The following is a 121,599-nucleotide window of genomic DNA, read 5'->3' as shown; positions in this document are numbered from 1 at the left end:
GGCTTTTTGTAGCCCAGCCTGGCTCTATTGATAACAGCACTTACTTATGAAGCACTTATTTCTTACGGGAAGCTGGTCAGGTAAACGTCGTGCATTCATTTTCCAGATGAGGAGGTGGTGAGCTTAGTTTCTTGCCTAGGATCACTGAGCTGGTGCATGACAGAGGTGGAATTATGGTTTGCACTCAAGTCAGCTGTCTTTAAAGAGCTGCCTTTTGGGAGGTGGGGTCTGGCTCGGTTTCCCAGGGGCGTCCACTCCACCCTACTTACCCCAGCCTGGCCCATCACACTACAATAACACCATGAGCCCTTGGTACACGTTACCTCATTTATTCTCACAACATGCCTGTGAGGTAGGGAGGGGCAGGGACTGTCCCCATTTTACAGAGGAGGAAGTTGAGGCACACAGAGGTCGTGACTTGCCCAAGGTCACAGACGGCGGCCAAGCTGGAATGGGGCCCCAGAGCAGGCCCTTGGTTCACACAGGGCCCCCTACCCCCGCAGCAGGTGCTGGACAAGAGGATGTCTCCAATGCCATAGTCATATACACAGTATAGAGCAGCCCCTCGCGTACTGAGCTCACTGCCGCTGGGCTTGGCCCCCGCCCTAATGGCCTGCCCCAGCCTTGTCCTCCCCACCCTGCCTTGTAGGCTGGGCCACTGCAGCTCAGGGCTCATGACACCCTGGGAGTGGGGATGAGGGGGCAGGGAGAGAGGAGGATGACTGTGGTTAAAAAAAAAAAAAGGACAGAAAACTCAGAGGCTGGGCAGATGGGGAGCAGGGGAAACCAAAAAAAAAAAAAAGGCTGCTTACACACAAGTTATATATTTTTACACACACGTGTACACACACCTAGGTATAGTACATGTAAAAATATATGCTATTCACACACCTGCCTCCTGCCAGGTGCCTCGAGAGCCAGTGGCGGTGGCGGGCATGGGTGAGCAGATGGGCTTGTTAAATATACACTCTAAGGTCTATGTGCATATGTACACATACGTACAGACCCCGCTGCCCACCCCTCAGGTGCTGTACACAGGTGCGGCCGAGGACGGGGAAAATGGAGTCCCTTTCTCCAGTGTCCCGGAAGCCACTCTGAGTCCTAAACTTTCTTCTGCTGAAGGAGGAAGGGGCTGGAGAAGAAAAGGGCGGGGAGTCTGGAGTGTTATAACTGTGGCTTCATCTTATTTCCTCCCAAAGACTAAAACCTTCCTCTGTTCTGAGGCAAGTCCTGCCTGAATGCCGGGGCAGGCGGATCACAGTGGCAGGGCTGCTAGCCTCAAGAGGGACCTCCATCTTTGCGTGTGCGCACGCGTGTGAGATTGTGTGTGAGCACATGGGGGGGAGGAGAGGGAAGGGATATGTGTGCATCCCTCTGTCATCTGGGCCCTCAACCACACAAGGGCCAACAGCCAGAAAGCTGCTAGCCAGCATGGTGACCCCTACGTGAGCTCTGTAGGGAAAAGAGAAAAACACAAGAATGAAAAATCCAAGGTCAGAGCAGGAGTAGCCAGGAAAAGAAGGAAGGACAGGGCAGGTGCCCAAGGCTGTCCTTGGACTATCATTGTTTTGTAAACAAGCTAGTTTAAGTTCTCATTAGATAGAACAGGTAAAAAGACTGCAGTCTGGAGGCTGGGCCGGGGAGTTGCTGAAGTCCATCTATCTAGTCCACCACGGCCAGCAAGAGGAAAAGAAATTTTTCTGGTTTTGTATTTTTTGTTGACCTTTTTTGTGTGTGAAGTCTTCATAAACCTAAAGCTGGGAGGGACCCAAAAAAGCCAAATTGTGAGCCCTTGTATGTATCAATTTGAAAGTTGGCTCAGGGTCTCTGGACAGAATAACCATACTAAAGGTTGAGAAAAATTTTGTCCCATTCGCATTTAGTTTATGTGTTGCATGTGTTTTTAATGAAGTGAAATGGTTTCCTTCCTCCTTCATGGTCTTAGAGCCTGGTCTGGGCCTCGGGGACATAAATCTCGATGCTGTCCGCGCTCTCTGTGGCTGAGTTCTGCCGCACAGAAGCTGCCCGCTTGGCTGCCAGGAGTCTCTTGCGGGCCTCCTGACGCTGCTTGTCCCCTGTGTCTGAGGCCTTGTCACGGCTCACTGCTGGCTTAGATTTGGCTGGCTTCTTGGGGACCGGAGGGGGTGGTTTCTTCTCTTCCTTTAGTGAGACAGTGAGGAAGGAACAAAAATATAATAAAGGTGCCATGTCTTGGGTGGCACTACCCCCCACCAGATGTCAGCAGCTGGAGTCTCCCCCCCCAGCCTCCCCACATGGGCACAAGCAACACACGTTTGGAATCAGGAAGCCACAAGAAGCGATGATAGTGGGAATAGCACAAGGTATAGGAGCAAAAAGCAAGCTTAGAATCCTAGAACATTCTAGCAAGAAAGGACAGATCACCTGTTCCCACCCCTGCTTTAAATGATTGTGAGCCTGAGACTCAGGAACTAGCCTGAGATGGGGCTTAAGTTTAGGGCTTCTGACCCCCAGGTAACATTCTACATGCTATCTAGGGTACTAGAACTTTCAAAGGCCACAGTCCAAAAACCATTAAGGGGTCACTGGGTTCCACTGGTTTACAGAAGGAAGCTTAAGCCCCAGGGAAGAAGCTGACCTCCACAGGAGGCTGAACAGGTCCACACTGAAGGAAAAGGGACCATTTTGCTGCCTCTTGCTTGAGGCTGTGGGCGTGTCTCCCCCAGGACCTGCTTTTCTAAACGTGCAGGGCAGGGCATGCTTCAGGGGCAACCTCAACTACACACAGCAAGCGCATGCTGGACGAGGGCCAAGCACAGACCCCGCACAGTGATGGACGTGAGCCCCCAGCTCAAAGACGACACACGAGAAGGGAGCCAAGCAGCACTGACCGATGTGGGCAGCGTTACTGCCGACCAGGAATTTGTCCCTGGACTTCCCCTCCGCACTGCTCCATGCTCACCTTCCTCTTCTCGGGGGTCTCCACCAGCTGCCAGCTGTTGGCCTTGAGGTGGTAGAGTTCATCAAACTTCATGCTGATGTCCTCGATGGACAGCTGTAGCAGGTCCCAGAACCCTGCCAGGTCCTGGGCTGTTGGACGTGGGTTGGCGTCTGGGTTCTGTGGGACAGACGGGGATCAGTGGGGGCAGCAAAGTGGAGGCTCTTCCTGATTCCCATCCTGAGCATGGTTCCCTGCCAACACTGGTTGTGGGCTCTCGAGGTCTAGTCTTGCTCCCTTATTCCCAGTATATGGGTCAGTATCTGTATGAGTGAATGGAGCCAGATCTTGGTCAATGTCAGCCCTGAGGGTGGGGATCCTTGGGAGGAGGGGACAGTCTCATCATGAGATAGGCCCTACACATACATGTGGACTGAGGCCATTGCCAGGGCCATCACTGGAGGGCTACAGTGAGGAAGGCACTCAGGTCCTCAGTGTATGCCAAGCGGACAACTGTTCTCTCATTTTTTTTTTAAAAGATGACTGGGAAGTGGATCGTAACCCTTGGCTTGGTGTTGTCAGCACCACGCTCTCCCAAGTGAGCTAACCGGCCATCCCTATATAGGGATCTGAATCTGTGGCCTTGGTGTTATCAGCACCACAGTCTCCCGAGTGAGCCACAGGCCGGCCCCCAACTGTTCTCATTTTACAGGGAAGTTCCTGGCCACGGTCTTACAGTGAGGTGGGGAGAAACCTGCTTCACTCCCAGGTGGGTATGATCACAGAGTCCATGTTGTTTCCCTCCCATCACTCTGTTCCATGACAACATAACCTCTGAATCCCTATAGGTCTTGGAGACAAACACTCCACTGCCACACCCCTAGGAGTACACAGCCCCTCACTAGAGAGAAACTTCCATAGGAAAAGCTGCCCAGGACTCTGCTTCTGGCTCACAAGGGCAAGCCCTCCTAACAGGTAAGGGGAAGGCAGAGGGAAACCCACAAGCCTAGTGGTGGTATTTCTTTAGTTCTTACCTTGCATGTCTTCTTAGATATAGAATATGTTTTATGTAAATAAATCAGTGCTAACAGACTTTCATGTGGCTGTTTTTACCTAGAGTTCAGTTCTCTCTTGCAAAGGTATTAGTAGATCTGAAAGGACCACTCCTGGCACCTTTCTTGGGCTGGGCATAGGCACGTATTGCCATCATCTTTCCAATGCCATGAGGAAGCAGTAGCTTCCCCATGTTATGGAGTAGATCACAGAGGCTTAGAGGGGCAGGCTGGTGCACAGGCCCAATCCAGTGCGGGGATCTGGTGGGCAGCCAAAGACTGGAAGCTCTGCTATGGAGAAAGAATACTACTCACCAAGTTTTGCTCACAGAGGCCCCGGAACTGCTGGAATTTCTGGGACATAAGTAGCTGGGCACTGCCCACAGCACTGAGGACTTTTCCTAAGACTGAGACAAAGAAGGTGGAAAAAGACTGATAAAAGACTGATTTAGCAGAGCACAGGGTTGTTGGGGTAGAAGGTGGGATCAGGGTCACAGCTTTCATCTCCCCTGCCCCACCTTAGGATATAGATCATTATTTGGTGATGGCAGTGGATCTTCATTTTATTTACATATTAATCCATTCTCAGTGAGAAAAATGCAACAATATAGATAACTCCATCCCCTAGTTCCTAAGGACATTTTATGGCAATAAATTTGAAAACAGATTAAATGGAAAAATTCTCCAGAAAAACAAACTACCAAATAGAAAATCTAACTAGACCAATAAGTATTTTTTAAAAAGTGAAGCAGAAGTTAAAAAATCTTCCCAGACAAAGGAACCAGGCCTAAGTAATATTACAGGTGAGGTTTTACAAAACCTTCAAGGAACAGATAATCCCTGTCTTATATATTCAAACTATTAAATTAAATAAACATGGAAAATGATACAACTTATTTCAGGAACCCTGAGAGCAGAAAGGAAATGCCAAGAATAGTCCACTTTCATTATTAAAGCTAAAAAAAAAAAGTCTTAATTAAAATATAAGCAAATAGAATCGTTTTAAAAAATAAACATCCTAGGGCCGGCCCGTGGCTCACTTCAGAGAGCGTGGTGCTGACAACACCAAGTCAAGGGTTAAGATCCCCTTACCGGTTATCTTTAAAAAAATTAAAAAATAAAAATAAAAATAAACATCCTAACCATGAATGTTTAGCCTAGGAATACAAGGTTGATCTTTCAGTGTGACTTCCAGTTTTAAAGTGGTGGCATAAAGACAATACTACCTTCCCAACTCCCTTAGAAATCACTGGAGAAGTAGAAATGCATGTTGTGTTTGACAAAACTCTGAAGCTGGGCCGGCCCGTGGCTCACTCGGTAGAGTGCGGTGCTGATAACACCAAGGCCCCGGGTTCGGATCCCATATACGGATGGCCGGTTCGCTCACTGGCTGAGTGTGGTGCTGACAACACCAAGTCAAGGGTTAAGATCCCCTTACCGGTCATCTTTTAAAAAAAAAAAAAACTCTGAAGCTTAGTTTATGAGGAAGGCTTCCAGGTACAGTGACAGACACACAAGGAGGGCTCATAAAGGTGGTGGGTTTGAGTTTTCCAAAGTAAACAGCACACCCTAAGGAGAGAGAAAGGCCAGCAATCTCTTATTTGATATAAAAAAGGGGTGTGGACTGCAGCAGGAGCTTTTCCTGGTTCAGCACCAAGGAGAATTGGGGGAGAAGGGGTTGCATTGTAAGCAGCCCTGTAGTTGCCTGAAGAAATGAAGAGGGTAACAAAACTCACCCAGGCACCCATGCCCACTATGTATAAGAATTCCTGCTAGCCTGGGACACAGTCCTGGCCCTTTTCCGACTATGATCTACTTATGGGAGTTCACCAAGGAAGAATTCATCTCATTAAGAAATTAGTAATTGATGGAGTTTGGATGTACTGTCCTCCTAGAACTCATGGAAATTTGATCCCCAATGTGGCAGTATTAGAAGCTGTTTTGAGTCATGGGGGCGGATCCCTCATGAATGGGTTAATGCTCTCCCTGGGTAGGGGGCATGGGGAGAGTGTTGTGAGTTCTTGCTTTATTAGTTCCCATGAAAGCTGGTTGTTTAAATGACCCTGGCACCAGGCCTTGCCCGTGGCTCACTTGGGAGAGCGCAGTGCTGACAACAACAAGTCAAGGGTTAAGATCCCCTTACCGGCCATCTTTTAAAAAAAAAAATAATTAAAAAAAAAAAATAATAATAATAAATGACTGAATGAAGGAATGCATGACCCTGGCACCTCCTCCCTCTCTCGCTACCTCTTGCCATATGATCTGCTTGTACCTGCTGGCTGCCTACCGTCATGAGTAGATGCAGCCTGAGGCCTGTGACCGATGCAGCTGTCCCAGAATCATGAGCCAAATAAACCTCTATTCTTTATAAATTACCCAGTCTCAGGTATTGTTATAGCAACACAAAAACAGATTAATACAGTAATTAAAAAGGATCTGACACAGGAGCTAAACAAAGATGTTACAGAAACAGCAAATGGCACATGAACATTTACCAGAAAATTGCTATCACAGAATAGATGGAAATTTTGGCATTTAGCTATGAATATGTAAAAGAAAAGTTCAAAGCACAGATAGAGGGAGGTGCTCCAAAGAGAATGTGTAAGGCAATGGAAGGAAATAAAACAGGAGCTCTGGAACTAGAGCAAAAGAAAAATCAGGCCAACACAGAAACAAGAGCCACACTAGAAGTGGCACATAGATTAAAACCCTGCCAAAAACTCTCTAGGAGTAAGAACTGAGAGAGTAGGGCTGAAAAAGCTCCCTGTACAAAACACTTAAACTGCTTGGTTAAATAGCTAAACTGGGGGGAATAAAATGCCTCCAGGATAGATAGTGGGGATGTGTCCTGGGCTTGGTTTATGTAGAATGGAAATAAAAGGAAAAGTCTCTCCTGAAAATTCCTAACTATAAAACTGCGCCTAAATGTATTAAAAGGGAGAGACTATCAAATAGAGATTGAGAGACATGGAAGAGAAAGAACATGCATCTATTGCTTTAAAAGAAGAGAACAGCCAATGACACCAAGGTCAAGGGTTCGGATCCCTGTACAGGCCAGCAGCAACAACAACAACAAAAAAACAAAACAAGTGGTCTGAGTCCAAGTGCAGTGGTGTTTGCAACTACTTGATCACAACCAGTTACAGATGTCTTTGTTCCTTCTCCATACCCACTGGTCCACTTGACTAGCCTAAAAAAAGTGAACTGAAACAGGCCCACCACCACTTCTGCCACAGTTGCTAGAGCCATTATATGGTCCCTGAACTGTACACATTACAAAGCAGCAGTCTTGCAGGTTACCCGTCACTGCAGCCGCAGACTCCGCAGATGTAAGGGAGGCAGCTGCCGTTGCTGTGGCCACAAGGTAACCCTGCTGCCACTGCGGACACCTCACAGATGTGAGGGGAAACAGTTGCAGCTGCTGGTGCCCCTGCCACCCCCACGAGGTTACCCTGCTGTCACCAAGGACACTGCAGATGCAGGGGAGGAAGCTACTGGTGCTGCTGCTGCCACTATGAGGTAACTCCACCACTGTGGACACCGCAGACACTGATGCCATGTGGGCAACTGCTGTAACCGCCACTGTTGCAGTTGCCACCACTGGCACCACCAGGCAGCTATCACTGTTGTGTGAGCAGCCTGTCACTGCTGCCACGCAGGCAGCCCACCAAAGCCACTACTGCTGCAAGGGTGGCCTGTTATCAAAGCAGCAGCTACAGCAGTCACTGCCATTGGGCAGGCAGACCACTGACCACTTGACTGCACTGATAAAAGGAGGGTCACCAGTGGAGGCCAGGCAAGGAGAGTAATAGAAGAAACAACTGCTCTACCAGATGACATCAATGTTAGAGATACTAGAAATACAAAGAAAAACAAGAAAATATGAATCCACCAAAGGAATAAAATAACTCTCAAGTTCCAGACCCCACAGAGCAGGAAACCCTTGAAATGACTAAAAAGGAATTGAGTAAAAATCATAAGGAAATTCAATGATATAAGAAGATACAGTTAGATGATACTGTGGATTGAACAAAACTATCCAGGATATGGAGGAGGAAATTTACAAAGAGACTAACACTTTAAAAAAAGAATGTAGCAGAACTCATGGAACTGAAGAAAGCATTCAATGAAAGAAAAAACACAACCGAGAGCTTAAGCAGCAGGCTAGAGCAAGCAGAAGAAAGAATTTCTGATCTTGAAGACAGTCTCTTTGAAATAACTCAGGTGGACAAAAGAAAAAATGAGTTTAAAAAATGAAGAAAATCTAAGAAAGGGGCCGGCCTGTGGCTCACTCGGGAGAGTGTGGTGCTGATAACACCAAGGCTCCGGGTTCGGATCCCATATAGGGATGGCCGGTTTGCTCACTGGCTGAGCGTGGTGCTGACAACACCAAGTCAAGGGTTAAGATCCCCTTACTGGTCATCTTAAAATAAATAAAGAAAGAAAGAAAGAAAGAAAAAAAAAAGAAAAAAAAAAAAGAAAATCTAAGAAAGATAGCAGACAACCTTAAGTGCACAAACATCCTAATCATGGGTATTCCTGAAGGGAAGGAGAAAGGAAAAGGCATTGAAAAAATATTCAACAAAATAATAGTGGAAAATGTCCCAGGTATACAGAGAGACATGGATGTTCAGATTCAGGAGGCTCAAAGATCTCCAAACAGATTCAATCCAAAAAGGTCCTCTCTGAGGCATATTACAGTTAAACTGGCAAAAGACAAAGAGAGAATCCTAAAAATGGGAGGAGATAAACATCAGGCCACCTGTAAGGGAGTCCCCATCAGACTAACAGCAGACTTCTCAAGAGAAACTATAGGCCAGAAGAGAATGGGATGACATATACAAAATACTAAAAGAAAAAACTGCCAGCCAAGAATACTATACCCAGGGAGCCTATACCCTTTAGAAATGAAGGAGAAATAGTATATTCCCCAGATAAAAACTATGAGAGTTCACTACCACTCGACCACTGAAATAAGAAATCCTTGAGGGAGTCCTGCATCTGAAATCCAGAAAATGACAATCACAGGGCCAGCCTGTGGCTCATTTGGGAGAGTGTGGTGCTGATAACACCAAGGCCATGGGTTTGGATCCCTATACAGGGATGGCCAGTTAGCTCACTTTGGAGAGTGTGGTGCTGACAACACCAAGTCCAGGGTATGATCCACTTACCGGTCATCTTAAAAAAAAAATAAGATAAAAAAAGAAAGAAAATGACAATCACTGCCATAAAAGAACCCATTGGTAGAACAAAAACACAAATAAGAAAGAGAAAGAAACTGTGTCTTACCACTTCCAAAAACCAATGAACACCAAAGACAAACAATAAAAGGGAAAGAAACAAAAGATATTTAAAACATCTAAATGTAAATGGATTAAATTCCACACTCAAAAGATGTAGACTGAGTAACTGGATTAAAAAGCTAGATGCAATTCTCTGCTATATACAAGAGACTCACCTCTCCTGTAAAGACACACACAGACTAGGAGTGAAGGGATGGAAAAAGATATACCACACAAATGGAAATCAAAAATGAGGAGTAGCTGTTCTTATATTAGATAAAGTAGACTTAAAACCAAAAGCTATAAAAGACAAAGAAGGCCAATATATAATGATAAAGGGATCTCCAGCAAGAAGACATAACAATCACAAGTATATATTACACCCAACACCAGAGCACCCACACATATAAAGCAAACATTATTAGACCTAAGGAAAGACCCCAAAACAATAATAGTTGGGGATCAGAACACGCCTCTATCAGCATTGGACAGATCATCGAAGCAACAAATCAACAGAGAAACACAGGATTTAAACCACACTTTAGACCAATTGGACTTGGCAGATACCTATAGAACATTTCACTCAACAACCACAGAATAATACATTCTTCTCATCAGTGCACAGAACACTCTCCAGGATAGACCATATGTTAGGTCACAAATCAAGCCTCAACAAATTTAATTTAATTTAATTAAATTAATTAATTAATTTATTTATTTTAAAAGATGACCGGTAAGGGGATCTTAACCCTTGACTTGGTGTTGTCAGCACCACGCTCAGCCAGTGAGCGAACCGGCCATCCGTATATGGGATCTGAACCCGGGGCCTTGGTGTTATCAGCACCGCACTCTCCCGAGTGAGCCACGGGCCGGCCCAGCCTCAACAAATTTTAAAACATTGAAATGATTTGAAGTATCTTCTCAGACCAAAACAGATTAAAACTAGAAGTCAATAACAAGCAAAACTCTGGAAACTATACAAACACATGGATATTAAACAACATGCTCCTGAATGACCTATGGGTCCAAGAAGAAATTAAGCAGGGAATCAAAAAATTTCTCAGAACTAATGAAAATAAAGACACATCATATCAGAACCTGTGGGACTCTACAAAAGTAGTACTAAGAGGGAAGTTTATTGCAATAAATGCTTAGAAGAATAGAAGGGCCGGCCTGTGGCTCACTTGGGACAGTGTGGTGCTGTTAACACCAAGTCAAGGGTTAAGATCTTACTGGTCACCTTTAAAAAAAAAAAAAAAAAAAAAGGAAAAGAAAAAAGGAAAGATTTCAAATAAACAACCTAATGCTATATCTCAGAGAACTAGAAAAACACAACCAATTCAATTCCAACATTAGTAGATGGAAAGAATTAAGATCAGAGCAGAACTAAATGAAATAGAGACCCCCCCAAAATGATACAAAAGATCAATGAAACTTGGCTTTTCAAGAAAATGAACAAAATAGACAAACCATTAGCTAAGCTAACTAAAAAAAAGAAGAGAGAAGACTCAAATAACAAAAATTAGAAATGAAAAAGGAGGCATTACAATCAGTACCACAGTAATACAAAGAATCATTAGCAGTTACAAACAAATATACACGGATAAATTTCTGGACACATACAAACTACCAAGACTGAACCAAGAAGACACAGAAAACCTGAACAGACCAATAACAAGCAATGAGACTGAAGCAGTAATCAGTCTCCCAACAAGGAAAAGTCCAGGACTGGATGGCTTTACAGCTGAATTCTACCAAACCTTTAAAGAGGAATTAATACCAATTCTCTTCAAACTATTCCAAAAATTGAAACAGAGGCCATTCTCCCAAACTCATTCTATGAGGCCAGCATCATCCTGATACCAAAACCAGACAAAGATACAATAAAAGAAAACTACAGGCCAGTATCTTTGAGGATGCAAAAATCCTCAGTAAAATGTTAGCAAATAGAAGACAGCAACACATCAAGAAAATTATATACTATGATTAAGTGGGATTCATCCCAGGGAGGCAAGGATGGTTCAACATACACAAGTCAATAAATGTGATACACCACATCAACAAAATTAAGGACCATATGATTATCTTAACAGATGCAGAAAAGTATTTGACAAAATTCAACATCCCTTTATGATAGACTCTCAGCAAGTTAGGTATAGAAGGAAAGTACCTCAACACAAAAAAAGCCATATATAACAGACCCACCGCCAATATCATCCTGAAGCTTTCAGCTTTTCCCTTAAGAACAGAAGTAAGATAAGGATGCCCACTCTCACCACTCCTATTTAACATAGTGTTGGAAGTTACTAGCCAGAGCAATCAGGAAAGAGAAAGAAATAAAGGGCATCCAGATTGGAAAAGATGAAGTAAAATTGTCCCTGTTTGCAGATGACATGATCCTATATGTAGAAAAGCCTAAAGACTTTACAAAAAAAATTCTTAGAGTTGATAAAAGATTTCAGTAAAGTTGCAGGATACAAAATCAACACACAAAAATCAGTAGCATTTTAATACTTCAACAATGAACTAGCAGAAACAGAAATCAAGAAAGCTAGCCCATTTACAACAGTCAACAAAAAAACACCTAGAAAAAATTAAATTAATAAAAAAACCCAAAAAACCCCCACCTAGATATCAATTTAACAAAGGAGGTGTAAGACCTCTACAATGAAAACTATAAATCACTGTTGAAAGAAATTAAAGAGAACACAAAAAGATGGAAAGACTTTCCATATTCTTGGATAGGAAGAATTAACATTGTGAAAATGTCCATACTACCCAAGGTGATCTACAAATTCAATGCAGTCCCTATCAAAATACCAATGACATTCTTCACAGAAATAGAAAAAACAATCCTAACATTCATATGGAACAACAAAAGACGTGAGTAGCCAAAGCAATCCCGAGCAAAAAAAATAAAGCTGGAGATGTAACACTACCTGACTTCAAATTATTACAAAACTATAGTAACCAAAACAACAGGGTACTGGCATAAGAATGGACACCTGGATTAATGGAACCGAATAGAAAAACCAGAAATCAACCCACAAATTTATAGCCAAATGGTCTTTGACAAAGGCACCAAGAACATACATTGAGTAAAAGACTGCCTCTTCTTTTTTTTTTTTTTCTTAATTTTATTTTGTCGATATACAATGTGGTTGATTATTGTGGCCCATCACCAAAACCCCCTCCCTCCTCCCTCTCCCCCCTCCCACCCAACAATGTCCTTTCTGTTTGCTTGTCATATCAACTTCAAGGAATTGTAGTTGTTATGAAAAGACTGCCTCTTCAATAAAGGTGCTGGGAAAATTGAACACTGATATGTAGAATGAAATTAGATCAGTACCTCTCACCCTATAACAAAATCAACTCAAAATGGATTAAAGACTTAAATATAAGACCTGAAACTATAAAACTCCTGAAAGAAAACACAGGGGAAACGCTTCAGGAAATTGGACTGGGCAAAGACTTTATGAATATGACTCCCAAAGCACAGGCAACAAAAGGAAAATTAAACAAATGGATACATCAAACTAAAAGCCTCTACACAGCAAAAGAAACAACAGAATGAAAGACAACCTACAGAGTGAGGGAAAATATTTGCAAACTATGCATCTGGCAAAGGATTAATAGCCAGAACATATAAGAAACTCAAAGGACTTGACAGTAAAAAAACAAATAACAATTAAAAAATGGGCAAAGGAGCTGAATAGGCATTTCTCAAAGGAAGATATACAAATGGTGAACAGACACGTGAAAAAATGCTCATCATCACTCAGCATTAGGGAAATGCAAATCAAAACCACATTGAGGTATCATCTTACCCCGGTTAAGACTGGCTCTTATCAAAAAGAATAACAAATGCTGGCGAGGATGTAGAGAAAGGGGACTCTCCTACACTGTTGGTGGGGCTGTAAATCGGTGCAGTCATTATAGAAAGCAGTATGGAGGTTTCTCAAACAACTACAGATGGAACTGCCATATGATCACAATCCCACTGCTGGGTATACATCCAAAGGAATGAAACCCATCATGTCGAAGGGATACCTGCACTTCCATGTTTATCCCACCTCTATGTACAATAGCCAACAGTCAGAACCAACCTATATGTCCATCATCAGGTGACTAGATAGGGAAAACATGGAATCTATACACAATGGAATACTACTCTGCCATAAAAAAGAATGAAATACAGCTATTCGCAGCAACATGGATGAACTTAAGAGAAAATCATGTTAAGTGAAATGTCAGGCACAGATAGAGAAATACTGCATGTCCTCACTTATAAGTGGGAACTTAAAAACAACAAAAACAAAAAAAGATAGATACAACAATGAAAATAATAAATCGAACTTTCAAAAGGAGAGAACAGAACTGAGGTTACCAGAGGTGAGAAAGGGGTGCAGGGGAGGGGAGAAAAAATGATTACATTTAATGTTGAATGTACTAATTATCCTGATTTGATCATCACATATTGCACACAGGTAATGATATTCAATTGTGTACCCTACAGATATGTACAATCAACTATGTTGCAATTAAATTAATTAAAAAGAGAAAAGAAAAAAAGAAAGAAAATGGAGGAAAATAAATATTCACAGAGAACATGATTGTGAATTTTCCAAAAATGGCTAATGATACCAGTTCTTGGAGTTGGGAAGCCAAATGAATCCCAAGCAAAATCCATATTTATTTACAGTAAAACCAAAGGCAAGAGTAGCTCTTAAAAAGTAACTAAAGGAAAAGAAAAGATTACTGACAAAGGAATGAGTTAAACAGCAAATTTCTCAATCACAACAATGGATGAATACAATGAAATAATATATTCAAAGTACTAAGAGAAAAGTATTAACATAAAATAATTCTGTACCCAGACAAACTATCGTTCAAGAATGAGTATAAGTAGGGAAAGAACAATCTCTTCAACAAATTGTTCTGGGAAAACTAGATATCCACATGCAAAAGTTGTTGGACCCTAACTTTACACCTTATAAAATAGTTAACATGGGTCAAAGACTAAAAATAAACTCTTAGATAAAAGCATAGGAACAAATCTTAATGACCTTGGATTTGGCTATGGTTTAATTCTTTTCTTTTCTTTTTTTTTGGGGGGGCAGCTTGCCAGCAAGAGGGATCCAAACTCTTGGTCTTGGTGTTAATAGCACCACACTCTTCCAAATGAGCTGACCGGCCAGCCTCCTGGACCTTGGTGTTATCAGCACCACACTCTAACCAACCGAGCTAACCAGCCAGCTGGCAATGGTTTCTTTAATAAGATTCCAAAAGCACAGGCAACAAAAGGAAAAAATAGATAAACTGGACTTTATTAGAATTGAAAATTTTATGCATCAAAGTTTCTTCATTATGAAGAAAGTAAAAAGACAATCTACAGAATGGGAGAAAAATATCTGCAAATCATGTATCTGATAAAGGCTTAATATCCAGAAAACATAAAGAACTCCTACAACTCAACAACAAAAAGATCAACAACCCAATTTAAAAATGGGCAAGGGCTTGAAACATTTCTCTAAAGATACACAAATGGCCAGTAAGCATGCTCAACAGCATTAGTCATCAGGGAACTGGAAATCAAAACTACAGTGAGTACCACTTTGTACCCATTAGGATGGCTGTTGGGGGCAGGGGGGAAGAAAACTGAAAACAAGTGCCGGGAAAGATGTGGAGAAATTGGAACCCTTTGCATTAGTGGTAGGGATGTGAAATGGTACAACTGCTGTGGAAAACAGTTTGGTGGTTCCTCAAAAAACCAGACATAGAATTACCATATGACCTAGCGATTCCATTCCTAGGTATATACTCAGAAGAACTGAAAACAGAGACTTAAACAGATACTTGTACACCGATGTTTACAGCAGCATTATGTACAGAAGCCAAAAGGTGGAAACAACTCAAGAGAACATGAACAGATGAATGGATAAACAAAGTGTGGTATATATGTAGAAGGGAATATAATTCAGCCATAAAAATCAATGAAGTTCTGATACATGCTGTAACATGAACCATGAAAACATGCTATGTGAAATAAGCCAGACATAAAAAGACAAATATTTATGATCCCACTCGTACAAAATATCTATCTATAATGGGCAAATTCATAGAGAGGGAAAGTAGATGAGAGGTTACCAGGGGCTGTGGGTAGGAGTGGGGAGTTACTGCTTCCTAAGTACAGAGTTCCTACTTAGGGTGATGAAAAAGTTTTGACTAGTGTGGGCCCTGCTCAGTCTCCGGGGCTAGGCTGTAGTTTCTCTGTGAAGTCTGTACTTATCTGTTACATTAAACCCGTTTTCACTTTCTACTGGGGAAAGGGAAAAAAAAAAGTTTGGGAAATAGTGGTGATTGCATAACATTGTGAATGTCACTAATGCCATGGAACTATATACTTAAAAATAGTTAAAATCACCAATTTTATGTTACATATATTTTACAACAATTAAAGAATGAAAAAAGTAGAAAGCAGAAAAGAGAAAAAATAAAACATGCAAAATAAAATGATAGAAATTAATCCAAATATATTAATAATTATAATCTTTATAAATTTCTCCAATTAAAATATACCAATTTTCAGGCTGGACAAAAAAACACCACCACTTAGATATGGTATATGCTGTTGACCAGAGACACCCCTAAAACCTAAGGAAACAGAAAGGTTATAAATAACAAAAAAAGGTACACCAGGTAAATACTAAAATAAGAAAACTACTATAGTTATACTAATTTAAGAATGTACTCTAAGCCAAAAACTAGAGATAAAAAGGCTCACTAAATATTGATAAAAGGTTTAATTCACCAGGAAATTTAAAATAATTCCTAACTTATAGGCATCTAATTAAATAGCTATAAAAGTGTAAAGCAAAAAGTGATAGGCTGTAAAAAGAAACTTATGTCTACCATCAGAGAAGACCTTAACATACCTCTCTCAGTAGCTGACAGGTAAAGCAGACCAAAAAAATCAGTAAGGTCAGAAAATATTTGATTTATTTACTTAACAAGCTTGATGTAATGGGTGCAATATAGAGCTCTAAACCCAGTTGATTGTAAAATATACTTTCTTCTTACATACATATGGAACATTAAAACTGACCATATTCTTGGCCATAAAACATACAACATACTTCAAAGAACTAAGTATCATACAGATAATGTTTTTTGCCATTAATTAAATTAGAAACTAGTAATAACAACGTAACTAATAAACCCTCATATGTAATAAAAACAAACAAAAATATACACTTCCAAATAATCCACTGGTCAAAGAAATCACAGTGGAAGTCGCATATCTTTTCAGATATCACTAAAGTAGTACTTAAAAAGAAATGCATAGGCCTCAAAGTTTATATAATAAAAAAGGACAGGCTGAAACACAAATTAGATAAGCATACAATTTAAGACCACATTAGTAAAGGAAAAATACAATTAACCCAAAGAGAGAAGAAATTAATAAAATACTAGAGGATTAATAAAATTAACAAACCCTGCCAGATTGATCAAGATAAAAAGAAGACAGGTGCAAATAAAAAAGGTTAGGAATTAAAAAAGGATCGTATGATATAACTACACTGGAAAAGATATTTTAAAAAATGAAAATCATGAATCCAGTTGCAGTAAAAAGAGGAAAAAAAATTCTATAAAACAACAAAATGAAAGATAATTATTTTTAAACAAACTCCCTGAGAGACTATGAAAAGAGGAAACATTCACACTTATTTTATGACACTAGATAACCTAGACAATAGGACAAGGAAGAAAAGGAAAGTTACAAGCCAGTTTCTCATGAACAAAGCCAAAATTATTAAATCAAATACTGATAAATTGTACAGATGATCAGCCAGATGGAAAAAAATGAAAATATTAACAAATCAAGTCGATCAATGTACTAAAATGGTCATATATCATAATTCAGCTGGGTTTATTCTGAGAATGCAAGACTGATTCAACATTAGAAAATTCTTTTTTTTTTTTTTTGCCGTTTTTTCGTGACCGGCACTCAGCCAGTGAGTGCACCGGTCAGTCCTATATAGGATCCGAACCCGCGGTGGGAGTGTCGCCGCCCTGCCAGCGCATCACTCTACCGAGTGCGCCACGGGCTCGGCCTAACATTAGAAAATTCTAATTTCTGATTCTGCCCATGACAAACCAATTAGTGTCAGACAAACTGAATCCTCCCTACCAAGAATAGAAAAACGAAATAAAACGTCAATAACAACAACAAATCTCTTTTTCAAGGCGTTAAAAAATTACCAAAGCAGGCTGACCGCTTACTCAGTTGGCTAGAGCACAGTGTTGTAACACCAAGGTCAAGGGTTCAGATCCCCATGTTGCCAAAAAAATAAAAAATTACCAAAGCAACTAGAATTTGAGAGGTTGAGATTCCAACGAGAAGGGAAACAATATTCAGTTGAGTCTGATATTCTGAATTACCCCAAGGCATCTCCCAATTTATAAGCAGCACAAGGCTCAGAGGCTGAGAAGCAAAGCAGAAAGTGATGGTTAAGAGGCTAACAAGCTTAGCAGAGCCTGTGGCCATTTCACGGGAATAGGGAGATAAATAAAGACTGAAATTCAGAGCAGACACGGTGCTTGAGATGTCAAGGAAAGTGCATGAAGCTGAGCAAAGCTTCCAGCATTCTTAAGGTATAAGAGAAAAATTGTAGCTCAGAATCTGCCATGGAGTGCTTGGTAAACACCACTGCTATCACTGGGACTCCCAGAAAGGCGCACACCAGGATTAAGCATAAACTAGAAACAGACTAGCCATCACAAAAACGCAGCTATGAATCAGCTCAGTCCCATTTGGATTAAATTGATCTGGCCATACTCTAACTGCCTGTGAGAATCAAAAGTAAATTTTTTCTTGAAGAACAGAAAATCATCCCAAGCCTCAAATTTTCTCTACAGTTTTCATATGCAGTTTCTGACAGTGAGTAAAAATTACCAGGCATATCAGGAGATAGGACCAAATGACTGCATCAAAAGAGAAAAAATAGGGCCGAGCCCGTGGCGCACTCGGGAGAGTGCAGCGCTGGGAGCGTGGCAACGCTCCCGCCGCGGGTTCGGATCCTATATAGGAATGACCAGTGCACTCCCTGGCTGAGTGCCGGTCACAAAAAAAAAAAAAAAAAAAAAAAAGAGAAAAAATATAAAAAAATAAAGAAACCTACAGGGTATACAGATGTTTGAGTTACTGGACAAGGGCTTAATAACTGTGAATATGTATAAGAAAATAGAAGAAGAATTTCAGTAGAGAACCAGAATTTATCAAAAAGTATCAAATGAAAAGTCTAGAAACTTAAAAAATATAGTAACTGAAATTAAGAATACAACAGATGGGTTTAATAGATTAGTCACAGTTGAACTATAAAATAATCCAGTGGGAAATATCTAGACTGAGGCCTAAAGGAAAGAGGATAAAAAAGAAAAATACAGAAAAGAAAATGAAAAAAACAAATAAGACATGTCAGTCTAACATATATGTAAATAGAGTCCACAAGGAGAGAAGAAATAAAATGGAGTGGAAATTTGAAGAAAGAATGATGAAGACTTTTCTGAAACTGATGAAAGATAATAAAATCCAAGATTCAAGAAGACTTTTAAACATCATGTGGGAAAAATATAAAGAAAACCATACCTAAATATCATAGTAAAACTGGTAAAACCCAAACATGAGGAGAAAAATCTTAAAAGTGGATAGAAAGGAAAAAAAAAAAAAAAAAGCACAACAAATTAATCCCCAAAATACCGCAAGAAGACTGACAGCTTACTTTTCAATGCAAGGCTGGATACTAGAACACAATCAAAGACATATTTATAAAGTGTTGAAAGATCAATGCCAACCTAGAAGGAAAAACAGACATTTTATAAATACAGTATTAAAATAATACTAAAGGGAGTTCTTTAGGCAGAAGGAAAGTAATCCTAGGTAGAAGTATAGAAATACAGAAAGGAGTGGAAAGTAATAAAAAGGGTAAATGTGTGGGTAAAGATAAGTAAATACTGATTGTATAAAACAATGTCTTGCAGCATTTATAATATATATATAAAAATAAAGTAGTATAGCAATAGTACAGAAGTCAGGAGGAGAATAAATGGAATGAAAGTGTTCTATAGTCCTTTATCATCTGGGAAGTAATAAAGGTACTGGTTTAGATTAGTCCTTACAAAGTCAAGGATGCAGGTTGTAATCTCTAAAGTAACTACTAAAAGAATTTAATAAGTTTACATGTGAAAAGTAGAAAGAAATACTTGAGCAATCCAAAAAGAAAGAAAAGAGAAAAATCTATTAATAAAATTCACCATACTACTAGATTAAAAAAGGAAAAACCACATGATTGTCTAGATAGATACAGTAAAAATTTAATTCAGTTCAACAATTTTCCTATCCAGAATAAGAGCATCTATAAAAAAGCCTACAGGGCTGACCGGTTAGCTCCGTTGGTTAGAGCATTTAATCAACAATAAACAGAAAATGCAATAACAAAAGATACCACTTACAAAAGCATCCCTCCAACATTAAAATACTAATCTAACAAATCTAAAAAAAAAAGTACAGAACTTTTATGTAGAAAATTTTAAAATTCAATTGAAATACATTAAAGACCTAAACAGACAGACATTATCATGTCCTTGGATAGATACTCAATTCATAATGTCAATTTTCTCCCCAGTTCATCTATAGCTTTAATACAATTTCAATCAAAATCCCAACTTAGAACTTGAAAACCTGATTCTAAAATTTATATAGAAGAGCAAAGAGCTAAGACACTCTTAAAGAAGAAGGTTGGGGTAAACTGTTCTTCCAATTATCAAGCCTCATTATACAGTTGTAATAATGAAGAATGTGTGATTTTGGCCTAGGAAGAGACTAAGGGAACAGAATAGAAAGCTCAGATCAACACATATAGGAAACCTGATGTTTGTCAGAGCTGAGTTTAATGTCAGTAGGATAAAGATGAATATTATTGTCCAATAAGAAAAAATGAATGATTAAGCCTTACTTCAGTGCATACAGAAAAATCAATTCCAGGGAATCAAGGACTTAAATGTGGAAGGCAAAACCTGAAAACTCTTACAAGAAAACAGTAAAATATCTTTTTGACTTTGGGAGAAGGATAGATTTCCTATGTGCAAACTATAAAGGAAAAGACTGATAAATTTAACTACGTTAATATTAAGAATATTTTTGTTCATTTAAAAGATACCATAAAGAAAGTGAAAAGACAAGTCACAAATGAGAAGATATCTACAATACATCAAACTGACAAAAGTTCCAGAATCCAGATATACAATGTAAATATCACTTATGAGTCAATAAGAAAGATAACCTAATAGAAAAATGAGCAGAAGACATGAACAGGAGTTTCACAGATGAGGACACACAAATGACTAATATGTGAAAAGATGCTCAATTTCATCAGTAACCAATGAAATACAAATTATAACCACTATTTCATATCTGTAGATTGTGGGAGGAAAAACCTCTTATTAAGTGTAAGCAAAGATGTAGAACACTGTACTTTCACATGGTGCTGAAGGGAATATAATTTGGTATAACCACTTTGGAGAACAATTTGGCATTTCTTTTAAATCTGAACATGTGCATATCCTATGACTCAGGCATTTGCACTCCTGGTATATACCTTAGAAAACTCTTGTATATGTATGCCAGGAGACATGGTCAGATATTTTCATAATAATCCACAGCTAACATCCTAACTAATGATGAAAGACTCAATAATTTCCCCCTAAGATCAGGAATAAGATAAAAACAAGGATGTCCCCCTTGCCACTTCTATTCAACATTACACTGGAACAGGACCATTAGGCAAAAAAAATAAGAGGAATCCAGATTGAAGAGAAAAAACTAAAACTCTTCTCAGATGACATAATCTTGTATACAAGAAATCCTAAGGAACCCACAAAAAAAATTAGAACTAATAAACAAGTTCAATAAAGAGGCAGGACACAAGATCAATATAAAAAAAAAGCAACTGTATTTCTATATGCTAGCAATGAACAATCTAAAAACGAAATTAAGGGCCGAGCCTGTGGCGCACTCGGGAGAGTGCGGCGCTGGGAGTGCAGTGACGCTCCCGCTGCGGGTTCGGATCCTATATAGGAATGGCCAGTGCACTCACTGGCTGAGGGCCAGTCACGAAAAAGACAAAAATAAATAAATAAATAAATAAATAACAACGAAATTAAGAAAACAATGCCATGTATAATAGCATCAAAAGGAATAAAATACTTAGGATTAAATTTAATAAAAGAAGTGAAAGACTTGGAAAGAATTTTTAAAAACCTAAATAAATGGAAAGATACCCATGTTCATGGATCCAAAGACTTAATATTGTTAAGATGGCAATACTCCCCAAATTGATTCACAGATTTAACAAAATCTCTATCGAAAAAAAATCCCAGCTGCCTTTTTTGCAGAAATTGACAAGCTGACCCTAAAATTCATATGGAAATGCAAGAACAAAGTGTCTCCTTTAGAATTTCTTTCAGTGACAACCCAAGAGCTGGCTATGTACTTTTTAAATTTGTATTTTATTTAAAGAACAAAAGTTGGAGGACTCACACTTCCCAATTCGAAACTTACTGCAAAGTTATAGTAATCATGACGGTGTGGTACTGGCATTAATATATACATATACATTAATGACACAGAATAGAATCAAGAGTCCAGAAATAAACCCTTACATTTATGGTCAATTAATTTTTGAAAAGGGTGCCAAGACCATTCAATGGGGAAAGAACAGTCTCTTTAACAATGGTGCTGGGACAAATATTTTACAGATATACAAATGTAAAAGAATGAGGTTTTCTTTCATACCACATATAAAAATTAATTTAAAATGGATCATAGACTTAAATATAATAGCTAAAACTATAAAACTCTTAGAAGCAAACAGGAGCATATCATCATGACTCTGTACTAGATGATGATTTCTTAGACTTGACACCAAGCAACAAAAGAAAAAAAAAATCAATAAACTGGACTTCATTAAAATTAAAAACTTTGGTGAGATGGGATGGGTAGGAAAAAAAAAAAATTAAAAACTTAGTCAAAAAGTAGAACCCAACTGTTCATCAACTGATGGATGAGTGGATAAGCAAAATGTAATATATCCATACAATGGAATATTATTTAATGAAAAGGAATGAAGTTCTGATATATACTACAACATGGATAAACCTCAAAATCATTATATAAAGTGAAAGAAGCTAAACACAAAAGACAACACCACACATATTGTACGTTTCTATTTACATAAAATGTCCAGAATATGCAAATCTAAAATTAAGTAGATTAGTGCTTGTCTAGGGCTGGGAGAGGAGAGGGAAGAGATGGGGAATAATGGCTAAATGGGTACAGGATTTATTTTAGGGGTGATGAAAATGTTCAAAATTAGTTAATAGTGATGGTTGTACAACTCTGTGAGTATACTCAAACCCACTAAATTGTCCACTACTTTAAAGGGATGAGTTTTATAGTATGTAAATTATATCTCAATAATGCTGTTATGAAAAAAGTTCACAACTGAAAAGTAGAAACAATCCAACTGTTCATTGGTGGAATGGATAAACAATGGTATAATCATACAGTAGGATGCTGTATATCAATGAAATGAATGAACTACAGGTAGAGACATTAACATGTATGAATTTTAAAAACAACGTTGAATAAAGAAGACAAACCTCATAAAAATACACCGTTCTTCTATTAATATAAATTTCACAAACAGGTAAAACTGTAAACAAGGGTATAATAAACAAAATTCAGGATAGTGCTTACTGCTGTGGCAGAGAGAAGGTGATACATGACTGGACTTCAAAGATATTGCTAAGATTCTATTTTGTAAGCTAAGTGGTGGGTACACAAGTGTTCTTTTTATTATTTTTCTTTATGCTGTCTAGTCTTTGTATGTATGATATTTTAAAATAAAAATAAAGTTTAATAAAAGAATGAGAGTAAAATAAAGATTTTCAGATGAATAAAAATGGAGTTAATGCCAGCTTTTAGGTTCTCACTAAAGGAAGTTAGTACTAAAGGATGTACTTCAGCAAAAAAGAAAATGATACAAAAAGAAAGATCTGAAATATAAGAAGGAAGGGTAAGCGAAGAAAATGATAAACATACAGATAAATTATTATATAATTATAATACTGAAAATTATATTAGTGTTATTACTCATTGGGTTTAATAATAAGAAAACAATCAGATAAGACAAATTTTAAGGTTTCTGTCGTTTGGAGGGAAGATAAAGCTGTTGAGTATCTTAATGTTAAAATTTTAAGGGTAAAAAGAACAGAAATACAGTGCGTAACTTCTGGGGCATAAATGGCGAGGTGTCTGCAATATTTCTTTTCTCCTTCCTCTGAAATAGAACCTTCACTTTTTTTTTTCTTCATGTCAAATAGCAACTTTATTCAGAGAAAATAAAAACATAGCAATTTCTTAGGCACAGTGTGAATTTTCCAGGACAAAGTTTTGTCAAATTGAAAATTTGAGGCATGGCATGCAAAATACTAGAATTATATAACAAGCTATACTAGAATCAGGAGTGGAATAAGGACTTCTGTTGTCAGTATTATGTCAAATCTCTTTATTGTGCACACTCTGTCCGCTAAGCACAACACAGCCTTCTGAAAACAAGGAATCTTAGGTGGACCTTCTATTTTTAGCTGGGCACATGGTAGCCGGGAATCCAGCATTTCCTAGACTCCCCTCCAGCAAGGTATGCGTAACTATGTGTCTAAATTCTGGCCAAAGGAGTGGTGTGTGGAGCCAGCTTGCTCTTTTTTGCTCCTGGTTCCTTTTGCTGGCTAGAATGCACTTGGGATGCTGGAATCCAGTATCCACTTTGAACCATGAGAAGGTCTTCTAAATAGAAGCCAATTATGACATCAAACCTCAAGGAAAAAAAACCCTGGGGCTCTAGCATCACTCTCTTAGACATTCTTGAATGCAAGCAAAATAGTCTTGTTCAAACCACTTTTTCTTATTTTTTTAATGTTATTCATAGATAGACCTTATTCCAATTAATACAGCCTCAAAACTTGTAAAGGGTAAAAAGGAAATGGGGAGAGGAGTATGTTAATTCAAAAAAAGGCAAGAAAAGAGAGAGGGAGAAAAGAGACCGCAAAAAAGTTGAACAAATATCACAAAATCACATGGTATCATCTAGTTGTGAAATAAAAATAAACAGACTGGATAAAGCACAAAACACGGGTATATGCTGATTAGGAGACATGATTAATAAGGACAGTGAAAGGCTGAAAGTAAAAGGATGGGAAGAGATATACCAGACAAACACTAACCAAAGGAAGCCTGCTACAGCAATATGCACAACACATATGACAGTACTTCAAAAAGTTCATGGAAAGATTCATATTATCTTTTTTTGGCAGCTAGCTGGTATGGGGATCCAAACCCTTGACCTTGCTGTTATCAACACCAAGTTTTAACCAAGTGAGCTAACTGTCCAGCCCTGTATTACCTTTTAATTTTATTTTTCCACAAACTTTTTGAAGTACCCTAGTATGATAAGACTCTCAGGCAAAACACACATCTACATTCCGAAAAACAGTGGATCACTAAACATTCACCAGGAATAGTACAATTCTAATCTTGATGCATCTAATATATCTTCAAAAGATACAAAGGAAAATTTAATAGAACTTTAAGGAGAAACAGACAAATTTACCATCATACAGAAAGTGGTATGATACAGACATATTCCCTAAATACAACGCAATTACATTGAAAACAAAATTTAAAAGCAGCTAATCTTTTGGATGAACATGCCCATCCCCCATCCCAGTTTTCCCTCTACGACCTTATCTCAGCAGGTGCTTGGAGGTGAGGGTACATACTCCAGCCCCAACAGTTGCTCTTTTTTTCCCCTAATGATTTTCCCCTTCTCTAACAAGGTCATTCTCAAAAATATACAAATATGCTTATATTGTTCCATTTAAAAAAACAACAACCTTCTCTTTTACCCTATATCCCTTCATTTCTCAGCTCCCTTGTACAGGAAAATTCATCAATAGAGTTGTCTATACTAGTGGTTTCCAATTACTGTATTTTCTCTTAGCCTTCCTCCAATCCGGCTGTCCCACCCCTGACCCCTACCATCACCATTCCACCAAAATGGCTTTTTTTTTTTTTTTTTTGTCTTTTTTGTGACTGGCCGCACCGCGCTCAGTCAGTGAGTGCACCGGTCATCCCTATATAGGATCCGAACCCGCAGCGGGAGCGCTACTGCGCTCCCAGCACCGCACTCTCCCGAGTGCGCCACGGGGTCGGCCCCAAAATGGCTCTTTAAGGTCTCTAATGACCTCCACGTGGTGTGCCCATCAGTAGTCTTTACACAATTGATTCTCTCTTTTTCTTGAAAACTTTATTCAGTTGGCTTCCAACTTGCCTTTCCTTTGACCTCACTGGTCATTCCTCCCTTCCCACAATTAAGTATTAATGTCTCAGGGCTCAGTCCTTGGACTGTTTGTCTTTTCTACTCCTTAGGCATTCTTATCTCATTTTTGAGCTCAATCTTTACTCAGATGATTCCCACATACTATCTTCAAATTGGACCTATCTTGAGACTCATATATCCAAACTACCTGCTTTACTTCTCTACTCTGATGTCTAATGAAATATATCAAAGTTAATGTTCAAAACTGACTTCTACTTTTCTCCTGATATCTGTGCTTTCTGTAGTCTTCCCCATTTCAGTGACAACTCCATCCTTTTCTTCACTCAGATTCAAAACCATTTTTGACTGCCTCCACTCTTGCCTCATATTCAATCTGTCAGGAAATTCTGTTCTACCTTCAAAATATATCCAGAATCTGATACTTCCTTAAAGTGTCGACCACCATTTTCTCTCTTCTCTCACCCAGATTATTGTTACACCCTCCTAACATATCTCCCAATTTCCACTTGTGCACCCCCCAGTCTCATTTGAACAGAAAAGCCAGACTGATTCTTTAAAAAAGATCATGTTTCAGCACGCAAAACACTCCAATGAGTACTCTTCTTGAAGTAAAAACCAAGCCTTTAATAACAGCCTCTGAGGTCCCTGTGATTGAGGCACACCCGCTGTGGCTACATCTCCCACCTCTCTCCTCTGGGCTCACAACTGCAGCCCACTGTCTGCCTTCTCTTGGCCTCGAACATGTCAAGCACTTGCCCACCATAGTTCTCTGCCCTGCTGTTGCCTCTGTCTAGAAGGCTCTTCTCCCCAGATCTCCACAGACTTCTCTCCCTCCTTTCCTTCAGGTTTCTGCCCCAAAGCCACCTTACCACGGAGGCCTTCTCTGACCACCCTACTTAGGACAGTAACATCGACCCCACCCCTGCAGTACACATTATCCTGCTCTTATAGTGCTTTATTTTCTTCATTGCATGTCTAACCATATTTGATGTTTGCTTGTTTATTTGGTCATTGTATGTCTCTTCTCATGAGGATGTAGGCTCCATGAGGGCAGGGACTTTGTTCTGTTCACTGCTACATGCCCAGAAGCTACAACAGTGCCTTGCATGTGGTAGGTGCCCAGTAACTATTCACTTAGTGAATGATGGTCAGGACCAAGAGAGGGATGTGGACCTACTGTTCCACACCGTCCTGAAGCTTCATGCCATGCAGCCAGACAAGATACCAGTAAGCTCAGAGAGACACAAAATTGCCATTATTAGCAAACAATATGATCATTTACGATGCAAATCCAAGAGAACCAACAGTTATACAAGGTTGCTGGACACAAGATCAACATACAAGGTCAAGGGTTCAGATCCCCTGACTGTCCAGCTGCCAAAAAAAAAAAAAGGAAAAAAGCCAACAAAACATACAAAAATCAAACATCATGTCTATTTTACTAGCAATAACTAATTAGAATATGCAAATATTTAAAAAATCCATTTCGCAAAACAAAAACTGGAAAGTACCAAGGAATTAGCCTAATAAAAATATGCAAGGCCTTCACAGAGAAATTAATCAAACTGGAATAGAAGGATATAAAGGGAGACATGAATAAATGGAGAGAAAATGTATCTGTAGCTAAGAAGACATTATTTTACAGGTATCAATTCTTCCCAAATTTATAAGTTCACTCTATTTCCTGTCAACATCCCAACAAAATTTTTCTGAGGAACTTAATATACTAATTCTGTAATTAGTACTGGAAGAATGATGATGTAAGAAGAGTTTTTCTTTCTGCACAAAAAGAATAAGGAAGGGCTGGCCAGTTATCTCAGTTGGTTAGAGCGCAGCCCTGTAACACCAAGGTCATGGGTGCAGATCCCCGTACTGGCCACCCACCCCTACAAAAAAAATAATAAGGAAGGAGGAGTAACCCTACCAAATACCAAGGTGTGCTACAAAGCTACGGTAAGAGGAGCAGAACAGAAGAGAGCTCAGAAACATACCTCTGCACATGTGAGAATCTGACAGAAGTTATGAATAGCTGCATCACTAGTCAGTTTAGAAAGTAAGGCACTTCAATAACTAGTGTTGTGAAACTGGCTTTCCATGTGAAAAAAATAAAATGAGATCCTGGAATGTGCAAATATAAACTGCTGTGGATTAAACATTTAGATAGGAAAAAACAAAAAACCCCAAACTTTGAAACCATGAAAAAAATATGCCGTTGGAACACAGAATCAAAGGCACAAAAACAAAAGATGAATAAATATGAACCTATCAGAGTTAAAAATTAGTGATAAAAGACATAAGTAATTTTAAAAGACAAGCCAGTGTAAAAGACAAGCAATAAATATTGCTTATATATATATATATATAAATAGACATAGTATAAATATCCACATATATAAAGAATTACAAATCAATTTAAAATATATTGACAGTCCAACAGAAAAGTGAATGTAGTATACAAGTAATTTACAGGAGAAAAGTCCAAATGGCCAATAAATAAATGAAAATATGCACAGCTTCTCAACCAAGTAAATGCAAAATAATTTTAAACTTATGAAATAATCAATTTAAAGTCTGATAGGGTCAAGTGTCAGTGAGGATACCAGGGAAGTGGAAATTTTGTTGTTGTAAGGATAAATTGCTATAACCTCTCTGGAGAACAACTGGCAGAACTGATTAAAATATATGTTTCCTCCTATCCAGTAATTCTGTCCAAGGTAAGTATCCTACAGAAATCCTTTCACATGTCATGACAGGGAGACATGCATCAGGATGTTGATAAAAACCCGAAAATACCTAAACAACACTAGGAAAATGGTTAAAGAAAACATAGTATGGGCCGGCCCGTGGCTCACTCGGGAGAATGCGGTGCTGATAACACCAAGGCCACGGGTTCAGATCCCATATAGCCATGGCCAGTTAGCTCACTTGGGAGAGCGTGGTGCTGACAACACCAAGTCAAGGGTTAAGATCCCCTTACTGGTCATCTTTAAAAAAAAAAAAAGTAGTATAGTTGATCCTTGAACAAAAAGGGTTTGAACTGCATGAGTATATGCAGATTTTTTTCCATAAATACAGTACAGTAGTATAAATGTATTTTCTCTTCCTTATGATTTTCTTAATAACACTTTCTTTATGGTAAAAATAACACATATAACATACAAAATATGTGTTAATCAACTTTATGATATTGGCAAGGCTTCCAGTCAGAAGTAGGCTATTAGTAGTTAAGTTTTTGAGGAATAAAAAGTTACACATAAATTTTTGACTGTGAGGGGGGTTGGCAGCCCTAACCCCCATGTTGTTTGAGGTGAATCTGCACATGATTGAACATCTCACAGGACTGAACAGAAACTAACCATATTTGTTGTATCAAACTAAACAGAACCCTAAGACATAATGCTCAGCAATAAAATTGTTCTTTTTAACCACAGCATTATAGTGGATGTAAATGGTTCTTTTCTGTGGCCGATTTTTTTTTCAAGTTTAAAAACATGTACTTAATAACAATTTATAAAATACTTTATTCTGTGGCAGACTGTATCTTCTGAAGATGGCCCCAACAGCATCTCCTGTCATTCACCTGTACTTCTGAAACCTTGACATTCCCCTATTAAGAGGTAGGGTCTAATTCTCCCTTCCTTCAATCTGAAGCTCCTCGTGGGCTTGTGACTTGCTTATAACCAAATACAGTGGAAGAGCTGCTACGTTACTTCCTAGGCCAGGCCATAAGAGGCATGTAGCCTCAGGGTAGCTGAAGCACTCACACCTGGAGCCCAGAGCCACGGGTAAGAAGGCTGACTACCCTGAGGCTGCATGTGGAGAGGACATGCACAGGGGCTCTGGCCAGCAGTCCCAGGTGCAGTCTTTGAGTTGTTCTTATCTAGGCACCAGGCACAGGAATGAACTGCCTTCACATAATTCCATCCCTCCGACATCACACCACCCCCAGCCCTTGAGTCTTCCAGCTGAGGCCCCAAGACTTTATGGAGAAGAGAAAGGTGTTCCTGCCATGCTCTTTCTGAGTTGCCCATGTAGAGAATCCATGACTGTAATAAAATTTTATGCCACTAGGTTTGAGATGACTTGTTATACATCAGAGGTAACTGGATGCAGTGAGGAGCCTGCCTTATTTGTTATTACAAATAATGTACAAAGAAATCCTTGCACATGCCTCTATACGTAAGCCATTTCTTTAGGGGAAATACTAAAAAGGAGACTTGTACTCAAAACTGCCCTTGGATGAAAGTGGTGGAGGCCATAGTGCCTGTTTCTAATAATATTAACAACTACATTAATGATGATTATTATAATAAATGCTACCATCTCTTGGGCCCTTGCCACAGGCTTTGTGTTCCTTATTTCATGTAATACGCAGCCCTGTAAACCCAATTCACAGGTGAGGAAATTAAAGACTGGAGGAGTGAAGTGACTCACCCAAGGCCTCCTTTTCTTTTCCATCAGCTTTCTGCCTAGGCTGTATCTATCCAGGAGTTAGGATGATGGCAGCTGTAGCAGGCACAGGTGCTGCCATTCACCACCCACCACTCAGGGTCAAGCACTCCACACACACTGGGTCTCATCTTATACCTACCAAAGGCTGAGGGGTAGGGATCATTATCCTGACTGAACAGATGACAGATGGGCTCAGAGAGGTGCACAGTTGCCTAAGGTGACACAGCTACTGAGTAGCAGAGCACTTGACTTCCATGTGCCTGTTTCCTCTTCTAGATGGGATCTTAATAGCTTCCAACCTCACAATGATGATGCTGAGTGCTGGTTCATTGCTGAGCCCTTCAGTGTTCAAGGCTCTCTTGATTCTCCAGTTATTGTGCATCAGCCCCGATCAATCCCCTGGCCACAGCGGTTTCCATTGACTATGTTTAAGTCTCATTTCATCCTCACCTCCCTCCATGGTGAGAAAGGCATTTGTATAAACTGACTTCTATAATCTATTTCTCCAAGAACCCCTCCTTATCCAACTAAGCATTCTCTGCCTTCCTCTTTCTAGTTAATAGCCTCTTCATCTAACCATGGCCCAACCCAGGAAAGTTGGAGCTATCCACCTGACTCCTAATCCTGTGCTCCTTTTATCTGGTCAGATACGAAATCCAGTCCATTCACAATGTTCAGAAAGATTTCTTTTGTCTATCCATTCCTTCTCCGCCCCTTCTCCCCTGCCTTCAACATATTTTCTACACTGCAGATCTTTCTAAAAAGAAAACCTAATAATCACCTCACTGTTGCTCTGGATTCCCAAACAGCTCTCCCCTGCCTACAGGTAATGGCCCAGTATCTTGACCTGATGTTTGAGGCCCTTCACAGTCAGCTTCCTACTCTTGTGACCCACCGCCCCCTCACCACTTTCTTAGCGGTACCAACTCATGGAATATGCCATGCCCTTCCTGCTTCTGTCCTTTGCACATGTGCTCCCCTCACCTGGAATGGCTTTCCTCTCCCCCCAGCCTGCATATATCCTCCAAGGTCAAGCTACAAATGGCACCTCCTTGGTGAAGATCCTCACAGATCTAAGAAGAGTGACCTTAAAACTTGTGGCCGCAAGTCAGACAGGGCCTCGACTGGATGTATACAATTTGATCAGAGGGCATGGCAATGCCAACAAAGAGTACTGGGCCTAAGAGATACCAAAGCATTATTCACTACAGCCAAAAGGTGAAAGCAACCCAAGCGTCCACTGACAGATGAATGAATACACAAAATGTGGTCTAACCATACAATGGAATATTATTCAGCCTCAAAAAGGAAGGAAATTCTAGGGCCGGCCCGTAGCTCACTTGGGAGAGTGTGGTGCTGATAACACCAAGGCCACAGGTTCGGATCCCTATATAAGGATGGCCGGTTAGCTCACTTGGAAGAGCGTGGTGCTGACAACACCAAGTCAAGGGTGAAGATCCACTTACCGGTCATCTTTAAAAAAAAAAAAAAAAAAAAAAAAAGGAAGGAAATTCTGACACATGCAACAACATGAGTGAACCTTAATGACATTATGCTATATAAAATAAGCCAGTCACAAAAAGGGTCAAATGCTGTATGATTCCACTTAGATTTTTTTTTTTTTTTTTGCAGCTGGCTGGTACAGAGATCCAAACCCTTGACCTTAGTCTTATAACACCATGCTCTCACTGACTGAGCTAACGGGCCAGTTCTTGATTCCAGTTATAGGAGGATCTGAGTGTAGTCAGACTCATAGAGACATAAAATAGAATGGTGGTTGCCAGGGGCTGAGGGGAGGGGGAATGAGGAGCTAGTATTTAATGGGTACAGAGTTTCAGGTGGAGAAGATGAAACAGTTCTGGAGATGGATGGTAGTGATGGTTGTACAACAGTATGAATGTACTTAATGCCACTGAACTACATACACTTGGTTAAAATGGTAAATTTTATGTTATATATATTTAACCACAATTTTAATAAAGGATACAAAGTGTCTGAAAAGAACACTGCCAAGTTTAAAGGTCTTTACTTTAGACAAGAAAGTAATATAAAACCCACTCAAGAGAGGCAGCCACTTGGATGGGCACTGATTTCCCTGAGCGGTCAGAATATTTATCTTGGATCTAATAGACATAAGCTATATGATGACAACCGTCTATAAGTTGTAGTCATTGATATAGGGCTACGAAAAGGGATCCATGAAGAGTGTGCGTTCAGCAGCCGGGGTAGGGTCTGGTTATCAAGAAATGTCATCGTGTTGAAAGGAAACCCCCTCACTGCACCCCCAGTTACACGGGAAGGTCAACACCAATATTGTTTGGCATGGCATAATTTCCTTAGCAGGTAAACATCTCACTCCAGAAAGAATTAGAATTAAGTACAGTATAGAAAAGTTGAAGAGAATTGAAACTACTGTGTCACCATTTTGGCATTAAGCTATCTGTACACCCGATGCCAGGCTTATTCTGTTGATCTGTGCTATTTTATACAGCAGCCATTAGCCACACATTGTTGGTGAGCACCTGAAGTGTGCTTGTCTGAATTGAGACGTGCTATAAGAGTAAAATATACAGTGGACTTTAAAGACTTAATATGAAAAGGAATGTAAAATCTCAATAATTTTTTATACTGAACACATACTGAAATACTATTATTTTGGATATATTGGGTTAAGTAAATTATTAAAATTAATTTCACCTATTTCTTTTACTGTTTCAGTGCACTGCTAACATTAGAACGCTGGAAACCACACCTGTGGCTCACATCCTATTTTGACTGCATAGCACTGCCCTCAATGCTCTAAACCGAGGTCACCAGGCAGCAGGGAGGGCTGACGTTGTGTATTAATGATTTTCTGCAAGCTCCCTTCCTCACCCTGCTCCTGGAATACCAGCAACCAGATACATGCCCCCCAGAGAAACTGGAGGATTCCATTCTGAAGAAGATCCTGAAAGATTCCATAGAAAAGATATTGACATTTCAAGGTCCTCCACCAAGGAAAGGGCCAGTATGAAACCCAGGCACCCTACCGCAGGGATTCTCAGAACCTCCAGGGGTGCGTGAATGGAATTTAGGATGTCCTTAAACTTGCATGAGCAACAAACCATTATAATATAATTAGCAGTAGCAGTGATGCTGTTACCAATAGAAATCACAGATAATTTCACATCATGTTACAGTTATCACAGATAACTTGAAATATTGTTTATGGTCATTACTACTTCAAAATTATAGTAATTAAATTCACTGCTAGATCTTGTTCCTTAATACATTAACTAAGGAGTACATATATTACTATATCACTAATTTATATCTGGATAACCGTACATTAATATAATTGGTTCCCTTTATGATCTTTTTTTTTTTTCTTTGGTAGCTGGCCAGTACAGGTATTTGAACCCTTGACTTTGGTGTTATAAGGCCATATTCTAACCACCTAAGCTAACCAGCCAGCCCTCCTTTATGATCTTGATACAATTTTTACTTTTACGTATTTAAAACCACTGTTCTAAGAAGGTGTCCATAAAAGCCTACTTTCAATAAGCTCTGCCCACACAGAGCTGTTGGTCAGCTTCTCAGTGCTTCAATTGTTTTTATACTAATTTAAATTTTTATTAAATTAATGTATGTTCATGGTTTAAAAAGTAAGTGGAAGAACAAGCAACAAAAGAACAAAAAGATAAATTGGACTTCATCAAAATTAAAAACTTTTATGCATAAAGAACAATATCAAGAAAGTGAAAAGACAACCTACAGAATAGGAGAAAATATTTGAAATCTATGTTTGATAAGTGTCACATCCAGAATACATAAAGAATCCTTACAACTCAACAACAAAAAGACAAACAACCCAACATAAAAAAGGGCAAAGGACTTGGATACTTCTCCAAAGAAGACATACAAATGACCAATGGGCACATGAAAAGATGCTCAGTGTCATTAGAGAAATGCAAATCAAAATGACAGTGACCACTTCATACACATTAGGATAGCTATAATTTTTTAAAAAGATGGAAAATAAGTGTTGGCAAGGATATGAAGAAATTGGAACCCTCATGCATTGCTGGTAGAAATGTAAAATGGTGCAGCTGCTGTAGAAAATAGTTTAGCAGTTCCTCAGAAAGTTAAACAGAGTTATTACCATATGACCCACAATTCCACTCCTGGGTATATACCCCAAAGATATGAAAACAGGGATTCAAACAGAAACTTGTACACCAACTTTCATAGCGGCATTACTCACAGTAGCCAGAAGGTGAGGATGTCAAGAAATAAAAATCCTCACACACTGCTGATGGGAATGTTAGATGGTACAGCTACTTTGGAAAACAGTGTGGCAGTTTCTCAAAAAGTTAAACATTGAGTTACCACATGACCCAGCAATTCCACTCCTAGGTATACACCCAAAAGAAATAAACATATATCCATATGAAAACTGTATATGAATGTTTGCAGTAGATTGGATGCACCTCCAACCTCACTGAAGCTTAAATCCCCACTGTAACTATTGAGGGTGGGAAATCTTATTACAGTAATTGAAAGATGGGGCCTTGAAGAGGTGATTAGATTGTAGAACCATGCCATAGTGAATGGATTAATAATGGTGGTCAGGGGCATAGTCCTGTGGACTTTAAAAGGAGAGCACATGAGAGTCTCTCTCTATGCTCAGCCATTCTCGCCATGTGACCTCTATGTTGCTGTAAAGCCACCACCAAAAAGACCCTCACCAGATGTCTTCCCTGGATTTTGGACTTCTCAGCCTCCAAAATTATAAGAAATAAATTTTTTTATAAATTTCCCAGTTCCAGGTATTTTGTTATAGGCAACAGAAACAGGCTAATATAGAAAATTGTCTGAATCCCAATATAGAAATGGCTTATTAACTACTGGCACAATAAATGTAAAAGACCCATTCCACAGAATATCACTGGGAAATTTCACAAGACAGGTATAGTGAAGATCTTAAAAGCTTCCAGAGATAACAAAAGTACAAAGGACTGAGAATTGGAATGGCACCAAACTTTTTAGCAGAAGTAACAGAAGCTAAACACATAGAACATTTAAAATTCTGAGAGAAGATTATTTTCAACTTTATATTATTTTTATATTTGTATATAAATTACATATGTACATGTTAATACATATATGTATATTTAAAGTTATATTTTTTATTCTCAACTTCATACCCACCCAAACTGTGTGAGGTCTGAATAAAGACATACAAAGTTTCCAAAAATTTCTCTTTGACTGAAGATGTGTTCCAGCAAAATGAGGGAGTGACTGCTAATTAATATGGGTGTCCATCATGCAAAAGTGGCCAAGAGTGGTCCCAGGTGATGAAAGGGAAGGTCTCAGGACAGCAACTGGCTAGCAGTCCCAGAGAGCAACCCAGACAGGCCAGAGCAGAAGACAGAGGGCATCAGAAAAATACATCATGATGGGATTATCTGATGTGTTTATGCATTTGGGAAATAATATTGATGAGGGCTGGCAGATCTGTTAGAGCATGTGGAAAAATAACAGGAAAAAAAAAAAGAAAAATGAGGCAACTAATTATTCTAGGAAAAACAAAATGTATAAAAAAAGAAAATGAAATCAAAATATACTATTAGGCTCTGCAGTAAACAATATTCACATACTCACAGTAAATAGAAACACTGGTTGTTATTTAACCAAAAAGAGTGATGTAATATACAGAGGGTGGGTCAAAGGAAGTGGCAGTCATGTGACACAGCTAAACACTCATCTGTTACAACAGGAGAAATCAATACATAGTAGTGACGATTAATTTTAGAAAAGAAATAAAAGGTAATCATATTTTAAAAAAGAAATATCAAGGCAAACACCAGAATATGCTACTAGTAAGAGTTGAAAGTGGGGAAAGACCAAGGTAGGGCAGTGGGCTGGATGTTTTCTATTAAAAGCCTTTTAGTGCTCCTTGCCCCCGTTTTGATGTTTTTAATACTATTATTGTTAAATGTTATTGGACATATTCCTCATAATAGACCCCTGCACACCGATAAGTGTGACATCAAAGCTGGGAACTGGCCTCGAGGACAGTGAGAACACTGACTCTGAAGCACCCTCTGAATCATTAAAGGGTGCTTTCCTCAGGGCCCTCCCTATCAGGCATCAGTGGGATGCGGGGTCTGTCTCATTTGGATACTCTGAAGACCTTTCTTTCCTGAATGTTCTGTGGAGGAGGAACTAAGTGGGAATCGGCTCTCTGGCTGAACCAGGTCACTGCAGTGTGACCTGCCAGAGCTTCCTGGGGACCTGCCTCCAAACCACACCCCTCCCCCTTAGCCACCTGTGAATCTAGGCTCCCTCCATATTTCTAGCTCTTTCTGGGCCTAATTTCTCTGGGGAGTTTTTGGACACAGGCATGCTATAGATGCAAACGTTAAGTGGAAAAGTAGATAACTTCTGTCTCATCCTTTATAGTTCCTCACACTCTGCTGAGGCCCAGTTGGATCCCTGGTGCTTGGCACACAGTAAGTACCCAGTAAGGAGCTGCTGAAGGCATCATTATGGTACCAACTTGCACTGTGGGCACTCCGTCGGGCCCTTTTCCTGCATAATCACACTCAATCCTTACATTATGTGTACGCAGTTAGGAGGATGCTCTCACTTTACAGATGAGGACCCTGGGGCTCAGAATAACCTGATCAAGGTAACTTCACTAGGAAAGGAGGAGCTGGGATTTAAACCCGGGTGTGGCTGACCCCACAGCCTATACAACTAGCAGCAGTTCCCATCAATCCTTTCTGGAAAGAGGTGTGGTTAGGTAGGTAGATAGATGGCAGAAAAGAAAGAATGAAAACAAGTGGTGAGCTCACAAAACTGGCCCAAGAAAACCTAAGAGACCCTCCCTCCCCACTCACAGGCTGCAAGACTAGCTGGCCAAAACCTGGAGAACCAGTTGTGCAGCCCTTCTCCCCTGTCTCAGGTAGTCCTCCTGGCACCACCTACCTTCTTCAGAGAGGTTGTTCTCCTTGGTCTCCTTGTCCATCTGGCAGCACCAGCCTTCCAGCCGCTCTGTTTCTGCCTGAAGTAGCTTCAAGAACCAGAAGCCATCCCGGCGACAGGCCGCTGGCTGTGATGGCTCTGCCGGGGAGCTGGAGGAGGTCTCGAGCCAGGGGTCAGGTGGGGGCAGCGAGGACGCCTCTAGGGCAGGGTCGCTGTTGTCTCCATAGGAGAGGTTACGCTTGATCTGGGCAATCTTGGGGGCCTGCCGGAGGCTGGCATCAATGCTGATGGAGTTGGGGTGTGGGGTACAGTCCGGGAGGCTCCTCTCAGATGATTTACAGCTTGAGTCGTTTGCATCCTGGGTATCTGAGTCAGTGTCCCGTCGGGAGGACATACTGTGAGAGGGGGCACTGCTTCTGTGGGTGGGGTGGGGACAGGAAGAAGTGAGTCATCAAGAAGGCCAGAGACCAGAGGCCACCCTGACCCGGACACACGGGAGACAGAGAAACGGATGCATCATCTGCTCACCATGCGCCTGAAGCGGGTCCCGCAGCCCCCCATCTCATTCTCGGCTCAGCCCTTGCCCCATCCCTCCCATGCCCACACGCACACACACACAAGGACAAGGTTATAAGGTTGGCTGTTTACTGCAGTGGGGCCAGGAAGACCACCAACATCAGGGTGGCTGGGGCTTTGTCCCAGCGCAGCCTTGGCCCCAGCAGGCTGACTGGTCTCACCAAGCAAGTGCTCATTGTCCAGCTGCCCACCCCCTGCCCAGCTTCCCATGCCAGGCCACCGCCCGCACCCCAAACCCAGCTTGGTTATTAGAAATCCAGCAAGGAGAATGGGTTAGGGAGAGCAGGAGAGGTTAGAGCAGAGGGAGAGAGAGGAGAGAGAGAAGCAGCCGCCACCTCTGTCCAACTTACCGCCAGTCGTCCTCTACCTGAACCCCGATGGACTGGAATTTGGTAGCGGGACTGGGCTCCTCTTTTGGCACTGGCTGAATGCAGTCAACCTTATTGAAGGACAACAACAGCAACGGCACGGAGACAAAGACAAAAATAAAAAACAAACACCACACTTGCTGCTGAAATTCACATTAGTGGGACGACGCAAATGGACGTGTGGACAGACAGACACGAGGCATGCGGACACTGCACATGGGCCCGAGGCGGACCAGGATAAGCCGGGCACTGCTCATTCGCACGGAGGCGGGCGGGCAGGTGGGCGGGAGGTGGGATGGAGTGGAGATGACTGGCTTTCCCTACTCTGAGGAGGGTGCCATCACATCGATCGCTTTGGGTCCGTTGTCCTCCGAGAGGTGGGAACCGTTCCTTCTAGTCCTCTCCTTTACACGCATCAGAGAGAAGAGAAAAAAGGACGACGAAAGAGAAAGAAAACACACACACACACACAAAGCCACAGCCGTTATCCGGTGCAGTCAAAGCTGGGGGCTGTCTTGAGGCAAAGATCTCTCCCCCAACCCTGCGGCTGAAGCCTGGAAGGGCAGGCTGGAGGTGCAGGCACTACAGGCAAACCCTGGACAGCAGTTCTGGATTCGAAAACTGCCACCAAGGCAAGAGCCATCGAAGACCCTGGACACTATGGGATGTCATCCCTGAGCCTCAGTCACACTTGGCTGAGGTAACCTTCAGCACGGGGTGGCCCTGAGGAACAGCAGGAAGGACCAAGGCCAAGTCCAAAGCTAGCACTCTCTCTACACTCCTGTGAAGAGGAGAAACATGGTGACCACGATGCCCTGGGCCTGCCTTTCTTTCCTGGGACAAAGGCCCTGGCCATGGAACAGGCAGGCCAGCCCTCCTATGATCGCTCAAGAACGAGGGAGGGCCCACACTTGACCCCAGGCCTTGAGGTATCAAGGGGTGGGATGAGGATTCAGGGTATCCTCAGTAACTGGGGACTCTCCAGGCTCTTGGCCTCATGGACAGAAGAGGGACCAGGGGGGCTTTCTGGGGCAGAGATGCAGCCACATTTCCCCTGAGCAGGAGCTGACTCAGGAAATGCAGCATTGCTGTATTGCCAAGTAGCTGTGAGGAGAGCATGGAATGGGCATGGGGGTGAGTCCAGGGAAAGGGGCACCCAGGACGGGCCCAAGAACCTGGGTTGGCCAATGTCAGGGTAGGGCTGCCCAAACAAATATTTGGGTGGTCAGGACCAAGGATCAGAGGCTAGGCTACTCTCTGTGCTCCTAAAAATCCCACCTGGAGAGGCTGTACAGGGTGGGGTCTGGACTTTTATGAAGCCCAGCTGGAGGAAGCCAGAAGGAGCCCAGAAAACAGACAGGAGAGTCTCTTGGCCAACTCTCTTCTTGTATATGAGGGTACTTCAAAAAGTTTGTGGAAAAATAGAATTACAAGACAATATGAATCTTTCCATGAACTTTTTGAAGACCCCTCGTATATGTGGGGAAACTGAAGCCCAGACCTGCCTCTTGGGGGAAACAAATTCAGGCAAGTGCAAGAAATTGCCCAGTGAGCCTTCTCTGTTCCACTCAGTCCCTGCTTTGTTGTCCCCTGTTCCTTCCGCATTCTAGTTCTGTCATCAACTTGCCATGTCCAGGTGCTCAGGGGTGGCTGGGAAAATGGAGATCCCTGCCAGCCCTAAGCCACAGAATATACCACCTTGTCCTCCCTGATTGATCCGCTGGGCTTGGGAGGGCTCCACTGCCCCTCCCCACCAGCCCTCATCTCGCTGTAGCTGCCCGTCGTCCCTCACTACCCAGCATGATCTACTTTAATCTGAAGTTCCAGCCAGGGCAGGGAGATTCCACTCAGTATGGATTTGGAGCAACTCTTGTAAACTACAAGGCTCAGGTAACAGAAGACTGATTACTGATACTAGGTGCATGCAGAGGTACAATAAAGCAGTGGACGGGCACTGATGTTCCCGCCCTGCTATGTGCCATGGCTGGGAGTGATCAGTGAGTCTGGCTTCCAGGGGAACCTGCTGGCTTTGGCCACTTGGCCCTGGGGAATCATCTGCCTTGACCCTTCCCCGTGGAGGGAGACAGTGGGACCAGCATCACACTTCTCAATTGGACATAGGCCTGGTGCCTCAAGCCACCTACCTGTCCCCAAGGCCTGAGAGGGCTCTGGGCAAAGTTCCCCTTGAGCAACCCCCATGGCTCAAGGGCCCTGAGTCCTGGGCCCCTGGCCCATCGGCGTCTATGCTCCACGCTGCTCCCGCCGCCAAGCGGGGCTATGGCCTCCGCACCCGAGCGAGCTGACCTTGGATTAGAGAACCGTTAGGCCAGTCCCGCCTCCCATAGGTCGGCTGGCAGGGCAGAAGGGTGGAGTGGACAGACACAGTGGACAGCAAACAGTAGACAGGAGATGGCTGGCTGAGTGTAACTACATTCACTGGGACAGCCCATCAAAGGAGCAGGCACACACACCCACAGCTGCAGACTCCGCAGCACTTGGGAATGCATACGAGGAGAGCATGGCTGTGGGTGGAATTTGGCTTGGCTACTAGGGGCTGACCCCCCAAAACAGACAAATCACCTTTTCCCAGGAGATCTAGTGGGCCTCCACCAGATGTAATTACACGCAGGCAAGTGCACGGAGCGGATTGAGGACACAGAGTGCAAAAGGGGCCCGTACTTGTATTCCTATTGATGACAGTTTCCTTTTGGGAATGGCCTCGGGGTGGGACTCAGAGCTGGTCAGTGTCCCTTGTTCGCTCTTCAGAGCTGCATGTTTTGGGGGTGGTTCTGGGACCTCGGGGGCTGGGGTGACTCCACCCCGCGTCACACTGGGTGGTCGGGTACTGCTGTCCAGGCTGTCCGACGAGTTGCTCAGGCCCGACTGGCTAGTCACCTCGCTCTTGTGGTCCTGGCTGTCCAGATAGGTGTCCTGTGCGGACTCGGTGCTGCTCTGGACCGTGACTGAGATAAACGGCTTTGATGTGGTGCGTGGAGGAACGGGTGGCGGGGTCTTCTTATACGCCACTAGGCATGACGAACCTGCAGATGGGTGAGAGAAGGGCAGGGCAGAAGGTGAGAAGGGGAAGCCTCCACCCCTCTCACACCCCTTCCATGGTTGAGGCTCTGCCTGACCTGGCCCTAGCTCTGGCCTTAGCCATCCTCTCAGGGAGGATTTCTGGAGGAGAATGAGGGTCAGACACAGTAACAACCAAGACAGACATACACTGGCCCTGCCTACCCCATGTGAGGCCCAGTCTATTAAGAGATGCCAACATTAACTAACAAAAGAGACCCTCTCCTCACAGTCACACACAAAGGTATTATCCAGCCTGGGCATGGGCTAGGCCGCAAGGTGGATGGTGCCACACGGCTCTGACAGAACCTAACCAGTGCCAGGAGGAGGCAGTGACAAGAGAGCAGAGGTCAGGATGGCTAAGGAACAGTTCCCCTTGTTTACCTCAAGGCCACTGAGAGCCCTACTGCTCCCCTGGTCTTTCTTCTACTCTACCTTCCCTCTCCCTCTACCTGTTCCCCCTGCTTGGATGCCCCTCCCCATCTGGTCAAAGACAAACACATCCTCCAGCACTCAGCTAACACCCCCTCCCATCTTGCCATTCCCACCCCACCCCCTCTATTCCTTATGTGAAAATCCCATACACTAGTCTGTCTCCCCCAAGGCTGTATCATGCTTGGTCTGACTCCCTGTTCTCCACTAAGATTCAGGAAAGCAGGAGCTGCCATGGGTGGGAGTCTGAGTCATCTAAATCCCATTCCCTGCCCAGTCTGGGGCTCCCCCACAGCAGGGGCACAGTACACCAGAGGCCTACTGCTTGCTTCTCAGACACTGAACTCTTTGAAACAGAAGGTGCTTTTCCAACCACAGTAGCTACTTGCTGTGAGGGGCTGACTCTGACCCAATGCCCTTTCTCCTGTGAGTACTGAAACAAGCCCCTACCCTGGTAGGAGCCCAGGCTGGAAGCTGGAGCCAGGTAAGCCCTGCCTTATCATGGTGATGGTAATGGCCCAATGGCAACCGACAACACAAGGCCCAGTGCCACAGGACAAGGGATAGTAGAATCCATCCATCTGCCATGATGAGATACCACTACACGAACCCATCAGAATGGCTAAAATAAAGATGTAACAGCATCAAATGCTATCGAGGTTGTGGAGAAACTGAATAACACAACCACCCTGGAAAATGGATTGGCACTTTTTCATAAAACCAAACATTCAATTACCATACAACCCAGCAACTGCACTCTTGAGCATTTATCCCACAGAAATGATAACATGTTCACAAAAAAACTTATACATCAATGTTCATGACAGTTTTATTTGTAGCCCAAAACTGGGGACAACCTAGATGTCCTCTGGTTGATGAATGGTTAAATGAACTGTGGTACATCCATACTGTGGACTACTACTTGCCAATAAAAAGCAATGAGCTATTGATAAAAGCAACAACTTACATAAGTCTCCAGTGAATTATGCTGAGTGAAAAAAGCTATCCCCCAAATTTATATATTGTATGATTCTATTTTTTTTGGCACTGGCTGGTACAAGTGATTCTATAACATTCTTGAAATGACTGAATTATACAGATGGAAAAGAGATGAGTAGTTGCCACAGGTCAGGGCAGTGGGGAGAAGGTGATGAGGAGGGCAAGAGAGAAGTAGGTGAGGTTGTAAAAGGTCAACAAAAAGGACCCTTGTGTGCAGTTATGGAATAGTTCTGTATTTTGACTGTGGGGGTGGTTACATGAACCTACACATGTAATAAAGCTGCACAGAATTAAACACACACACACACACACACACACACACACACACACACACACACACACACCAGTGAGTACAAGTGAAACTGGGGAAATCTGCACGAGATGGGTGGACTGTGTCTATGTCAATATTCTGGATGTGATACCACACAACAGTTTTCCATGATTCTACCACTGAGGGAAACTTTGTAAAGGATACATGGGATCCCTTTGTATTATCTCTTACAACTGAATGAGAATCTACAATTACCCAACAATAAAAAATTTAATTTAAAAAACTCATCCAGGGCTGGCCCATGGCTCACTTGGGAAAGTGTGGTGCTGATAACACCAAGGCCACGGGTTCCGATCCTATATAGGGATGGCTGGTTGGCTCAATGGCTGAGCGTGGTGCTGACAACACCAAGCCAAGGGTTGAGATCCCCTTACCGGTCATCTTTATATAGGATTAAAAAAACCCCAAAACTCATCCATCTATCTGTTCATCCAAAGACATTTATGAAGCCAGGCCCTGTATTGGATTCTAGGAAAGCTAGGAGCCCGCATCAGCACAGAAACAACTGTGAAATGAATGATTTGAAAGTAACAGATGCCACAATGGAAAAGCCCAGGGAGCTGGAAGCTGTGCCTGGTGCTCAACCTAGTCGGGAGGTGACAAAGTACTCTGGGAGCTCCAAGCCAGGAGCACTCACGTTCCACTCATCTGTTCAAAATTTCCCCATCCTGCTCAGGACTTGAGAAAACCTGGGTCTCCCCCAGAGACACCTGCAATCTCTGATCATCACCCTAAGAGGAGCGGGGCATGGGCAGAAGGACAGCCACATCTCTGGCCAGGAGAGGAAAGGCAGCAGGGGAGGCGGGAGGCAGGGGAGGTGGGAGGCAGGCCTTAGGTCAAAAGTGGAATGGCCTCCAAAACTCAGCCCTGTCAGGAAGGGGCAGGCTGCTTAGGAAGATGAGCTCCTTGCTGGTTTTAGCTGGCCGTAAGGCACTGGCTGACAACCAAAAGCTAGGTCATTTACTAAGCTGTGATCAGTAGTTTTGTAGCTCTGTAATTTAAGCCTCACAGTGACTCTGTGAGTGAGGATAATGATTACATCTATTTTGTGGATGGGGCACGTGAGGCTCAGAAAGTAGGTAACTTGCCTAGAGTTGCCAGTGCTAAGTGGCAACCACATCTGTCAACTGCACAGCCTCCCCCCAGCCCCAACTCTGTTCCCCAAGCCTGACTCCCCGCCCCTGTTGGGCTGGGGGTGCAGGTAATCACTGCACCCTCACAGCATTCAGCTGGGTCCTCTGGAGGGGCACACCCAAGCCAAGATCTGACTGCGGGAGTAGGAGGGGCCTAGGCTGAAGGCAAAGGCCTGGCCTCCAGGCCCAGGTCTGCCTCAGGCAAGTTCCCGCTTGCCCTCAGGACTTTTCAGCACCCTCATCTGTTCAGAGAGCTGGGTGGGAGTTGGTTCGAACCAGGTAACAACATGCCATATTCACAGAGCCCTTGACAAACTCAGAGCATTTCCCCATTCATTCTCTTCCTCACTGATAGGTATGGAGCCTCCTATCACTGTGTCTGAGGGAAATATCCTCCTCTGAATCACCTCTCCCTCCTCGCCTGAAATTCTATCATTTGAGAGTCATTCCTTCCGTGGAAAGGGTTCAGAAGGCAGGGGGAGGTGTGGAACCAGACAAGCCCGAGTTTAAATCTCAGCTCCCTCATCTACCAGTTCTGCAGCCCCGGGTTCCTTCTTGTGAAAAGGGAGTGGATATATACACCGGCACAGCTCCTACTGGTTTCTGGTACCAGGGAACTGGGCCTTGATGGGGGTGAGCCAGTTTTACCACTCCCCAGCCACTGACAGCCCGGGGGGAGTCTCCCCCCAAAACTGGATGTTTAGAACAGCTGTTTGCCACCAGTATCCAGCAGAGACAGGATTGACTCATTGGGGCACTTCAGGAATGGATTTGTTTGGCCTAATAACCCCAAAGAAGCAGGGTTTCAGTGGTGTTTTCTGCCCTAGACCAGAACAGTGAAGTTGGCTTAATCTGCTCAAAATGTTTAAGGGGGAATGCTATGGATTGACTGAATTGTGTACCCCAAGGTTCATGTATTGGAAGCTTAATTCCCACTGTAACTGCTGAAGGTGGGAAATCCTATTATGGTAATTGAAAGGTGGGGCCTGGAAGAGGTTGTAGGACTGTGTGGTAGTGAATGGATTAATAATGGTGGTCAGGAGTGTGGTTCTGAGGGCTGTAAAAGGAGAGTGAATGAGGAGGTTGGTCTCTCACTCTCTCTGCTACACCATTTACTGCCATGTGAGACCCCTGGGACACTGTTACCACCACCAAGACCTTCACCAGATGTGTTCCCTGAACTGTGGACATCCCAGCTTCCGAAACTGTAAGCAATAAATTTCATTTTCTTTAAGAATTACCCAGTTCCAGGTACTTTGTTATAAGCAACAGAAACAGACTAATACAGGGACTATCCCCCTTAAGGGGATAGCACTTAGTGTGGGGGAGCCAGAACTGGTCTCCGAAGCCATGTGCCATCAGTCAGGGTCCTTGTCCCCACGTGTAGGTAGGGCTGACACTGGCCATGAGGAGTCAGTATGTGAGGCATTCAGCATTTGCCAGGATCTGGCAGGGGAGAGGCAACCCCTCTCCCAGGAGACAATAGTGCTGCCCACAGCCAGCGGGCTGGACAGAGGACTGACCCTCCAGCTTCTTTTTCAGGGCTGCCTAGGCCCAGAGTACTGCTGAAGCATACTCAGAGACCCTGAGTCCTGGCTGAGGCAGGCAGTCACTGGAAAGTGAACCAGTGAGAGTCCAGGCCAGATGCCAGATGCGATAAAAGGAAAAGTGAGCTTATCTTGGATTCTCTGTCTCCTGGGGCACAAGTCACAGCCACATAAGCAGTGTCTAGCAGAGAGGATCTGGGGGCCTCAGGGTCTGTCAGCTCTGAGTACTGGCCCCCTGGGGTAGGATGATGGGAGCTGACCTTGAACAAGACAACTTTTAACTCTCATTTCGTGTGTGTGACTGCAGGAAATATAGGACTCATCCTTGGCCCCTCCAACGTCTCAGGTCAGCCACTTCTTCTTCTTCTGGGGCCTTTACATATGCTGTTCCTTCTGCCAGGAAGGCTTCCCTCAGCAGCTCACATGTTTCAAATGTCACTTCCTCAGAGAGGCCTCCCCTGACTGCCCCACTCTTTTCTACCACCCAGGAATCCCCATCAGAGCACCTACCACTTCTGTCACCAGTTCATTTAATGTTACTTGTTGATGGTGATAGGCCTGGGAGAGGTTGGGAGAACTCTTTCTTGGCACGGCAGGTCACAGCTCATGGTAATGCCTCAAGCACAGAAGGCTCTCAATAAATATTTGTTGAATGAGAAAATGAACCTCATTATCGCTGCCAAAAACCCCTCACTTGCCAAAAAATCAAAATTATTTGGTCATAGAGAAGGCTCCCAACACTTTAACCATGGTTCTCAGCCCCCTCCCAAAATTTAGAGCTTTTCATCTTTGCGGTTCATCTCTTGCCCCGCCCACCCTCTCAGCATACCCCTTCCAGCTTCAGACAACCAAAAGCACCACCCTTTCATGCATCCAAGCCTATACACACAACAGAGTCCCTTTTCCCAGTGCTCTGTGTCCTCATCCTCCTTTCGGGCCCAGGCAGAATCAGCCCCCTTCTTTCTCTGTGCACCAGCTGAGCACTCATGGCTTTGGTTAAGCCCCCGATTGTGTCCCATGTGTGTTGGTGGCCCAGTGCCCAGAGGGTGCACAGCCATCATTTGCCAATTAAACTTTAGAGGGAGGCAAGTGCTCAGAGACCCAAGATGTTAGAACTGACCAGCCTTGCATCGACTGGGATGTGACTGCTGGCCCTCTCTGTCCTGGGGAGACATTCTATGTGCCATGATCTACAACATGGCATGTTGAGTCCAATGTTTTGTCCATTTATTTGGTCTGGAAAACTTTTAGGTTTGTCTGGGAAGCTAGAGGGTGAACTCCCCCCCTCCCTTCTCTCTCACCATGTGACTGTCTCCTCCAGCTGGTCTTTGTGCATATTTTGAAAGATCCCGAGAGAAGCACCTGTTAAGCCACAGCATGCTGAACCACCCATTAGAGTGGGCTGCATGCTTGCTTGCCCATCTCATCCATGTAGGTCCCTCATGCCAAGGCTCAGACAGGAGCCAGTTGTGCAATGCATCCTCCATGCAACCTGCCCCCAGCCCCAGACATCTAGTCCATTCTCCCTGCCCCACTGCGCACAAGTCCTTGCTTCTTCTAAGGAGATGCTTCCTTTGTCTCATTGTTTCTGCATTCAGCCCCAAGATTTTAACCACCAAACTTTATCAGGTCAAAATGAATTTGTTTCTGCATTTTGTTTTTTAATGTTGAGGTATGCAAGACGGCCAAATAGAGCTTCATTCAGCAGTGGCTGTGACACAGCACCCTAGAAGACACAGCAACCCTAAGAAAGTCAGCACCCCCTGCAAGTGCCTTGGAGGCCAGGCTGGACTTGGTCCTGAGACCGAGCACCACCCTCATGCCTGGTGGCTCCCAGGGGCCTTAGCTTGGCAGGGGGCTAAAGGAGAAGAGACCCAGATGCCTCAGAGGAACAGATGACATGGGGCCACAGACAGTGTGGTGTAAAGGATTCTTAAAGCAAATGTACTTCACAGGTGTGGTTTTCCAAAGCCTTACAGTTTCAAATATTGACCTTGCAGATGACTAGAAATTTTCCTCAGGCTATAAAGTCTCTGATGTAAGATAAAGATGTGTGGCACAGCAAGGTTGCTGGCTCAAGGACAGACTAGTTACTGGTTGTTATGTAAAGATACTGAGAAAGTGCTGTAAGAAGGAATGTTTGCTAAGATCAAGCTTTTGTTGATAGGACCACTTAATTGCCTTACTGGAATGTCAGCTGGCTTGTTTCACTGAAAGTTACCAGCCTACATTGTTAAACTATAACCCTACCTATGTTCTCTTCCTGTAACTTCCTGGTCTGGAAAATAAATGCAGGAAGAGAACCCCAATTCATGGTTAATTTCCAAAGAAAGGTATGCCTCTTGCTTGAGGGTGCTGGGGAAGTGAACCACTTCAGGGCCTCTCACTGCTCAGAAGAGATGGGCTTTGAGTAATCCTTTGCGGCTCCACCACCCAGGGGAAGTGGGGTGACAAATCCATGGGGGGCAAAGCAACAAAATGGTGCCCCATGTGAGGATGTTCTCCACGGATCAAACTGACCTTCCAAGAATTGGAGAGGAAACGGACGTCCAATTCATCCCTGCAAGGGAGTCCTTAATAAGGGAGATGCATCCCGGTAAGGGAATCACAGGTGGTTTTTGATTAGCGATTGCACGCCTGCAGCAGGTCAAAGGTAGGTCTTTTCAACCCTGGAGATATTTTTTCCTTCTCTTTACTTTTAAAATATGGATAATTCATTAACAAAAGGGGAGACTGAACATACATTACAACTCCAATGTCTCCTTAAAGCAGCGGGCTGTAAGTAACTGAATGGCAGCTTGTAAAACTGTTAGTGGATGTTAAATAACCATGTCCTTGATACCTCAAGGAAGGGAGCCTTTACATAAAAATTTGGGAATTGGTCACTGGTTAATTATGCAATGGGTCTTGTTAAGGCTTCCCACCTAACAACTAGGAGTCTATGTCAAGTCGCTCTGAGACCTATCCAAGACCTTAACAAAGAACTAAGACATGTTTATGTTACCAAAAAAGGATAAAACTTAATCTTTGCCAGTGACTGAGAGAACTTTAAATTGGACAATCTAAAGTAAAGGAAGTTAATATTTCTTTTTAGTGTTGGTACTGTTTGAGCAAGTTTTTCTTCCTTATCTGCACAATGCTTCTCTCCTCTCTTAAAAGCAATGGTTCTTTTCTTAACTGTATGTGCTACTCTTTTTCTCTGGACTCTATAGAGTTTTACGAAGAAAAGCACCCATGGCGCCAACCAGACCCCTTTCAGGTCTACTGCTCTTCTCCTAAAAACTTCAAGAGTCAAATGGTTTCATCTCTGATTGGTGGCTCAGCTCTTGAGCTCAGTAAGCCGTTTGAGAAACAAAAACTAGACTAAGATCTACCTGTTTAACTAGATGGTCTCAAATTTTCTGACATCCAGCTGGTTATCTTAAACAGACTTCTAAATTCTCTTCTAGTCTCATCTATGTATTCTTCACAAAATCCTATGGTAGAATTCTATGCTATTTTCTTAAAAGGAAGAAAATGTTCACTGCATCTTCTTGAAAAGGTTTGCATACTTTGCTTTACAATGTAAATTTATTATCTTGCTTTCTTTACGGCAAGGTGAGGCCTCACCAATAAGTCTTTTAACAAAACACAATCGAAACCTGACTGTCCTTTTCACTAGTGAGTTTTTTTTTTTTTTACATTTTGAACAAAACCTATAAGATCCTTGTTTGTTCTTGTTGTTTATGTCTGCACATACGCATGTGTAAGCTGTATGTCTATATGTTCATGTCTGTTTGTGTAATTGTGTTATGTGCAAGGTACCAAATTGGCTTATAATTAATGCATGCTCATTAAATAAGTATACTTTTCAAGTTCACATGACTTATATCTTCTAAAGTTTTGATAAATATATTTTCAAAATTTTATTCAAACCTTTTTCCTAAATTTGTCTCTAGGTCAATATGTCTCCTTGTTATCTCAGCTCTGCCTCCTGGCCATGCTGGGAGAAACAATATCTTTTATGTATATACTACCCTCTGTCTTAAGCTCCACATGCCACATGGAAACCTGGGACCTGAAATGGCCAGTGAAAAGAAACCTATGCCAAATATCACATAGGCCCTAGTTAGCATTAACTGATAAGGGTATAGATCTAATACACCAAGTTTTTGGCTGGGAAACCATAAATATGTATTTGGTAAATATAGCTAAAACTCAAATTGGGCTTTGTATAATTTGCTCTGATAAATGGACGCCTATTTACTAGCCTGAATGTAAAAAAGTGTTCTTATCAGCACACATCATTGCCTGGGTTTACTAATCAAACAGTATTACTAAAGGTCTTTTCACTCAACTGCTCTTGATGCAAAGTTGTAAAAGGTTTTCTCTGTCTCTTAGACAACTGGTTTAAGAAACTTATTTCATAAGTTCCTGTGCTCTCTGCCTTTAAAACACTTTGTCACTTTGGTTTTATTTCTTGTAGTAATTTGTGATCTTATTCAATTAAAATAAGCCTTTTGTTACTTAACAAAGCTTTCCAACACAAAATTCTGAAAGTTTAAAATAACTTTGGGGAATTCCAAGGGCCCTGTATTTTCTCAAAGGATATATAATGAACATATCAAAACTAATTGGCTTATTCAATAAATTAGACTATATGAGAAAGCACTGTAAGTACTGAAGGTGTTATGGATATGTGTTCCAAAATCTTGTAAGGTTCTTAAATATCTGTCTTGATATAAATGCTACCAGTCATAACTTTGGTTTAATTATAGTTTTAAAATGTTATGTCTTCAAATATTTCATGAAAAAACTCTGATAGGTACAGTTTTCCGACAAACTTTGAGTTCATAGCTTTAAACTAAAGTTCCAAAATTCTAATGAAGAAACTGATGGGTTTGTGAAATTGTTCACTAAGATCAAAACAACAAAAGTTAATTAGTAAATTAATTAAAAAGAATTATGGGTTTTTACAATTTCCTTATTTTAAAACACTGCTGGTTCTCCTAATGTTTTCCAAATGTTAGAAAACTCTCTCTCTCTCTCTCAAGCTATCTATAACTAACAACAGTTTGGTAAAAATATCATTTAAAATAGAGATAAAAGCATTTGTATTTTGATCCCCCCAAATTTAATAACTTTAAGTATCCTTATAGTTATTATGGCAATGTGGCTATTTTTATAAGTTCAATGAAAATTAACTCTCTCTCTTTATAACAGGATATAATTTAGAACTCTGGATATAAGATAGCTTGTCCCATTTCCAAGTTGCTGATCCCTCTTTTATGTTGCCTGAATTTGGTCTGAATGCTGTTTCATCCTGCTGTTCGTCTCCCCCCACCCCATGTGGAACAGACAGATCTTCACCTGGGAAACAGCATTCCTAGCAGCATGGGACTTATACAAAGAAAAGTAAGACCTTTTCAATCAAGATATTGATCATCAATGCTTTTATGAGGTATGCCTTGATCATAAAGGGGGAAATAATGTCTTCTCTACAAAAGCAGTTTTCTAAATTTTCCTGGCCTTAAAGAGGGTGTTTGTAACTTGGATGAGACATCCTGTTCTTAAACAAAGACTTGTAATTGATCAAAAATTTTACAAAAGACTAGATGCTTTGGAAACAGTAATGTCCTGGACAGTTTAACATTAACAAACTCTCTGGACTCAGAATCAACTATTACACAGAGCAGAATGCCTTTCCAGAGTTTCAACAATTGGTAATTACATCCAATTCACAGCACCTGGAATGATGCCGCTGCAGCCACCCTGAGACAACGACATCATCAGTCCTCACCTGAAGTAAATTAAAAGGACTTGCCGTGCTAAATGATACCAACTTTGCTTTAAATGCTTTTTGTCTTAACTGTAAAAACCTGATCTATAGCTTTTTCTTTTTCTTTTAAATAAATAAAATGGGGGGGAGATGTAGAGAATTCTTAAAGCAAACGTACTCCACAGGGCCTGGTTTTCCAAAGCCCTACAGTTTCAAATGTTGACCTTGCGGATGACTGGAAATTTTCCTCAGGCTATAAAGTCTCTGGTGTAAGATAAAGATTTGTGGCACAGCAAGGTTGCTGGCTCAGGGACAGACTAGTTACTGATTGTTATGTAAAGATACTGAGAAAGTGCTGTAAGAAAGGAATGTTTGCTTTTGTTGGTGGATCACTTAATTGTCTAATGGAATGTCATCTGACTTGTTTCACTGAAAGTTACCAGTCTATATTGTTAAACTATAACCCCACCTATGTTCTCTTCCTGTAACTTCCTGGTCTGGAAAATAAATGCAGGAAGAGAACCCCAATTCATGGTTAATTTCCCAAGGAAGGGATGCCTCTTGCTTGAGGGTTCTGGGGAAGTTAACCACTTCAGGGCCTCTCACTGCTCAGAAGAGATGGGCTCTGAGTAATCCTTTGTGGCTCCGTCACCCAGGGGAAGTAGGGTGACAAATCCGTGGGGGGCAAAGCAACAGTGTGGGAGGTATGGCAGCAGGTTTTACAGAGATGGCAGTGGGGCCCAGGTCAAGGCTTCACATGAATGGACAGTTGGCCTTAGACAGAACCAGGCTCTTTAAGTCCCTTTGCTGGCTCAGCTAAGCGTGGGAAAGGGCTTGTCAGAGGAAGGGCTAAGAGCCTGTAAGAGCCCATTCTCTCTCCCACCCAATGAGTAACCTGTCAAATCACATAGCTAAATTGGGCAACTCATTTGTGTACTATGATAAAAACAGAACTCAAAGGCTCCCACCTGCCCAGCTCCAAATTCCTCCCTCCTTCCTTCTGTTTCTTCCCCACAAACCCAGAGAAGCTGGGAGAGAATTCCAAGCAGCTAGGTCTGGATTAGAGAGATTGCCCTCTCTGATCCTGTTGACAGCCCATACGGCCCCCTCCTTTCCCACTCTTTCAGTCTGAAAGCAGCCTCTCTCGCTGTGCCGTAAGATTTAGCAACATCAAACTTTACTCCAGCAAGAAGGACTGGCAGCACCTCACATGCCAAAATCCTCCCAAGTCCTTCGGAGGACCCTGCACTGCTTCCACAGCCAGGCTGTTCCCAACTGCCTCTCCCATCTTTCCCTTCTCCCCATGATCTACAGCCAGCCTCCCCTAGACTACCCACACCACTGCTCCCTGGCCTCCAATCTCCTGTCCTTCCACCCCAGCCATTGGAGGAATCTAATCATGCCACTGCTTTGTTTGAGATCTTCCAATGGTGCTACAACCCACCCAGTGGACATGGAACAAACCCTACAGTAGGGGCATTCAGGGCCTCCAGAATCTGCACCTGTCTTGGACCTCAATGTCCATAGAGGCCAAGAAGTTACAAAGATGTCACACTGATGAACACAAAGCCACAAAGCTGAGAGAGTTGGCCCTGCCCTCAGTGCCTTGTCCAAAAGTCCGGATGCACTCCTGTTGGTAATGTTTCTGATGCTAACAGCTGACCTTACTAAGCACTGACAGGGGGCAGGCGGGAGCAAGTGCTTCATATACAGCACTTGTTATCCACGAATTCTGTATGTACCAGTTTATCTACTCATTTAAATTTACTTGTAACTGCAAAGTCAATACTCAAGAGGCTTTCATGGTCACTCGCAGACATCTGTGCCCAATGCACACAGTCGCAGCTGAGATTGGACAAAGTGACACTCCACCTTTTCATTTCAGCCCTCATACTGTAAACAAGTGTCCTTCTCACAGTCTATTTAGTGCTAGATTTTTCCCATTATTGTGCTTTTGGTTGGTGATTTCCCTGTTTAAAATGGCCCCCAAACACAGTGCTGAAGTGCTGTCCAGTGTCCTAAGTGCAAGAAGGCTTCAATGTGCCTCATGGAGAAAATATGTGTGTTAGATACACTTCATTCAGGCATGAGACACAGTTCTGTTGGCCATGAGTTCAATGTTAATAAATCAATAATATATTAAATAGTCTTTAAGTAGAAACACACATAAAACAAGGTTATGTATTGATAAGTTAATGGAACTGTTGTGACCAGAGGTTTGCAGGGACCTTGTATTTCCCATATGAGCAATTGTTTGGTATATGCTACAACTTTGAATAATGAGAACTTACTTTAGCTGACTGAATCCACAAAACCAGTGCATATGAGACAGGTTCTGTCATTGCCCCATTTTACAGAGAGGTGGAGTGATTCGCCCTCGCTCACTTCCCTGTTAGGCAGTGTTGGGGCAGTGCTTGAACCCAGGCTGCCTGAAGGCTGACCCCACTGAGAGTCATGTAGAGGCAGCAGCCTTGAACACATCAATTGTTTCACCCATAAAATGGGGTGTGATATCCAATGTGCTCAGGGTAAGAACCAAAGAGATGACAGACACAAGATGTGTTGTAATCATGGGTGGGCTCATGCAACTCCTGTTACCATGGTTTCTGGATGAAGGAGAGAGTGAATGCCTCCTGGGAGACAGTCTGGGGGCCCTTCTGGAAGACATTAAGTTGACTGGGTCTGGATGGATGGCCAGTCACTGAGTGGCAAGAAAATGCACAGCTTTCCAGTAAGAGGATCCTCTATGAGTAAAGGAGCAGGGCAGGACAGTCCCAGGTATGGGAAGACAGGTGATAAGCAGGGCACAGCTTGGCAAAATGGAATTCAGGTAGTTTAGCTGGTTGAGGGAAGACAGGGACGAGGCAAGGAGATCCGAGAGAAGGCTGCCTCTTCTCAGACAGGGTCCTTGGCTTCCTGGGGCTGCTTGGGAACAGAGGCACCTTCTTCCAGCCCGCAGCATCCCTCATAAAGTTCCTCCAGACTGGCCTGCAGTCAGAGCGTTTTACAGCACATAGGCCCTGACAGCAGCTAGGAGGGCGTGTCACCTACTATCTAAATAAATAGCCCCAGCACCGGGCAGCTCTGTGTGGAAGTGCAAGGCCATCTCAAGCTGAGTGGGGCCAGAATGACTCTGAATCCTGTACTCCCCCACATCAGCTTTGCTCTCCTGGAGAGGGGATCCCATGCACTCAGTTACATACTCCAGAATCGTGGGAATTTCCACCCCCTCCTCTTTCCACCCCTCCTCTATCTGCGAATTCTGGCCCCTCTACCACAAAAGCACACCTTACAGAGACCCCTTCTCTCTGCTCCCACCAGCCTGATTTTTCTCCCTATTGGCCTCCCTGCTTTATCTGTGGTCCATCTCATCCACACTCTCTCTCCAAATCTGAAAAGAGTTTTTAAAAGCACAAACTGGATCACTTCCTCCCCTTTCAAAAGCTTTTCTAAGACCCCTCCCCCCAACTCCATGCAGAATAAAATCAACATTGCTCACCTTGGCCTACACTAGGAACTGGCCTTGCCCACCTCTCCAGCCTCAGTTCCTACATTCTCCCCTTGCTCATTCCATTTCAGCCATACCAGCCTCTTTGCAATTCCTCAAATGCTCCAAACATGCTCCCACTTCAGGGCCTTTAAACTTGCTATACCCTGTCTGAAATATCTCTATCTTCATCTTTGCACATCTGCTCCTTCTTATCCTGATTTCAGGTCTCAGCTCAAGTGCCACATCCTCAATGCGGGCCTCCCTGACGACCCTGTCTAAAATCTTTCTTTGAGAACCCTGTTTGACCACTTATAAATTCACTTGTCTTTTTTCTCCTTGCCCTAACAGACAGGGAACCCGAGTATCTAATACAGGTTCCTAAGGGTGGAGACCTTGATAATCTTATATAATTATGATGCTTTCCCAGCACCAGGGCCAATACTTGGCCAGGCTCAGGCAACACTTATTGAATGAATGAATGAATGAACAAATCTCTATTTGACAACTGGGTAAACTAAGGCTCAGGGAAGCAGAATGATTTACTCCTGGCCCTGAGTTGGAATCTAATGGCCATGGCCAGAGCTTTGAACTCCCTTCAGGTCAGCCCCCAACACACACACCCATGGGAGCACGATGGTGCTCAGACCCTAACCTAAGCACCGGGTATTGGAAAGTATTTAAAAAATTGTTCCTGAAAGGTGGCAGAAAAAGAAAGTGGTGATTCCAGCAACACCTTCCAGGCAAGATGTATCATATGTACAGATTTAAAAAAATCATTACTGAGTAAGGCTTGGGCCGGGTGCTACTTTATCCAGACACAGCTCTGGGAGAGGAAGCGATTAAAACAGATGTTTTATAGATGAGAGAACAGACTTTCTACTCTTACGAATAGTAGTGTAGAAAGCTCTGCTCTATAAGGCCAGGATGCCATGTTCTAAACCCAGCTGTGGTCATGGTGGGCTGTGTACCATGCACAGGGCCTAAGTCCCTTCTGGGCCTTAGTTCCCCAGCTATAAACTAAGTGAGTTAGCCTTGAATGGGGGCTACCAGTTCAAATGTCTACAGGGCATCTAACTCCTCTGCCATGTGGAGACCTGGGCCCAGCATATTCAGAGCTGCCAAATATGTGAGAGAAGCCAGAAATCTGGATTTTAAAAAATATATAAAACCTCTGAATTTTCAAATGGAGTTAATTAACCATCACAGTTTAAGAAACACTGTGCAGGTCTTTGTCTGTCACATAATGTGGCCTGTGGCCAGGAGTCTATGACTGCTGGAGCAGCTGCCCTTAGACCTCCTGGCTCCTTCTGAAGCCCTGGCTCCTCCCCATGCTCCCCAGGACGCCTGTCCATATGAGCCTCCCCTGGGAAAGGCAGGAGCCCCATGGGAACCTTGAAATGGAGGCAGCCAGTGGAGGCACTTCTGGTGGTGTCTCAGTTCCAGCTAGGCAAAAGCAAGAAAGCCCCTTCTGGTCAGCAGGCCAGGTCTGGTTTCAGGCTCTTGGCACCAGGGCACAGGTGGCAGGAGAGCGCCATCCGGAGTGCAGATGGCTACCCCCTTTCAGGGACCTGGAGCAGCTGCCTGAGAGGGACCTGTTCAGTTGCCAGGGCAATGCCTCCCCTCCACCCAGCTGCTCCTTAGTACTGGTCACCCCCCCAGTTGGGGTCAAGGATGTGAGTGGCTTTTTTTCCTGACATGCCTGGGCCAGAGGGGATGGGGGAGGGGGTTAAGCAACACCCTCTAGGTAGATGCACAGTTCAGGGCAACTGGTTCTCAGTGGGTGGGAAGCTGCTAGTTGGGAAACGTCAGAAGCTTCAGGGCATTTCCCGCTGACGAAGGGCTGGGCATGAGCTGGCCTAGCATGAAGCACTTTAATTGTGTCAGCTCACCTACTCTTCACCAGCCCTATTTCCCAGTTCAAAGAGAAAAAAAAACTGGGCTCAGAGAAGTGAATAGCCCGGGGTCAGCCAGTAAGTAGAAAAGACAGGATTTGAGCCCAGGTTTTTCTGACCAGAGCCAGAGCTTTTAGCTACTACTTAACCATGCTGCTCAGGGATAGGAGTTAGGTGCTGCCTACCAGGGCCTGGCTGATACCAGTTCCCCAGTCAGGGCCTAAATGGGCTCTTCTTCCTAGGGCCCTCAAGCAGGGTTTGACTGTTTCCTTTGAGTGGGTTAGATGGTGGCAGCCTCTGTATCTGCTGACCATAAGCACAGGAGCCTTGTGCCCCTGGACCATAACCTCAGCATGTGGATAAAAAGGCGCTCACCCTGCCTGTGACCACTGCTGCCCACTGCCCTTCCTCAGGCCCTGTTCTCCAGATACATGGTCCCAGGTGCTCCAGACTCTCTTGCCAGGAACACCAGAACCTCTGACATGGGTTTCCTGGCCACCCAGGACTTCTCCAGCTTGGCTGTGTCTCACCACAGCCTGCAAAGTAAGGCCCAGAGAGGTGGAGCCACTTGTCACAAGTAACACAACTGGCTGGTAGGATGCTGAGATTGGAAAGAGGGATGTGGAGCCTTTGAATCCCAGTGCTGGAGGGGGTCCGGGAGATAGTATAGTAATTCCAGTGATTTTCAAACCAGGTTCTGGGGATCCCCAAGGGGGCCTGGGGTAGGCTCTTTGGACTCCCATCCCACTCCAGGTCCCTCACAGCAGCAAAATTTCCTTTTTTTTTCTTCTCCAAATAGAATTCTTACATGGTATTTTGAGACCCACTAGACTAATTCAACCTCTCATAGTACACATGAGGAAACCAAGGATCAGAAAGGCAATTGAACTCACTGAGGATCAGGTGTCAGAACACGGACACTTGCCTGGGGCTCTAAGTATGGAGGTGTTTCCTGTCCTCCCTAGACTGAGAAAGGAAGATGCCTACAGGTTCCAGATCCAGGCATTCAGGGAGGTACCTACCTACGGCTGAGCCCCTCATCCACCAGCCCATGACCCCCAAATAGCATGTTTTTCCCAAAAACTATTTCCACCATTACTGCAACCACATCCAGTAAGCAACCTGTCAGGCAACATTCACACCTTACTCATTCTGTGCTGGAATCTGCCATGAATGTCATCTTATTTCTCTTAAGAGACCCACCTGCAGATTCTGTCCTGTCAGCAGCTCTGCTCAGAGGCTTCTGTCCTCTCTACCCATCCCTCCTGGGACTAAGCTTTAGAGCTGCCAGCTCCCACACTGCAGTTATTAAATCATGATTTTCTCGTTGTATATTAAAGCTATAACCACTAGTAGGGGGTGCTGATGAGCAGGGAAAAAAAGCCAGAGTTATAGAGATGCCATGGCTCAGCCCATTGCAAACACCTGACATCTATAGCCTGTTTGGCCTGTGAGGGACTGAGGTGAAGAATGCAAGGTTTGGCTTTTCAAATACTGGGTCTAGCATGTGAGCTTCAGTGCTACCTTTTCAAAGCCCTAACGTCCCAGGAGCCCAGCCTAGGAAGTACTATTTGGAAAGAGTCTCAGAAAGCTACCCTCACTTCCAGAGGGCTGACGTCAAACCCTGGTGATGGGTTACAAAAGCCTGGCTTATCACAAGTTGTCACAGGCCCTCATGTCCAGTGTGCAAAGCCAGACACCGCCAGGCCCTGTGCACCTCAACTGCTGGCCTCTTTCATCACTCTGAATGACCAAGCGGATCCCAGAATAGAAAGACAGTGTCAACACACAGGCGCATTCACCGTGCCTGGAGTGACAGGTGGTATATCGGGTGACAGAAGCAGGAGCCAAGAACCCTGGGAAGCTGGGAGATGGGAAGAAACTAACAAGTGAAGGACTGAATGGGAAAAACTGAGTTCAGTTCAGGTCAGTACAGGCAATGCTGCCTGCCTCTGTGCCAGACAGGCCGTGGGGACAGAGACACGGGAAGGCCCTATCCTCAGGGCTTATATTAAGATCCTGAGTTTGGAATCCCAAGTAAGACAATTATACAAGAAAAGTAGCACATATGGAAAAATGCCTTAGTGACCCCAGCTGACCACAGACATGGTCTGAGGCTACACTGACAGTAAAAGGCACAGGACCAGGGAGAGGGCAGTCCCCACTGAACCCTGGCTAATACTGCGGTTATTGTAGATGATTCCGGGCAAGAGACTGTCAAATTGGAGCCTGATGAGAAGAGGACAATGTACACAGGAGAAGTCTCAAATCTATCCCATTCTAGCAAGTGTTTATTCACAGAGGGAAGCCATGCATCGGGTCCTAGGCTGGCACTAAGGACCCAGGATGAATAGTCCTTGTCCTCAAGAACCTCATAGTGAAGTGCAGAGAAGACAATGAAAGGCCCCCTCTACTGAAGGGGCACCATGGCAGCCATACAGAGCTGCATGAGAAAGCCTAGCACTGATTCAGTCAGTATGATTAGTGATGTCTGTGACAGACTTGTCACACATGGAGTGTGTGACGTGTGCACCTAAGTCGTGCCTAGTCTAACACGAAGGATGGCTTGGACAGACTGGAACAGTTTGCCTGGAGAAAAAGACAATTCGGAAAGGCACGGCTACTTCCTCAAATACCTACAAGACGGTCACCTATATATGTGGCCGCAGAGAGTCACACTACAACCTCTGGAGAGGGCAGGAGAGAAGATATGGGTTATTAAGGGAAGTGGATTTTGTCTCATTATAAACAGGCGTTTTCTAAGCAGAGCTGGCCAAAGATGGAAGAGGAGCCCAGGAGACGGCCAGCCAGGCTAGACACAGGCAGGATGGACACCAGGGAGGGACTCAAGCCCCTGAGTGTGACCTTTAAGACTCCTTCCATGCCTGAGATGCTTTTTCTTTGCCCTCCTACTCACACAGTTCTGGATGTGACATCAGATGTCATCTTTCTGTGTGTGACATTCATAGTTCAAACTTTTTTTGCCTTTGTAGAATTATTATCAACAAGCAGAAAAGGACAGAAGGAGAATGTTTCATACAGCCTAGCCACAGGGAAATGATGTGAGGACTAACACCAGGGCCTTACACAGCAAAGTCACGGCTTGAAACACCTTCATCTGGGAAGTCTAGCAGCACAAGAGCCCCCCATCTGAGATGATAAATTCATCTTCAGAATATGAGATTCGCTCACACTTGCTACCCCCATCCCCTCCAAATACCTGCTTATGAGTTACAAAAACTGCCTGTAGGCCAGGCATCTCCGAGTTTGAGTACTAGTTTCAGCCCTCACTCGCTGTGTGACTTAGGCTCCCTGGGCCTCAATTTCTCCCACCTACAAAATAAGAATAATACTGGCTTGCCCTATCCACTGCCCTAGGACTGCTGGAAGAGTCTCTCAAGAAGAAAAGAGGTGGGAAGGGGTTTGTTACAATAGCTTAAAGGGCCCCCACATCTCCTGAGCAAGGGGCCCACACAGCTGCTGTCCAATCCCAGGCTCTCCAGGGACTCTGCAGGCCAGAAGCAGTGGGTTTCTGGCCTGGGGCAGAAGTGAGGGACTTATCTTCTCCAAAGCATTCAGGAAGATTCAGTGCCCTGCCTGAGCGCCCACAGCCACCCACCGCCTCCACACCACGCTTGTACCAGCACCATGCTCATATTTTAGTGTAGTGACCACTGGCCTCCCTGCCTTGCCAAGCACACTCTAACTTCTCTCCACCATCCTCTTCATGCCAATACACCATGATACCAGCTTCCGGGCCTTTGCACCAGCTGCTTCCTACCTGGAACACTGTTCTAATTCTGCCTCCTCTTTTAGGTCTCAGGTTCAGCATCACTCTTTCCAAAAAGCCTCCTCCGAAAGGCTCCCCAGGCCCCCTGCCCTGCTCCCCTCACTGGTCAATACCCCTTGTTTAGGCATACCACAGGCCCTTGCCTAACACACTGTTTTCACAAGGCTGTTTACTTTTCTGCTTCCCCCTTTTACACCATGAGCCTCCTGAAGGCAGGGACCATGTGGTTCACATTCCTGTGAACCCATCCCTGGTCCATGAGATGCCAGGCAAATTCCTGCTGACACTTAGAAGGTAGGACCCCTTTTCTGACTTCACCTAAAAAGTGGTACAGGCTGGCAGAGCCTTCACCCTGGAAGATCTTGAAGATGCACTAAGCAGAGCCTGTAAGAGATGACTCGGTATGCAGAAGGCAGGGGTGCTAGAACAAGTCTTGACTACATGCTTCCCCCACACACCCCTACACTCTTTCCTCCTTGGTTTTCCTCCCAACCACCTCTGAAAGCACAACATTGCTGACATTTGGGAAGATCTTTTTGAAAGAACGCCTACAGTAGGTAGGTCACCAACCACCCCATCCTATCCATAGAACCCTGCCCCCATAATGGCACAGTGTTAGCCACACCGTAAGAAGGGGCTGAATATTAGTGGCTGATAAACATAGCTACCAGATGTTTATCATTTGCTATTGCAGTAGCCCAATCACTATCTGAGGTCGTTACCCCTGCGTTTTATATCCCCTCAAGGAGATGTTTTCACCACCTCCCCAAGTGCTGTTAAGGAAAATGGAGGCTCAGAGAAATTGAGGGATTTGCTCAGGGTCACACAGTGGGTCACGCTAAGTGAGCGCGAATACTACAGGTTTCAACCTCCAGAACCCACCCTTCACAGCATCCAGTCTCACAGGTAGTAAAAATACAGGCTTGCTTCAACAAAACTGACACACACATTCCTACAAAGCTTAGAAGCTGCTGCAGAAAGATGTTTGCCACCCCCACCCAACTCCCCACCCACCGCGGGCTGGTGGAATCTGACCCTGAGCCCAAGCCATCAACCCAAGGAGTACATGAAGAAAGCAAACTTTACCTTGACAACTTCTACCCCCCTGGGAGCTGCTCTGCCCCGATGTTTTTGCAAACTCACTTCCCCAGGCTTCAAGTTGTCCTGATGAACCTTTCCTGATCTCACAAAGAGACCTGTGACATCACTTGCCCTTCAAACAGTCCCTTCCTCTCCCAGGACTGCCACCTACCTGTAACAGCGGGGGACTGCACTAGGTTGGGAGTGGAACAGGTTTTACTGGGCATGCTACTTTTGGTTGATTGGTATTGTCCATCTCTGTTGAGAAGGCTCCTGAAGCTGTGTCTGGGTTCAGTGGGTATGCTATGATTGACTGATGCTGTCTGCCACGGGTCCAGTGCAAGGAGTAAGAGCTAAGTGCAAGGTATTTGTTGTCCCTGAGCAAGATAATCAACATGGAAATACTTTAGGACTCTATTCCTATGACACAGAATCATTGTACTTGATTCCCCACCAAAACCTTTACCTCCATCCTCCCTTGCAGGCCCATCAACACTGGAGCTCCTCAGGCAACATTTTAAATCCAGTAAGATGTGAAAGCAACCATCTGTTTCATAGTCCACTGTCCTTTGAAAGACTGACCAACAAAGGAACCCCAAATAGCTGCACCTTGTAGAGTGAGGATGGATGGGTTTAAACTCAATTTTGTCAGTTAAGTGCTGTACGACCTTGGACAAGTCACTTTACTTCTGAGTCTACACTACTTCTATAAAATGGGGACCAGGAGCTGTATTTTCCTTGCACTGTATTTTCCTTTCCTTTCCACATCCGAACACTGTGCTAGGATTCTCAAGCCTGCAAAAGGAAGACCACTATGTGTTTCACTGATTCTGGGACATACTTATGTTGGGAAGTACTGTCCCATTTCCCAGAGGAGGAAGCTGAGGCTGAGTGAGCTGGAGGGACTTGACTCAGATCCTACAGCAAATAAGTAGCTAATGGAGGACTTATGTTTGGGTCTTATGATTAAATCCACAGCCCTCCTCATTCCATTATCCTGCCTACACACAGAGGCTGTGGCCAAGCTCCTCACAGCCTCCAGGAGCTTTGGAACCAAGGCTGCCTCTATGGAGGAAGCCCTCCCAGGAGATGATCAGTACTTTAACATATCTACTGGAACACAGCCACACATAAGCTTAGATTTGTAGTGTGCATTAACTTGAAGAACTGATCGCCACCATAAGAGTTAGTTATTCAGAGACATCACCCCCACCCCCACTGATTTTCAAATATACCTCCTTTACATGAGCTAGTGAATGATGCACCCAGAGTAGTAAAATTCATAGAGATAGAAAGTAGAATGGTAGTAGCCAAGGGCTGGAGGGAGGGGGAATAGGGAGTTACTGTTTAATGAGTACAGACCTTCAGTTGGGAAGATGAAAAGGTTCTGGGGATGAATAGTGGTGACAGCAGCACAACAGTGGGAATGCACTTAATGCCCCTGAACTGTATACTTAAAAATGGTCAAGATGGCAAATTTTATGTTATGTCTATTTTACCACAATAAAAAAAAAAAAACTAGTGAGCAGTCCACTGAGGAATTCTCTACAATGAGCCTCAGCAGTTATTGAATTGCTTTGATTTTTCTCACCCCAAATTCAAATGTCACAAAATAAAATATTTAAAACAAAATAAGTATGAATTTTAAAATTTCTGATTTGAGTTAAATGTATTTGTGAGCAGGGGCCTGAAATCCAGGAAACAGGAATAAAAGAAAAAGAATTCAAATAGAAAATAAAAGGTTGGAGGTATACAAAGTCAGTAATGGATGTGTTAGCATCACAGAACCTTGGAATGGAGCTTGATAGAAGACTGTGGATATAAAAAACAAAAACTTCAAAAAAGAAAAGAATTTACTATAAATATCTTTACTATAAACATATAAATGTATGACATTATAGAAAGTAGGCAAAAAGCCATTTTAATCCCACTGACCTAACACAATTATTATTACATCATTCTATACCAAAACTTTTAAATGCAATCATTTTGGAATGGTAACCTTGCTAAAAAGAAATAGAAACTTCTGTTTTGGCCTTCTTAAACAGAGGCAGTGTGGCAGATAGAATAGAAAGAACTGTGAACCACGACTTCATATTTTGATGAAGCTCTGTGACTTTGTGCAAGTCACTCTTCCTCTCTGTTCCATCGCCTCTGAGAACAGCAATAATTACTGCAACCCACTTTCCCCAGCAACAGGAGAAGCAACAGGGCTCTGTGAACCACATAGTAGTGCATGAAAGGGAGTTAGCAATACATAGGGAATGCTGAAGAAACCTTTTCTTGATGACATGATCAGTATGAAAACCAATAAATAAGGATTTGGAAGTTTTGATGTTAATTTTAAAACAAAATCACTTACAGTACATTCATTACCACACCTCTTAATACAGTGATGCCCTTGGATCCTACGGGGTGAGCAAAGATATTTGCCTCAAACCTAACTAGGCTCACCGAGACCAACAGGGCCCTGCCTGACCTTTCAGACCACACCAGATGTAACCTGTACCTCTCCTTGTTCCCTCAATATACCAAACACTCCCACCTCAGGGTCCTGACACCTGCTGTTCCCAGTCTGTCCTTGACTGCCTCCTTCCCGTTGTGCTTTCCCCGAATAGGTCCCTCTTGACACCTATTTGTTTGCTTCAGGCTCTTAACGCAATCAGACAGTATCTTTTTAAATTGTTACCTGCTTGGATGGAGACTCCAAGCTGGATGGAAGTCATCTTGATCCCTACTCTCTTCCTGGTTCCAGGCACAGCACCTGGCACTCCAAATATATAAATGGCTGATTGGAAAGAAAAGTGGAGGTAGCTGCTTCTAAGGAACCCAAGTCCCCTTCCTCTAGACTGTTCCCACGCACTGTTGCAAGTACCCCCTTTGAAGAAACTGCTGGGGCAGTAGCGGTGGCAGCCCTGCCTTTATTGGGTGCTGTCAGACAAGTCCCGCTGCCCCCACCCCATCCTGGTCTGCACTGGTGCAGGCAGGCAAACAACTCCTGACTGTTACCACACCCCTGTGCAAGGCAACAGCCACGTCATGAAGCGTGGGAAGCCTGGGAAGGCAAGAAAGTTCCAGGAGAGGCTAGAACTGTCAAATCTATTCACAGTACACTCAGGCCTCCTAGTCACAGCCCCCAGCAGAAAACTGCCTGGATGTGGTGATGACCCTGCAGAGAAAAAGCCCAGCTCTGGGTGCCGAGTAGACCCTGCTGGCCCTGGGCAGACCTCTCCAGCCTGATCTTGGCTGTTCTAACTCCTGGACAGCCTGCCCCTTGCCACCCTTCCCTCAACCAGGCCACTCTCCCCTCAAAAATTCCATCCACCTGGAACCTACTCAGCTTGGAGGTTCTGAAGGTCACTTTCTCTCTAAAGCCTCCCTTGACTCACTCCATATTCCCCATTAGATCTCTGCACTCGGCAAACAGCCAACAAATGACTGACTCCCCTCCAAAAAGCCCACCCAGTCCACCTACATCTTTCCAGGCATGGACAGTCATTAGCTACTTCAAGTCTTCTCTTTCCCCCTGGGTATAAGTATGGCAACAGCTAACATTCTTTAGTGCTTCCTCTATACCAGGCACCATGCTTGGTGCTTTACACACATTTCGCTTGTCCTCATGCTGAAACTACAATCAGGTAATATTAGCATTTCAGGTGAAGAAACTAGGTCGAGAGAGGTTAAGCACCTTGCCCAAGGTCTCACAACTCTAGGTAGCAGCCCAGGATTTGAACCCCAGCAGTCTGACTCTAGAGCTACGCTCTTAACTATGGGTCCATACAACCTTTGGGGTGTGGACTTCTCCCCACTCACTGTGCCCGGCTCAGCTGCACACCATTGGGCTTTATAAATGCCATCTTTCTGTATTCCAAGGAAATAGCATGGTCGGTGTGGATCATCAATGGAGTCATTCAACAAACGGCTTCCTGGTCACCTACTGTGTGCTTAGCGGGTGCCCTCAGAGAGTGGACACCAGCTCTGTGCTTAGGAGCCTTGTGATTGTGCAGAGGAGAGGTACATAAATATCATATTAATTGAAGCAACAAAACTGACACTATATCTGCTCTGGCAAGTCTGAGGATTTCCTCAGAAAAAGCAGAGAATAGGAATTTGAGACCCCAGCTAGCTAGATAACAGCTAATCTTTGAACACCAGCCAACCAAACTGGGTGTTACGATACTCTCACCAGCTTCCAGCAACCGCAGTCAATTCAACTGAACAGCAGAGCTAAAAGGAACATCCTCCTGCTGAGAAACAAATGGGGAATCTAAGGGCCACAGCAGGGAAGAGTCTTGCCTGGGGCCACCCATTAACTCAATGACATAAAGAGGTGAGAAGCCATGTGGTTCCTGCTCCCCCATTCCTTGTCCTCTCCAAGTCCCTGAGACAGGGACTGGGACCAGGGCAAAAGGGCTTTCAGTCATCTGGGTCCTGAGAAGAAACTATCATGGGTTGAGGTAAGGGTCCACAGTAATCAAAAGTTTAACAGTCTTCATGGTGGCGACAGGGCGCTAGCTCTTACCTTCAGGGAGAGTGAACTGTTCTGTGAACGCTGGACTCAGATGCCGGGATTTCTTTCCCAGGCCAACATAGGCCCAGTTCCAGCTCAGCCCTGCCCCGGAAGGATGGGAGTTTAAAAGGCCGACCTGGGGCTTGGGCTGGGACCACACCTGGGTGAGGCTGACTTTACCAGGTAACCTGTCCTATTGGCTGTCTCCCAGACAGCAGCGGGCCAGGCTGGGCTAGGACACCACCGCCTGTCTGTAGCCTGGCGCCTCTCCCTGCAGGGCCCCACCCAGCCCCTGCCCCAGACTCTAGAACAGGGGTGGAACTGGGTAGGGAAGAGGCCTGTTCCCCTCCTAGTGAGACCAGCTTGGCCTGGGTTTGCTAGAGCTCCCCCCAGCCTGGGCTGGGCCTGAAGCAGCTGCTTCCTGCTTTGCCTTTTTGTTTCACTTTGGTTTTTAACCCCAAAGTGAAACTAAAGACTGGGACGATGTAGGAAAGATGGTGAGAGCTAAGGACTGGGAGAGTTGAACATCTTGTTTCTAATCCCAGTAAGACTGCTGACTCACTGGGAAACCTGGGAGGAAGCCCTCAACTTCTCCAGGCCTCAGCTTTCCCATTGATCAAATGGGAAGGAGGAGCCAGGATCGTGACTTTTAAATGTCATTTTAAACTAGAAAAAATGATAGAACTTCCCCTTCCACAACCATGTCACCACTGGGGGCTAAAAGTGCTACAGAGATTACCTATGGGGAGTCCAAAAGGGCCACCCTGTTAGTTTGGGGGAGGAGGCAAAACTGGCAGCAGTGCAGATACCCTCCTCGTCTCCCTGACTCCCTTCCCCCATATGCCGTCTGAGCTCTTTTATCTTGCTCAGGCCCTGGAAGTCCCAGGAACTTGGGGCACAGTAAATTCAGGAAGCACCTAAGCAAGATCCTGACCCTGTCTTGGCACAGCAAGAAGAGACACCCACTATGGCTGGCCGGTGGCTCACTTGGGAGAGTGCGGTGCTGGTAACACCAAGGCCACGGGTTCGGATCCCTATATAGGGATGGCCGGTTAGCTCAGTAGGAGAGCGTGGTGCTGACAACACCAAGTCAAGGGTTAAGATCCCCTTACCGGTCATCTTTAAAAAAAAATACAAAAAAAATTTTAAAAAATAAAAATAAAAATAAAGAAGAGACACCCACCAACAGCTGCCCTAAAATTCCCAGCCTGAAGGCTGGCCAGGCCATCTGCTGAGGCTGACAGCAGCTCACCCAGGACTGGTCCAAACATCAGATTCTGTTGACCCCAGTGTGCCCACATAGTGTCTAGCTAAGACCTCTATAATCTGTTTTAAGATGTTTTCCCGCTGGCTGGTTTACCAAATCTTCTCAATAGCCCACTGACATGAGAAAGGCAGGAATGAGCCTGCCAATCATTCAGACAAAGAAAACAGACTCAGAGAAGAACAGGGACATAGTAGTCAAACCAATATTGGGACTCAGGAGCTCAGTAAATATTTGAATGAGCTCACTGGCCTAGCCGTTGCCAAGCAGGTGCAGCACCCGCCAGAGAAGCTCATGAAGGAGGACTTCACGTGGGAGGGGAAAATGCCTCTCCCTGGAGCCCAAGTCACACAAGGTCCCAAGGTATCCGGAACAGAGTCCCCTCCCCTTCAATCGTGGCTCCACTCCTGCCATCCCTCCAGCCCATTTCTTCCCTTCATTCCTCACTTCCTCCCATCTGCACCTTACTCTGGAGAGATACCTCCACTGAAGCCTGCTGAGTGACACTGGCCAACCCTTCATCTCTCTGGGTCTTGCCTCATTTGTAAAACTGTGGGCTGGATTAGAATAGTGGTTTCTTTTTTTTTTTTTTTTTAAAGATGACCGGTAAGGGGATCTTAACCCTTGACTTGGTGTTATCAGCACCACACTCTCCCGAGTGAGCCACGGGCCAGCCCAGAATAGTGCTTTCTTAACCAAGGAAATGAACATGAATCTGGGGTGGGGATGGGGTGCTTTTTAAAAATATATACATTTTTCAGAATGGAAAAGAAGACAGTTTGAAAATATCTGACAAACTTTTAAGTGCACAGACTCTTGGAAACAGCAATTCCATTTGCTGGAATGGCTCCTACAGCTATACATGCACACGTACACATAGATATGTAGGGAAGGGTGTTCACTGCAGCTCTGTTTATAGCAGCAAGACTGGGAACATCTTAAACATCCTTGAGAAGAGGACAAACAACTGGTGGTCTATCCATCAATGGAAAGCCATAAGCTCATGAAAAAAGAAGGCCATGGACCTGTGCATGCCCACAGAGAATAACCTACAAGAGAGTTAGGCTTGTGTGAAAAAGGCATGGTAGAGAACAATAGGTAGAGAGTATGCCACCATTTGCGTAATAAAAAGGGAAATAGCTGCTGGCATATGCAGAATATTTCTGGAAGGAAACCCTAGGTATCTAGGTGGAAGAAAGAATAATTTTTCATTGGGTACTTTTTTCTTTACAATGTTTGAAAATTTTAACCACATACATATATTGTTTTTTTTCAATAAAAAGGTAATTTTTACTCACAAAAAATAACTCCAGCAAAATGGATTCAGAGACACTTTCCCCTAGGTCTCAGGCATCAGACTCCCTAGGCGCAGGACCAAGGCATCCAGATTTTGAAAAGTCTCCTCAAGGGCTGTTGGTCTAGCCTTATGGAAGAGGCAGTCAGCCTCTCAGAGTAGACTGAGGCAGCCTGGCACTGCAGGGCTCTGGAGCATGGGGGTAGTGTTAGGGAAGACTCTGAGGAAAAACTTGGTCTTGAGGCATAGGAAGGATTTGAAGATGGCTTTGAATGTTGAACCTGTTTGGCTGGGATGAGAGGGTTCCTACCAGGAAGGTCTGGGGAAATTAAGTCAAGCTGGTAAGAGAGGGAAAGGGGAAGAAATGGCTCTCTAAATATATGATCCTGACAAGTCCCTTCCCACCTAGGTTTGGTTCCCACTCATGGGGAGTGAGGGGGCTGAGGCAGAGAGTCCTTTTCAGACCTGCTATCCTAGGACTTACCTTTATTTCATCTCATTTAATATTAAAAGAGACAAGACGGGTCCCCAGCTCAGCACATGGCCATAAGGCTCCACACCTGTGCAGGCTGTAATCAAATATTTGGAGGCCACAGAAAACTCAGGCCAGGATCTTAGGTAGAGCAGCCCTTGGGCGACTTCTCCCCAGAGAAAAGGAGCAGATGGTCTTCTGCTGAGATGGCCTTCCTCACCCTGTTCATAATTAAGTCATTACTGAAGACCTCATTTGCCACTTTCAAAGTTTAGTTTGCAGAGACTTGCGCCCTAAATGGCTTTACCATGATGCTCCAGTCTGAGGGTTCACAGGTTATAACAGTCTAGATCTAAGCATAGGCCCAAATGACAGGGGTCTGCAGTGGAAAGAGCCCAGGGTGAAAGTCAGGAGCTATGGGGTGGATCCTGGCTAGACCTCAATGATGCTGCAGAGTCTGGGAAGTCAGAAGCTAAGTCTCTAAGGCTGCTCTGCCTGTCAGTGTACCCCCAGAGTCAGTTCACTGCCTGGCACACAGCAACATTTAATAAGTATCTGTTGGATAAATGAGCAGCTCAGCCAGAGTGACTTTGGTCAAGTCACTTTCTATTGCTGAACCCTAGTTTTTCTCCTGGAAAAGGATGACAAGAATAGTAACAATCTCACAGGGACTGTTAGGTTCTACCAAGATAACGTAGGTAAAAGCGCTTTGCAAATCAAAACAGGCTAAACAGATAGTAAAGATCCAGAGCCAACATGCTGAAAACAAAACAAAAACAATGAATATGTAAAAATGAGCAAATTTACAAGAAAGCATCCGGCAAATGGTGGACAGCACAGGTCACTCTAGTCCATTGTTACAATATCCAAATGATATTTATCAGGCTATTTCTGTTCCAAAAGAGCTTAAAAATCCTTCTTCAAAACCTTTATCCAGATTTTGGTATGAACAACATGGTTACAGTTTCCATCCTACCCTGCATACAGCAGGGCTCAGAGCATTTGCCAAAGTAGACTTGAAAAAGGATGCTGAGAGTGTTTACTGGAGGCAAGGGAGGAGTGGGGTGAGGGGAACCTGTAGGAAGTGCCTGCCACGTGGCTGCTCTGTCTCATGACCAAGTTTAGGATAAGGGTGTATGGGTGCTACACACAGAGAACAACTGGCTGGAAGATCTTGTCCAAGCCAACAGATTCCTGGATGTACATTGGAACCAATCATTGCTGCCTCCCACAGTAGCCATTCAGTATATACCAGTCCCCTCCCCCTTCCCTATGCCCAGTGGGTATCCTTGGCTACAGCCTAGGAAATTGAACCTGCCCTCCACCACCTGGATCTCCTGCGCTAAGCATCTGGGGACAAGTTCCTTCCTGCCTTTGTGGGTGACTGATTCCTCTGGCTGGGCCAGAGAACATGCTCTCTAGTAGGGCCTGGCTGAGAATTCCAATGGGCCCAGTCATGGATGTGCCCACTGCTGGACTGGACATACATGCAGCACAACCCTGGAGGCTTCTCACAGTCTGGTGTGTCAAACTGCTGACATGAAGGTCCCTAGCTCCTTTGACTCTTCTACCTTGAGGAAATTCTTTTGCTGAAATCTTTTTTTTTTTCTTTTCGGCCGGTAAGTGAGCGCACCGGCCATTCCTATATAGGATCCGAACCCGCGGCCTCGGCGCTACAAGCGCCACACTCTCCGAGTGAGCCACGAGGCTGGCTACCTTGAGGAAATTCTAAGCTGGCACTCAATCCCAACCTTTGAGGTCATCAAAAAGCAGGGTTTTGTGGACCTTAAGGGATGTATTTGCATGCCCCTAATTCAAGGGGCAAGAAGGCTCAGATCCTCGGGATCCTAAGAGCAGTTCTCTAAGAGAGTTAGTCTTGGGTTTCAGCCACATTTTCCTTATCTGTAAAATGGGGATGATAAGTCCACCTGCCTCTGGTTTGTTGTATGGATATCATGACAGCACCTGTGTAACTCCTGGTGCAGAGCCTGGCATAGAGCTGACATACAAGAAATGTGCTCTGCTACTTTCTGCCCCAAACTAGCAACACCCAACATCTTTCCCTCTGGGCCACCACGGCCCTGGCCAAGCTCTCCTCAGGAGCACAACGTCCTCTGCTACCCTAACTGGATCTTCCCACTCCCGTGGGCCCCACCGAACCTCGCCCTCTTGTCTCATCTGGATGCTTACAAAGCCTCCTCCCTGTCGTCATTTTTATGCATTCCAATTCACCCAGCATGATTCATCTTCTTGAAAAAGTCCTCCAGCCCTGTACCAGCCAGCCGCCAAAAAAAAAGAAAGAAAGAAAAAGTCATCTAGTTGTACTACCCCTGCCCTAAAACCTTCCACGGCTCCCCAATACCTCTGCTTTTCAGCTAATGTTAACGCTGCCTACAACCTCCTTGCCCCTCCCAGATTTTCCAGCCAGAGCCCTGATACATCAGCAAAACTCAGGTACTCGCTGTTTCCCTAAATGCATACTTACCTTCTAGCCCCCCGCCACCTTTGCACAAACCATTTCCTAGAATGTCAGCCCTACTCTCTGCTTCCACGAACCCAGCCCCTCTCAAAAAGCTCTTGTTTTCTCTGGTTCACACTCACTTCTTCCTTCTCAGACAAATGCTTTTCCTCAGCAGACGCTTAATTACAGACTGTCACACAGTCTCTCATAATTGCAGGCCTTGTCTCCATAAGTTCCCAAGGGCAGAGGCCTTGTTGGTCCTTCCCCATCCTCTCAGAGCCTGGCCTGGGGCTGGGTGGCCAGGCCCCTGGTAAGAAAGTGTCTTCCAAGCCCACTTCAGCTCCAGACTGAGCTGAGTCTAGCTCCCACCACTTGGGACCACTTCTCTTGCTCTTGTGAGGAAACCGTTCGCTGGCCAAACCAAACCTCAGTGTTCCAGTTCTCCAGCTGGTAATCCAGACCAGCAATGTACAGAAATGAGGGAGACCTGGCAGGGAGTCAGGGTTGTGGCTCTAGACCAGCCCTGGTATGGTCTGTCTCTGGGACCCCAGGCACATCCGTCCCCCTCCCTGGGCCTGCTTCCTTACTGTGAAACAAGAAACAATCTTTTAGCTCTAGAATTCAGATTTTATTTGTCTTTAAGGTAGCCTTTGTTTCCAGGAACAGGTGTGTGAGAAACACAGCTGATCCCAGCACAGGCTGAGAAAGGAAAGGCAGTCACTGCTAGGGCTGTGAAACCTCGGAATCTGAAAGGTATTCATACCACACACCTTGTGAACCTCATTAAGTTCCTCTTGATGACTGGATTTCATTCCTGCTCAGGTGTTCAATTCCATCACCTTCACCCCGGCCAGGTCTGACAGTATATGCTGCCAGGGCTAAGCAGGGCAAGAGTAACTTGCTTCTGAAAACAACCGATTTTGCCCAAAACAAAGATGATGATTGTGATAACTGCCATTTCTAATCCTCACATACCAACCTGCAAGGTAGGTGTTTCCATCCCAATCTGATGGAAAAAAACTGAGGTACAGAAAGTTGATTAATCCAAGGTCACACAGCAGGGACAAGCCAGGCTGTCATACAAACCCAGGATACTCAGTTCAGCTTCCTAGAGTGCAGCTGACAGGCTTTCAGCATTAGAATCTCAAGAGGGCTAGTTTAAAAAGTTCATTCCTGCCCCCAGAACTGCTAAATGAGAATCTCTGGGGAAGGAACTCAGGACGTGAACTTCATAAAAGATGAGGAACCTGAATTTTATATATGGGAAAACTGAGGCACAGAGGGGTGAGGTGACCTGCTAAGGTCACACTTTAAGCAAATGTATGGACCTAGGACTGAACTTACAGTTGGACTCCAGAGCCAGTAATCAGAGACTTCATGTAGGAGGTGGTATTTGACAGTGTGAGACTGTAAGGGAAGAGAGAGCACCATAGGGGGAGGGTAAAATAAAGGCTTGAAGCAGGAAAGGCTGGGCAACTTCTCAATTTGGCTTGGGGAGCCTGGGGGGTGAAGAAATGCATACAGAGCCACCACTACAGCCTTCTCCCTAGAGCTCAGGGACACACATTCCCGACCCCATCTGAGCTTCTTGGAGGAAAGTCCAGTGAGAGGCCCTCTGGCTGTGTCTGGTTGTGTTAAGTATGAGAAAGTCAGGGGACATGGTGACTCAGTCCCCATCCAGCCTCAAGCTAGCCTCCTTTAAATCTGAGAAGAGCTCAAAGACAGGAAATGTCAAGCAAACCCTTCTTGCAGGACAGATGCCAGACACAGAGAAGGCAGCCTGAGGGGTAGGCTATCAGGCAGAAACAATAAACTTGGAAAAAAAGCTGTGGGCAAGAAAAGTCAAGAGGCCTGGGCTCCAAGCCTGCCTCAACACCACCGTGTTGTGGGACCCTGAGCAGGTCTCTGTCCTCTCTGGGCACCCCCATTCTTCATTCACCTGTGAAACTTGAAGAACTCCACTGGCTTCTGACTTCCTCCCAGGACTGTTGTGAGGAACAATGGTTAGGAAAAAGCTTGGCATATTACACAATGCCTCACACAGCCCATGGGAGACTAGAGGATTACTCCTATTATTATTAGAACAGCCAGAAGGTTCTTTGCTTGTTACCTGAACCCCAACCATAGGAGTTGGGGTAAGAGGTTGGGCATCTGTCTTGTTCCCACAAAGAGAAAAGTGACCCAGATATTATTGGAAGGGGAAAGTTCACATTTATTAAGTGCCTACTGTGTACCAGATGTCTTTTTTATATATAATCTCGTTTAATCCTCACCATAATTCTGCAGTGTAAATATGATTATCTTGAATCCAGATGAAGAAAATGAGGCTCAAAGAAAGAAACTTGCTCCAAATTACACAAGCAGTAAATGATGGAGAATGATTAAAACCAGTTGTCTGTGGCTCTAAAGCCCATACTACCTCTACTCTCTGAAACAGTTTGTATAAGAGGCAGGTACAGAGACTCAGCTCAAAAGCGGCCGCCGCCTCCTCCTAGAAGCCTTTCTGAGCCCTTTACCCAGACAGGACTTCCCTCCTATGAAAACCCACCACATTTCATCAGCACACATTTGGTAGCATTCAGCACACTCTCTCTCATTCTGTGATCAGGCACACTTTCAAAAGTTAAGATGAGATGCAAGTATAAATAGATGGCCTTTGAGTTATCATAGAATCCTCAAATATCAGAGCTGAAAGGACCTAAGAGACCATGCCATCCAACTCCCTTATTTTTCAGAAGGAAAAATAGAGGCCCAGAGATAGGAGGACACTTGTTTGAAGTCACACAGCATTTTAGCTTCAGAGCCAGGAACAGAACCTTGACATTCTGTCTCAGAATTTCTTTAGGGATTCCATGATTTCAGAATCAATCTTAGGATAAAGATTTTATAGATGAGGAAGCTGAAGCCCAAGGGAAAGTGACCTCTCTGACAGTGGATGAGGTGTGGGGACCACAACCTTGAACCCCTCACTTCAGGCCAGGGACCAAACTCTTCCTACTCCCCACTGCAAGTAGTCCGTGTACTGTGCAGAGCACCGAGCACACAGTTAAAAGGTCAATGTATGTTAGAGATTGTCATTATATGCCAAGGGCAGATGACACCAGCATGACAGGAACTTCTTCAGAGGCAATGCCATGGAACAGGACCCAGGAGTCCTGGCTTGACCCTCTGTGGGTACCTGGCCCTTCTGGGCCTCATCTCATCATGTATAAGACAAGGAGGCTACAATAGCTGATCTCCTTCCCTGCTCCAAAGTTCTAGGACATCCTAGGCTCCTTGACAGCAGACCCTGGCTCTTTGTGGAGCCTCTCTTAGCTGGGGCCTTTGTTCCTGCACTCTATGGGGGAAGTAGGAAAAGCAGCCGGAGCTCACAACTTCAAACTGACTGACTTTATTCCCAAGCGCCACTGCCCAAGCAGGGCCCACACTTAAACAACAGTAGGATGGAACATGGAAAATCCAACTGTCTTCCAGCAGAGATATCCCTCTGGGCACACCCACCTATCTTTACAAACTGAAAAAGGACAACCAGGCATAAATAAGGGACAGCAGTCTCCCTGCTCTATGGGAAAGGCAGGTGTATTTCTGAATAACTGAGTGGCAGTAGAATGGAGGGTAAAGACCCCTGGACTGTGGAATCCTGGGCCTGCAACCCTGTCCCAGCTCCGGCAGGAACTAGATGAGTACCCTTGCACAAGCTACTCTTCCTCTCTCGTGCTCAGTTTAAAGACAGGCTGAGTTCACAAAAAATGTCTACAGATGTTTTGTTTGAACTTCATGACAACCTTGTGTGGCTAGCATAATTATTCTCTTTTTATAGATAAGGAAACTGAGGCTTGGAGAAGTCACACATCTTGAAGCTGGCAGAATCAAGGCCCCAGAGGTCTCATATCGCCAAACCCAACACTCAAGACCCTCCCAGCTCATCCTAAATTGAGTCTCAGCAAGACCAAAGCAGCACAGACCCTTGTTCACCTGTCCACTCTGGTGGCCTGCAAAGTTCTGGCCACAAACCCCGCAGTCCAGATGCCTAGGAGGTTGGACCCCCTTGCAAAATTTCTCACTCAAGTTGGCAAGAACACAGCCCCCACCCACAGCCTAGTCTAAATAAACACCCAAGTGATATCACATCCTGCCGGCTCCAAAATAGCCCAGGCCTGCCCACAAGCGATCACAAAGTGCCAGGCCATGCAGGGCCAAGCAGGCAGGGATGCCCAGCCTGTGGCGCCCTCCACACACTCAAGCAACTAAAGCAGAAGCCTAAGAGCAGGAAGGCCCCCCACTCCCTCCTCCGCCAGACAGCCTGGCCCCTCCCTTCTTGCCCCTCTTTGTGGGGAGGCCCCAGAGCCTCCTTGCCCCAGTGCCAGCCCTTGCCCCAGCGCCAGCCCTTGCCCCAGCGCCAACCCCATGGAGCCTCGGCCGCGGCCAGCCTGCGGGCCGACTCCGGCCCGACCCGGACACCCCACCACTCACATTGCTTCAAGAGCTCCAGACACAAAGCCATGAGGGCCGGATGGGGGCCAGAGACCCAGCAAAGACAGAAAAAGGGAGAGGGAGAGACACGGGAGCAGAGAGAAGGGGAGACAAGGGGCAGGAGCAAAGAAAGCAAGGGGGACCAAGGGCCCCGGACAAAGGAGCAGGCTCAAAGGGGTAGCTTCAGTGCCAAAGACAGAGTGGTGAGACCACCGACACAGATGTGGGGGCGCAGAGCGGCAGGGAGAGCAAAGTAGGGGACCCCGATCCAAAGAAAATGAGGATGCTCGGAATCCTGAGAGAACAAGGAGAGACAGCGACGGGGGACAAGCCAAGGGAAGGCAGAGAGGGGTTCTGAAGTCAGGGAGCTGGGGAGATACTGGGGGTCCCAAGGAGAGAGATCCCAAGGGACCTAGGAGGTCCCAGCGGATATGGGGGACACCGAGAAGAGGGAAAACCCCGAGGGAATGGGGGCTCAGAGGAGGCAAGACCCCAGGGATTTGGGGGTACTGACTGAAAGGAGGACTCCCAAAGGATGTGTGGGAAGCTCAGGGGGCGTCCTGGGGGAGAGTGGAGGGTGTTCTGAAGGAGGGACACCCGAAGAACGGGGCACCCAGAAAGGGAGGCTCTAAGGGATGCGAGGAGCGCTCTGAGGGGACCCGAATCGGAGAGCGAGGGAGGGGCTGTAAGGGAGCGCGAGGGCAGAGACAAAGAGACAGAGAGCCGGGGAGAGACAAAGCGGGCTGAGCGGGGACACGGGCCAGAGGGCTGGCTGCCGGACAGGAGGACGGAAGCGCAGGCGGGCGGGCGGACGGACGGACAGACGGGGAGGAGGGCAGGGCAGGGCAGGGCCGGGCCGGGCGGGGGCGGCGCCCGTCTCCTCGCGGGGCCGCGGCTGCTCCGGGCGGCGCTGGGTGGGCCCCGGGCGTCCGGGCTGAGGAGGCGGCGGCGACGACGTGGACCGGACAGACGGACGGAGTGACGAACGGACTGGCGGCTGCTGCGGCCAGCGGCGGGAACTCACCCTCCTCCCTCACGCGGCCCGGCCCGAGGCTCCGGTTTTGTACGCCCGAGGGGCGGGGCCTCCGGGTTAAAGCCCCTCGCCTGCCCCGCCCCGCCCCGCCCCCCGCGTCAGCCGCGCGCGCGCGCGCCGCCCGGGACTCCCAGGCCAGGCGGGGGCGCGCACAGCCCGCTCGGCACGTGATTTGGCGTTCGCGCGGCCTGGCAGCTGCGCAGGCGCGCAGGCCGCTCAGTCCAGCCCACTCCCAGGCCGACCTGCTCCGGAAGGGAGCTCGCGCCTACGTCGGCACGCGCATGCCCGCGCACCGGGGACTCCGCCCCTCGAGCTATCGCGCCAAACCGGTTCCAGCTGGAATGCGACGCATGCTCCGTGCGGGAGGCGGGCCGGCCTGGAGGTGGCATCGGTTCTCTCCCCGACACCTCACTGTAACGCGGGAAACTGAGGCTCAGAGGAAGGAGCCTGAGGTGGCTTTCTACCCCCCGCACAGTCAGATTAGCCTTCAGATCTCATAGACTGTACATCCTAGGTGTTTCTGGACCCTTGGACGACTTGCTCTTTCAGCCTCGCTCAACGTTCCTTTCCTCCTCGGTAAAATAAAACAATAGCGCACCCATGGTGTCTTGGAGAGCCAAGCGCCTAGCCCGAGCCGGCTGGGCGGTAGGCGCCGCCTTCGCGCCTCCTCCTCGATTTCCCAGTGCCCTGCTTCTCCCCCGCCAATCCCGTCTCCTCACTCGATCCTGGTCCTGTCGCTCTTTTGCGGGCCTCATCTCTCCAGACCCCACCAGCAGTTAGGTCTGCCATCCACAGACCCAACTCCTGTCTTGCTGCGTGACCTAGGCAAGTCTCTTCCCTTCTCTCTGCATCTGTTTTCCCAAAAATAAAATTGAGAAAAGAATCTTCGATATCTCAGAGGTTTGTTGCGAGGGCTGAAAAAGATGATACAGTGTTTCCAATACAACTGTCATGATTTTTGGCATTAAGGTATAAAAATAACAAAAGCCACGGAGGCTTACTGGCCATTTTGATGCCAGGCACTGGGCTAAGCACTTTGAAAGTACCTGTGGTAGTTTCCTTCATCCTACTCACTGTCACTATGCTACATCTGTGCCATTCACTTAATGTTTATCTTTAAATTGATTTACTTAGCAAAAATCAGGGTAAATTCGTCACGGACACTGACAACTCAAGGCAGCACAGGAAGAGATTTCATTATCTCATTTTCCTCTCCCAAATTCAGTAATACATTCCCTGTGTTACCTTGGACAAGTTCCTTTCCCTCTCTGTGACTCACTAGCCCATCTGCTCCCTAGAGAGAAACTACCAAGGCAGGATTTCTCAAAGTGGGAACCTAGGTTGACCCTTTGAATCAAGGTCACTGGGAGCATTGATTAAATGCAAATTCCCAGGGCAGAACTCAGGCGAGCTCAGAGTTTGTATTTTACCAAGTTTAAGATCCCTGGGCTAGGGGATTTCAGCCATTCCTTCTGATGGTGATGTCTTAGGTTCTCCTAAAACATTTGTAGAGCACCTACTGTGTACTAGGTCCTTGTCCTAACAGTCCCTAGTTTGGCTGGAATTCCTGCAAAGCAGAGTTGGCTGGACCCTCGCCTGAAGTGTCAGGTAGGCAGGACTTAGCCCTCCTGATTCCCAGCCTGGGCATAGGGGCTCCTAAGTCTTTCCCAGCCTTCCTGTCCTAGATGGCCAGAATTGGAAATTAGGGGAGTGAGGGCTCCCCACTCTACCCGGCTGCAAAACAATCCTTTATTGTCACCCCTTTAGCTGTTCTCCTTTCCTCCCACCCTTCATCCAATCCAGCGAGGGTTTCTGTCAGCTGTACATTCAGAACACCTCCCAGATGAAGCGAGTTATCACCACCACCCTCACCACCACCCTCACCACCACCCTGGGTAAGCCACCATCACCCCGGCATGACTGCCTCACCCACTTTTTGCCCCTCAGTCAAGGCTCTACACAGCAGGCTGAGTGTTACTTTTAAGATGTAAATCGGGTCATGTCACTCCTCTGCTCCAAATGCCTCAGTGGTTCCCCTTCTCACAGCCAAAGCCAAAGTCCTTTCCATGGCCTGTGGCCAGGCCTAACCCTCCCCTGCCCCTCCTCTGACCTCTTCTCTCACCACCGGCTCTCTCTCCTCGATTGCTCTGCCCCAGCCACACTGTCCCCTGCTGGTCCTTCAACACACCAGGCACCCTCCTGCCTCAGAGCCTTTGCACCTGCCTGGAGTACTTCTAGCACCACTCATTCCCTCACTTCCTTCAGGTCTTTGCTTAAAGTTTTTTTCTCAATGAGTTCTCCCCTAGTTACCCTGTTGAGACCTCAACACCCATCTCCTTGCTCTGCCAGCACTCCCAGTACCCCGTATCTTGTGCTACTTTCCAATAAACCACACACATATTTGTGTTTATTGCTTTGTCTGCCCCCTTTCCCTCCCAATAGAATGTGCTGTCCATGAAGGCAGGGGTTTCTGTTTTGTTCTCTAATGCATCCTTGGTGTCTACAGCACAGTCTGGCCCATAGTAGTTGATCAATAAACATCTATTGATGAAAGGACTGCCTGATTGCAAGGCTCGTATCCTTAGCCACCATGCTGCAGGGCCTCCAAGGTTCTATGTAAGTACTTTAGTCCCTCCTCCTTTGGAGTGACTTCTCCACCCCCGTACACTGTAAGGAATACCTGTCTTGTCCAAGAGTCTCAATCCTCAGGGTAAAGTTCTGCCCACCAGTCCTTCAGTCCTGGTCACTTTTTCCCCCAGAAGGCTCAGTGGATCTTCCTAAAAATGAGGCTTAGAAGAGTGACAGTCTGTGCACTTAGCACACAGTAGGCACTCAATTAACCAGGAATATCTTGGTCCAAGGGCTTGGGGAAGTCCCGGGGAGTAAGCCTGCCTTCTGCACAGTCCCCTCTGCGGAGAGGTGCCCACTTCAGCAGTGTGAAATTTGGGCTCCTCATGACTCACTCTGAGAAGGCCTCCTGGATCCTGCCATTACTCTCTGACTCTGTGGCCCCTGCCCGTTCCTTACTGTCCCTTGCCTGAACCATTGCACCAGCCTCTAATCCATCCTGACCATGTTATGTTGTCATATGTTGTTTCTCCCTGAAACTCCTGCAACCATACCATACCTCTTTACCTGGGCCTTGGATAGCTGACACACACACAAGACAGAGGAGAACTCAAGGTTTTGAAGTCAGGCACACCCAGGTAGGATACAACTCCTTGACTTACTAGCTGGGTGACCTTGAGCTTGACACTATCTTCTCTAAGTTGCAGTTTCTTTGTGAAATATCTGCAAATGTGTATATGCCTGTTTGTGCATATATTGGGTTAACTGGGTTAAATCAGGAATAGCAGATGTGTGTAAAGATCCTGGCCACAGCAGACATCACTAATCAATGGTAGCACACTTCTCTGCTTAACTAAATCTCAGTCCTGAGCTCCAGAGAGCAGAGATCACACATGAGTTGTCTATTTGCAATTTTTGGACATGATGGTCTTTGAGGTTCCTCTTAGCCTTGACACTGTGGGGACTAGATGGGCTGAGTTGACAGGAGCCTGCAGTGTAATAAACAGAGATTGGGGAGGGCTGGGACTGGGTGTGTAGGCTTGGGGGACAAGGTTGACTGGAGGGTTGATTGCTTACTGGAATTTTGTCAGCCTCTTTTCTTGTGTATTTGGGGGCAGAAGGGAGTGAATCAGAGAAGAAACTGGGAATGTTCTGGGAGATGGAAGTGGGGACAAAGAAGGGAGGGCAGAGCAGCCAGTGACTTGGATGGTCACATATGGGAGGTGCTTGGGGGGTCTCCAAACCCAAGCCTGGCAATATGGATGGAGAATTTGAGGCCCAGGGAGGGGCAGGGACCCCCTCAGAGTGACACAGCAGAGCTGAAACTAGAACTTAGGGTCCCTGAGTAAGGAGCAAGGGTGTTTCCTGGTCCAGAACCTATCCCAACTCAGCCCAGAGCCTCAAGTATTGCCAGAGAGTGACCCCAAGTATGTGTACGTGTGTGTGTGTGTGTGTGTGTGTGTGTGTGTACATGCGCACACACGTACACATGTGCAGGTACTGAGAACGCAGTTGGCAGGAGCAGGGGTGCCGCCCAGCAGCCCACTACCAACATGCTTGCCAAGGCCCCTGGTGATGTCCCAGCCTCCTGTGTGATTCAGAGGGAGTGGGAGAGACACAGAAACGGAGGACGGGGGAGGGCCAGAAACTGAGAGGGAAGGAAGGGAGAGAGGGCGGGGGGAGAGAAACAGAGGACTGAAGGAGACAGACAGAAGGCAGAGATGGTAGGGGAGAGAGAGAGGGAGAGGAAGGGGAAGGGAAGCTGGAAGAAAGGAAGGAAGGTTGGGGGAACAAGCACTAAGGGAAGGAGCATGAGGGAGGCTTTTCTCTGTCCTTCCTTCCTCTCTTTCTCAGAGGTGTAGAGAGAGGAGAGGCAGGATCAGGGCGGACTGAGGGGTGATGGCACCACCATGTCCCCTCTCAGGTAACTCCTTTGGCTGGGGAGGGGCACATATGCACAGCCAGGCTGCTGCTTCCCCCACCATCCCAGCTGGAGCTGACCCCGCCTGCCAGTCACCTGCCACAGCTATTTCTGGAATGTGGAATCTGGGTCAGAAAGGGGGCGGGAGGGGGAGTGGCAGTAGCAGCACTGGCATCTGGGAAGCTGGCCAGCTCTGAGTGGGTGGGCAACTCCATGCCCTGCCAGGCTCTAGCTTCATCAACAACCACCCCTCGCCCGCATCTCTCCACCCGCCTCCATGTGGCTGAGTGCATATGTGCCCATGTGAGAGGGACAAAGAGCTTTCATGCCCCTCAGCAACTTGGGGGCTCAGAATAGCCCTCGGTTGGGGGTGGGGTGGGGGCAGGACCCTGCTGCTCACTCCTTGGAGACAGATACTGAGGAAGAGGAGGGCCTTCTGAGCAGGGGTGACCCCTACAGGAAGACAGTGGCTGAATGAGGGTGTGCCTGTGTGTGTTGGTGTGTGTTCGTGTGGAGGGAGGTGCTTATGGGCAGGATGGCCATGTATGGTTACACAGGTTTTACACTGATTAAGGATGCCACATACAAGGGGGGTGCCGTTTACAACATAGATATGATCAAATTATGTAATTATTATGACAAATTTCTGGCAAATGGAAGTAAAAGAACTTCTTCTAATAAAAACTGTCCATCATGACAAGTTTTCAGCAGATAACTCTTATGTGTCCTAAGGGGGAGTGCCCTTTCGTAATTCAGCACAAAGTATCATATGGACCAGCTGCAGCTTTGGCCATGGAATGGAAAATCTGGTGGCTTTAGTTTTCCCGGTGAGGTAGTTGAGTTCACCTGCTGATCGTGAGGGAATCAGAAGGCAGAGGAACAAGGAACAAGTATGTAGTGGTCATTGTGGAGATCTGGAGGGAGGGCTGACTGGGAAAACTTGGGAGGGTGAATGTTTTAGTGGCCCCAGTCTGCTAGAGGCCTGACTTCCTCACAGGTGTGTAGGTGACATGAGCCTTGAAGGAGACATACATGTATGTGAGTATGTGTGCTGATGAATGTCGATATTAAGTGTATATGTGTACACGTGAGAATACCAGTATGCATGTGTTTTTACATCTGATTTCACATCAGATATAGGTCTAAGAGTATGAGGCTTTATATATGCCTATAAGTAGGTGCATATGTGTACATGTTTGGGTAGATGTGAGACATTGTTACAAATACTTTCTTATCTATCTTGGTTTTGGCTAGAGCCCCCAAACTGAGTATAATCGGAGCCCCACATCTTTACGTTGAAAGCTGAATGCTGGCTAATCCATACAGGATGTGCTGGGGGGGCTGTGACTGATTGAATGATTGGCCCCAATTCTCAACCCCTCCCTGTACCCCGTACCCTTTGCTATACAACCACAGTTTCTCCTACAAAAGGTAGAATGTACTTCACTGGAACTTGGCTTTGGACTCATGTGACTTGTTTGACCAATAGGATGTAAGCAGATGTGACACAGAGATGTAACACAAAGAGAGACTTGAAATGTGCTCGCATAGTGAGATCTGCCCTCTTATACTTCTACCACCACCATGGGAAGAACATGCCCTGGCTAGGTCACTGATGCTGGGAGAACCCTTTAGTCCCAGGGGGAAGATGTAGGACATGTGGAGCAGAACCAGCTGATCTGCAAACTCATGAGTGAGAACAAATGCTTACTATTGTGTGCTACTGAAGTTATGTGCTTTGTTGCATAACATTGTTGTGATAACAGTTGACTGATACAGAAATTAGTACCAAGAGTGAGGTGTGATAGCAACAAAAACTGAAAATATATAGCATTGGCTCTGGGACCAAGTGGTGAGTCAACTGTTACAGGAAGTTTGAAAAACGGTGACCTGTATTATGTAGAAATAAAACTCTTGGTAAAACTGTTGTCTATGGCAACTTGAAGAGAGCAAATGGATTTGGGCAAGACAGATTCCAGGCAAAATGCTGAAAGCAAGAGCTGGCTCCTTCTGGCTGCATTTGATAAATACTTATAAGAAAGAGAGGCACTCATAAAAGAAATAGCCAATCTGTAGGGACTGTTTAGAGGAAACAGAGAAATCCCAGAATTTGCTGAGTTGAAAAATAAATTCGTCAACTCTAGCCTCTCCAGCCAGTAAATCATTCTCAAATTAAGATAAAGCCTGGGGACAAAGATCAAACCAAGGTCATAGGCAGTTAAGATATAGCATGGGGACCAGACCAAATCAAGTGTGTGGTTATAATACCTCTTATTAATTCTCTAAAAATAGTAAGGTACCATCTAGGAGATGCCCTCAGCTGGTCAAAAGAACTCACAGAAAGCTTAAGGGCTTGGTCCCACAGAAGACTGATATACCCAAAGTAATTAAATCGAGAGAGAGAGGCATGACTGAAAATAATTGTGGGTATGTGGCATTCGGCACATGGAGTTACATGGAAACAATACATAGAAAACCCATAAGGTGTTTGAGGTAGGTGCATGGGTAACACTGATTATCTTAGGTTAAGGGGATTAAGACCATTCTAGAGGTAAAAAGACATCTACCCCTGTGTCTTTCTTCAGGGAGGAATCAGGCTAAGAAAGGTGTTCAACTGCTCAAAAGTCACATTCTCCAATGTTGTTTTTAGAAGTGGCCCAAAATGCTGACAGACAAGGAAGGGCTTTCAGAGAGCAGAGCCAAGAGCTGTGAAGGACAATGGACTGGAGAATCAACCCCACGGAGTAGAACTTGGGCCTAATCAAGGAATATTCCTTATGCCAGAGTATTTGCCCAATATTTGCCAAGAAGGACTGTAGAATTGCCATGAATTAATAATCTCTGAATCCCCATTCTCCCCTTTTCTGAACAGGAGTGCGAACTGCAGTTATCCTGTCCCTGTTTCATCAGGTATGCTGTGTGGGAGGGAGAGCTGGGCTACACGGCAGATGACTTATTTTTTAGATCACAGGTTGATCAATCAAGAGGAGCCACATCCAGACCTGATACAGAGGATCTTGAGGCCATGCTTGGATGAGACTTTTGGGGGTCTTGGGGATAAGTGTTTTCCATGTGGAGGGACGTGAATAAATGTGGCCAAGAGAATGGACTATGGTAGATTGAATTATTGATGCTGATTCTTCACCCCTTCCTGTATCTACACCCTTTGTCATATAAATACAGGTTTTGTACACAAAGGTGAGAGGGTACTTCTCCATCCCTTGTCTTTGAGCTCAGTTACATGACTTGCATCGGCCAATAGGATGTTAGCAGATATTATACACGCAGGGGCCTTGAGATGTGCTTATGTAGTTAGTTAGGCTTGCTCTCTTGTCTTCTGCCATCACCATGAGGAGAATATGTCCTGGCTAGGCCACTGATCCCAGGAGGACCCTTTGGTCCCAGGAGGAGGATGAAACACACGTGGAGTAGAGCTGTCCTAGCTGACACACTTGGGAGCAAGAAATAAGTGTTAATTGTTATATTACACCAATTTTGTGGTTGCTTATTAAGCAGCATTATTGTAGCAAGAGCTGACCAATTCAGGGACCCAAACAGTCGTGGGACATGTAGCCCAACACCTCTCTTCACACATTCATGAATGATTGGGGTTGGGGAAACTGGTGACTTAGGATTTATAGGAAGAGAATTGCTGGGGGTGTTATAGGTCCCTCCCGGCCCACCTCATACTTAGAGAACTTCTCATGGGTGTGAGGATATGGAGGATGTGACCTTTACCCATGGGACTGTAGTCGAATGCCTGGGAGAGCATGGCAGGGCTCCCCTGGATTTGGAGGCTGTAGAACCTTGGCCTCAACTCCTGCCTGGAGACCTCTAAAGTGGAGATGCTGGTAGGGCTCCCCATGACAGCAGGTCTAGTAGGAAGGCTGTAGCAGACCAGTCCATTCTTTCAGAGTTCCCCAAGGCAAAGGCCCTCATTTTCAAATGGGTTAAGTGATCACCGAGGGAGAAAGTAGAACTGGAGTCATCTTCAGAAGATTCTGCCCAAGATGCCTGGCTAGCAAGGCCAGGTCCCCTAGTGAAAAAGATGCTGAGTGGGGAGGAGGGGGACATATGATAGATGGAGAAGCTGAGAGAAATAAGATGATTGGGTCAAAGGGGGATTGCCCATGTCAGGAAAGAAGGCACCAGGAGGGCCCTGTAGGGTAAAAGGAGGCCAGCATGCAACATCAGTCATACAGACAGCCCCAATGTGAGATGATGCTTGCCCTAACTACCTTCCCTTTTTACCTGGAGGAACCAGAAACAGCCATTGGTGGACAAGGAACAGAGAAAACAGTGACCACCATACGTAGCTCTGCACTGTGGGCTTCCCAGTCAGGCCCCAGCTGTGGGTTCATGAAATTTGAGGTGGACAAGACTGAACTTTTGAAATTAGACCAGACTGGACTCTTAATACCTGAAAACAAGACTGTTCCTTAAATTCTAAAAGTGACTGGAAAAGCTCAGGGATCTGCCCCAAATATCACCCAGGAGCAGGGCAGGAAGACCAGAGAGGGTTCGAAAGGCAATAAATAATGAGACAGTCTTTCTTATTCTGTTCCCTGCAAAGATCAGTTCATAAGTTACCTGTGTATAGAATACCTATGGGATTCAAGTTCATTTGTCAACTGAGCACTTGAAGCAGTTGTCTCTCTTCCTACAACTCTCCAACCTCAACTGCCTTTGATTGTCTGGAAACTGGGTCAAGGCTGAGAACCAGTAATAACAGCTACCAATTTTCAATCTCCTACCATGCGCAAGGCCATGCCTAAACACTTTCTATGCACAGTCTTATTTCATCTCCCCAAGAGCTCTCTGGGGTCTGACTTGTGCCCTCAATTTATAGATGGGAAACTGAGGCTCAGGGAGGAGAACTACCTAGCCAGAGTAAGCTCAAAGCTCTTTCTACTAAACCAGAAATCATTTTATGTTTTTCCTTGGTCTTTATTCTCTATTATTTCATGGCTTGTTCAGTGACACAGGGTCTCTTTTTCTCTGATCACGCATGGGTTATCATCAGAGGATTTAGAACAAGAATTAGGAAGAATAGGTTATCCCTGATTGTGAATGTAAGAAAAACCTGCAGAATCATCCCTTTGAGAGGGTTCAATGCAGGTCTCATCCTCTGACTGCAGGCTCGGCCTTCCCTGTAGGTTCTTATCCTCCCTATAGGTTTGCCTACCTGAACTAATCCCTACAGGTAGGTAGGTTGGGCTTCAGCAAGCCCTGCCTATGAGCCCGTGGCTGTTCTAAGCCAGGGAGCTGGAAAGTCAGGGACAAGCAAGTATCCCGCAAGCTCTAGCCCTCTCTAACACCATCCCCCTTCCCAACCCCCCAGTGGTGGTATCTGCTTCTGCCCGTTTGAACTCCAGTTCACAAGTTGGTCAGAAGTTCAGCCCCAAGCCCTCTTGTTTTTGCTCCCAACCATCTCTCCAATGCTGGCCAGCATGCTATGGATTCCTCCCTGGCATTCCCCCTGCAAGCAGAGAAAACACAACCTTCCCCCATTATGGTACTCACTTGGAAGCGTGCGACTGTTACTGAGGCTGCTGGTGCTGGGTGGTGGAGAGAGGGACTGCAGGGAGACACTGTCCTCCTCTTGTGAGCAGCCTGCCTGGATGGCACGCAGGTAGCTGTGGCTGCGGGAGCGGAAATAGCTGGGCAGCGGCAAGTCCAGCGCCTCGGCCGCTGTTGACTCCGCTTCGCTGCAGGCCGACTCACAAGCCACCTCGTACTGGTCGCTCAGATCTGCCTCCCGTACCTGTCCAGGCAAAGGCAGGCATCAGGGGCCAGCTTCGCTCATCCTGGTTGGCTCAGCTGCAGGGCTGGACAGTCTTTGAGGCCCTCCCTCAGCCCCACCCCTCCTCCCTTCCCACTCAGGATATGGGATGGGCAAATGGAGCCCTTAAGAAATGAACAGCCCCACTTAACTCTCTGTGCCCCAATTTTCCCATATCTACAATGCAGAGAAAGTTGGAATATTAGCTTTGGAAGTTGGAATACTAGCAGGATGTTAACTACATTGTATCTTGTGTGTCCACATTGATCGACTGATAGCTTTTAAGAATTCACCATGAAAGAAATCTATAATGAATTAGTAATGTCTGTCCTGAATGTTGGCGTGGGGGTGGGAGTAGGTATGCTGGATAATTACCATTTTATGGTCCAATCCCTTCATTTTATAAGCAAGAAGCCAAGGGCCAGTGAGGGGAAGACATTTGCCAGGGAGGGGATGGGGGTGCCCAGTGAGGAAGTGGCAGGACCAATACTCCAAATGTGTATTTAAGGAGGGTTAATCTAGCTCTAGTGTACAGAATGGGTGTTGGGGAGGGGATCTGGAATGTAGGAAGAGGCCAGAGAAGAAGCTGATGTGATAGTCTGGTGAGAGAAGATAAGACTGGAATGAGGGTAGTGGCAGCAAGGATTGATTATTGATGTCTGCCATGGGCAGTATGGAGAACTGTGACATGTATACTATTTACCATCTTGCTTCTAGTTCAACCTCATCTAGATGGTCCCTAAGTGTCCCTCCAGAGATGACCGTCTAAAATCCTGCAAATCTGAAGCTGGGGGTGTGAGCATAGAGGGGCCTCACCTATACACACTCTCCAAGAGTTCTAGAAGGGCTATCTGACCCACATCTCAGGCCATGTCAGTAACCGGGAACCAGAGTATAAGCTGGGGAGTAAGCTGGCCAAAGATGAGCAGTAGGTGGAGGTCGTGAAGGGAGCTGTGCTAGAGGGGAAGGAACACAAGTCAACTGAACACTGTGTGGAGGAAAAGATGGATCTAGGCCTAGGGCCAGCTCTGCCCCTGACCCAGCCGTGTGACCTCAGGCCATCATTATCCTCTCTGGGCCAGTTTTTCCTCATCTACATGAAATGGAATGCCTGTGTACTCGTCCGAGACTGCATCAGGTAAAACGACTAGATTGATCATCACCCAGTTTGGAGGGTTTTTAGTAAGGTCTAAATCTGTGCCGTCCAATATAGTAACCACTAGCCATGTGTGGCTGTTTAGATTTAAATTAATTAAATTTAAATAAAGTTCGTAGTCACACTGACCACATTTCACTTACTTAAGAACCGTAAGTGACTGGTGGCTACCTTAGTGAACAATGTAGATTATAGAACATTTCTATCATTGTAGAAAGTTCTATTGGACAGTGCTAAGTTAAAATATAAGCCATGTGGCATACCCAAAATTCACTTGGAGGGGGTATTAAAGATATTGCTTTCCTCCAGAGCTGAAACGTGAAGTATGCTGAGAGACCTTTGTGATTGCCAAGGGCAACAAGGACTTGCTTTAGGATTGCACAGTAACAGCACAGCCCTGGATCTGGACTGCCAGGGTTTCAATCCTAGGTCCATCAATTCCTCGCAATATGAACAAGGGCAAGTCACTTAATCTCTCTGTGCCTTGGTTTCCCCATCTGTAAAATGGGGTTAGTTATAGTCCTGATTTCATAGGGTTGTTGTCAAGATTATATGAGATAATTTTTTTTCATTTTCGTTTTTTTTGGGGGGAGCACAGCTGGCTGTTACAGGGATCCAAACCCTTGACCTTGGTGTCATAACACCGCACTCTAACCAACTGAGCTAACCAGATAGCCTTATGAGATAATTTACATCATGTGCTTAGTATAGTGTCCAGGAGAGTGAGCACCTCGTAGCCTGTTCCTATTAATACAGGCAGCTATGTGAAGTGAGCACATGGATTTGTGAGTGTTGGTGAAGATGCTCCTAGGCTGTGATTGGTGCTGCTGGTAAGTGTATCACTGAGGACTTACTGTGTGGGGGGCAATGCCCTGGGGCTTTGTATGCCAACATATCACATCCTTACCACATAGCTACTGAAGCTAGCGGAGGAACAGGTCACCTTACCCACCATGAACTCCCTAAAGACCCTCTTGAATAACGTGTTCAAAAGGAACACACAGTTTCTATGACACGGGGGAGAGAGACACATTAGGTATCCACGGTTAGAATCAGGAGATGTGGGCCCAGTCCTAGTTTTGCCCCTGTGGGATGTGTGGCCTTGGACAGTCCCTTGCCCACTCCTGGTTACAATGAGGGGTTGAGATCAGAGCACCTTTCCTGCCCCACTTTATGGTCTTGGGGCTGGAGCCTGGGGCCTGGGAGGGAGAAGAGGGCCACTTCCAGGGCAGGATGAGTGTGTATGGAAGGGTGTGCTCTGTGGGCAGCCAGACAGTGCCATGACTGGTACCACCTTCACCAACTTTTGTAAAGTTGAAAAGTCTCTGCATTCACTCCAACATCTTTTTTATTTTTATTTTTTTGGTGGCTGGCCGGCACCAAGATCTGAACCCTTAATCTTGATGTTATAACAGTGTGCTCTAACCAATGAACCAACTGGCCACCTCCCAACATCCTTAAAGGTGCTGCTAGAGTTCTAGGGGATATGGGGGCTGGGACCTGGAAGCTAATACCATCGGCCCCCAGCCCCCCACCTGTCCAAATAAAACAGTCTCCGCAGACCTGACCCAGGCTTTGGGGGATGAGGGGAGGGAAGAAGCCAGAAGACTTTTAGGGAACACCTCTCATTACCCCGGGGTTATTTTTTTTTTTTTTGCCACATCCATAGAAACTTTCTCATTCTTTCCCATTTTTGAGAGGAGGAAACTGAGGCACAGAGAAGTGAAGCGATAGGGGTAGGGAGTGGACGGTCAGGACATGAATGTGAGCATCAACTCCATCCTCATTGGGGTGGCTTTCCTGTGATGGCTCTGCTTGTACCTGCCCAAGCTGGGTGCTAGGACCACTCAGATGTCAGGCCAAAGACCCAGCCCTGGACTCTGAGATTGGGGTGCAAAAGGATGCCAAACATACTGACCTGCTGCTCATGGCCAAACAACTGGGGGATCAGGGAGGCCTGTCCAAAAATCTGCAGGAAAGAGAGTGTGAGGGTTACGGGAAGACCAGGTCTGGGGTAGGGTATTCAGGCTCAGATGCAAGAGAACTTGAGGCTGCCTGGTCTAACCTCCTCCCCAGACTAGCTGGGCCCAGCTGCTAGGAAGTTTCACTTGGCTCCCTCCGGAGATGGGAGGCTCACTCTTTCTGGAGCTGGGCATTACCAAAGACTTGTAATCTTCTGTTTACAAGTCCTCTTCGGGGTCATGGATGTTCTGTCTGCCCCCTCTCACCTGGGCAGGCAGCCCACCTGAACATAGAGATTAGGGATGGAGCCCAGAGATTTCTCTTCCGTAAGCTGGGACATCTCTGACTTTGGGGCCACAAATGTGGCTTGGGTCACTCAAGCTCCTAGGGGTGAGGGTTTGGGGGTTCAGAGCACCCTGGATTAGGATAAAGCTGGGGCTAGGAAGGAGGTGGTAGGTGAGACCTGCTGGGATCCTCAGCCCAGCTGACTCCATGAGCCTTTTTGGGTAGTCAAAGCGCAAATGTGTTCCAGGTGCCAAGGCCAGGTGGGGGATAGAGATGGGTTGTGTGAGAGAGACAGACAGACACAAAGAGAAACACAGAGATGGAGATGCACAGAAGAGAATCAGAAAAAAGTATGAGTGAGGGAAGATAGGATGGAGAGAGAAAAAGAGGCAGACACACACAAACAGGAAGACTGAGAGACCCAAGAATGTGGCAGAATGGGAGGGACACTGTCCATTCAGCAAACACCTACTGAGCATCTGCCCTGTGCCAGGTGTTGGGGACACTGCAGGGACCAAGACAGCAAAGTCCCCGCCTGCCGGGAGATCCCAGTCTTAAGAGGGAGACAAACATTAAGTAAACAAGCAAAACAATATATATAATTCCAGGTAGTGATAAGTTAAGCAGGGCACAGGAACAGTGTGTGTGGAGGGTGGGAACTACTTTGACAGTGGTCAGGGAAGATCTCTCTGAGGAGGTGACATTGAACCAAGACCTGAAACACAAGAAGCCAGCTGTACGAAGAACTGAGAGAAGGAAGCTCCTGGTAGAGGGAACAGCAAAGGCAGAAGCCCAAGGTAGGGATTAGGTGGTGCCGGTGTGAGGAGCAGAACAGAGGCCATGTGCTGCAGCACAGTGAGGGACAGAGCCGTGGGGGAGGCGGGGCCTGGGTCTTGCAGGGCTTCACAGCTGCAAGTAAGGACTCTGGCTTTCCCCTGGGGTGCATTGGGAGCCACGGGAGATTTGAAGCAGGGGTGTGGAGTGATCTGACTTATATCTTTTACAAGCTCCTTCTGGCCACCGAGGACAGATTGGAGGTGGCAGGCATGGAGGCCAGGACAGCCAATTGGGTGAGACTTGGTGGGGCCTGAATAAAGGTGGCAGGGGCAGAGGGTACTGTGGGCTGGGGTACTCTACCCCTCCCCACATCTGAGGTCTGCCTCCTGGGAGTATGGGAATGGCAGTGGTGGGGGTGGGGGCAGCTGGGGGGACTTGGCCAGGCATAACAGAGTGGCGAGGAGTCAGGGTCCCAAGGCCTTCTTGTCCTAAGTGGTCTACCAGCCCTGTATATACTGGGGCCAAGGTCTGTTCCTGCCCAGAAAGGAGGCTGGGTCTGCACCTGGCTGCCACACTGCCTAACTGGGCTACTACCAGCAAGTGTCTGCCTATTCTGGACCTCATCTCCCCATCCACACCACGGGCGGAGCCCTCAAGCCCTGGTTGCTTCTCCCTTTGCAAACCATAAAGTACTGTGCACATTGCAGGGGCTGGGGTCCAGGTCTGGACTGGACAGCCCCCAGATCCCTGCCCAGCTTTGCTTCCTCCTAGTTGCATGACCTCACCTCTCAGAGCCTCAGTTTCCTCATCTGTGGAATGGGTATATGGGTATATGCCACTCAGCAAGTGGGCACAGAGGTCCAGAGTAGAGAAGTAACTTGCCCGAGGTCACACAGCAAAATGATAATAATAACCATAAAGTTAGTTACCCTTTGCTGAGCACATCGTTCATTATCTCATTCATTCTTCACAACAACCCTCTGAAATAGGAATTATTACCCTCCTCCAGTAAACCAAGAAACTGAGGCTCAGGGAAGGGAGGTGACTTGTCCTGGGGTCATACTGTCAGTGACAAGACTGGGACTCAGACCCAGGTCTCCAGTTTCCTATGCTCATGGTTCTGAACCCAGTGAGAGATTACAAAGCCCAGAGCCCCTGCTAGCAGCCTGGGCTTACGGCAGTGGCATGGGCTTCCTCCCTCAGGGTCCTTGCCAGGAGGCCACGAGTGTCAGGCCCCACGACTTTGCTTTCCAGCCACAGGACAGTAGGTGGAGCAGAAAGACACACACAGGCAGCTTCAGGAACAAAGACCAAACAGAAGTGCAGCGCAGACATTTGGGGACCACTCAGCAAGGGCTGGGCCTAGACATCTGTCCTTCTTCTGGGGGGAACTGGGGCTCTCCCAGCCCACTGACCTCCCAGCCTGCCTGTCACCCTCACCTGGCTGATGCAGCTGGAGTCATTGAGGCTTTCGCTGACGGGATTGTAGTCCTCTTCCCAGCTTGGACACTTGGAAGGCAGTAGCACGTCCACTGAATCCAGGCGGTCCAGACTCCTAGTAGGGGGTGGGGAGCAGATGGGGCTCAGCCCACCCATTCATTGTTCAGCCTGGGAAACTGAGGCCCAGAAGGGAAAAGACTGGCTAAAGTCATCCAGTGGCAGAGGGAAAAATGGAAGTCAATGCCAGTCTGGGCAGTGTGGGGACCAATGAGCAAGGGGAGCACTCCAAGCTTTTGGAGGCCTTGACTTTCTGTGGGGCATGGGCAGCCCTTAACTGTCATACCCACTGCCGCCATAAGGTGGCAGCACAAGCTTGCATTTGACTGTTTTAATCCTGAGGCTGTCCCTGCCCAATTCTATAGCCCCCTTCTTCCCCTTATGCAAGTCTGGAGCAATTCCAGAGACTGGATAGAAAAGGTTGGTCAAGGCTCACAGCCTTGACATCTGCCATGATGTCCAGGTGACTTCTACCAGGTCCTCGAAGACTCACCACTTATCCCCATGGCACCAGCTTCTCAATCTTTCTCACATCTCCCTGACCCTGGGCCTCCCGCAATCCCTGTTCTGCGTAAAGCATCCAACAGCTCAGTCCCCTGACACAGAAGGGCTTGGATTAGAATCCACCTTCCTCCGGTGGGTGACCCTGGGCAAGTCACCAACCCTGCTTAAGTCTGTTTCCTCACCTGTAAAATGAGGAGGACACTACCTGCCTGCCGGGGCTGTGGTGAGGATTCAGTGATGCAGATCAAAGTGCACTGGGTCAGGCACAGTGGCCAGCAAGGCAAGTGCTAATAGACAGCAGCCATTACTATTACTATTATTGTTGATCCCCTCTCATTCAAGGCCTGTGACCCGTCCTGACCACCTCTCCCACTGTAAGGCCTGCTGGTCCTTCATAGAATTGTAGTATCTCAGGACCAGAAGGGGTCTTAGAGATTATCTAGCTCAGCCCCTTCACTTGAAGATGGGGAAACTAAGGCTCAGAGAGGGACAGACCTGGGACCGGCTGGTGGTGTCCCAAATCTCAACCTGGAGGGTCTGCCTTCTGCCCAGCCAGCTAGACTCCTGGCTGCTCTGAGTACCCTGTCCCCTCCCTGCCTCAGTGCCATTGTCACCCGACCCGCTCTCTTCCCCATGTCCCTGTCTTCCCAGGCTACCTCTTCTATGAAGCCGTGGCTTGTGCCCCCAGTAGTTGAAGAACTAGGAATAAGGCTGATCCCTCTAACTCTTCCAAGTCTTAAAGCAATAGGATGGGGCTCGAATGGTGGAATTCCAGGCAGGGTGTTGGGACAAGCGAAGGCTATTTCTCTTTGACTTCAGGATTCACCCCCCCCCCCCCCAGTTTTGCAGCTCACCACAGGGATCAGTTACAGGGGCAAGTGCAGAGGGAGCTCTGGCCTTTCCTGGGCAGTGCTGGTACTAGTGACAGGCTTACTAAAGGCAGGGTTCTCCTAACGGGAAGAAGAGAATCCCCTGGGGCAGTTCCCCTGTGGGAGTGGAACTCACCTGGGGATGTGCCTCCTGTGGGCAGGGTTTACCTGGACCAATCACCAGAGACAGGCTCTCATAATGGGCGGGGTTTACCAAAGGATGAGGCTCACCGTGGTCAGGACTTAACTGTGGGTGGGGCTCCAGGGGTGGTTCACCAAATGGCGGGGCTGTTCGGGTTCAACTCATCAGAGTGCAGGGCCAACCTAAGGACGAGGATCCCAGGGACGGAGCTAACCTGAGGGCAGGTTCACCTGGGGAGGCTGGATCATCATAGGAGCGAGTTCACCTGGATCTGAGGCTGAGGGGCAGGATTCATGTGTGGGGCTGGGCTCTACCGGAGTGTCCGAAGGCGAGGAAGGCAGGCTCCCAGGGCGGGGCATACCTGCGAGAGGCTCAGCCAGCGGACAAGGTTTGCATGCGAGCTGGGCTTAAAAGTGCTGAAAGAGGCTTTCCCAGAGGAGAGCGCACAGGTGGGCGGGGCTAGAGGAGGAGGGGCTAGCCTGGGGGCGGGGCTTCCGCGGCGCGGGGCTCACTGTAGGGGGCGGTCCTCTCGGGGAGGTGGGCCCACAGGTGGGCAGGGCTTGCCTGTGGGCGGGACCCTGTGGGCGGGGCTTCGCGCTCACCTGCGGGGGTTGCTCTGCTCTCCCAGGGACTGCTGCGTGGCCCTCAGGTAGCTCTGGCGCCGCGCCGCGGTCTTGGGTGAGGGCTTAGGACTGCCGCCGGACTCGTCGCTGTCCTCGTCGCCCATGGCCTTGATGTAGCTGCCGCTGCGCATGCGCCGGCACGGGATGGGGCCCTCGGCCGCGGCGTCCGCCTCGCGGGGGGACAGCAGCGCGGTGCTCCACTCGCCGCCACCGCCTCCGGGCACCTGGGGATGCGGGGCAGGACTCAGCGGGATTTGCGCCGAGGTGCAGACCGGCTTCGGGCTCATCAGCTGGAAAATGAGCCCGGGGCGAGAACCCCCAGCTCCAGGTCCTGAAGCCTCCTCGCTGCCCACCTCGGAGAGTTTGGCCTCTGTGCTGGGTTTACTGCCTTTGAAACCACCCAGCAGCACGGCAGAGCCCTGGGCTCGGAGGGATGGATACCAGGGATCCAGAACCGGCTCTGTCACAGCTTCACTGTATGGCCTTAAGCAAGTCCCTGCCCCTCTCCAGCCTCAGATTTCTCCATGGATGCCAGGCCGGGTTTGCCCCAGGCCCTCTGGTCACAATGGCCTCACCGCAGTCACCTTCACTGAGCACCCACAGTGTTCTCATCACTTCGCTTGTGCTGTCTCAGGGGATGGCTTATGATCCCTCTGCACACCACAGGCTAAGGCAGGGAAGTCACCTGCAGAGAGAGCACCTGGATCCAGGGACTGACTCTGGGACGGGGGTCAGAGGACCCAGGCACATCAGCATGGGGGATGGGTCCCAGAGCCAATCAACATTCTTTGTTCCCAAGGGTGGGGAAACCGAGGCACAGAGAGCAGAGGGGCTTGCCTGGGTGAGGCAGCCACATGGTGAGCTGGAAAAAGGGCTCAGTTTTTCCATCTGAACCTCAGGGGCCCCATCCATGGAATGGGGTTATGATAAAGGCAAGTGAGATCACAGCTGTCCGCCTGGTCCCCAGTAACCAAACTCATCTGTCCTTCCCCTCTGGAGCAGTGCACAGTCTACACTCCTTGGTTACCTAATTCACACTGCTATGTACACACAACGGCTGGTCACTTCGTGGTGAATTAATCCCACATCTCAGCACTTATGCACACCTCAGCCCAAGCACAGAATAAACACGCCTCGTCACATACACATATGTGAACAAGTACAGAGAAGCATGCCCTTCCTCTCCACACCCCTCAGCAAGTACCCAGAGTGGACCACACACCTCCCCAGGGATGCACACCAGCGGCCACCCCTCCACATGTGCATAACATGCACACGCGCATCTTTCCTCCCCACTACACACCCTCCTCACATCCACACCAGCAACCACTGCACTGTGGACACACATCTCAATATGTGCCCACCCTACAGTGTCCACGCCTCAACATACACAGAGTGTACCCCCTCTCCAGGCTGCACACTTCACCATGGATGCCAGGTCCACATGTTCCAGAGAACAGGGTACCAAGTCTTCATCACTTACCGATCATCACACCTACAAGGCACCACACCCTTCTCAATGCCTGTGTCCACCTCCCCCTGAGGGAAGGTCCCATCTGGGAATCCTATCCCAGGCCCTGCTTCAGTCTTCTCACTACCCCCACCCCCAGCTGATTGTCACTAGGGCCTGCGCATTCTACCTCCAAACCACTTGCTGGTCTGTCCGTACTATCGCCACTGTCCCTTGGGCACGGGGCTTTGTACATCCCTGCACAGAACCTGTTACTGACCACCCACTCACTCCTTGTCACCCAAGCAGGCAGCACAAGGCCCAGGGCCTGCAGGGACCCCCTCTCATGGTGTTCTTGAGGCATTTCCACATGCTCAAACCAAACTACACCATTTTGAGAGGAAGCCAGGAAACACCCTCCTTAGTGTTTCTAAACTAAGGAAGTAGATGAGAGCCACAAAAGCCCTACATGTATAAAATACTGCCTAGATTTCAATTTCTTGCTATTAAAAAAATAGTCGTTCCCCCATACTCACTGTCTCTGGACTTTTACAGAGGATAAGAACCTAGGGCTTCATCAGACCTTGAAGTTCTACTGGTTCAAAATGCATCTAAGGTGGGTTCCCAGGAGCTGGCCAGGCCTGTGCTTGCATACCCCTCGGGATGAGGTACTCACTACCTGCAGAGCAGCAGGCCCTCCCATCTGAAATTGGCTTCCTATAACCTCCATCCATGGCCTGGACTCTGTCCCCGGAAGCCATCCAGTTCACACCCTCCCCTTGAGAGCCCTTAGGAAATGTGCAGCAGCAGGACAACTCTGAGCTTTCTGCCACTTTCAAGCTGTGTGGACATGGCACATAATAAGTGTTAACTTTTGAAAGAAGAAGGCTCCTCCTCCAAACTGGATGAGGCCCTCTTGGGCTCCTGCAGCCCTGGGGGCAGGTCCCATCACACTCTGCCCACACTGACATAGCTATCTTTCTCCCCCAGCATCCTGATAATCAGGACTGTATCTTATTTATTTCTATCTCTGTTCACTTAATTGTCCATCTGTCCATCTACTCCTCCCTCTCTCACATTTCCTGAGCATTTCCTCCATGCCAGACCCTGTCCTGGACACATGACTGCATCAGATGTTGTCCCTGTCCTCAAGGAGCCACCAGTCTGATAGGGGTGGCAGGCAGGAGGCTGGCAGTTAGAATGCCACGCAATTTGTCCTGTGAGAGGGATGGGATGGCACAGCTTCCAGATTTGTCTTCTAAAGGGCAGGGACATACTTTAGTCCCTATTCAGAACTGGGTTCAGAAGGACCCTAATCAATATCTGCTGAGAGCATGACTAGTGGAAGGAATCCCTTATTAGCAAGGACCATCAGCCACCCATTCCTTAGCCAAGCAAAAGATGCCCAGGTGAAGTGACTTCCCAAGTGAATCTGTGGTACAGATGGACCTCAAAACTGGTGCCCCCCGCCACAACCTTCACTCCACCGTCACCCTGGAAGAGACCCACCTGCAGGTAATGGTAGGCTAGACCCTGGTGGCAGGATTTGGACTTTAGCAGGCTCTTATCCAAGGTGGCTGAGGTCTTCTGACAGACCTCGTGGGCGTGGCTGAGGGTCAGAGTGGACCAGGAGCCCCGTTTGACATAGTTGGTGTCAGTGCCCACTCCAAGGCTGGGGCAAGCAGCTGGGGGCACAGGCGGGGGTGGCGGGGCGGTCAGCTCGGTGGTGTTGTTCTTGGCAGCTTTCAGCATGTGCCCGCTGATGGTGTTGTAGGCATGCATGAAGTAGCGTGGCTGGGTGCGTTCCGCCTGGCGGCCGAGTGTCATCAAACCGGAGGCTGGGCCACTGCTGCGGAAGGCACCACCCTCACCATCCAAGTTGTCATCGGAGCTCCACCAGCCCGAGATGTTGGAGCGGCTGCGCCGTTTGGGCTCCCCGGCCTTGGCCCGCTCCTTGCTTTTGGCCCTGCGGCCCTTGCTGTCCTCCATGCCACCTTTCTTGCTGCCATTGCCACCGACCTTGCCTGCTGCGCCCTCCAGTGAGGGTGCCTTGGTGAAGAAGAGCCGCTGGACTGAGTGCACCAGGTGGCGGATGCGTCCGGGGCTCTCGCCACGGGCCTTGGCCTCCCCGCGGGGGAACTGGAGGGTGCTGAAGCCATCGCGGTGGATGGGCAGCTGCTTCTCAAACTGGTCCAGGAGGTTGGCAGGCAGCCGGTTGATCTTGGTAGCCTGGGCATGGCTGGGGAAGGGGCTCTCCTCTGGCACCTCGAAGTGGGAGTTGTAGTGGATGCGGGGAAAGGTGCTGCTGGGTGGCGGCAGCTGGTTGTTGAGCGGGAAGAGACCATCCCCGGCCAGAGCATTCTGCCCAGGGAAGCGGGCCTCGCGGGCGAAGGCCTCCGTAGGCGATAGCAGGTAGGGGTTGCGGTCAGGCCCTGCGAACAGTGGCTCATGTGGTGGGTCCAGGCTGTCAGAGAGGTGGCGGGGGCGGCTGTCACCGAGGCCTTTCATGATCCCGGCCCACAGGGCAGGGGCCGTGGCCCTAGTGGGGCGCCCGGGTCGCCTCTCCCGGGCAGCAGCTACCCTGCAGAGAGAAGACAGAGAGAGGTGAGCTGGATTTGGAGGGGACAGGTGCTGGGAAAGTCAGATCTCAGCAGGGGAGGATCTCTGGGCCGAGGACGGGAGTATAAATGGAGGCCTGTGTGATCGTTATATAAAGAAGAGTTACAACTTAAGCCAGACAAACAAAATATATTCCACTCTCCTACTTGATGAATATATTTTCATAATAACCTGGAAATCCAGGTTCTGACTCAGAGTTCTTGGCCTCCTTCAAATTCCATGGTAGAACATGGGGGTAGGGAGCTGCCCCCGATTCTCTTCCCATCTCGAACTCTGTCCTTCACCCTGAGGAGCTGCACGCTCAAGTGCACCCCAGCCTACATATGCAAACTCTGTTCACATGCCCCCCAAATGCCCAGTCCTCATGCCTCGGAATGATCCCACTGGCAGTGCCAGTCTTCCATGGAAACAGGCTTGGGGTCACTTGGATAGGGAATCCCAGGGTCCAGGGTATGGTCTAGAGGGGGGATGCAGGCCTGGTGGGCATGTGCCCTGGGCCGCCGAATAGTGTGCCTTATGTGGAAAAACCCAACCCTTTAGAGGGCCAGAGAGGCCTTCTAAAGAGTAGGACCCAGAGCAGGGGGCCCATCTGACCCAGGTCCGAGGGCAGTGCTGTCCAACTCTTTATTTTAACAGAGGAATTCTTACAACAGAGGAATGTAAAACCTCTGTAAAAACCTGCGCTGTCTCTTACCAAATAAATGTCTACCAAGTGTGACCTCTGGGCCAGGTGCTGGGGGCTGCAGACACCAAAGAGGCCAACACACCCAGTAGGCCCATCATTTCCCATCAGGTTGAAGCAATGATGGTCTGGGATAGAGTTCTCAGAGAGCTGATAACAGGGGCACATCCTCAGGACTCTGGGTGGACAGGGCAAGGCTTCACAAGGGGGTGGAATTTAGGTGGAGTCACTGTGCCTCAGTTTCTCCATCTGTAAAATGGGGCAGTTGGAGTAGCTGATTCCCTGGGTCTTCCAGCCAGTACCATCCTGGAAGTACTAATCCCAAACTCAGGCAAGTCCCTTCCCTTTTCTGGGCTTCAGTCTTCCTGTCTACCATGGAGCAGAGGGAAGGTCAGCGAGGTCTCTAAGCCTTGGACCCACCATTCCTGCTTGGAAGAGTCCCAAGGCTTGGTCTGGCCTGGGCTGAGGTGTGCTGAGGGTGGGCAAAGAGTCAGCGTGGCTGGAGCAGAGCAAGTGAGGGCAAGGGCAGTAAGGGGAGGGTTCTCTGAGGGGCTGGGCCAGGTCAGAGTGCACAGGATCTGGCTAAAGCCAAGTGTGGTGGGCAGAATAATGGCTCCCAAGTATCCCCATGTCCTTGTTAAAAAGAACTTCGCAGGTGTGATTAAGTTAAGGATCTTGAGATGGGAAGATTATTGTGGATTATCTGGATGGGCACAACCTAACTGCATGGGTCCTTCTAAGAAGGAGGCATGAGGGTCAGAATCAGAGAAGATGTAATGGCAGAAGCAGAAGTCAGAGTGATGTGGGGTCACAAGCCAAGGGACACAGGCAGCCTTTAGGAGCTAGAAGAGGCAAGGAGACGGGTTCTCCCCTAGAGCCTCAAGAAAGAATGTAGCCCTGTGACCCATGTTAGACTTCTGACCTCTAGAACTGAAAGAGGCTACAGCCACATGGCCTCCTGTGAGACAGAAGTCACCCTGGGGAACAGACAGCACGAGGCCACAGAGCCAAGTCTGTGACCCAGGTCCCTTGACTCTTAATGCAGGCCCCAGCCCACTGGCCCTTCTGAACTGGAGGGTCTGCAAAGAAAGAGGATGGTGTTGGGGCTGCCTCCACCAGCTAAGGGCAGAGAGCAGGGAGGATGGGGCACACGAGGAGATGCCTCAGCAAAGAGTGGGTTTCCACAGGCCCAGATGGTCCAGCTCCCATCAGCTCCTCCAGCCTCGCCCCATCTCTCGCTCCCCACCTGCCAGCCAAGCTCCCCCACTGCTGGATTTTCTCTGTGGTTCGCATCACTCTTGGAATCTCTCCTGTGCTTACTTGTTTGCTACTTTACTGTCTATCTTCCCCCAGATCTGTGCTGTCCATTATGCTAACTACTAGGCACATGTGGCTACAGAGCGCCTGAAGTGCAGCTCGTGCAACTGAGGGACAAGATTTTCAATTTTATTTCATTTTAACTAATTTAAATTTAAATAGCACATGTGGCAAGTGGCTACCATGTTGAACAGTACAGTTCTAGAGGTTCAAATCACCTCCTGGAAGGTGTCTCATCCATCACCCCCTGCTAACACTGGGTACAGCGTTCTCTATTTCTTCTAACACCTTAGTTCATTTGTTTTCTGACTTCCTTATATTATAATAAATGTGACACAGAAAGGCTATACATTTTCCCCTGAGTACCTATGTGGTTGCATATCATAGATTTTATTTTTCCATACTTTTTTTAAAATTGAGGAGAAATTTACATCATATAAAATTAGACATTTTAAAGTGTACAATTCATAGCTGGTTAGATCGAGGTGTTATAACACCAAGGCCAAGTGTTTGGATCCCTGTATGGGCCAGCCAACCAAAAAATAAAAAATGAAAATAAAATAAAGTGTACAATTCAGTGACATTTAGTACATACGAAATGCTATGTAACCACTACCTCCACCTAGTTCCGAAAACTTTTCATAACCCCAAAAGAAAACCCTGTACCTAGTTAGCAATCATTCCCTATTCCCTCCTCTTCCCAGGCCCTGGCAACCACCAATCTGCTTTCTATTTTTTTTTTTTTTTTTTTTTAAAAGATGACCGGTAAGGGGATCTTAACCCTTGACTTGGTGTTGTGAGCACCACGCTCAGCCAGTGAGCGAACCGGCCATCCGTATATGGGATCCGAACCCGGGGCCTTGGTGTTCTCAGCACCGCACTCTCCCGAGTGAGCCACGGGCCGGCCCTGCTTTCTAGCTCTATGGGTTTACCTATCTCGCATAGGTTTTATTTTTATTGCAGTAAAATAAAGAACAGTTGCCATTTTAACCATTTTTAAGTATACAACTCATCAGCATTAAGTACATTTACAATGTTGTGCAACCACCACCACTATTTTTTTTCTTTTTTTCTTTTTTTTTGTCTTTTTCGTGACTGGCACTCAGCCAGTGAGTGCACCGGCCATTCCTATATAGGATCCGAACCCGCGGCGGGAGCGTCGCCGCGCTCCCAGCGCCGCACTCTCCCGAGTGCGCCACGGGCTCGGCCCACCACCACTATTTTCAAAACCTTTTCATTGCCCCAAACAGGAACTCTGTTGAGCAATAATTCCTTATTCTCCACCTTCTCCCAGCCCCTGATAATTTCTAATCTACTTTTTGTCTGTATGAATTTGCCTGTTCTAGATATCCCAAATAACTGGAACCACACAACATTTGTCATTTTGTGTTTGGCTGATTTCACTTAGCGTAATGTTTTCAAAGTTCATCCATGCTGTATGCATGTATCAAAATTTCATTCCATGTAATGGTAGCAAAATACTCCATTGTACGTATATGCCACATCTTGTTTATCCATTCAACCGTTGATGAGCACTCGGGCGGTTTCTACCTTTTGGCTATTGTGAATAATGCTGCTATGAACATTGGTACAAATATCTGTTTGAGTCCCTGTTTTCAATTCTTTTGGGCATATCCATAAGAATGGAATTGCTGGATCATATGGTAATTTTTTTTTAACTCAAAAAAATTTTTGTTAGCATATTCATTGTTACAAATCATACTTATTCTTTAAGCCCCTTATCCAATTTCTCCTCCTCCCCTCCCTCTCCCTCCCTCCCCTTCCCCTCCCTCTTCCCCCCTCCCCCCTCGAATAACCATAGATTTGTTCTCTCCATCTGATAGATTAACTGTTCCTCTGTTGGTTTGTTGCCGAGATGATCTGTCCAGTACTGAGACAGGTGTGATCTGCATGGTGGCTGTGACTGCTGCTATAGAGCCTAGCTGCTTTTGCAACTGCATTGGCTATGGTGGGCTACCTGTGTGAAAATGGTGTTTTTGGTGTGCTCTTTACCTGGTCGCCACTGGGTTTGGCTTCCTCCAGCTCCATACCTCAGGGCCCCAGCGGGTCCCTGGGGTGGTGGCAACAGCTTGCCTAGTTGCAGCTGGGTTCAGCTTCCCTGACTCCATGCCAGTGGGGCCCCAGGTTCGTGGCAGCAGCTTGCCTGTTTCTGGCTGGGTTCTTTCCCCCAGCTCCATGCCTCATTCTAACATGTTGTTGTGGAGCAGTTAGGGGGGAGAAGGAGAAGGGAAGGGTGAGGGAAAATAGGGTGGGAAGAGGGGGAAGTAGGGGGATCATGATAGAGGCCTGTGGCCCCCCACTCATTCCAGCAGGGGAGACCACGGGCCTTCCAGTGGTGGCTGGGTCGTTGCTGGGCTGGATGCAGATGTCAGGGCGGTGTGGCTGAAGCCCTCAGTCCCCCACTGCCCCAGCTCCGGAGCCCAGGGTACTTCCTGCGGCAGCTTGGTGATCGTTGCTGGGCAGGTTGTGGATGACAAGGGGGTGTGGCTGAGGCCCTTGGCCCCCCACTGTCCTGGCTCAGGAGCCAGGGCCACTACCAGTTGTGGCTCAGTGGTCATTGGATTATATGGTAATTCTATGCTTAACTTTTTGAGGAACCACCAAACTATTTTCCACAGCACCTGTACCATTTTCCCACCAGCACTGTACAGGGTTCTAACTTCTCCACATCCTTGTCAGCACTTGTTATTTTCCTTTTTTGTTTTATTTTATTCGAGCCATCCTAGTGGGTGTGAAGTGGCGTCTCATTGTGGTTTTGATTTGCATGTCGCTGATGACTAACATTGTCAAGCATCTTTTCATGAGCTTATTGGCCATTTGTATATTTTCTTTGGAGATATGTCTATTTAAGTCCTTTGCCCATTTTTTTTAAAGAGTCTGTTGCTTTTTATTTCTGATATGGTCTCTTTATTTATTATTTTGCAGCTGGCTAGAAACCTTGACCTTGGTGTTATTAGCACCACATTCTAACCAAGTGAGCTAACCAGCACCCCAAGTCCTTTGCCAATTTTACAATTGGGTTGTTTGTCATTTTTTGTTTCTGAATTTTAGGAGTTCTTTATACAAAGTAGAGATTAAGCCTTATCAGATTATTTGGTTTGCAAATATTTTCTCCCATTTTGTCCCCATAGGTTTTTGATCATGTTTTTCTCCTTTTCCAGGACTGGCGACTCGTTCATTAGCAGTGATGGCTTCCCTCCTCGCAGCATCTCCTGGCCTTTTAGCTCCGCAAGGAAAATGAGTCCATGTTCCCATAACCTCCCTGAGGCCAGTTCTTCTCATCTGGGGCAGAGGAATGTGAAAGGCACTGGAGGTAGACATGCAGTGGACGCTGCGGTGGCCGCCTGGATCTCTCCTGCCTACAGTTGCCAAGAACACTGGCTGCTGACAGTTCACAGCCAAGATCCTGCTAGGAATTACTCTCAGTCAAGAAGAGATGCCTCACCCAGGGTTATACTCCTTCCTGGGGGAAGCCTGCATCCAATAACTGGTCAATGTTTGGGTACCAAGGTGTGGCTCCCAGCCCCAATTCACAACAACCCTAAAGGGCCACCCGAGCTCTAGATTAGCGAAGGCCTTTGATGTGACTGCACTGAGGTTCAGCTTCTCCCTCTACACAGTCCTGCCCCTCACCTCTCACAGGTGTTTCCAAGAAACTTCTGCATGCAAACCTCAGAGGCTCAGAGTCTGTTTCCTGGGAAACCTGACCTAAGACAGGACAGAACTGGATTCTCCTTCTTTCCCTCCTCACCACAGGACACTGGCAATTTAATTATTCCTCCTGAGCTTCAGTCTCCTCTTCTATAACACGGGGACAATGATCCTCACTTTTCAAGATTATGATGAGGATTAACTGTGATGTCATATGGAAAGCCTCTGGAACTTAGGTGCTCAATAAACATCAGCCATGCTCCACCTCATTATACTGTGCTTCTTGGGGACAGGCCAAAGCTTCCAGTTTAGGGGTGCTGCACAGCATGGTGGAAAGTGCTTGCAGATGGACCTAGACTCAAATCCTAAAGTAACCCTGCTATTTAAGTTCTGTGACCTCAGACTGGTTCCTTCCCTTCTCTGGACCTCAGTCTCCACCTCTCGGCAGTAGGGGGTTCAAGTGAGGATGGTCTGAGTACCTGGTCGCACTGGCTCCCTCTGAGCTCCCTTGGTCAGGGTTCCTGGCCCACTGTGTGCCAACCTCAAAGCCACCCAACACCCAGGGGTGGCAGGAGTCTCACCTTGTGTAGGTCTTAAAATAGGCAGGCCTTGGCCTTGCAGGAGGAAGCAGCTGGCTGCCTCACGCTGCCTTTGATGAGCTATACATAGGCCCATCCGGGTGCCCATAATTACCTCTCATTAATATAAGCCTCATTGCCCTCATGGAAACGTGGAGGAACCAGAGAGGCTGCTGCCTCCCTGGGAGCCCTCCCTGATCCATAGTGCCTCTGTGTCTGCAGCCGCTACCCACCAGCTGCCACAAGAGTGGGGGCCTCTCTGCTCTACCCCACCTCATCTTGGAGCCAAAGTTGGCCTGTGAGCATGGAAGAACTAATCAGGGACAAGGCCAGGAAGCTTGCATGGCTCTTCCTGATATAAGACTCACCGACTGCATCATTCCCCTAACCTAGAACCTCTGTGGATCCCCCTTCCCTTCTCAGTCCAAACTCCTTGGACCCTAACTAATCTAACCCCAAATGCCTTTTTGGACATTACCAATCCACTTCCTTTCTTCACAGCTCTTCCCTTTAACCAGTCCAGATCCCTTACCATTCCTCATTCATATCTTCTATATTCACTGCTACCAGAAAGGCTAGTTCTGTCTAAGGTTACATGAACAGAGGTAGAGAGTCTAAATGCAGGGAGGGGATAGTCCTGCTCAGTGCTGAGCCCTGTCAGTAAGGGAGAGACAGACAGTGAGAGTGGGAGACAGACGTGGGAGGAGAGTCACGTGATGATGGGCTGGAAGTAAATGGCCGAACATTCTGGGGATGCTCAGCAGGCCGTGGAGGACGCAGACCTCCGAAGGCACGATGAGTGGGTGGGAAGGTGCTGCCTGGGCTGGGGGAGGCAGGGAGCGGGCTGTGTTGGGCTGTGACTTTGTCTCTGGGTTCCCCTCCCATTCTGCTTCTCCATCTCTTGCCAGCGTCTCCTCCTCTGACCTCTAAATGCTGGGAACTGGGTGCTCTTTGCTTCCCTCTGCACTCTCTTCCCTGCTGATCTCATCCCCACGCGTGGCTTTAAACACCACCTCTATCTGACAACTCCTAAATTTACATCTTCCGCCCAACCTCTCTCTCAAACACCAGACTCGTATCTCTAACTGTCTCCTTGACATCTCGCCATGGATGTCTGACAGGCCCAGGATGGAACCCCTGAGCTCCCACCCACCCTGCCTGCTCCTGCCACAGTCTGCCCCAGCTCAGCTCACGACAACGCCACCCTCCCGCCTGCTCAGGTCAGAAACCCAGGGGGCATACCTGACTCTCTTTCTCCCACCCCCACATCCCATTCAACAGTAAATACTTCAAAAACAACTCCATGTTCAACAGATCTCCAGAGTTCCACCTCTTCTCACCCCCTCCACAGCCCTGCCCAGGCCCAGGTCCTCAGGGTCTCTCACCCAGATGATTGATATTCAAATCCTTTCAAAGACTCTGTGGCCCATGGACTAAAAGCCTGTCTTCTTACGCTGGCTTTCCTGACCTCATTTCCTGCCCCTGCCCGCCCCCCCCCCCCCCCCCCCCCCCGTCTTCATCCTGTTCCTTGAACATGGATCATTTGTTCCCACTTTTGCCCTTACTGGTCCCACAATGCTCTGCCCTCATTTGTCCACACGATGTCCCTTCCGTTCATGCAGGTCACAGCTCATAGGCTGCCTGTGCAGAAAGGCCATCCCTGACCATCCATCCATGGCAGCACCTCATCTGCCAGCCCCTCTCTGCTGTCACCCCATGGGTGCCCTTAGCAGCCTGGAACAGCAAGCACAGGGTGTGTCTTTGCCACTGCTGAGTCGCCAGCAGCAAGCACAAGGCCTGGACACAGTAGATACTCCTGAAGATTGTGTTAAATGAAAGAGTGGCCTTGGAGATGCCAAGACAAGATGCAGAGAGGAAGGCAGCTATGCGGTGGTAGGTTTTCTGCTCAAGCTAATCACAGTGATCCTTTACTGAATGCTTACTCCACATCAGGTGATTCACATGCGTGAGCTCACTTAATCCTCACTACAACTCTTCTTTGTGGGAATAATGGGTCCACCATGGTAGCCAGCCTCTAAGATGCACCCCAGTGATCCCCACCTCCTGGTATTCACATCCTTCCATATGCCCCTCCTCCCCAACACGAGTAGGGTTGACCTATGTAACCAAGAGGATACTGGGGAAGTGACCAATTGTGACTTCAGAGGCTAGGTCAGGAAAGACATTGCAACTTCTTCTTGGCTCTCTTGGAGAAGTCAGCTGCCAGGTTGTGAGGACATGTAAGCAGCCCTAGAAGAGGGCCACGTGGCAGGAAATGAGGGGCACACAGCCTGCAAAACTTGCCAGCCATGTCAGCGAGCCATCTTGGAAATGGATCCTCCAGTCCCCGTTAGGAAGTCAGATGGCTGGAGCCCCAGCTGACAGCTTGCCTGCAACCTCACGAGAGACCCTGAGCCAGAAGTACTGAGGGAGGCTGCTCCTGGGTTCCTGACCCTTAGGAGTGTTATCAGATAATACGTGTATTGTTTGAAGCCACTGACAAGTTTTGGGGTGATGTATTATGCAGAAATAGGTGACTAGGAGAAAAAGCAGCTCGGATGACTAAAGGACCTGCTCCAGGCCCCATGGCCAGTGGCGGGTGGAGCTGGGTGTGAATGTGAGTCTGACTGGAGCCTGCATTCCATGGCCCTCCTGCCCCCAGGCTCAGATTCCAGGATCCTTTTCATCTAAGACAGTTCCGCTATCCTGCTGTATTCAAGGTCCTAATCGTTTCCAGCCTAAGTCCGTGTCCATAGCAACTGTTTGAAAAGCGTGACATTCAATCCACTGGTTGTTTGGTCAACAAGATAGCAGGCAATGGCTCCTCGGGACATGTGGCCAACACTGCCCCCACCTTGGGCCCCCTTGTCCGCTTGGAGACAGCCACATGAAGCAGAATTCCTATGCCCATCCTGAGAGTGAACACTGAACACAGGGCCCAGCTTGTAGATGCTGCAGCTCCTTGGGGGTGAGGGGCACAAGTGTGGGGGCTCGGGGCTTGGTTAGGGACAGGGCTTCTTACTGGCCTTTCTGTGACCAAACCCTATTTAAACCTGTCTGGCTTGAGCCGAGGCTTTGGAAGTCACAGGGGCCCTGTGCTCCACACTCATCTTTGTATGGTAGACACAGAAAAGATAGGCGGAAACACTGACCCAAAAGTTAGAGACTCCTAGACCCTCAGAACAAAGGGACTACAGAGGCAGAACCAGAGTCTTCCATTGACAAACCCTATGGAATCACTTCACCCAGTTCCTCTAAATTGCTTCAATGTCCCCCCTTGTCCACAGGCAAAACTCCAGCCTCCTCAGCCTGACTCAGCCGTGCCGGCTTCATTATCTACTTTGCCAGCAGCCCCAGCTCTTCAGCTCTGTCCTGCCACAGGGCCTTTGCCCATGCTGTTCCCTCTACCTGTACGTTTTCCTCAACTCCTCACATATCCAGCTGCTTCTATTACCCAAGTCTCCGCTCAAACGTCACCACTTCAGAGGGCTTCCCTGACCCCTGTGTCTAAGAAGCTTACTGATTTCCTTCAAAACACTTACCAGAGTCTCTCATTATCCTCCTCGGTTCCTTGTGTCCTTGATTAATGTCTCCCATGCTCTGTGCGCTCTGAGAGAAGAGGGCTCTTGTCCATTTCATTTTCCACTGTATCCGTGGTGCTGAGCACAGAGCCGGCACATAGTAGGTGCACAATAAAAAGGTGCTAAATTAATGAGGTGGTCAGACAGCTAGAGCCTCAAAGCGTTGGGCGCTGGAAAGGGTTGGAACTGCCCGACAGGAAAGAAGAGAGGTCACTGTTGACCCCCCATACTTCTTTCTTACTTCTTCTCCATGTCTGGGTCCCAGATGGGAAGATCTGGTGTTTCTGTTCTCCAGGACCTTCCAGAAAACATTCTGTCCCTAGCCTCTTTCCCTGCCTAATATCCTTGAAACTTAGAGCAAACACCCCCTCCTCCACAAAGTCTTCCCTAATCTTGCAAATGGGGGGTAAGGCCTTCTCTTTGCTCCCCCCATGATGGAAGCTATCACCTTGAGGAGTCACAGACAACCCTGAGTGTCCCTCTGAGCCTGAAGCGAGAATCCTGTAGCAAGCTGGTGCTCTGTAAATGTTGATGCGTGAAGTGGGTGACATACATCCGGGTTTGCCTAGGATCTACCTGCTGTCTGGAGTCCCCGATGGTTAGTGCTCTGTTTTGTTCTCAAAAGATGAATTATATGCTCACCCAAGCATGAAGGACCATGGGGACGCAGGGCAGAGGAACAGGGGTCTGTGGCTGAGATGGAGCAAATGAGTCTGCTGTGAGCTTCTTCCCTCACTTCCAAAGCCCAGACCCCCTCAATCCTAGGGGAATCAGGCTCACCCCACCTTCAAAAAAAAAGCTTGAGGTCGGGGGATGAGAGGGTTACCATGATGTGATCATGACCAGTCCCTCCCCTCTGCCTCCAGGCCTCACCTGGGGACTGCTCCTTGACATTCCAGGCCTCACTGCCCTGCTCCAGCTGCTCCTTGCAGTGGTCCCAGGGACGGTGGAGTTCAGCCCTGCCCCTGTGGTCAGTGTGGCCTGGAGGTTGGGAATGTAGCCTCTGGAGACAGCCTCCTCAAGTTTCAATCCTGGAGCTGACATTTACTTGCTGTGTGACCTTGAGCTGGTTACTTAACCTCCCTGAGCCCCAGCGTCCTCAGAGGGTTGTTTGGGAGGGGTAAGCAAGTGAACACAGATGGATGGCTGGGCACAGATCCTGGCATACAGTGAGCGCTCCACAAGCATTTGCTGCTGCTATTCTTATCAGTGGGACCCGCTCCAGGAGGAGGTCAGGGTTCTAGAGAAAGCCTGGGCTCTGGAGGTAGGCAGGGCTGGGCACTGTCTCTGTTTAGCCACTTAGAAGTTCAGAGAGGGAATGAGATTTGGCCCAGTCATACAGCATGTTGGTGGCAGCTGGGATTAGTCCCCAGGCCTCTGGACCCCTAGGCCACTGCTCTCTGGAGGTCTTGAACTAACAAAGGTTGGGTGTGTTGTAGGCTGTGGGCACTTTCTGAGTGGCCCTCACCCCTCCTCATGCTCCCATAGCCCAGCTGTCTAGACCTGCCCTAAACATTTAATTAAACTTACAAAGAATTAACAGACACACAGATCAATGGAATAGAATAGAGAATCCAGAAATCAACCCACACACCTACAGCCATCTGATCTTTGACAAAGGCACCAAGCCTATAAACTGGGGAAGAGACTGCCTCTTCAGCAAATGGTGCTGGGAAAACTGGATATCCATATGCAGGAGAATGAAACTAGACCCGTACCTCTCACCATATACTGAAATTAACTCAAAATGGATTAAAGAATTAAATATACACTCTGAAACAATAAAACTCCTTAAAGAAAACATAGGGGAAACGCTCCAGGAAGTAGAAATGGGTACAGACTTCATGAATATGACCCCAAAAGCACAGGAAACCAAAGGAAAAATAAACAAATGGGATTATTTCAAACTAAAAAGCTTCTGCACAGCAAAAGAAACAATTAACAGAGTTAAAAGACAACCAACAGAGTGGGAGAAAATATTTGCAAAATATACATCTGACAAAGGATTAATATCCAGAATATACAAGGAACTCAAACAACTTTACAGAAAAAAACAAGTAACCCAATTAAAAAATGGGCAAAGAAGCTGAATAGGCATTTCTCAAAGGAAGATATACAAATGGCCAACAGACACATGAAAAAATACTCAACATCACTCAGCATTCGGGAAATGCAAATCAAAACCACACTGAGATACCATGTCACCCCAGTTAGGATGGCTAATATCTAAAAGACTGAAAATGATAAATGTTGGTGAGGTTGTGGAAAAAAAGGAACTCTCATATATTGTTGGTGGGACTGCAAAATGGTGCAGCTTTTATGGAAAATGATATGGAGGTTCCTCAAACAATTACAGATAGATCTACCATATGACCCAGCTATTCCACTGATGGGCATATACCCAGAGGAATGGAAATCATCATGTCAAAGGGATACCTGTACTCCCATGTTTATTGCAGCTCTATTTACAATAGCCAAGAGTTGGAACCAGCCCAAATGTACATCATCAGATGAGTGGATACAGAAAATGTGGTATATCTACACAATGGAATTCTATTCTGCTATAAAAAAGAATGAAATACTATCATTCGCAGCAACATGGATGGACTTAGAAAAAATTATATTAAGTGAAATAAGTCAGGTACAGAAAGAGAAATACCACATGTTCTCACTTATTTCTGGGAGCAATAAATACATAAATAAATACACAAACAAATGGGGGGGAGTGGGGAAGAAGACAGAACAATCACAACTCCTTGAACTTGTTAAGACAAGTGAACAGATATGATGTTGATGGGTGGAAGGGGGAAAGGGAGGGGGAGGAAGGAATCGGTAAAGGGACACAAAAATCAACTACGTTGTATATTGATAAAACTTAAAAGAAAAACTTACAAAGAATTAGATTAAAAAACTCAGTTGCACTAGCCACATTTCAAGTGTTCAATGGCTACATATGGCCAGTGGCGACCATCTGGATGGTGCAGATACAGACCATTTCCATCAGCTCCGATAGTTCCATGGGATAGCGCTGCCCTAGAATTCATCCCTGCACATCCATGTTTCCCATGAGGCCCACGTGGAACTGGAGCGGGAGGTGGATGGGATCTCTGTCCTCTGCAGTCCCCAAAGAGGCTTCTCTGAAGCCTACGAGCTATGGGACGTTGTTCAGCACTGCATCTGTCGTATCTTGTCCAACACTCTTGTGCTCCACTTTGCTGACTTGGCTCAGGCTGGGTTGTGCCCAAGATCACTCAGCAGGTGGAGGCTGCAAGGGCTCAGGGCTCCTGACTGAGCTCGCTGCACCCCCAGGCTGGAGAGTCAGCAGCCAGGCCATGCGTGGTGAAGGTGCTGTTCAACAGAAACGATTTTTTGCCAATGAACAAAAGCCAAAAAACCACCCTGGGATGATGTTCCTGAGGCCTTTTGGAAGGGCTGGTGGGGGACGGCTGGCCACAGCTGCCCAGTGGGTGCCCGTCAGCCCCATGGATGGCTCACCAGTTTGCCACTGGAAAGACCACAGGTCAGGGGCAGGTGCCCATCTTCTCCTTCCCCATTCCAGCAGGGTCTGGATGGACTTCAGCCACCCCCTCGGCTGCCATTTTAAAGCACTTAAAAGTACTTAAAAGTATTAAAAGTATTTTAAAGCATTTAAAGTATTTGTTGTTATGCTTGTGGGGACTGGGACCCTCAGTCTTGTCTAACTCACCGTGTGACTCCAGACAAGTCACCTTCCCCATCTCAGTTTTCTCAATTTGAAAATGGAGATGAATATCCCAATTGCGTGGGGCTCTAATGAGGGGCAAATAGGACTAGCTGGATGGGAAAGTGTTTGTAAACCAGGCAGTGCTGAAGGGGGAAGAGAACAGGTTTTGGACCCCATCTGACTTGGGTGTGAATCTTGCTCCATCTCTTTCCAGCAGTGTGACCTTATTCAAGCCCGGTGGCCTCTGTGAGCCTTGGTTTCTTCACCTGGGAAGCAGGGATAAGATATTTCACTTGCCATCCAATAGAATGTTATTCTGCCATGAAAAGGAATAAAGTACTGATGCGCGCTACCACAGGGATGACCCTGAAAACATCATGCCCAGTGAAAGCAGCCAGACACAAAGGGCCACATATTGTATGATCCCATTTATACGAAATGTCCAGAATAGGGAAATCAAGAGAAACAAAAAGTAGATAAGTAGTTGCTGGGGGCTGGCATGGGGAGGGAATAGGGAATCACTGCTTATGGGCACAAGGTCTCTGTTAGGGGTGATGAGAGAGTTCTGGAATAGATCATGGTGATGGTTGCACAACATTGCGAATGTACTTAATGCCACAAAACAATGACTTTAAAATGGTTTAAATGGTAAATCGTATGTGTGTCCTACCACAATTTGAACAGATATTTCACCTGTGGCGTATCTGAGTTTCAGTAAGAGTGTGTGTTCAGAGCACCCCATGAAATTTCTGGTAGCAGTGCAGAGCTGTCATTCTTACAGGAACCCCCAAAAGTCTCATGAGTCAAGACCTTTCCAAAGCTTATTTATCAAGTGCTTTCTGCATATACACAAGCATTTTCTATCAATTATCTTGGATCCTCAAATCAGCCCTAGGAAGTGGGTCTTACTATTAGTCCTCTTTTACAAAGAGGGAGAATCAAGGCACAGAGAGAATTGATTTGTACAATGCCACACAGGTGTTGGAGCTGGGATTTGAACCCAAGCAGTTTGGCTCCAGAGCCTGTACCTTTTATCAGCTCCCTGTATTTCTCTCTGCTTTCGGGTAACAATGTCCAATTGGCCACCACCTTCCAAACCCCCAAGCATGGGACATGCTCAGGGGACACCACTTCTAACCTCCTGCTCACCAAAACCTTCCTCCGCAGGGCTAGGAGAGGACTATCAGGGAAGAGTCATGCAGGGGACACACTGCCCTGCCCTCTGCCCTCAGATCTCTCACTGTGGAGCAGGCAGATCCCAGAGGCCCCCTGCCTTGGCTTATTCCATTCCGGTCCCCACCGAGGGACCATCCTGGAAGGTCATGCTGGTGAATAGCAGAACAAAATGGCCAGAATGCAGCAATTGCCAGCACATTTAATCCAATTCCTCCAACATTTATGGGGCCTGCTCTGTGATTCAGATGGTCCCAGCTCTTCAAGAGCTTGTGGCCAAGTGGAGGAGGCAGAAATACACATGGCAATTAGACACCACATAAAAATAAATCCCAGGAAGCACCAAAGTCAGTAAAGTAAAGGGAGAGATCAGTCACTGGGGCACCAGGAAGGCTCCCCAAAGGAGGTGGCATTTCGGCCAGATCTCTGAGGACAAGTAAGATTTCAACAGGTAAAGGCGCAGGGAAGAGCATTTCATAAAAGGGAAATGCACAGACAAAATCATGGTCAAAGGAGAGATGCAAGCAGTGCTGGGGAGCAGCAAGTTGTCCATGTGGTTGGGGTGGGCTTGGAAGGGAGGGGGAGGCAAACGCCTGGGGTCAGATCATGGAGGGCCTTGAAACCTCCTTAGGGACTCAACACTCCCTTAGGGACTCTAGATTTAAACAGTAGACCATCAGCCATCAAAATAAAGCAGAGGCCGAAGGCCATTGATACCAGCAGTTATATCCAAGAATTACCCAGCAGCCTCGCCTTACACACATGGGAAATGATGGGCATGTGATTTTCTCTTGAAACATTGTTTGTGCTAGCAAAAGCCTGAACACAGCCCAAAAGTCTGTTCTCAGGAGACTGGATACAAAAGTTATGATCCAACACACTATGGAATGCTATGCAGCTGTAAAAAAAAGAATAAGGCAGCGCTAACTGTACTGATCTGGAAAGCTCCCCAAAATATAGTGTGAAGTGAAAACAGCATGGGGCAGAACAGGGCTATGGTATCTGTCTTAGTCTGGGTTCTCTCAAGTCTATTTGGGAGGTAATCCCAAGAAGCACAGTGAGGGAGCGGGAACGCAAGGAAAGGCACTTAAGGAGGTGCGACTGAGCTGTGGGCAAGCGTGGCTCAGTCCTGCTGGGCACTCTGCCCTGCAGGTAGAACACACGTTGCAGAGTTATCTCACCAAAGGGCCAAAGGGCAAGGGAGCTGCGGTATTTATCCTCCACTTCGTTCCTCAATGGTGGAGGGCTGCTCCTGGGGGAATTAACTTCCCAGCATTTCCACCCTCCCTGTGCAGGCTGAAAGGAAGCCCTCAGCTGGAGAGATGCAGGTTTTCCAGAAGGATGCAGTTGGCATAAACCAGAACAGTGAGTTTGAAGCGGTAGGGGCAGGGCACCGACAGCGTCTGCTACAGCATGGTACCGATTGTCTAAAAGATGGGGCGAACAAATATTATTTATACTTGCTTATCTGTGGAAGGGTATCCAAGAAACTAGGAACAGGAACAGGGTGGAGGGAAGAAAGTGTAGGAGGAGGACTTTTTACTATGCTCCTCTAGAATTAAAAATAATAATAAGCCTTTTCTTTTGCAATAGTTTTAGATTATTCCAGGTTGCAAAGATAGTACAGAGAGTTCCTGTATAACCTTCACCTGGTTTCCCCTAATGTTAACACTTTACATAATAATGGTACATTTGTCAAAACTTAAGAAATTAACATTGGTACATTACTATTAACTAAACTATAGACTTTACTCAGATTTTGCCAATTACATTAATGTCCTTTTTCTGTTTCAGGATCCAATCCAGGACAGCACACTGCATTTTGTCTTTAGAATTCTGATCCATGTGAATATATTATCTACTGCAAAAATTTACTTTAAAGAACAAGAAGCTGCAGGCCCCTGGGAGTCATTAAAGTCTTCTGAGCAGGCATGACCTGAGCCGGGGGCTAGTGGACAGTGCCTCAGCCCTGGAAGCCTGGGGTAAAGTGGGCCTGGGCTGTGCAAAAAGTGCACAGGGGCTCTTTACTCCACAGGGGGCTGGGTCCCCCTAGCACAAGCGTTTGCTGGTACCTCTTCCTCAAAAGGCAATGGAAGGAAGAAACCTGTTGCAGTTGCTGTCAGATCACCCCCCACCCCGGCCCCATCCCAAAGCACTTACCTCTACCTGCCAAAGGCTGCCTATTGCAGACGCCTGTGATTCTGCCTACAGGAGCCAGCTCAGCCTATGCACAGGGCAAGCAGGAAATATGGGGAGCTGATGGCCCCAGAAGCAGCCCTCAACAAATGACGGATGAGGAGCTGGTGGATAACCAGCAAGGCCTCCTTAGCCCTTGGGTGCGGAGAACCGTGTGTTCTTCTTGGTCTTCCAGGGGTCCCCAGTGGAGCTCAGCCTGGCTGTCCACAGTGTAACCACCTGGAGAACAACCCTTTACTGATTCCCTGTTCTTCCCTTCCCCACTCTCCTACCAGTTTCTGGGGATCACCTCCTGAACAAACTCCCTGCAATCCTTGTCTTGGGGTTTCCAGGAAAACCCAAACTAAGATAAAACCCAAGCCCCTTGGCCTGGTCCCTCAGGCTGTCCTTGCCCAGATCCCTGCCTCCCCCTCCTCACCAGCATCCCACCCCTCACCAGCATCCCGCCCCTCACCAGCCTCCCACCTGGAAGCCACATGCAAAGGGCCCTTCAGGGCTGATGCTTCAGACTTCCACGACATTGCACGTGCCATTTCCTCTGCCTGGAATGCTCTCCCTTTCCTTGATTGTCCAGGGAGCTCCTGTTCATCCCAGTGGGCCAACCCAAATGCCATTTCCTCTGTATTTCTCTGGCCTTCAAGGGGTAAAGGTGCTTGACTCGCCCCTCCCCTACACTCCATGAACCCCTTGAGAGCAAAGACATTCCTGAGTCATGCCTCTATCCCCATCTCAGAACCTGGTATACAGTGGGTGTTTAATAAAAGCCTGGTGAATGAATGAATAAAACGATGCAGGAGGAAGTGAATGACCATTTAGGACCACAGTTTAAAGGGGAAGCCACTCACTGAGGGTTACTGTGCACCAGTCCCTTTAACACATGATATTATTTGACCTCCCCAAAACCCTAAGATCAAAGTTATTATTGATTCTGATTGAAATATGAGGAAACTGAGGCTCAGAGGTGAGGAAACTCATCCAGGAAGCAGCAGAGGTAGGATTGGAACCGGGGTCTGCGGGACTCCTGCAGGCTTCCCACTGGCGCCCATCCCCCACTCTAGGAAATGGGCACAGAGGCTGTTGACTGGTTGTAGCTGGACCCTAACCCACTGAGTGATCTCAGGCTGGCCCCTGCCAGTCTCTGGGCCTCAGTTTCCCTGTCTTTACAATATGGGGGTTGGCTGGAACAGGGCTCTTCAGATCTCTTACTGCTCACACAGTCCAGGACTCCAGGGTCTGCCGGCCGACTACCCGAGGTGAAGGGGACTCAGCTTTGTTCCCTTGTCTCTCAGGGATGGGAAGGGGAGTCATGCACAGTACTTGGTAATTATGAAGCTGTGTTCTAGGGTCGAGAACCATCCACAGTAGCCAAATATCCCACTATGGGCCACACTCCCACTTAAAGACGGGAGCACTGACTGATGGGCCAGCCCCCAGGAGGTCCCCCACCAGTGCCCCATCACCCCTGCCAGTCCTGTGACCAAGACAGGCAGGCTGTCTGTGCCTTGCAGAGCTGAGATGACTCATCCCACGTGACCTCAAGGGTGAACTTTTCACCTCCACTCCACTCCCCACTAAGATGAGGGGTTGAGTGGGCAGAACAAGGGGCTGAGCTCCCTGCTGTGTCCCTGCTTCCAACAGCAGCCTACCCCGGTCCGAGCTCGCGGCTCCAGCCTCCCTACGAATGCTGATAACTTACTTTGATCATTGTCTCAGCACCTTTGAAGAGGCATCACTGGGCCTCATGGGCTGCTCTTACCTGCCTGGCAAAGTTCCCTAGTCCCTTTCCACGGAGGCCCCCAGCCTGGAGTCCATTTGGGTCTGGATGCCTGAACATGGATATGGCAACTTTGGGGTGCCCCACCCTACCCTCTCCCCCTCCCCCACATCTAACAGGGCATCGAGCTCTTCTAAAGTGGTGGCATCCAACACCCTAGTCCAGCCCTTTCTTCCCTCCCTGCATCCTCTGCACGGTTGGACCCTCATCAGCTCTGGCCCAGCCAATCCCCAGCCCCTCCAGCCTCCCTGCCCCATCCGTCATCATTATTAAAGTAGCACATGCCCAGGATGTGTTCAAAAAATAGTATACATCCCTCCCACCTAGGGATTTCTCACGTGGTCTCCCAGGAACAGCCCAACTTCCCTCGCACGTGTGAACTATACTCACAATAACTAACGCTTATACACCTCCCTGCGCATCAGACTCTGTTCTAAGCACTTTACACACATTAACTCATTTTAACCTCCGACAGCCCTGTGAGGTAGTTCACTACTATCAGCATCTCCATTTTACAGATGAGGACACTGAGGCACTGAGGATAAATAACTCGCCCACAGTCACAGAGCTGAGATTCAAACCCAGGCCACTTAAGTCCAGAGTCCATGTTCTCAACCACTCTCCACGTCTTCCTGACTCTAACCATGCCCTTCTTTACCAAAGACCCTCCCCTGGCTGCCCTGCTGCCCCTGGCACTTGAGGCCCTTGGCAATCCTGTCCCTGCCCACTTCTGTGGCAGCATTCCCACCCCAAGCCATTCATTCCTCCCAGGACACTCCCTCCAGGCTGTCTGCTGTTCCCTCTGCCTTGATTGCCCTCCTGGGGTCTGCAGCCAGACCCAGCTCCCATATCACCTCCTCCAGAGGCCCTCCTGACCTGCTCAATGACTGTCTTCTTGACCACAGTCCCATCACCCAGCCAGCCATCTCCTCCTCCAGGAGCTCCTGAACATTGTGCTATGAGCTGTCAGGGTCCCCACTGGGCGTGGGGCTCTGGCAAGCTGGGATAGCAGCTTACTCGTTGGTGTATGTGCTTCATTCATCCATCCATCCATCCAACAAATATATATAAACACCTCCTATGAGCTAGACCAGTGCTCAGTAAAAGAGCTGTCTTGTGGAGGAGACCAGCGTCACACACAGAAACACCGTTTATACATGCCCATCCTCTCTGCTACCCCCATTCCACTCCGCCCCCTCATCCACTGTCTCTCGTAGAGGAGCTTTCAGAAAACGCTTGCTGGAAGGGGAGATGGGTGAAATAGGATCCAATCTACGTGGGACTTTTTGGGAGTGGAAGGATGTGCCAGTCACAGCCTATCTGTTTGAGATGCCTCCTTAACACGAGGTGGCCTAGTGCCTGGGTATGGGGCTCTCTGGGGGAACATCCTTCAGCCTGCCTCGGTGCCCCTTGGGGACTCTAGGGTGACCACAGGCTTCCACTGCCCCACTGGCATGTTCTGCTCCTGAGTTCCACCACCTGGAGCTCTTCAGCTGACCTGACTCTGCAGCTGACCCTGAGTTCACCCTCCTTTAGACCTGCAGGAGCTCTTGGGAATCATCAGACCCAACCCCCATTGTACAGATGGAGAAACTGAGGCCTAGAGGGGACATCTGATGTTGGAAGGTACAGTTAAGGTTTCATAATCCAATCTTGTGACAGCCGACCTCCAAGATGTCCCCCAATGAGTGTTGTCTCCTAGTATTCACACCCTATTATAGTCAGTCCCCTCCCATACTGAGTAGGGTTGACCTGTGGAATTAATGGGATAGTGTGGAAATGACAGTATGTGACTTTCAGAACTAGGTTATAAAAGACATTTCAATTCCCATCTTGCTCTCTTGGATCTCTTGCTCTGAGGGAAGTCAGCTAACATGTTGTGAAGGCACTCAAGCAACCCTAGGGAATGGTCCACGTGGTCTCCTGCCATCAGCTCTGTACATGAAGCAAATCCTCAGGACCAGTCAGGCCCTCAGATGGTTGTAGCCAGGATGATATCCTGACTGCAACCCCATGAGAGACCCCTGTGCCCGAACTACCTAGCTAAGCTGCTCCCAAATTCTTGACCCACAGAAACTATAATAATTCATTATTGTTTTAGGCTGCTAAATTTTGGGGTAATTTGTTATGCAGCAACAGATAACCAATACAAATCTCTGGAAACACATTGGCTATTACTTGCATACCTACAGGGATGGGCAGCTCACCACCTCACAAAGCAGTCTGCTCTACCACTGGGCAGCTCAGACTACCTGTTTCCTTGAGGTTTCCTCTTTGGTCCCAGCTTTATCCTCTGGTATTACAGGAGACACAAGCTTCCTCTGCCTTGGGCTGGCCATGCCAGGATTGCATGCTGCTAGGGTTTGAATGTTTGTCCCCTACAAAACTCATGTTGAAATTTAATTGCCATTGTGATGGTATTGGGAGGTGGGATCTTTAAGAGGTATTTAGGTCATGAGTGTTGTGCTCTCATGAATGAACTAATGCCATTGTGACTGGAGTGGGTTCACCTGCTCTTGCTTTCTCTCTCTCTCTTTCTCTTTGTCTTTCCACCACGTGATGCCTTCTGCCATGTTATGAGGCAGCAAGAAGGCCCTTGCCAGATGCTGGCCCCTTGATCTTGGACTTCCCAGCCTTCAGAACTGTGAGCTGGTAAATTTCTGTTCATTTTAAATTACCCAGTTTGTGGCACTCTGTAATGGCTTCACAAAGCAGACTAAGACACATCTTCCCTGGCTTTTTCCTCTGCCAACTGCACAGCCCTGGGCAAATTCGCTCCTCTTTCTGGCCTCCTTTCTTAGAGGATGAGGCTCCAGATTTCTACCTACTCTGTGCTCTCTCTTTAAGCCATGGTCCAGATTATCACAGACCTGAGTGCACAGAGGAAGGGAAGTAATACCAGCTAAAGAATCCATTAGACTCAGGTTTGAATCCCAGGTCCTCCACTGTCTGTGTGACCTGCAGTAAGTTGCTTCCCTTCTCTGAGCCACTGTAAAATGTAGGTGGCAACAGAGGGTCAGTGGGATTAGTAAATGAATTACTGTAAGGATGATGATAGCAATAATAACAGCAACTATTTCACTCATTGGGCACATATGATCCACCAGACACTTGACATACATTACTCCATTTAACAGACATACAGGTAGATGAGATTGTGCCTCATTTTACAGAGGAGGAAATTGAGCCCAGAGAGGTTCAGTGACTTGCCCAGTTGGTAAATGGTGCAGCTGAGATTTTAACCACAAACGACTCTGTCCAGGTCCAGGGATAACTTGGGTGGGCAGTTCCTTTCTGCCAGTCTATTCCAATCAGTAGAGCTCTGGCAGGGAACCTGGACCCAAAATGCACTGACTTGGTGGTTCTCCCACTGGTGAGACACATGTCTTCCTGGCCTTGCTCACTTGCAGTTGTGAATGATTTCACAATCCATCTGCTGAACAGAGATATAGCGTAAACTCAGCCCCCACCCCTGGCCCTGCCCTGTCTCTAGCTTCCTCTCACACTGCTTTCCCCTTCATTCCTTAGGCTCCAGCCACACTGGTCCTCCTGATCCTCAAACTCACCCAGCATTTTCCTACCTCAGGGCCTTTGCTGAACCCTCTTTCCGGAATACTTCTCCCAATTCTGATCTTGGCATAAATGTCATCTCCTCGGGGAG

At 46.7% G+C, this 121,599-nt stretch overlaps 1 protein-coding gene across 6 annotated transcripts; it reads right to left on the bottom strand.

The window, feature by feature from the left end:
* Window positions 1-313: 313 nt before the first annotated feature.
* DLGAP4 (DLG associated protein 4) lies at window positions 314-99,151 on the bottom strand. 6 transcript variants are annotated; one of them, XM_063089713.1, is made up of 11 exons: window positions 98,153-99,151; window positions 95,173-95,417; window positions 92,999-93,113; window positions 90,453-90,503; window positions 87,120-87,360; window positions 40,753-41,114; window positions 38,398-38,477; window positions 37,133-37,545; window positions 4,285-4,376; window positions 2,942-3,097; window positions 314-2,160 (listed from the first exon to the last, which is right to left on the bottom strand). In XM_063089713.1, the coding sequence occupies exons 1-11, from the start codon at window positions 99,149-99,151 to the stop codon at window positions 1,942-1,944; spliced, it is 2,973 nt and encodes a 990-aa protein (XP_062945783.1). In that variant the 3' UTR covers window positions 314-1,941. The 6 variants fall into 6 exon arrangements, with proteins under 6 accessions (XP_062945783.1, XP_062945765.1, XP_062945774.1 ...); XM_063089695.1 differs by lacking the exon at window positions 38,398-38,477 and adding an exon at window positions 38,056-38,144; XM_063089704.1 differs by lacking the exons at window positions 38,398-38,477; window positions 90,453-90,503 and adding an exon at window positions 38,056-38,144.
* Window positions 99,152-121,599: the final 22,448 nt, after the last annotated feature.

The sequence above is a fragment of the Cynocephalus volans genome, chromosome 1 (assembly GCF_027409185.1).
Source record: "Cynocephalus volans isolate mCynVol1 chromosome 1, mCynVol1.pri, whole genome shotgun sequence".
NCBI classification, from domain to species: domain Eukaryota; kingdom Metazoa; phylum Chordata; class Mammalia; order Dermoptera; family Cynocephalidae; genus Cynocephalus; species Cynocephalus volans.
This window is presented reverse-complemented; position numbering and strand designations above follow the sequence as displayed.

Coding starts and splice junctions, on each gene's coding strand:
- DLGAP4 (XM_063089695.1), bottom strand. CDS start 99,151: ATGAAAGGCCTCGGTGACAGCCGCCCCCGCCACCTCTCTGACAGCCTG. Junction 41,115..87,119: donor TAACAGTCGCACGCTTCCAA/GTGAGTACCATA, acceptor ACCCATCTGCAG/GTTCGTCATGCCTAGTGGCG. Junction 3,098..4,284: donor GCCTCTGTGAGCAAAACTTG/GTGAGTAGTATT, acceptor TCTGTCCCACAG/AACCCAGACGCCAACCCACG.